Raw genomic sequence first — 144179 nt, 5'->3', positions numbered from 1 at the left:
GCTTACTCTCCTGCTAGAAATATTCAGGCTGGATACTATGAAAAATTTGTTAAGGTAGTAATATTCTTATTAATCTACCTAAAGTTTCAACCTCTCCTTATTTTTCATTTGTTTATTACTAAAAATCTCAATGCCTGAAATGGATTACTCAGTATTTTGTAAGTTCCAGAAGTGTCTTTAGGCCGTAGAGTACTATTAAGTAATTTCAATATTAATTGAACAATGATGCTGTGTTTTTAACAACATATGCTTCTAATTAGCATGAGAGCACAGTCTGAGAGCTTATGGGCTCACCCACTCACATGTAATCTCATGCTAAACTTTGGGGAGAGCTCAGCAGACTGTAGCCTAATAAAGCACAGGAGAAAAGTAACTTGGAGAATGAAAAGCTCTCAAAGAGGATAGCAAACACAGAAAATGGTTGATTGATTGATTAAATGCTTCATGAAAAGGATGTGAAGAGAAAGAACAATTGATAATGGCATGTGAGAAAGTGACCTTGGCAAAACAAGGCATGCAGGTGATGAAGGAGTATCTGACACAGAGCTGTACAAGAGCTGTGTGAAAGGGGGAGAGTGGGCAGGCTTAAAGCAGTGGCAGATGAAGCGTAGGAGGCAGAAAAGAAAAGCTGCCACATATATGAGGATGAAGTAATAGATCTCCTTCCCCCTTCCTTAGATTACTGGATGGGAGGAGAGTCTGGTTAGAAAGCGCTGTAAGGCAGAGAGATGGCATTGCTCAGCGTGCACACTGCACACTGTGCTGCTCTGCACAGCTCCTGAGGAAGGCTTCCTGTCATCAGGAACCAGAGGCTCTTCCAGGCCTGCCTGTTCACAAGCACTTTTCTATTTTGGTCACTACAAAATAGAAAAGTGGACCTCATGCTCCTTCTCCTGAGGCAGCCTATGTGTGAGCATAGACAAGCCTTGTCTGTTTTAGTTTCTTTGCTCCAGTTAAACCCTGAATATACACTTAAATGATTCCATTCCTTCATCTGAAATTTGTCAGCTCTCACATGGTATGCTGTTCCCCCCTGTGACAATTACAGACTTTCAAGAGGGTTGGTGACCCTGCCTTGCACAAGTTGCAGGGTCACCATACTGTGCAAGGCAGGCTACTGTGGTAATTGTCTCTCCTCTGCCCTCACTCCAATTTTGCTTAGCAGTTTCCATCCTCAGCAACTGCCTCATTTTTAAGTCTACCAGATCTTGGTATTGTCAGATAGATAGAGAGAGAGATAGAGAGATAGATAGATAGATAGATAGATAGATAGATAGATAGATAGATGAGTACATACAAATATATGCTTATATTCTATTAAAATGAACAGGGTTATGGCTGTCATGGCTGATCCCTAGAACTACTGGCATCCCTAGAACTACTTTATACTGGGCTATAAAGGTATCTCACCTAGGAGGACTGCCTCCAAACCACCATGGGCAATGATACTTTGCTCTGGCTGAATCCTGCCTGTACTCAGGAATTGTCTGGGAAAGCACCATGTCTTATAGTCCAAAAGAGAGGAATTTAAATATTGTTAAAGTATTGGTGACTGAATTACCATGCCTGGCAACCTCCTGTTAGCTTCACAGAATCACAGAATCACTAGGGTGGAAGAGACCTTCAAGATCATCGAGTCCAACCCATGCCCTAATGCCTCAACTAAACCATGGCACTGAGTGCCAGATCCAGTCTTTTTTTAAACACATTCAGGGATGGTGACTCCACCACCTCCCCAGGCTGCTAAATCCACTACTTTATCACTCTTTCTGTAAAAAACTTGTTCCTAATATCCAACCTATATTTCCGTTGGCACAGCTTAAGACTGTGTCCTCTGGTTCTGGCAGCTGCTTGTAGAATAAGTTGTCTACCTGGCTGGTGGACAGTTGTGGTGGAAGTTGTCCTTCCTAGCTGGGTAGACAATAACAGAATCCCAGCAGCAGGTCAGCCTTGTTGGTCTTCCCCTTAATTCTTACCTACAGGCATTCATCTTCATCATCATTAGTCTCAATATCCATGGCATCAAAAGCCTCCCTAATATAAAGGGCCACCCTTCCACCCCTCCTCCCTTTCCTGTCTCTCCTGAAGAGATTGTAGCCATTCAGTGCAGCACTCCAGCCATGTGAGTCACATTTCTGTGATGGTGATTGCATCATAGCTCTGCTGCTGCACCATGGCCTCCAGGCCCTCTTGTTTGTTACCCTGCTGCATGCATTAGTGTACATGCACCTCAGCTGGGCTGATGATTTCACCCCTAACTCAGGCTTACCACCCTTGGGCCTGCTTCCAGCCAGCCCAGCTGCATCCCCTTCCCCCTTGAAATCTAGTTTAAAGCCATCTCAGTGAGTTCCACCAGTTCATGAGCTAGAGTCCTTCTGCCCTTGACAGAGAGACAGAGCCCATCCAGTTCCTGCAGGCCAGGTGCCAAAAATGTTGCCCCATGATCAAAGAACCCAAAATTCTGCTGATGGCACCAACCCTTGGGCCACTTGTTGATAATGTAGGCTCTCCTACTCCTTCCACCATTTTTCTCAGCCACCAAAGGGACTGAGGCAAAGACTACCTGAGCTCCTGCCCTATCAACCACTCGACTCAGTGCCCTAAAGTCCCTTTTAATTGCCCTGGCACTTCTGTTTTCAATCTCATCACTGCCAGCCTGGAGTATCAGCAGTGGGTAATAATCAGAGGGCTGAATCAGCCAGGGAAATCTCTCACTGATGCCCAAACCCAGGCCCCAGGGAGGCAGCAGACCTCTCTGTGGGGTGGCTCCAGTTGACATATGGGGCCCTCTGTCCCCTTGGAAGGGAGTCACCCACTATGACCACCCTCCTTTTCTTTGTAATGTTAGGGCTGGTTATCCCTCTGACAGATGAAGCTCAATGAGTAGCCAGTGTGCTCTACCTTCAGAAGTTGCCTTTAGAGAAGGCTGCCACACCAGGGTCTGATCCAGGCAGACATAAACAGGATAACAACTGAGGCAGCCTCAGCTTGGATGTTATCCATTTTGGTATGAGCAAGTCTAGGTTGTCTTCACTGAGCTGGAGGCTGGTGCCCATCACTGCACTTGCTGTTGAGCAGTGATGATATACAAAAATAAAATTACTTTGCAAATCTGATGAATCAGAGAGAAAAGCTCATGTTCTTACAGCATGTGCTGTTAAACACAAGGCTAAGAACAATGTCACCTCTGAGAAGCAGAAGCAGGGGCTGGTTTTGCACACCTCTAAGACCTCTGCCACTTTGGCACCTGTGTCTGAACTACTCAGCCTAGGAGGACAAATTTTACTTTGGAAAGGAATGAATTGCATTTGTGGAGAGGTTTTCTCCACTGACAATAAAGACAGTCCATGGTAATGAGTTCAGGCACAGCTGCAGGTGGGGATAAGCCATATAATAGCAGTCTGCACTCACATTGTAGGACAGTTGCATTCAAGGTGGTAAATCATCAGCTGAGAGTCAACTTTGAATGGATTAAATGAGAAACAGTTGTGCATTGAAGTGAATAAAAATCACAATAATGTCTTGGACCAGTGGTTATGTCTCTGGGTGTGAAGTGCAGAGGCTTTTGTTTCATGACCCTTTCTTTCAATAAGTATGTGAAGATCAACATTTTCTGTAGATCTATGCAGCAGAATCTGAGCAGGGAACCTTATGCATTTTTGTGAGAAGCTGAGTTCCCAGCAGACCAAGATAGAACTGAAATGTCTCTGAGGACTGTAGCTTGTTGGAAACATATTTTCCTAAGGGATGGTGGCATTGCTGTTGTCTGGACCAACAGGGAGGAAACACATGGTGCTACTTGTTACAGGTGATTTTGTGCTTGTCCTACCCGGCCAGTAGGTGTAGCCATAATTCCTTGTAGTCAGACCCAGTTATGTGAAAAATCTTCTGAATTCTGTTGGTAAAATGCAGGGACTTTCCCTCCCCCCCCACCTTTTTAAGAATGGTGGGTTTAAGGATTAGGTAGAATTTGTGTGCTAGAGGGTCGATGCTTTCCTCCTGGTACAGGTGCTAGTAGAATTTAAGTACCCTTCTGAACCAAATTACAAATTCAGCTCGAGCTCTTACACACACTTGGGGTTGTGATATTCCTGACCGCTTTTTGCCCTTATTATAATAATACTCCTCTGGAAACGCAGCTTCTCAGGATGAACCTGGCGTGTGAGCTGAGAACTTCTTGCCTTGGGGCCCCATCTAGTGGTGTTGGCTTCCACTGAGCAGCAACAAGGGCAACTTTATTGGTGCTGCTGAGAAATGAAAAACAGGAAAAGGAGCTGACACAAAAATTCCCTACAGAGCTTGATATTCACAAATGAAATAATTATTTGTTCATTCTGGCCCCGCTGTCATTTTTTACTTTCTCTCTACAAAGACAATGTTAGTTTGCATTTTGTGCCAAGGGATTTTCATAACAGAGTGGAAGCATACCTTAATTGTGGGGTGGGGGGATGGAAGAAAAAAAAGAAAGAGGAGAGGACAGGAGAGAAGTCATCAATTCCTTCTCTGTACTCCTGCATTTCTTTTATTAATGGAATGGCTGTATTATTTCACTGAGTGTGCTGCAGTCATTGGTAAGTGACATGAGGATATGAGTATTACTCTGTGAAGTTATCCATAAGCTAAGAGGCTTCGGGGGTAAACTTGAAGACAAAAAAAAATCCAGCCACACTAAAAGCTCTGTCAGAGTCAAACATTTGAAATCTGTATTTTGTCTTGACAGAAGTGCTCGTATGCCAGATGTTACAAAGCTAACTATGTTCAGACAGGACCTGTTTGTTATATGTATTTATTAGGAAAAGAAAATGTCTTGATAAATGAAAAAAGCTTTTATGGCTATATCCAAGTTACTTTTATAAATGACATTTTTCTAGTTCATCTGTCAAATGAATTTAGTGAGCCAAATTTGGATTTCAGTTGCAGTTAAGTTATTCAGAGTAGCCCAAGGGAGTAAGATGAGTAGCTAGACAAAATATGTGGCCACAGCTGTCTAATATTTTGCCTTTTAAAAATAAAAAGAAAAAGAAAGAAGGAAATAGCTAAACTATCTGGTAAGGGCAAAGCTGTTTTCTCTGGTAAATGTATTTTACAGAACTAGCTGTTTTGAAGACAGTGCCTGTAATATAGCCAGCAGTCTTTCAATTTAAGATGAACCCAAATAAAAGCACTTTCTGAAGTGTTTCTGTGCTATCTGTATCTTCAGAGAGCATCATAAGGGATGGAGATTGAGCACTCCTGCATTTGTGTAACAGAGTTATTTTACAAAATGTTATTTTATAAAGGATAAGCTGATTGTTTTTATTAAGATGCTTAGTGGGGTTATTTAAAAACTATGAATGAAATTCCCAAGGCAGAAATATCAGAAGATAAATGAGAGTCTGGCTAAAATAAAAAGACCATGTTTGAGAAAGAAGCCTTTTTATACTTTGACTCTTGACCTTGAATATCTCTTTGTCTTAGTCATTTTTCTTGGCTTATTTTTTTTTTTTAATTTAACTTGTGTGTGGAAAAGACAAATGAAGTAGCTCTCCATGCCTTGAAAATCTGCCTCTTTGGTTTGCTATTTATAAAGGACAGAGAGTTTTCAAAGATAGTATGTGAGTGTGGTGTAGTATGAAATAGTGATTGACAAATAATTTCTCCTTTTATTATTACTGACATAGTATTTTTTGTATCATTTTATTGGTTTTAAGTTTCTTTCTTTTGTTCTTTACCTTCTGTAGACAACATCCTTTTAACAACACACTTGCACTTCCCTATTTTGTTAGCCTAGGTTAGTTTTATGCTGTTTTATGCTGTCATGTGGAGAGTGGGAAAGATCTTTGTGTAAATTTATCTCTGTGCAAATCCTGGAGAAGCTCCAAATTTTTTTTTTTTCCTTCACTGTGTTTCTCAGCCTGTAGGGACTAAAATAGTTTCCAAAATAAATGATCCTGGAAAAAATTGCTTTCAGAATAAATGATCTGAAGCACAGTGCTGGAGTTACAGCAGCTGGAATGGTCCCGTAAGTCCCATTACACTGAACAAAAATTGACCTAGCTCAGCTCCCCAGGAAAGGCATGAAGGTCTGGCAAAGGTGAATGCTGATACAATTTTTAGGAAATAGATCTTATTTTTGAGAAAAGCCTTGTGTCACAAATATATATATTCCACTCTAGACTAGATATCAAATGTCTTTTTCACTCTGATTTCTGAGTTTCAGAAAAAGTTCTTTTCCTTGAACAGAAACAGTAGTGATACTACTGTTTGTGATACTACTATAAATGAATGTTCTTCTCTCACCTGTACTGAGTGTTGCATACCAGGTTTATTCTATATGGTCTCCTAGGGGAGATAGTTTCATATGATATTTAATATTCAAATTTTAGGGAGATTGGGCACAGCGTCAAAAACAGCCATTCAGAGAGGGAAAATTCAGTCCCTTTTTATTCCATGTGGAAGTTAATACTGTGGGAACTCAGAACATCACTCCTGATGTCCAGAGCTACCGAGAGAACCCTTGGGGGTCTCGGGGGTCTTGGAATGTTGCCAAAAGCACTTGGTGGCTTGATTTTGATCCATCTAGGCATGTGCCACCGATGTATGAGGAGATGGAACCTGTGAGAATTACCCGGGTGTGAATGGTGAAGGGAAAATGTAGTTATAGGGTAAATTACAGATTTTGGGGTTTCTGTACAGGGGGGTTGTGGAGACAAGATGGAGGAAACAAGGCAGGTCACAAGACTCTTCCTCCTTCTTCTTGTCATCCATCTTCTGCTGTGGTGTTGGCACTTGGGGATTGGTCTGGGGTGAGAGTGTATCCGGTGACAAGAGTGATAGGTATTGGGGATAAAAAGTAAATATGATATATGTAGTTTTTGTTATAAAAGATGTGCCCGCTTTGGGTGTGGCCAGAGTGCCTTTGGCTGCCGTGCTGGTCAGATCCCAGTCGGGCAGAGAAGGGACTTTACAGATAAGATATAATAAACAATTCTGAAGACCGAAAAACCCTGGAGTCCAGACTCATCTTTTGAGACACAGCCTGCCAGAACCATCCTAAGCGTGTGTGGAGACAGAGACAAACAGCCGGACCCCACAAATACCAAAGAGGAGGAGTTGCAGCAGAGGAGCAGAGCCCCAGACCCCCCTAACCAGCAGGGGGATGAGGGGATGGGCAGATGCAGGGCAGAGTGCAAAGCCTGGAGCTGCATGGCCAGGGGCTGTGGCTGTCTCCACCCAGCTCAGAGGGCAGGCTGTCTCTGAGGAGACCTCTGGAAAATGGTCTAATGCTTCCTTCATTCTCCCCTCGGTGCCAGGCTTGGTGAGCCACAGCAATAGCAGCTGCAAGGCTGTTGGGAGCAGCCTCTCACCCAGGCACTCTCCTGGCTCCTGGCTGCCCTCTCATCTGCAGCGTGGGGCAGGTGGGGCCCTCCACCCACGGCTCATCTGCTGTCCTGAGCTTTCCCAGTGGCAAAGAGAAGACAGAAGCATATCCTAAGAATTCATAAGAATTCACACCTTCATTGTGGCCTGAAAGTCCTCTTTAGACCTGAGAAGCATTTGCTAGCAATTCAATATCCAAATATGTACTTATCTCTTGAATGCAAGCTAATATGTCATATACTATAAATATAATATTTAATGTGAAGTTTGATATTCATCATTACATTGCTGCATATAGTTTAAATAATTTGCAATATTGAAAGCACTGAAACTAGCCTATTTGAAACTGGAGTTTGTGAGTCATAACATACTGCAGAAGTTAAATTAAGCTTTAAAATAAAATCCAGCATCTGAATGGACCAGTTGTCTAAAGACAAGTACTATATCATGGAAACCTTGCTCTGTTATTTTGGATTCCTTACTCACCAAATGCTACATTCTGTGGTATAAGGAAGGCAGTAGACATTTCCTGATCAAAGCAGTTTCACTGATGGCCAACACAATGCAATGTGATTGAAGTCAGAGGTGTGGAGGAGACATTCACCAACTTTCCCTCCCAAATGTAACTTTGGAGTTACTAAGAGCCTCCTCCTGCCCTTCCCTTGGCCACATCTCAGTCCCCCAAGGCCAATCTATAGTTTATCACATTCCTGAGCATCACTAGGAAGAGCCTGGTTCTGTCTTCTTTATGCCTTCCCTTTAGGTATCTATACCCATTCATAAAATCCCCTGACATTTCTGTTCTCCAGGATGAGCAGCCAAGATTCCTCATCCTCTCCCTGTATATCAGTTGCTCTAGTCCCTTACTCATCATTATGGTATGTCAGTGTAAACACTTACATATGCAAATTTTAATAATGCACATAATTATTCCAAGAATGGTAAATGAAATACTAGTTGGTCATCTTGTAAATGGTTGCCAGAATTATCAAGTCATGAAACTTCCTTGAATGTTTTAAAGAAATCTGAGGTGATTCTGGATATTATTAATTTTAAAGAACTTTTACAGGCAGGTCTCTTTGGATAGCTGCTATTCAGATTATTTCCTGGAGGAAGTGGTTGATCTTTGGTGTTGATCTTTAGTTATAATGTATCTGTCTAGAAAGATGTCATCATACTTGGTTTCTCTTCAGATTTCTGTCATTCACAAAGATTTATCTTTCCTCCTTCATTGGCTGCTGTTTTCTATTCTTTTTTTCAACAGATTACATTCACCAAACAAGTGTTCATTAGCTTCTGGAATGTAGATCAATTCTTTGACCTTTTCCTCCTCAACATCCCTGGTGCATATTTCATAAGTTTTGTCTTAACATAAGAATGACTTTATTATACCAGGCCTAGAGGTACATTTGGTGTCCTCCTTGCCCTGTCTACAGCAAATAGCAGGTCCCTAGGAAAGATTTAAAGAACAAAGCAAATTTATGTGTGGTGCTGTTCCCCTGAGCAATTTACATCCTCCTACCCAACTTTAGGTCAAGTCCTCTATGGGAAGAATATAGCAACTCTGCAGCTGTGAATTCAGAGGGGCTGGATGTGGCTGGCTGCTTTCATGACCAGAATTACCCTACCAGGTTCCAAGTGCCTGTGGGTTCTATCAGCAGGAGGTTTGACTGGCTGTGGAGAGACTAATGGATGTCATTATTAGTTATATTGGTAAGTTATGTGTTACCCTGCTTGCTCTGTGTCTGAGTGGTGAGAGATAGTGAGTGGCATTGTCTACCTGGTCATTGTCTCATCCTTTGGGCTGACAGTAATGATGGGACATGTGGAAATCTTCCTTTTCTTTCTTCTTGAGAATTATTAAGGGAGGTATGGGGAGGTGGGAGGAGGTGGAATAGCAAGCAATAATAATGAATAAGGCACACAGCAAATCAGAAGTCAAACTGTTGAGACAGCTGCTCTATATTACCTGAGAATTGAACTTTAGTGGACTATTTCTGTGTGGTTGTCATGAGGCACAATTGTTTCCCAGGGTATGTGACACATGAGGAAATTCCTGTCATACTTCCATTAGAAAGGGAGTAACACTGCACACACATTCTTTCCTGCTGTTAGAGATTACATGTGTCTGTTCTCTTTTCTGTGCCATATCTTTTTTTCCAGCTGAAATGAAGGCAGTATTTCTGTTCCTCATGTATCATACATGAGTTTAAAGTGTGTTATTAATCAAAAGTGCACAGAAAACCAGCCATCATATTTTGTTGCCCATCTGAACTCCCCAAGTCCAGAGCAGAGCTCTTACTTTCCCTTACACAGGCCTCTATTTACTGTCTTCTTTCATGATTCCTGCAGAGACAAGATCTTCCAAGCTCTCTGGCAGTGTCTTCACCAGCAGCTATCACAATCAGCTTTATCTTCTTTACATCCTTATACTAATTCTACCTAGGATTAAGAAGGAAAAAAAAACCATCTACAAAGGATATTAGTCCTTTTATAGACACAAAGCTGAAGCTCAAGTCAAAGCTTTTATATTACAGTTTAGGAATGCAATGCAGGTTGCTTAATTAGCATTTCCCAGAAAACTTCTGAAAATATAATCCTAAGGTGTCCTTTTGGTAAGGTTCCTTTTCCCACACACTTCCTCTCTCTGGAATATTATTTTTTTGTAACAGAATCACAGGATCAGAGAATGGGTCCTGTGGAAGGGACCACAGTAGATTCTGTGGTCCAACCTCCCTGCTCAAGCAGGGCCATCCTGGAGCATATGGCACGGGATGGTGCCCAAATGGTTCTTCAATATCTCCAGGGAAGAAGACTCCACAGCCTCTCTGGGCAATCTGTTCCAGTGCTCAGTCACCTGCAGAGTTAAGGAGCTCATCCTCATGTTCAGGTGGAACTCCCTGTGCATCATTTTCTGCCTTTTGTCCTGTGCTGGGCACCACTGACCAGAGCCTGGAAACACCCTCTGACACCCTCCCTTCAGATACCTGCAGCTATCTCTGTCATCTCTTCTCGAGGCTGAACAGGCCCAGCTCCTTGTACAAGATGTTCCAGACACTTAATCATTTTCATAGCCCTCTGCTGGACCTGCTCCAGGGGCTGCATGGTTCCCTTGTCCTGAGGAGCCCAGAACTGGACACAGCACTGCAGACGTGGCCTCACCAGGGCTGAGCACAGGGGCAGGATCACGTCCTGTGACCTGCTGGCAATGCTCTTCCTAATACACCCCAGGATATTATTTGCCTTCTTGGCCAGAAAGACAAACTGCTGGCAAGTTCATACTGCTTCTGTGATATGAATTACTGCATGGAAGGTAATGATAGGCAAATCTCAACTCTAGGAAAAACAGCACAATTCTTTACTCTAAATATAATAAAAAGCTGGAGAAAGGCACAAAGGCACACTGCTGGTAAGGTATCACTGCAAATTATTTATTTCACTGCTAATGTTTACCATGATCTATGTCTGTCTTTCATCTCCAGGTAACTGTCCACTATTATGTCAACACATAATCCCAATTTCCTTGTTACTTCATTACCTGTTTGCAATATCTTCAAAGAATCATTCTCTTTTTTCACACATCTGGAAATTTACAATTCTATAAACACCTAAAACCCAAACTTGTTTTATTTATTTGTTTTTTTCCTACCTTGTTCTCAGAAGTCCTGACTTCTTTGTGCTGATAGGCTGCAATGATACAATACAGATACCAATATTCTGTCTAGCAATTGCAGTGAAACAGCAGTGGGAATGTGAAGTTTGAGGGTTAGTATGTAGGCACCTTCAGAGGAAGCAAATACTGTGGGTTTTGTTTAATCTGAGAAGCCAGCAAAAAACTACTCTGTGGAAGGTAATGCTAAGCAAATTTAATTTTTTTTTTTTTAAAGGCACATTTTTTTACATACAGTGAACATAATCAAGGGTTGGAGAAAAGTGAGCAATAAATAAGGATTAATTCCTGGATACATCCAAATTAAGGATGTATCCAGGAATTAATCCTTACCTATTTCTCACTTTTATAGTACAAGTACTTCAGCCAGCTGGTGTTTTAACCATATGTTTTGTCAATTGTGTGGTTTCACTGCACAAAAGCAGCCAACACAACTGAACAGACTCTGAGGTGTAAATAAGGCAGTGATAACTGTGACACTATGGCCTCAAACTATATGTGTCCAGTCAAGAGTTCCTATGCACTGGAAATTCCAGGCAGCTGATTTGGGTCCCTTTGTCAGGAAAAGAACAACGATCTATCACTCACAGAATTCATTGTGGTTCCAGGCAACCTCACTGGTTTCTGTGATGTTGTGATGTTGCTGTTGTCCTGTCATAAATACCCAGACATCTTGACGACCCAGCTCGTCTTGACGACCCATCCTGACACTCAGCTCAAGATTTTTTTGTCTCCTGCTCTGCTGCAGTGTTTGTGTCACTTGGGAAACAGTGCCAGTGGATGGGATTGGGTACAAGTGTAATCAGAAAGGCCACGGAGGCAGGGAAGGAGGACAGCTGTCCTAAGCATTCAGAGCTTTACATTCTGTGCCGTTCTGACGTGACGTAAGCCTCAAGATATTTATTAAGCTGGATGAAAGCCTGCTTTGGTCTTGCAGCTCTCTGAATCTGCCTAGCATTTGTTTAGGATATGTTACAGTAGATACCAGATGCTGGTGGTACCTAATGCTGCCTAATTGCAGTAGAAAATCAGAGTAAAAGAGACAGGTGGTGCAAAAATTTTACTACCATTTCAAGCTATCTGTGTATCTGAAACCCATATCTATCTCTGATTAAAGTTAAGAATTATAGGAAAGTAGTTTGATTCAGATATCAGTAAGGTAGAAATCAAAATATATGTACTTATACCTGCAAGTTTTTCAATCAATTACCTTGTAATTAAAATACAGTTGCAGACGAATATTCAGCAGGCCATTATGTGAAACAAGACCTAGTCTGGATGAATGATGAAAAAAAGAGAACAAATTAAAAATAACTTTTCTAAGTTTTGTTTTAATGTGAACAGTGTTTGAGTGGGGAATCCTACAGTTTTTATTTGGGTAAAAGCACCCTTTGAAAGGAAATGAGTCTTTGACTCTATGTCAAATGAGTCCAGGACAGTAGTGGATGACTGATTTAGTGACATGGCAAAGAGTTAGAAGGTTAAACAATCAATGAAATGGCATGGACAAAGATTCTAGCAAAAGCTGCCCATTAGGAATACTCACAGCTGTACAGGAGGAACAGTAGCATCAGTGGAGAGAGGTGGTGACCTCCAAGGGTAGCTTGACCTGAAGCACCATTATATGGACCATGGACAGAAAGACTTGTTGCAGATTGGGATGAAATAATCAAGTAGGTATCTTCAGTATGAAGATGTAATGAAGTTCTGCTTTGTTTATGGCACTATGGCATTGCTCTTGAAGATCTGGAGAAGCAACTACTGAGGAGTTGGAGAAGAATCAGCATGGTTCATTAAACATTCCTGCTGAACAGTGTTTCTTTCTTGGTTCTTACTAAAAATATGAAAATCTATCAAAACAGTGCAAATTTGGGCCAGCCTGAGACCATCAGTCTTAGCACACTTCTTGTTATATCTACCTATGGTAAACTCATTCTTTTGTTTATAGCAACTACAGAATCAAAGATAACCAGCAATAGTGAGGAATAGCAATTAAGGGGTCCAGCTGATATAACTCCTTAAGAGAATTGTTCCTTGATCTGCATGTACAATAGTTCTTGCCCATTTACAGTGAAATCTTGTCAGATCTTCATTCCTTGGAACTGCTGTGGATGTAAATAATTTAGTTCTGAAATTAAAAATGCAATTTTTGTAATGAGAGTTACCTGCTTCCAGGAATACAGTAAAAGTTCGTGATACTGAAGTACAGTAATGATCATACATGTCAGGCAGTATATTGTGTGGCATGGGACACCACGTCACAGCTGTGTGCTTCCAGTGACATGAACTGCTGCAGATGCCAGAAAAAGTTCAATGACCTTGAATAGAAGGATATGCCTGAACTTGATACTGTTTGAGGCTTTCATGTCAGCTCTCACATTGGACTCATAATGCAGGCACTGCTGCATGATCTGTGTGTATTCCTTTCCTTCTCCTTTTCCTCTGTGAAAAGAGGAGCAGACATTTTCCACATTATCTGTGTAAGGATATGTGCAGTGTGAGAAGATTTTACCTGGAGATGTTGAGATGGGGCAAGCTAAGATCCTGAGTGCTGGACCAGAGGTGTGAGAATTGGTAGACCTGCATAAAGAGATGAAGAAATGTTTAGGGGAAGAAATCAGAGGAACAAAGAGAGGATCATCCAGAAAGGGCTATCCAAGAGGCTGATTGCTCTTTATAAAGTACACCAATCTGAATGAGCACTGTGCCTGATCACCACAGTCTGTCCTGTCTTCATTCAAACCTTTCTTAACTATCTCACTCTTCATCCATGTGTCTGAGTACTACATGGAGTGACTGCCAGTGGCTGGGGGGACTGGCTGCCAGCTATTGGTGTCAGACTGGAGGTTTTAGGTGCCCTTATACCCTACATAAAGCTATCTGGGGGCACCCATGGGTGTGGGGTGCCTGCAACATCAGCTATCATGAGAGTGTGCATCTGTTTGCAGCAAGCACTGACACAGACAGAGAGTAGGCAACCAGAGAGCAAGTGTGTGTGTGCTTGTGAACCTGGAGGATGTCATGTTTGACCTTCAGCTTCTGCCAGCTCAAGAGGAGAAGGGGACAGAAGCAGAGTCAGTTCCAGTCAGAGACACAAACTGTTCACAACAGAGGTTATGAACATTAGAAAACTTCCCCCCCCCCCCTTTTCCCACTGTGAGAGTACCCAAGAGCTGGCCCTGGTTGACCAGAGAGATTTTGTATTCTTGTCATGGTCTAACCCCAGCCAGCAGCCAAACCCCACACACATCTGCTTGCTCACTCCCACCAGCAGGATCAGGGAATTGGAAGGGTGAAACATCATCCTGGGTTGAGATAAAGACAGTTTACCAGGAAAAGCAAAAGCTGCAAACACAAGCACAGCAAACCAAGGAATTCACTGCTTCCCAAGGGCAGGCAGTTGTACAGCCATCTCCAGGACAGCAGGGCCCCATCACATGCAGTAGTTACTTGGGAAGACAAATGTCAACACTCCAAATGCCCCCCCTTCTCCCTCTTTCCCTCCATTTTATATACTGAGCATGATATTGTATAGTCAGGAATATCCCTTTGGTCAATTTAGGTCACCTGTCCTGGCTGTGTCTCCTCTCATGCAACCCCAGCTCCTTCACCAGCATGACAGCATGAAAAACAGAAAAGACCTTGGCTCCATATAAGCCCTGCTCAGCAATAACAAAAACATCTATTATCAACCCAGTGTTCAGAAAAAATCCAAATTACAGCTCTATATCAGCCACTGGGGAGAAAAATAATTCCACCACAGCCAAAACTACCACAAGTCCTCATGTATGGAAATATTCAAAATCTGGATGTGGTCCTGGACAACCAGCTCCAAGTAGCCTTGTTGGAGAAATGGGCTGGATGAGATGACCTTCAGAGGTCCCTTCCAACCTCAAACATTCTCTGATTCTGTGCCTCAGTTGTCTGTGCTTGTCTGACGTGAATCCCGTATGTAAATGCTGTCACAAGAAGTAACTCCCACAGCTGACAGCGACTGAAGCCTGAGGACATCAAAACAGGCATTGGATGGTGCTGCTTAATGGTGGATTTCGGAGGGCAGCTGCCTTGCCTTCATTTCCAAGTGAGGCAAAACCTGTGGACCACACCACTGCAGTCTTAGTCCCTGTCTCTGCCTCCTTACAGCCTGTGGCTCTCTAGATTTAATGTGCTGTGGATGATACTGGGGTTAGCTGATAAAGATAACTGTTGCAGCAGCAGGTACCTGCCAGGTGTGCTGTGTGACACTGGAATAAATATACCAAGAGAAGACAGACATCTTTATGGTCCTTGTCTTTGTACAGGTGTCATTGTAAAGGTAAATGAAGAGATGTCACTGAGCTGGTATTAAATCAAGAAGGATGTGAATCTGAGCTTTCCTGAGTCACTGAAACCTTAGCACTGACTCTGATGGGCTTTAGAGTGGTTTCTTGGACAGCAGGGGGACACATTACTGTTTAGGTATCACAAAAAATAATTGATTTGCTGTAGCTCAGTGAGTTGTAGCTCAGTGGTGTGTTTGTCTTAGATATAACTGAGGATACTTACTAAGAAATTCAGTTTGCCTTACGTTGCAGGGAAAAAAATCATACAACATTTTGTATGCTCAGGTATTTAATGTTTGTTCAAAGAGTTATACTAAAATTGTTTTATATTCTGGATTCAGTTCAGTCTAGCTCAGATGAATTGCTGAATGAAAATCCTTGCTGTATAAAACACCTTGCATCTAATGTGGGGGTATTGCAGTTGTTTTGTTTTCCTTCAGCTTCCATTGTCTTTTCTCTTGGGAGTTGTACACCCTTCCCTTAGTTGGAACTGTATTTTCCTCCTCCTCCTTCAAACTACTTGACTTTTCTCTGGTCTCATTTACACACAGCATAGTCTCATTTCTGGGAAGGGTAGTTTAAGCTTTTGACAGTTTTCAGCTGCATGAAACCAGCCTTAAAATACTTGCAAGATGGGCATTGAAAAAGAAAATCAGGAAGTTCTAGTAGAATAAGAGAAAATGCATCAGGAAAAACAAGAAAATAAGCAGAAAAGAGGAGGTAGAGAGATAAGTGCTTAGGCTTCTTAGAAGTCAGTCTGGGTTTGTTCTCTCCCCACTTGAGAGAAGCAGCAAGGTGTATTTCCCTTGGGGATTTGTGCTCCACTGCACATTTACACTGCTGTCAGCAGTCAAGTGCATCTGTTACTGCTCTCTTGCTTCCTCATCTCCATGAGCAGATGCATTTCCTCCAAAACTGTTTTGAGTTCAGTCTTTTAGGTGCTGGTACTTTCCTCTGAATGAGGCACATTCTGTTGGGTTTGAATGAGGAGCCCATAACTGATCATCCTGAATTTCTGACCAAAGGAAAGAACACGACTCATTTTTCCTGCGGTTGAATTTGCATGCACTGTTTTGTCTTTCATTTGTGATACCTAGGGAGATGCTGAGACTTGGGTAACTGTGAAGAGAGACTCTAAGATCACCAGTACATAGCATCCATTGTTGTAGCATGGCTTTAGAAGCCTGTGTGAATAATTGGGACTGCTGCAGAGATGAGGAACCTCACTGCTAGTTACCAATCTTTTAATTTATATGAAGTTATAAATATGCAACAAGCATTTGAAGAAATCAGCAGTTAACATATCAACAAAGCTGGGTTTCAGAAGCTGCCATGCAAAGATGAATTAGGCTTTCTTGGAACTGGAGAAAGATAAAAGCACAAGGCCACTATTAAGGTACCCTTACAGGCTAAAAGCATACATCTCCTAGCACTATTAAATTTAATTTCATTACTGTTTTGATGTTTAGTCCAATGGCTAAATACTAACACCTCTTTTTCCTGAGCTCCATTTCAGTTCTTTGTCTTTCCCTTTGCTGGAGTAGTTGAGACATTACTTAGGCCTGTATCAGGTAAGCAACCCACATCAAGGGACTGACAGAAGATAAAGAAGTAATTCTGAAATACCAAATTCACAGAAGGATTTTAGCACATGCTAAGTTTACAATGCTTGAGTAATCCTTTTGATACCCTGTTAAATCTCTGCTTTAGAAAAGTTCTTAGGGAAGGTCTTCTATTTGGGAAGTGGAAGGATCAGGAGAAGGCACCTTCTGTGTTAGGGGAGAAGTAGGAATATAGTGTAAATTATTTCATAGTTTAAATGCTGGATATTTGTTTATTGCTCTGCTGCCTTAATTTCACTGCCTGTGAATAGCACAATACTGCAGTTTTCTCTTCTATCTTATTTTGTAATATCTATGAAGAGAAGAAGAATTTCTTTATTGTCTTTCCTGGAAACAACCTGGGACTAGCCCTCCTACCTAGCTTGTCTTGCCTTTGGCATTTTTCCCACAGTCCTTAGGATACACTTCCATATTTTTGTCATCCAGCCACACCCTGAAGGAAACTTAAAATAGAAGAGTGCTCAAGTGTAAAGGCAGACAGAGCAGGCTGTAAATGCCTCCATTTATGTAGAGATAATAAATATAGAATGAGAAATGAAAAGCAGAGTGTAGTGAGAACTTTAAAGTCTTCCTGAAAAATGACCTTTTACCTCCCACAGGAAAATTCAATAGGAGAGAAGAGATGGAGCTGGGTAAGTAAAGTGGGTTTGCTCTGGATTATTACATGCTAATTACTTTGACAGCTGCTTCTGAAGCAACATCTACATTCAGGGCATATGCAGTCATTCCACTCTGTCTGTCTCTGTAGATCTAATTCTGTCAGACTGAGTTATAATTCAAGATCAATGGGAGAAAGGGAGAAGTCTGTTTCAAGCAAATGGTAGCCCTAGATGATACAAAAGTAAGAAAGATCCTTACCAGAGCTATTTAGCAAACTTGGATGAACACTGCAGTTGGGATAAGAATCAGTGATTTAAAGGCTTCTCCACCTCTTGCTCTGCTTCCCTACATGTATACATAAGAAGAATATATAGCTTAAAAAGGATGCTGTTCATGTATCAAAGTGTCACATACCAAGCAGTGGAATAGATTGTCATTTAGTGACTTTGACAATGACTGGATTTCTGTATAAATAAATTGAAAATAGATCTTGGTTTTTTCAAATAAATTTAAGATCAGTGAATTCCCTACCGTTTGTATGTTGCTGACTCACTGATTATTTGAGTCATTGTGGGCTAAGTCATGAGGTGTGATTAGGTCTGCCATATAGCCAGGTTTTCTCAGGCATGTTGTTCTATTTCCAGACAGAATAAGAGGAAGGTGGTTAATTATTCATGCTTGTCACAAAGCCTTGTGAGAGGTCCTACCCTTCCTTCCCTTCCCCTGTATGGATGCAATCCCTGTGGGGCTGTCTCTCACCAGAATGGGCCAGAGTGACTGATCCCAAGCCTACCAGCTCTGCAGAGCCAGTGCTGCCAGACCCTACCATGCATGGATCTTGACATGCCAGAGCCACCACAGTGGTGCCTTGTGGCATCTGGACAGACACCTAGGAGCCCTGCAGGCAGCAAGCATCCATTTTAGTTAGTAATAATCAGCAACCATCAGGGAGCACCAAGATCTCACAGAGCTGACTGCTTTGGCTGTATTTTTTCCTCTGCATGCTTATGTCTCTAAGCATATTAAATTCTTCCTACTTTACCTACAAGACATGGAAAAATCTCTCTCAGATTGACTACTGATGTAATAGAGATGAAAATAATAGGGGTTTTATACAACTGGTATGCCTTCATATGTTGCAGACATTTTCACATTCAGAGAGCTCTTAAGGAAGCAATAGGGAGGCTCATTTTACAGCCTGAAACACCAAAGGGATCTCATGTCTCTACTGATAATATTCTGGAGTTTATGGCTCCGCACTAGTCTTCTAAGCTACTGACTATTTTAAAACTTAAAACTTTTCTAAATAAGAAATTTAAGCTGTTTTCTGGCATTCAATGCTTCCCATGTGCTTGATGTTGCTGGGGAAAGAAACCCCACTTTTAACATAAGCAACTGCTTTTTTAAAGAATGGGTTTGTCTTTGATTAAAATTCAGTATTAAACTTCATATAGGCTAATGCTTTCCTTTTGCCTTTATATCACTCCCTTATTACGTATTAGGCTGACCCCAGTTTTGGGAGAATCACTTGGTTAGTCTAAATATAGCATTGCATCTGCCCTTAAATAGGAGTGAAGGGGCAGTAGCCTTTAGAGAGGAGAATTATTTGTTTTACTTGGGCACTGTTTGCTAAGCTGAGAAAGGCTGGTCTTCCTCTCTGCTTTACAGTTTTTCTATATCCCAAGGTAAGTCAATTTTCTATCCATGTTTTTCGTGTACAGAACAAATGAGAGTGCTTGTAGGAGGAGGTTGGGTGCTTTCCTGTAAAAAAAAAAATTACTTTCTTCAGGGAAAACAAATGATAAGTAGGACACAAATTGATTCATGGAAACAAACAAAAAAAAAGTAAGATTGTTTTGTCCTGTCCTGTTTTGTCACCTTGATTTTATTGTGTATTACATTCTCTCTGTTTCTTTCTGCATGTAAGGAACTACATTGCAGAAATCCATAGCTCTATTTGTTTATGTGCTTTTCCAATTGTACAAATATTGGCAATGCCACTTTCTTGGGGGCTTATACTGTATGATTTTTTCTGAAGTTTGTGTGTAAATAATTAAGCATAAAATCCTATAGGAGCTGACAAAACTATTTGACCTGCTGAAGAATGGGATGTAGGTAGGCAAAAAAAACCCCACCTACTTTTATTTTGTGTCTGACATGCTTTCTAAAAGATGTGTTTCTGGTGTCTCTATTGCTCTAAATTAAGTGATTTGTTCTGTGCCACATGAAAATTCCAGCTAAATACCACTGATAGAGTCCTGGGAAATCAAGTTCATGCTCTTGAAATTGATGCCTGTGTGTTGATAATGCCTATGAGCCAATAAAAGTACTATAATGAAGGGCAGTGAATGTTGGGATGGTGGGAAATGATTTTTATAATCTCACTGTCCAACGTTCTTAGCTGTCCAGTTGAAGGGATAGAATACACTTGCCAAGTGAAATGAAGACTTCAAACTTTATCAGAACATGTTTGAACATTTGGAATGTTAGGGTGGCAAGGATCCAAGTCAACATGGACAAATTTAGCCTCATTTAATTTCCAGTCTTGTATGATCATGAATTCACAAGGTAACATCCACATTAGTACCCTATCTGGGATATATACTGTTCAGTTTCTATTAGAGATATGGAAGGAAATTCAGTTTGGAAGCTTCCACTTCTCTCCTTCAGGAGAGTCACAGAAAATGCAAAATTGCATTATTTTATAGACTCACTAAAATACAGGATCTGGTGCTTCCCTCCACCACAATTACCTTGCTGGAGGGAAGGAGTACCCATGACTCTGCCTGCTGCTCACCTCCACAGAGAAAAGGTCCCTGTCAAGGGTTGTAGATATGACTGTGACCACCTATAATATATTTCAAATTACCTCCTCACTAACTGTTCTGGCTAGAGTGTGAAACAAGCCATTCAGGGACCATTACAATGTCAAGGTGTTCATTCTAACTAATCATAGATGTGCTATAGCAAAATAATTGCAATAAACTGCTGAATCTACCTGTATGTCATTGAAAACAGCATCATTTGATGTTGGGAAATGTTGAAAGTCTATTTATTCAGAACATATGAAAGTAGTAAAAATGATAGACAATTCTGGGATGGCTGGTACTCTCAGCTGCTTGAAAATGTTGCTTTATTGGATATTCCGATAAGTAGAAATAGAGAACTCTTTTTTTTTTTTTTTTTTTTTTTTTGTTATTATGTTTAATAACAAAAGTAAGGCATGCATTTCGGGGGATTATTTGAATCTGTTTAAACCAATTGGTGAAATGAGAAAAATACTATTTCCATGAAAAGGAGGTGTGGTCAGTAAAACATAAGACTGAACATGATGTAGCTAAAGAAATCAAAAAGAAAATCACAAAACCAGTTCAAGCTCACTGAATGATGTCTGGAATCAAGTGAGAATTCCATATGATTTTTTTTTTAATGATGAGCATTTTTGTTCTATTGTCAAAAGAGCTAAAACTGAATTATTATGGTCTGAACAAGATCTTCAACAGAAGGCCTGAAACATTTTAAAATGACAGCATATTTGAGTAGGTTTTTCAATCACAAAACATAATTTTCTGTGGAAGATCTAAATATACACATATGTACAGAGAAAAAAGACTGGAGAGACAGAAATTTTGTCAAATCTTTTTTTTATCAAACTAGTTTCTTATCAAAATGGAGAAGAATTACCCAGATCCTCTACATACCATTCTGTTTAGACTGCAGTGTCTAGAGCTGCATAATAACTCATGATGGTTTTACAAGATTTCCATCAAAGTCAGTTTATGGGAGAAAATGATAATTTGTTATTAAGTCTGCAATCTCAACAGCATGGATATAACCATCTGGAAAGGATTGCATATATTTTGAGGCAATATGGTAATTTTTTATTCTGGCAACTAGGAGCAATTAATAGAAGGAGGGGTTTTTATCTTTCATTATGGTATGTAGGTGATATGGATTTAAAAATATTTTATCAGTTACATATGAAGGGCTTTCATGCACCATAAAAGTATAAGCTGGCAGCTGCCTGAAAACTTTTAACTTTGAACAATGTGGAGAACAGCTAGTAGAGCAAGAGAGAGGTAGAGAAAGAAATGTCTAAGCAAAAAAGCAGGACAAGCCCTCAAATCAGTGCAAATGGACAGAGAAATTTCTGTCTACGTGAGGACAGGCAAGAACTCGTGAACGACTTTTGGCACTTCTGCAGATGGCCAGGAACAGAGATGAGCACAGAAGTGCATGTTGCATGGTATAGCAGTGGCAGGTCAGGCTGAGAAAATACATGCTGTACAGTGCATTGCTCATGACACGAGCCTTCTGAACCTGGGAGTGCCAGTTATCTATCCATGGTGAGTGCAGCCATGCTCTTCTTACCATGGCATTTGTCAAGCCATCCATCAGTTCAGCTGGTTGTGTGCCTGCTCTCTGAGGCAATGTAAATGATCATGCTACAATTTACTGCTTGTCCTTTAAATCTTAAATTAACTCACTTATCAGACTAACAATGTTTATATCCGACCCTTGGCTTCTCTGCTCAAGAATGTGGCCCCTTGTCACATGGTCCTAGATTATGGCTTTCTATTCAGGTCACTGTTACTGTGTCCCAAAACTATGCATATCCTGACCTGTGAGCTTGGCCTTTTACTCATGATCAAGTAAAAATTATTATATATATGCTACAAAACGTGAAGAAATGTATGTTTTTGTAAACTGACCTGAATAGTCTAATTCACCTGGGGTTGATGTCATTAATCCTTAAGGACATTTTGGCTGAGGTAATATTTTTTTTTTGTGTTTAATAATCGTCTGAGTGGTTTATGCAGCACATAGATTTGTGCTCTTTAATTCCCTTTGATGTCCTCAGCATCTTCAGTCATACAAACAAATAAGAATAATAATAATAAAAAGAAAGGACTACAATGATGCTACATTCCACTAACAATGTAAAGGTCAGATGAGACACCAAATGCTTTAGGATCATCTTTTCCCTGGAATTCTAGGATTTTTTCTTGAAATCCAAGGGTCATTAATAGGATGGGCATGGTTGTAATTCAAGGATTGTTTATGACACACAGGCCATGTATTTCAGCAACACCTCCAAAATTATTTCAGTAGAACTTGGTAAATAAGACTTTAGATTTGCTTATTAATTTGTTATAATCATTCAGATAACTAATTTGCCTTTCTCTAGACTTATGCTTTTTTTTGTAGCTGTTGTTTTTGGGCTCTCCATTTTCCGCTGGGATTTTTCCCCCCAATTTCTCTGCCAGATCTCTTCCTTCATTTCACTTTTGAGTCAGTTCTACCAATTCACTTGACAATATAACTAGGTCTCCAGACACTGTCATTAATAAAATGTTGGTTCATCTAAATCAATAAATTCACTGGGGTTAAGTTGTCATCAGCATATCATGTTCTCTAACTGTCTTAGTTGTAGGTTGTCTAAATATTAGAATATATTTCAAAAATCTCATATAAATGTGTATTAGTGGAAAACTGGTAAAACAGTAAACATATTTTTCCTAGGAATACAGTATTAACTTCTTTTATCAGGAGGTCTATATGCCATTTTGACAGTGGGACTTTGATTTTGCTATTCTGATACTTGTCTTTGCAGCACTATTAAGTATTAAATACATACTCTGAAAATGTTGTTTTAATTAACTGATGATTACTATTACATTTGGAATTGTTGCCAGGCAGCTCTCCTCTGTGTTAACAGAAGGCAAAGTGAGTCTGGCTGCTAAAAAGATCTGTCAATTACTTGTGTGAAGGAGGTGAGTGGATGGCTACCCTTGTTTCCATACTAAAGGTGTTTGGGTAAATGTGAAAAATATATGAATGAAAATTTGAGGAGTCCTGGGTGCTGACAAATAGCAGAAAATACATTAATTAAAATGTTTTACATTTAGTGAAAAAGGCTGGACTGTAAATGACAATGGTGATTTCTTCTCTCTCAAAAATGAAAATAACAGACTGATCTGTCCAGATAAATGGGCATTACTCTGCAATCCTTATAAAGTGGATCTCAGTGTGAATTATATATGTAGCAACATTTACATTGCATGTTGATAAGTTCACAGAATTATTCAACTTGGCCACATGTGAACATGAGTAGTGCTTAACAGTGGAGGGAGTTTAATCTGTGTTTGACTTTTGCACCTTTATTTAGGCAAAAATAAGGATAATAAAAATAGAAAAAAGGGAAAATTATGCCATTAATTGTCCAGTTAACATAAGGACTAATGTGGAAATCCAGTGTCATATACACAATAGTCACAGAGTTAGATAGCAGGAAGAAAACCAGTGTTCAGTGTCTGCAGATGTAGAGTCACGTGATGTGCAGATATCAAAACTCAGAGAAGCCAAGGCTGCTCATGGGTCTTTGCAACTCTGCTATGTAACCAAAACATTTTGTCATGTGATGGGTTAATAGGTCTGTGAGGGGTCCATGTCAGCTCAGCATTGTGTGAGGTCATCTGACTGAGCCAGCATCTCTTTGAGGTGCCCAACTAACTTGGGTCATGCTAACTTTCAAATTTCTCAATAAACATGGCAATATATTTATTTAATGCCCCTCAGTAATGTTGTAAACCTGTTTGATTTTTGTTTTGCAGTGTCTTGTGCTTTACCTAAACCTGTATGGTCATTCTCATATCTTGAAAAAGAACTGAAAAGATAACTGTAAGTTATGCAGAAGCTGCAGCAATGAGGTGATAAATTGTAAAAATATCTTTAGATCCCTGAACATTTTAAAATAAGATGTGACTTCTATTAAGTCTATCTATTGTTTGCACCTTAATTTTTTTTTTGGAAAAGTAAAAGTAGCTGGTATGAGAATATCATAATTTGGGAGCACCTAGCTCTGCTTTTGACTATCTGCAAGTAACAATCAGACACAGTGACAGTTTTTAACTCTTAACCAATGACTAGCATTTCCTTTTTATGATAAATAGTATATGCTGGAAATATGGTATATATTAACTTTCATTTTAACTTTTTAAATGTTTTATCTAAATGAGTTTATAAGATTTCTTTTCAAATCCCTTTGAGCTTTCATTTGATATATATCATGATGCTGCTTATTTATGTGACTTTTTGTTACAAATTTGGTGTGGGTCTGAGGCAGGTTCTCCTTGCATGGTGTACATCCAGGCAGGACCAGGCTGTGGGGAGCTGGAGACTGGTCCTGCTCTGTCATTTCTGGGGCAGAAACTGATGGCCCTGGGGACTGACATAGGGTCCTGGGCTGTGGGCAGGGTAGGAGGAACTCTGGAGGAGGCTGGACTGGGACAGCCAAGTTCATTGCTGTTCTCAGGACCCTGACAAACTCCTAGTGTGTTCCCTGGGTGGGCTGCTGTTACTTCACTTGCCATAGGTGCCCTGAGGTGGATCCCAGGCTGTGCCTCAGCCTGTGCCCTGGGTGCTGGCATGGAGCTGGCAGCCTGCACCCTACAGGGACACTCCCCTCAGCTTTTAGTAGGGAATTGGATGTTACTGCAGTAATTTACCTGACTAAATCTTCATCTGCTTTATTGCCTTATGCTGGGAGCTTGCTTCTGTTGTCACTGAAGTATAGGTGCCTTGTGGGGGAGGCTTTGGCTGTTCAGTTGGGATCCCTCACCACTGTTTGGGACAAATGGCCCAGGAGTAGAGAACCCCATACCCCATTGAGACTGCAGTTACACAAGCTGGCACCCACTCACAGCGTGGCTTGCCAATGGTGATATTCCCCACTTTTGCAAGAAGTTGTCATCATATTTCTAGTGAGGATAAAGGAATGTGGGCATCTCCATGTTCTTTTAATTATGTGGCTGGTAATCTACTTAACTCTAACTCAGTGGGAAACGTGCTCTTGTCCCCCACACTGCTTCTAGGGCACCTTGAATGTTTCTTAGAACCTTCTATCCAAATACTGATCAAAAACTATGCCATACTTTGGAGAAAGTCCACAAGAAGGAAACCAGAATGATTTATAGTCCAGAAAAAATAACCCATGAGGGAAGATTGCATGACCCAGCTTTGCTGAGTTTAAACAAGAGAGCAGGAAAGAAAACTAAGGAAAATCTTCAACAGGCTGCTACAAAAGTGAGCGAATACTGTCTGTTTGTTGTCATGGTGAATTGAACAAAACATAGCGAGCATAAATTGCCAAAGTGGAAAAAGTGAAAGGTTTGAAGAGCAGAGAGCTGAAATGTCTAACAATGGCCAAAAGACTGTCAAATTTCCATCCCTGGAAATTTCTCTGGAGGCGTTAAATGGCATCTGCAAAGAAGGAGAAAAACAATCTGGTGAAATGTCTTTCATGCTATCATCTGTGATTCCGTAGCTCACACTGCACGACTGATAAGGTACAGCCTGAGGAACCCACGTGTGTGACTGATGGCTCTATTTGTCGCAAATTGCTGCAATTTTGTACATTTGGACATATTCACACACATGTCTACATATCAAAAAATATCAAAGAGTCTGAAATATGTGGCTAAATGTGTGCATGGCTAAATATATGGCTAACTTCACTCTCTGCAGGAATTACTGGCTGTCACAGAGGAAGAATGTCTTCAGTAGCAGTGCCATTTTACCAGAGGAGGCACAAGCACTTTGATCAGTCCTATCGCAACATTCAGACAAGATATGTACTCGAGGAATATGCAGCAAGAAAGTAAGTGCTGTGTATTTCAGAATAAGCAGGTCTCTGGTTTGGGTAGTCAGTTCTTAGAATCAAGATACTTACCTTTCTCCTCCACCCCAAAATATGTGATTTATACAAAATGATAGTTTTCCACTTTTTTCCATTGGCATGCTCCTTGTCTGTAGTCTCCCACCAGCATAGCTAAACTTCCTAGCAACCTTGCAAGATACCTACACAGGCCTTTTAGCTTAGGATCTGTCCTGTTTGGTACCACTAAATTTAAAATTCTTCCTTGTAGGCTAAAATTGAAACTCTGACTTAAGAAAAATTGCCATGAAATTTATTGTAAGTCATAGAAATAACTTTTTACCCATTCTTCTGTATGACATGATGATATTCCTTCTACTGAAGTTGGCTATAACTAATTATAGGTTTTGTGATTCAATTTCCTTTTTAAACTTAAATGAAAACCTAATGTTTCTCATTTGAAAACTTTAGAGTTTTAATCAGAAAATACACATTCTTTATATCTCAAAGCCTGAAACTTTGCATTGCGGTTGCTTCAGAATCACTGTTCTCCCTACTATTAACATGTCTACCTAATTGTCTAGCTGGTCCAGTTTCCCTTATGAAAGATGAAAGTTGCAGAAAGATCTGTGAAATACAGAAAAGCAGGAACACTTTGAAACAGACAATGCTATGGGGAATCTTTATGATTTGTGTATTAGACAGACTGGTACCCTCGGGGATCACTGAAATGCTATCATCACACCTGAATGATTGAAGACTGAAATAAATATAAATTTAATAGAATGAAATAAAAATGCCTAATGACCCCAGTGACAGATGATGGGCATTTAAGCCCTGGAAGGACAAGTGACAATCACCACTTAGTGCAGCCAGTGAGAATGCAAAGGTTTCTCGCTGAACAGTGCTCAGTCATGGTGTACAGCTCATTGAGCTCAAAGTAATTTCTTTGACATTTGTGAGTTCATGTTTTACCTGAATTGCTGGGTTATAACAATGTCTTTTATATTTGAAGGGCTGCTTCCAGGCAGGCTGCTTATTATGAATCATCTGGCTTGGGTAAAACCACATGCAGACTCTGTGCCAGGAGGGCACGAACCTTGGCGCATGAAGCAATGCAGGAATCCAGGAAAAGGTAAAGCTCTGTTGGTCCACTCTGACCTGTCTAGTGGCTCTGGTCCCAATTCTTTTGCCAGGGCTCTTCTCAGAGTTGACAAGACTGGAGGCTTCTCTGTCACTGTTCTTCACTAACCTATTTTGGCTGGAACACTAAATGACTGAGTGTCACTTTCAGTCTCTCATTTCAACCCAGAGTTGTTCCCCTGGTCCCTACTCTGGCCCTTGAAAACAGCTTTAAACCAAAAATAAATTAGAATCCACCTGCTACCCAGAACTCTTTTTGAACAAAGCTATTCCACTATTCCTAAATTTCTAATTTGGATCAATTTAAATGTTTTAAATTCTTTCCTGAATATCAAAAGGGTTTACTGTCATGTCTCAGTTACTGCCTTGATAAGATGTCCCAGAGTAACCATGCTGATGACAGTATCCCTCTTAGTGAATTTCACTGTTTCTGCTCTGCTTTGCTCTACCGTTACTGCCCCAAAGACATGGGGGATTTATATTATGAGAAGGAATTCTGCCGTGTTTGTAGAAAATATGTTGTGCAAATCACACACATCCATTGGTTCTGGTACTTGGATTGGTTTGAAATTTATAACCTCAGAACAGAAATCTCGAGGAAAATCAAATGATTTTCTATTCTTTAATTTAGGTTTTAAAAACTGTTTTAAAATTCAGCAATGTAAAAAAATGGCAAGACATGGCTGATATTTAAAATACATTGAAATGGTAGGTACAAATATTTTTTTTTTAAGTATCAGAAAAATAAATCTTGATTCACTGAATTTTGTTGAAGTTTTCTTATTTGGGTTAGGCTTTCAGAGTCTTGCCATATGTTGACAATATTGACAGACATGTTAGAAATATCTGATATTCACTACCTTCTTTTGTCCTGGGAAAGAAAAGAGAATCAGCATGTTTACTGAATCAGCATGAATGAAGAAAACTGAGCTAGCTCCTCCTAAAAATGTTTATCAGTTGGGGTGTTTTTAGGAATTCTGAAAAATCTGTGGAATTGGGTTTTCAGGGAACAACTCACAATTTTTTCCAAACTTTATACTTTTCCTGGTAGTTTCTATAATACTTCCTGCTCATCCTTGTCAAGGGACAGCTTTTTTGCATGCAACTGTTCATCAAATCCTTGTGAACTCCTTGGTCTGTATCTTTCAGGTGATACAGCCCATGGAGCTACCAGAGCTCTCAGGTTCTAAAGCTTCTAAAGCTAAGGGTACTATATAAGCTAGGCACAACTTTTAAAAGGTTGTTAAAAAGCACATAACTTGCCTTCACTCCTCTGCCTTGTGCCCATGGGAAGGAAAAATCAGGGGCCAGAAGGAAGGTAGGCAGGTTCTTGATCTTGATTACCAGAGGACTCTGGGAAATCTTGTAAAAGTGACCATAGCAGAATTCAAGACTTAGAGATATGGCCCCACAAATACAGAGGGAAAGAATATGAAAAAAGTTCACATGATTTTGCATACTCAGGATATGCAGAGAGATGCTAAGAATGATTCCTAACCTAAAATATCCTACTGATACGGTATCACAGCCCTTGGTAACCTGATGTGTATGAGTGACAAACTTAAACTTTCACAGTTGTAACCTGATTTTTTTTCTTGCCCCACAGGAGTCATGAGCAAAAGTCTCATGTAAGTGATGAGAAAAGAATTCGTTTTGCCAGTGAGTTGTCTGCTTTGGAAAAAGAGATTCACACTGCCAGGCACCGTGCTCGAGAACAGCTGGATAGACTTGCTGTGCAAAGAATGGTACCTGCTGAATCTTTTTGCTCCTATGCAAAAATAATTACAAGATGCATTGAAATTTAGGCCTGTGCTTCAACTATTAAGTGTCTTTTTGTGAATTTAATGTTGGATCTCCTATCCTATTTGAGTCGGGTGCCAGATGCTTCTTTTCTTTTCATTTCTTAATAGGTAGAAGAAAATATGGCTATGGAAAGACATATATTTGAAGAAAGAATTAGTCGAGCCCCTGAAATTCTAGTGCGCCTGAGGTCTCACACCATCTGGGAAAAGATGTCTGTGAGCCTTTGCTTTACTGTACAAGGATTTCCAACGCCTGTTGTACAATGGTAAGGCACTGGCCTTTCCTAGCCCTCTAAAAATGTTGTTAAGCTTTTTTCATTTGAAAGTTATGCCATTACTGATAAGTGTCATGTATATAATGGCTTTGTTAAATCCCCTTTATAATCCTCCTAGATGTGCTAGATTGTAGCAGTTGATACTGCAGTGGAAGGAGTGGGAGGAAAACTTGCTGAGTGGCCCAGAGCAATGTGAGAAACAAACTCAAGCATTTCAGACAGGGGAAGGCATTCCAGTTTTTCTGGCCAATGAGTTTCCTGAACTCAAAGTAGCAAGTGGCAAACTACACAGAGCTCACAGGCTACTTTCTAAGCCTGGGTAAATGTGTTCGGCACCACTGTTGTCACGGGTGTATCTGTGGTCATGGAGCAGGACATAAAGGTCCTTTCAGCCGCCCTCCTCTCTGCGCAGGTTCTGTGCTATAAATATGAAAACCTCAGACTGGACTGTAAAGACCTAACATGAGGCATAATTCTGTTGCTTCTCCCCTTTTTTTTTGTGCTGGTGTTTTACTGTGATAGAAGATAAAGTTTGCTTCCCATCTTGTGTCAGGGTTAGCGGATTTGAAAGTTCAAGCCCTGTGCCATCTTCTCTTTACTTTTTTCCTCATCCCCTAGATTGAGTCATCTTCTCTTTCTACTTCCTTGCTGCTATGATGGTCCTGCTTTAACTTCATGGCCCAATATGTATCTATCCATACATACTGGAAAATACTCTGTGCAAGCAGAGAGATTTCAGATGATAGGAAATGATATGTTCATCCAAAGATCTACCAGATTAAGGAATAGTTGCTGATATTTATGAGTTTTACTTTTCCTTGATTGTCAGGTACAAAAATGAGGAATTGATTTCTCCTGCAAGTGATCCAACAAAGTACAGAATTGAAAGCAAATATGGAGTACATGTGTTACATATAAACAGGTAAATCTTTCTGGGGAATAAACCTGCTTTTTTATACTCTATACAAAGTATTTTATATCAAATAAAAATAAAAATTCACACAAGGGCTGTAAGAGAATTGTTAAATTCTGCACGCTTTTCTAGTGGCACTCACTTTTAGGCTGGAGAAAGTTCACTGAGTACCTGAATATTCGATTATGACAATGAAATGATAAATTAGATATTTTTATTCACTAACTTCAGCAATCGACGAGATATAAAAAGAAAAGGCAAGTAGCTGAAAAAAATGATGGTTCCTTTTTTATTAGAATTATATCTTCTCAGCATTTGAAGTGGAAAATTATATGTTCTTGTCATGATGAAGCTCTTTTAGGTAAACAAATTATAGCTGGGCAGGGCAGGGATACACGGCTGTATTTGTTTTACTATATGCTAGGTCCTGCTTAATTTTTCTCCTCCTTTTTTTTTAATCTTCTACAAAGTAAGGAAGTGTAAATCAATTTTTTTTAAAGTTCTAATGAAATTAATTTTATTTTTTCAAAATGTAAACTTTGTGATATAGAACATGCTTGGGCATAACAGCTTCCCATAAACTAATCCCATGCTTTCTCAAACAATTGAAATGTTACATGTGACTTGGTGTATGCTTTTTTAAAAAGGTATAAAAACTCAAATAAAAAATGAAGGAATTGCTACAATATTTAAATAGAAAATTAATATCTAGAGCAGAGACAGAAACCCCTTCTTTTAATTTCTCCAGAGCATGAGCATCAGCTGTGCTGAAACAGCTGGAATATTTGTGGCTAACACTTGGCTGGCCAAACATTTAATCTTCTATCCTGTCTCCATCTGTCAGCAGTCGAAGCAGCCCTGAGCTCAGCCTTGTGACATTAGTACAGAAAATAAGTGCATCATTTCTTCTGTCTTTGGAAAAGACTACTTGCCTTTGTCATCCTGCAGCCAAGTCCAGCCCAACTCTCAACCCTTTCATAGCTCAGTATGGGAGAAACATATCCCTGTACAGAACCTGGCAGCAGGAATCACCAGACTGCTGCTTCCTAAGGTGCTTCAAAGGCACTCAGTCTTCTACCCCCAGGCCATGCTTGCTAACTGCTCTCTGTACCCATGGAATCTGTTCATACCACTGTTTCTTCCTACCAAGATTACTTTTGAAAATAATAACAGGAGGTTAAAATATAAAACCAGCTTGTCCTTTTGCACTCCTCTCCCGTTTAGCAGGGAAATGGAAAACTCTCCCCTTTGGATACGTGTGAGTGCCAGTCAGGAGACGAAACTTTGGTCACTTCCTGATGGCAGTGGCTGTGACTGTTTATTTCCCTTGGTTAGCACTCCTGAGGAGCTGCTTGGTGACTCCAGATGCCACTTATGTAGTTGTAGGTCCCCGTGTGACATTTTGGGAGTAAGTAGCTTTTAGAAGAAATGAGAATAATCAGTGCTGATGCTGCTATCTGAGCACCTGTAACCATGAGGCTGCAGGGTAATAATGGCTCCCATGCCCTTGGTGTTTTTTATCTTTTCTCTGCTGGTTATCAGTCATGTAGGCACAACAGCTTTGAGAGTGTTCAGACCCAGCCGTATTTCAGGCAAGTTCAGACATACCACAGAGCATTTTCTGGCACCCACTCAGGTTTCCCCATCCCGTGTCTGCCAGTCCCAGACCTTTATGTACTCATGCAGACTCCCTCACATTCAGCCAGGCTGCCATCTTCAGAGACTCTTGCTCCATTTCTCTTTCATTATGACTGGCAGTGTGGTCTTTTTGTCACCTAAAGATTCCTGGATGCTCTGCCACAAATTTCCCTTCTACATTTAAAATAATACTTGGGGATGGTAATGACTTATAGAGCTTAATAAATTAAAATTTCTAATTAGATTTTTTAAATTGCTAATCCATTTTATTTCAAAACTCGATCATCAGCTGTACTTTCTGTCCTAAAAACACAGAAGATGGACATGCAGGAATTGGAAGAACATTTTCTTAGCACATAATTAAGCATATCTTGTATTGAAAGAAATAGATGTATAGATAATAATTTAAATATAAAAGTTATTAATGCTTTTATACAAATGCATCAATTAATTCTGTATCTTCCATTAATATCTTTGTGCACTTGCATTTTGTATTTTATGAATAATTTGTTTCTCTGGGAGGTGGAGCCATCAGGAGTTTCTTCCTATCCAATTCTGTGCTCTTCTCAGCTGTTCATACTAAAGTGCTGAGCTGAATGTAATCTTATCCACAGCCGCTCAGAACAGCCTTGGAATTTCTTGGCTACTTTTCTAGCACTTCAGCGAAGCCCAGGGAGCGAACTTTTTCCTTCTGATGCAAGTGTGATATTTATTCCTGTGAGTATTCCCTGAGCCCAGTGGAAACATTCTTGAGGCACCGAAGCTTTACCGTCACCTTGTTGTCCTAAAGTAGTAACTGGACACAATTTCATCCCCCACTGTTTGCTGTTCTCCAGAACCATAAGGCTATACAGTAACCAGACAGTTTTAGTTTCTCTGTCTCATATTTCTTATGATGCAACCTTCTCAATTACCACATTTTCTGTGTGCATTCAGCCCTATCATGATCGTATAGTGCCTCTTTTTTGCTCCTTTTAAACTTCTTCAAATCAGAGTTTGAGCTCAAGAGCAGTAGAGGAGTTTTGAGTTTAATTCTGTTCTTTGCAGATCTCATAATGATTGCAGAAGTGATATGCACTGGGGTAGTGGTTCATCCCATCTTTCAACTAACATCTGATGGGTTATTAGGAGGAGACTGTGAGGAATCCCTGGAGGGAAAGCTCCTGGTAGTTCAAATAAATCATACCTGTCTGAGAATGTGCGGGTCTGTTTAAAATGTATTTTTTATCTCACATAGTTAAAGAAAAGATTTCTGTATCAGTGGTAATCAAGATGATGGTGGCCATTGCTTTATGAAATACCTGAAAAATACTTTCTGTCTTAGTGAATATCTTTGTAATTAACAATTGTAGCATTTTTAACTTCTTGGTTGCTAATACTTATTTAGCAACATAGTTGGGCTTTTTTGTTTCTTTGTTTACCATGACTACTTATTAAATGTATCCCTTGGTTTTATTCAGCTGTGATTGACTGTATTATATTCCCAATGTATATAATATATGTTACATTATATATTATATACATTGGCTGATGTGTAGAGGAGACAGCAGGATGCTCCTGCCTGGGGGCATTCCTGACTCCCATGCCTCAGTGAGCAGGAGGGTGAGCTGAGCTGGGCAGTAGGAGCAGGGCACTGGCAGTGTGATGTGGCCACACTGGTTCATATATACAGGGCTCAAGGTCTGACAGCATTTTGTCTTTCCTTGGGGCCCTTTCCCTTTCCTGTTTGATGAAGTCCCAGACCAAGCAGTGGCAGAGGAGCAGGTTTGCAGCTGCAGCAGCAGCAGCAGCGTGCGGCAGAGCCGGCAGAGCGCAGCGTAACAGAGCCGAGAGAGTGCAGTGTAACACAGCTGGCAGAGTGCAGTGTAACAGAGCCGAGAGAGAGCAGTGTAACACAGCTGGCAGAGCGCAGTGTAACAGAGCTGAGAGAGTGCAGTGTGACACAGCTGGCAGAGCGCAGTGTAACAGAGCCTAGAGTGCAGTGTGACACAGCTGGCAGAGTGCAGTGTAACAGAGCCGAGAGAGCAGTGTGACACAGCTGGCAGAGCGCAGTGTAACAGAGCCGAGAGAGAGCAGTGTGACACAGCTGGCAGAGGGCAGTGTAACAGAGCTGAGAGAGTGCAGTGTGACACAGCTGGCAGAGCGCAGTGTAACAGAGCCGATAGAGTGCAGTGTGACACAGCTGGCAGAGTGCAGTGTAACAGAGCCGAGAGGTAGAACAGTGTAACAGAGCCGGCAGAGTGCAGTGTAACAGAGCCGAGAGAGTGCAGTGTAACACAGCTGGCAGCAGGCAGAGCCGGCAGAGTGCAGTATAAGTCCTGCCGGCACAGGGCAGTGTAAGTCCTGCCGGCACAGTGCAGCGTAACAGAGCTGTCACAGCGCAGTGTAGCTCCGGCCGGCAGAGCGCAGTGTAGCTCCGGCCGGCAGAGCGCAGTGTAGCTCCCGCCGGCAGAGCGCAGTGTAGCTCCCGCCGGCAGAGGGCAGTGTAGCTCCGGCCGGCAGAGCGCAGTGTAGCTCCGGCCGGCAGAGGGCAGTGTAGCTCCGGCCGGCAGAGCGCAGTGTAGCTCCCGCCGGCAGAGGGCAGTGTAGCTCCGGCCGGCAGAGCGCAGTGTAGCTCCGGCCGGCAGAGGGCAGTGTAGCTCCGGCCGGCAGAGGGCAGTGTAGCTCCGGCCGGCAGAGGGCAGTGTAGCTCCCGCCGGCAGAGCGCAGTGTAGCTCCCGCCGGCAGCAGGCCGAGGCAGCCTCAGCTCCGGCCCTCCAGCCCTCCGCACCACCCGCACCTCCTCAAAAAGGAAAGCTTAAAAATTGAATGAACCTTCTCTTCTAGCTATTCTCATCTAACAAATGACCCTGTGCGGTCAGGAGAGTGCTATTTTAGTTTGATTAGGCACACAAGGCTTGAGATGATTTAATCTGGAGAGCTAGAGAGCGAGGCGTGCCCGTTCTCCGCCGGAGGGAGAAGCAGAGCAGGGCAGAGGTGCTGAGGCAAAGGCAATCCTCCGGCAGAGCCCGCAGAGCCTTTGGGCCGTGCAGGACTGCAGCTCCCTGGGTTTCGCAGGAATGCAGTGTCAGTGGCTGTACAGGCAGCAAAATGGTGTACTGCTCTCCTTTCCTTGCTGAAAGGTAAACAACAGCCCCCAAATCCGTGATCTTCTGACTTGTCAGTCACTGTCCCCTGTAAGCTGCTGTAGCTGGGGGCTTGAGGAAATGGCCATCTCATAACAGAGGTCCCTCTTCCCTAAACATGGAATCCAACCAAACAAAAAGAAACTGTCAGATTCATTCTGACTGAAGAATCAGGGCAGGAGATGGCAATTCTTCAGAGTATTTCCACAATCTGATGTCACATAACACTGAAAATTTTGTCATTTGAATTCAAAGGAGTAATTTTTAACTCTGAAATTTACTACGTACTGCTTCGTGTTCTTTACATGCACTTTATTGTGTTCTAATTCAGGCAAAGATGCTATTTCACTCTTAACTCTTGTGTTTAAATGTACACTAGGCAGCTGGATGAATATATGCATTTTAAATAGATGTATCTGACTGGGGAATATTCCCCACACAAGTATTAGCACTTCACAACCTCATGTGGATTCAGAGCAATTTAATATTTGCAAGAAAGTATTAGTACCTTGGGACAGATACAGTTCTGCACTCACATTTTATGCTGTCTAGATGTACTCTATGCATATTTTATCTGACCTTTGTAAGGCCTGAAAAACACATTCTCCATCATAAAACAAGAATAACTGTTAGACCACACCTTGCCTCCTGGGTACTTCAAATGTAGTTTCTAACTGGTTTTGACTCAGTGCATTTTACAATGCAATTTAGGAAATCTAAGGTTTTTTTAGCATACAAGGCAATAGATAGTTTCCAGGATAATCCTCCATCTGATCATTATCTGGCACAAAAGAAAAGTCAGAACATTATGCAACTTGCCATCCAGTCCAACATTCTTCATAGTGAATGTGAAACAAAAATGCTGTCTAGCTCCTAGCCCCTAAAACCCTTCATTTCGAATATAAGATATAAAGGAGTCTCAGTGAGTACTAGGCTGTCTAGGATGGTTTATTTCTCTTCTGGAGAGTCAGAGGAGTGATCATAGCAAAAACACATAAATTGCTTTCAAAGCAGTAAGCTACAGAAAATGGGTAGAGTTGTTTTGACCTCTTAAATAGCAAGAAGTGCCTGGCCTGTGGAATTGTGTGTTCATAGTAACAGCAAGAGCCTCATTTCTCTTCATAAAAAACAAAGGATGCTGTAAGAATGTGGTCAGCTATTTGGTCAGTTACTTCTTTTGTTCTTCCTGAGAAAATTAATTATAACTCTGTCACTAACTTTTGTGAAATATTTGCTTTTAGATTTTGAGCTTCATTTGGCTAAAGATACGACCCTTTTGTGAATCTCCTTTCTGTTGTAGAGACATTTAAGATAATCTGTTTTCTCTACCTTGGACACCATCACAAACAGAAAGAGCTCATCAAAAGATGTATTTTGCTGTTTCTTAGGAGAGCAAGATTATGGGGAGGGGATTGAGATGAGCACAGATATATATCCATTTGAAAAGTTAATCAGATATCTGTCATTCTACTTATTTATTTTCAGGAGACAACTTTGCAGTTCTAACACCTTTAAATTTCTGACACTTTGAGTGTCAGCACAATTTGGGACCCCAAGCCAGTCCACAATACATGTTTCTTTATTTTCTGGATTACTTTTAGGCCACTTGTTTTATAACAATAAATCTCTTTTTAGATCCTTAGTCCTGTGTAATTCTTACAGATATTGGTTCCTATTTAACAGTTTTATCTGGTGTTCTCCTGGAAAATGAAGTCAACACTGAGAGCAGATGATGACTGGTTTAAAGTGAGGTTTAATCAGAGTTAACCTCAGTCAAGCCATGCTGCTTTTTTTATCTTTGCTGTCAGCACTCTATAGGAACAACAAAATGTTAGAGAGCAGTTAAGTTGGATTTAAGAGAAGTGAAGCAGGCTGAAGTAATGCTTTGTTCATGTGAGGAAATGGCGTAGTGCAGCAGAGCTGGTGTAATGTTCATCACTCATTTACGAGCTGGGTGCTGTGTGCTGTCTAAATCATGGCCAGGGAGGGATCAGCACTGATCAGCATACACAGGATGGCTCTCCCAACAATGTCCTGCCAGGGACAGGTGTGCACCATCCTTTGGGAGGGTCTGGCTCATCCAGAGCTTGCAGGTGGTAGGAAGACTCTGTGTGCCTCTGCAGGTCTTTGGTAGGATGTGGGTTGGGTTGTGGCTTGAACGACAGGAAGCCTTTATAGGGTGGGTATCTGGGGACAAGGACTGCAGGGCATGCTGTGACATACCTGCCACCAGTGCCTAGGAAATGCCCTCCTGGGTTCTGCCTGACACAGCACATTAAAGACATGCTCTACCACTGTGACCTCCTGGCCTGAGATAGACTAATTTTCTCACCCTTCAGGACAGGACTGCCAGACATCCAGACTGCTATCTGGAAAAGGTCCTTCATTATCTCAGTTGTGTGTGGGAATCCTTTTGGTGAGCTGGAGCACACCAAGGCTTGGCAAGGGGTATTCTAAAACATCAACATTAGGGCAATCGAGATCCAGTCTCTGGGGATGAATGCTGTTTAATTTGCTAATATATAATATAGGTTAATTAATATATTATATACTATATTTACACTATTTACTGCATGCTCTCTCTCTATGTATTCTTAAATAAGTGATATGGCAGAGTGACAAAAATGCCTTAAAGCTTCAGAACAATTAATTCTGCAATGCCCCTTGTAAGAAATTTTTGAGCTTCTTCATTTCTTGTTAACTTGTTATAGTAAGATACTGTACTAGACTGTGATAAATGCATGAACTATGCACATTTCAGTACAGAAGCATAACATGTCTTAGGAAATTGTCCTGTACTGCAGTTTTATATTGCTTTCTGGCATTTTATTACACAAGTGTTAAACAGAGTGAAGCTGGGATTGTGAAAAAAAAATGTTCTGCTTTTAAAAATTCATTGCAAAGAAGTGCTGTCAAGTCTGACATCTCTCAAACAAGTCCAGATTCAGTTAAGCTTTATATAGCTCTGGGAACAGGTATTGTAATTTCCTTAAAATCCTTCATGGAAACAAACTGTTAAATAACATCCAGCCCAGAGAATGGTGATGAATGAGATTACATCCAGCTAGTGGCCAGCCATGAGTGGAGATCCCCAGGGGTCAGTGATGGAGCAAGAACTCTTTGATGCTGTTATCAGTGATGTGGATGAGGAGAACAGGGGCAGCCTCAGTTGGTCTGCAGATGTCACCAAGTTGGGTGGGAGTGCTTATCTCTTGGAGGGTAGGAAGGGTCTGCAGAGGGATCTGGACAGGCTGGATCAATGGGCTGAGGCCAGCTGTGTGAGGTTTAACAAGGCAAAATGATGAATCCTGCCCTTGGATGAAAACAACCTTAGGCAGGACTACAAGTTGGGCACAGAGTGTCTGGAAAGCTGCCCAGTGGAAAAGGACCTGGGGTTGCTGGTTGACAGCAGCTGATCATGAGCCAGAGTGTGCCCTGGTGGCCAAGAAGGCCAGTGGTATCCTGGCCTGTGCCAGCAATAGTGTGGCCAGCAGGATCAGGGCAGGGATTGTCCCCCTGTGGTTGACACTGCTGAGGGCACACCTCAAATCCTGTGTTCAGTTCTGGGCCCCTCACTGCCAAGAAAGATATTGAGGTTCTGGAGTGTGTCCAGAGGAGAGCAATGGAGCTGGTGAAGGGTCTGCAGCCCAAGTCTTGTGAGCAGCTGAGGGAAGTGGGGGTGTTTAGCCTGCAGGAAAAAGAGGCTCAGAGGAGACCTTAATGCTCCTACAACTGCCTCAAAGGAGGTTGTAGCCAGGAGGAGCCAGGCTCTTCTCCCAAGTAACAAGTGACAGGCAAGAGAAAACAGCCTCAACTGCACCAGGGAACATTTAGTTTAGATAATAAGAAAAATTTCTTCACCAAAAGGGTTGTCAAGCATTGGACCAGGCTGCCCAGGGAAGTGGTTGAGTCACTATTCCTGGAAGTTTTCCAAAATCCTGCAGCTCTGGCCCATGAAGTCGTGGTTTAATGGTTTAGCATGTGGTGGTGCTGGGTTGACAGTTGGACTTGATGATCTTAGAGCTCTTTTCAAACCTTAAGAATTGTATGATTTCAATTCTTTTAAATTGTTTTTCAGTCTCACTGTCCCTGTTCATACTGTACTAGGGTTTCCTACCCAGCTGCAGGCTTTTTGGTTAAGACTGTAGTCTAGTCTTAGGACTTACCCTTATGGCTTTGATAATTCATTGTATGATAGACTTTGTAATTGATTTATTGATTTTGTGAAATATGTGGCTGTAGGGTTGTCTCCAGGAGGAGCTGTTAGATCTGTACATTTAGAGAGATAAATTGCAATTTAAAGGGACTTTTATCAGGTTGTGCTTTAGCCATCACAGTACTGTCAGTATCATTTTAATGATATGACACTGTCTAGAATATATGCAAGGAGTGAAAAATAGGTGTCTGATGTCTCTGTGACAGCTGCTACATACTCCAAAATTGGTATACTATTTTGCAATTTCCATAAAACCCCCTAACATATTCCTTCTCCCAAATCTGGGATACATGACCTCTTAGAGGACAAGTGCAATCAGAATTTTATCACTTGGCAGAAGACAAGAAGACACAAATTTGTTCTTCTGGGAAGAAACTAAATGGATGCATTCACACTATTATATGTCATAATTTAAAATTTTTGAGTGGCCTCCATTAAATTTATTACTAAATAAACTATTCATGATGGACTCCATTTTAAATAAGAGAAGAACTGGGGCATCAAGGTTTGTACCTATACCTTAACAACTGGTCATATATGTGCTCATGGAACTTCAAGGAAGGCTGTATTAAGTGAGATAATCTATCAGTGTTTTGCACCAAGTAACTATTTTTTGCTTTATATTTGTTTATGCTTTATATTTGTTTATACTGTCCTTGAATGATGAATTTTTTTCTCACTAAAAAATCAAACAAACCAAACCATGTATGCACATAAACAATTTTGAACAATGTTCCTGATTTGTTATCATTTTCCTGGATTGAGATATAAGACAGGCAAAAAATACCAGTGTCTGCCAGATGGGAATAGCCATAGAAGGCACTAGTTTAGCAAGAATGACATGTACTTTTATGTCTCTCTTCTAAAATATGGCAGAAAGACAAGATGGATTAAAGAAGGTTATGTACAGGAAGGGAATAGCCAGATTAGCATTGTCCAGCTATCTCCTTTTGATCATTCTCTAAAGGTCATTTTCAGTTTGCTGAAGATAATGCAGCCTGCACACTAAGCTGAGATAAAACTGCAGTTAAAAACAGTAGCAGCTTTCTGATTGTCTTTCATGGATGTCTTGCACTGTGTAGACAGCAAAGAGCTTTCTACACTTTCCCCACCAGTAAAGAGCTTTCTACACTTTCCTTATGGTTGACATAGTTTAGCTTGTAATATCAATCATTAAGAGAATTTTTATTTGCATAAAGAGAAATCTGTTTTTCTCCCTCCCCTTTTCAGAGCTGACTTTGATGATTCTGCAACCTATTCAGCAGTTGCAACAAACGTCCACGGTCAGGCATCAACTAATTGTGCTGTGATTGTGCGAAGTAAGTCCTACTTCATATTTAAAACAATAAATAAATATAATGCTCCTGTCACTTAATGTTTTTTGTGTGTTTATTCATAGGGTTCAGAGAGGATGAAGAGCCTCACCCAGCTGCGATAATGCCCTTCCACTGTAAGCCTTTTTTTTTCTATTTGCTTAGATAATTTATGTTCTCTTGTCAGGGCAATGTTTTACAGATGAGAAAACTGGATACAACTTGCTTCTTCTGACTTTGCTTTCTAAGCACTGAATTAAAGTAGGAGCTGTCCAGATGCTCTTGCTTTCCCGGTTGAATTTCTGGATCAGCATACAATATAACAGAAAACTCCATCTGCTGCTCAGATCAGACACTAATCTGTGCCAAGTACAATTTACTTGTTCTCAAGAACCCTTTCATTTTCTGATGCATAGTGCCCCTGTCACATGACATTTGCTTCACCCACATTGATGTCCAGTTTCTGGAGAAGTTTGGAGTCACTTTTGCAACTGAAGGTGAAACACTGACCTTGAAGTGTTCTATGTTGATCACTCCAGAGTTGAAGAGACTGCGACCTCGTGCTGAGTGGTATAGAGATGGTAAGTTATTACATTGAATAGAATCTACCTGGAAAATGCTGGAGGAGACATTAAAGATACAGGTCAGGTTTAGAGCATCATATTCTGAGAATTAAATCTGGAATAGAGAAAAAGAAAAATCTATAATTCAGCAGAATTTACAGTCCTGCACTCTCAATTAAGTGACTTGGTCAACATTTTTTTGAGCACACATTAATAGCAGCAGTAGGTAACCTCATTGTGGTAGTACAATAGTTAGAACATTTACTTGGAAGAGATCCAAAGCCAGTTCTTAGATTTCACAATGACTCATAGTTGAATACTGTGACCACTGAGCTGAAGGGTGCTCACAGGGCAGTAAGTTAAAGTTTGAAGTACTGAGATATGGCTCTCCACTTTAATCTTGCTCCAGCATTTATTGTGAATTTTATATTAAAACCACACCAATGGTTTGGCAATGCTTTTAGAAGCCAGGCCTGATACACATATGTTTGCTCTGCTGTGCATGTGCCATGTTAGTAGGTTTCTTACCTTGTGTCTTTTGTCTGTGAAAACCTAGGTTATGCCAGGTGAAACAGTCTTACTGTGAAGCACTCAAAATAACATTACTAAACTTATACTGGGTTGACTGGTACACAAACCCTGCATGAGTAGGGTTTGTTTACTGCAGCAAAGAAGGGTTTTGAAACATAAAACTAGCTACTTAAAGTGTAGGATAGCAGCCTGTTGTTTAAGATATTTATCCCACCACTTTTCACCAACCACAACCTGTGTAGGATAAAGTAATTATTCTACCTGAGAATTGAAGGAAATCCTTGCTTATTTTTGAATGGTTAGACCTTTCCCCAAAGGGACCACATTTGAGAATGGTAGACTTCCAAGACTGGTGGACTTCCAAGACAGGTGTTTGGACTGATCCCAAAAAAATTGGCAGAAATTTCCATAGTAGACAAAATGTGATGAATAAACTAAGAAATGACAGTAAGATTAATAAGGCAGTCAAGAAAATTCAAGATTACAAAAATCAGAAAAAGAATTATTTTGTTACTGCTTGTTTTGCCTTTTGTTTCATGTACATCATGGTTTTACACAGATTCACACCTGATTCTTCAGGGAGCAAACTGCTACTTAATTTTTCATTCCTATTTTTCTATCACTGTGGATACTTCCTAATGATGAGCTATTAGATGCCACTAAAGTAAAAAATATGAGATAAGAAAAATGGCTTTTTCTGTTTGGTGAATAACCTAAAATCTAAGGCTGATTCTTTAATTCAGATTTTGTTCCCACCGAAGCATACAGGAATTTTGTTATATGCTTCAGGATTTTTGATAACTAAAAAATTCCCTCACTTCACTCTCAGATGAACCATCATTTTCAAGGGTACCTTTACTTTGTCTCTTACAGTGCAGTTTCTCAAGGTGCCAAATCTCTCAAATTCTAAATTTGAAACTGCAGCTAAGAAGAACTTCTAATTTTCAAGGAATGCATAGTATTGTTCCACTTTTCATTGGACATGACATTTTCTTACACTATGAACCAAAGCTCATGACCCTTTCTCTTTGTTCTTTCATAATGACAAGATAATTCCTTTTTGATATGTAACAATATTATGCTCTTTGTTTCTCCTCCTATTTAACTTAATAAGTCCTTGTGAAAACCTGAGATGAAAACTTGCTCTGTTTTAAGCCAATAGATTTTTGCTAGGGAGTCAGATAGGTGTTCTTCCCATTATTCTACCTATTTTAGGTGAAATAGGATGTTACAAACAAGTTTAGATTTTTTCTTCATTACAAGTGCATGGATCACAATATTTCCAAGAGGAATACAGGTGCATTTACTGGCAGAGCTCTTTCCCAAACACAGCAGGAATTCATGCACTACGAGCCTTTGTTATGTGCTACAGCTGCCTGTGTTGAGTCCCTTGAGAGCTGGAGGCAATGCATAAATATAAGCAATGAGAGTTATAACTTGTCCAACCTCATGTGGATTGGACATTCTGGTTCTTTAGAGAGGTAATTAATTCTACTCTTGCATTAAGACTGTATTCTGTCGAATTATGAGTGGGTCTTGGGTCTTTGAAGAGACAGGAGCCGTTGTTGGTTGTTGTGAAGTTTTTTATTGCATGAATCCATCAGCCTGGAAGGCAAAGAGTTGAGAGTATTCAAGTCCATGCTGGAAGCTTTCTGGCATGGAGTCCCAATGCTCCAAGCAGAACCAGCAGAAGCAGTAGCAGCTGGCAGAAGTTACTACCACCTCCTTTGCATCCCAACACAGGGGGATTTTGTTCATAAATCATCCAATCAGCTAAAAACAGGATTGTAAAGCATTCTTCCTACACCCATCCAAGCTTAATTCTAATGTGTGAAAGCAGTGTCAGTTCTAACACAAAATCTGAGCATGTAGTTCTGTCTGTGCATGCAAATCTGTTCTATCTGTTCTATCTAGAAATGCAAGCAATGTTCTGCTGTGTTCTTGTTATGTCTGGAGCTAGGTTAATTTTCTGAAAGGTAGCACTATTGAACTTTAAACTAGGCTTCGGGGCTTTTTACTAGCTAACACAGTCTCTTAAGGCACTTAAGATATATTTCTACTTACTTAAAACTGAAATACTCCTACTTCATGTCTCTGTGGCTTAATATATTCCAGTTTCTCTAAAGATTCCAATTCAATCACTTCATTTCTTTCTCTCTCTGAGGGACTCAGAGAGGCTTCTATTTCATCCATTCCAACATTACTCTTTCTAAAATTTTTCAGTTTGTGTTAATCAAATAATAGCAACTAAAGCCCTGAGATGGATATGTATGATTTACTTATAATTATACACAGGAGAAGTATGTGTTTATCTAGCATAAATAAGCTTCACACTAGTGAGCCTTACTGAGGGTATCCTGTACACTCCAAGGGGTATATAAGTCAGCTCAGTGAAATCCTGTGAATTGATTTGGGATTTCACAAACATGAATATGATGTCTATTGTTCATGGCCCACTTAGAAAAATTTAGGATTCTGAAAGAACAATTCAAGATACTGAAAGAACAAAATCAAAAATAATGCTTCAGGAATGTAAGTCTAATCTGGACATGACTTCAGCTGATGATAGGAATTTTCCCTTATTGATCTCTAATGTAATAGAAACACTATAATGCTTTATGTACCAGCATTCTGCAGCCATTTATACTGTAATCTAGAATAAAATAATCGACTTCAGAAGGAAAAATCATGAAGAATCTAGCTAAAATTTCAGCAGAACAAAAAATACATGATGAAAATAAACTTCGGTATATAGTAGTTCCCCACTCTTTGTATGAATTTTTATCAGAGTCTTGTATTAGGAAATTAGGAAAATTATCTTACATAACATAAACAGTGAGGTTTACATGTGAGGTTGGAGACACTGCTTCTGAGGATTAGTGTTCTGCAAGTAAATTCTGGGAAAAATAACAGAGCACAACACATTAATAGACTGTTAAGAGTGAGAACTTATATTTATGATATTATTGTGGCAGCAGGTTTATGAATACTTGTTCTATTAGATCTTTTAAATATGTCCAAACTTTATTATAATTGTCTTGCCTACAAAGTCATTCATCCAGACTGCATTAAAAAAAAGCAGGCTTCTGTTAATTTCTGGTGGATCTTTGGCCTTGTGTGGGAAAGAGAAATTTTTCTACTCTTACCAAACACAGCTGCCTCCTCAGTTTCTGCTATCAGGTACACTTAAAGAATGGAAATTGGTGATTCTGGCCTTAGTAACATTACAGGCTTACCTACAGTTTCTATATATTCAAACTATGGTGGCTACCAATCCACTGAAAATTTGAGTCTAAATAAGTGACCAGCTTTTCAGAGATGCTGGTTAATCAGTATTTTTATGCTTAGGATTTTCCACAGGGCTCATGCATTGGTTAAATTTTCGAGGTGAACATATTTTATGATTTAATTTGAAGTACATCATTGTCTCTTTGTCTCTTCACACAAAGTCTGATCCTCACTAGGTAAGGATCTCATCGGAAGGAATGTGATTGAATTTAGTTTGTGTGCTTCTTATAAAACTACTGCATGCTTAGCTGATTTTGCAATTTACTGCTGTAAGATTTAGTAGTGTGTGTCTTGCACATGCTTTGTTATTGGAACGTGTGTCATGTTTTATACCTGCTTATGAAACTCGCCTGGTAGGTGAGAACACTGATTCCTTTGCAAATGTTTGAGTGTCAGCTCCAAAATCTATTTAAGCAGTAGAATTATGAACATTCATAGATATTCATAACTTTTGAATACAGTTCTGCTGCATTGATTACAAGAAACTGGTATGTGATTTGCCTTGGGGAGTTAAAAATCAAAAATAACCCAATTAGTTATTTGAAAGGATGAGATGAGAAAGCCCCTTGCCTAATGAAACCAGAGCATTCACTTTTTGCTCTGGTTTCACTAGGCAATCAGATTAATGTGCATTAATCATGGGTCACCATCTCTCACCTTTGAGAGGTTTAAATTTAATTTAATTCAATGCTCAACAGGCATGACTTGAAGATTTAAGTTTGGTGTACATTTATAGCAGTTTTCAGATTAAATTGAAATCTTTTTTTTTTTAAAGTCACTGGTCAAATAATTTTAGAGATGCAACTCACTCTCTGTAGAGTTTTCATGGCATCCAAAGCACTACCATCCTGAATAAAACTGGCATACACATTAGTTTGTGTCCCTGGTTGGCAGAGAACTGCACTAGGATGCAAGTTGTTCTAGCAGTAAGGTAATGTGTCTGATGGGTTTTCTTTTCCAGATGTGCTGCTGAAGGATTCCAAGTGGACAAAGCTGTATTTTGGAGAAGGCCAGGCAGCTCTTTCCTTTACTCATCTGAACAAAGATGATGAAGGTTTATACACCCTGCGCATGGTTTCAAGAGGTGGAATCAGTGAATGCAGTGCATACCTGTTTGTAAGAGGTAAACTTTTAATCTGGTTCTTGAGGAGAAATTTAAAAACATGACACAGTTTAGTTTTATGAAAAAATCCCATGTAATAACTGAAGCATGAAAGAAATTTAGCCCTGTGGAATTTCACAGTAATTTGATTTGTGTGTAGTAGGCTGTACTAAAAACCAGTCACCTTACATGAATGAGGAGGAGGATGGTCCTTCAAGAGGAGCATGCTCCTGAGAACATTTTGTGTCCTGGAGAACCAGAGAAACCATACTTGTAAAGAAACAACCTATTTCTTTCTTTTTTGTCTCCTTTCCTGGTAGGAAATAAACATCTTTGCATACAATCAGTTCTGACTGTAATGGTTTTGGTTTTAGAGATTGGGCACTAGGAGTGAGCCTTGTAGGGCAGCCTTGTATCTTGTGCCTGGTCTTAGGGATACATGCAGGAGGGAGCAAAAGAAATATTCCCACCACTGTACCAGTCATAGTCATGTCATTAACCAGAGAATAGAAACAAAGTGAGAAACTAGCTGACTGAAGAAATACAGTTTTCACAAGAGACATAGATTAAAGGAGATATATGTAATAAAATAGAATAAAGGTCAGAACTTTTCATTACATTTCCATGCACAGCTCTCAGTGAAGTAAAAATGAACTTCTACATGTACCTGTGAGCAGAACTTAGGATTCAGTTTTATATCTTTTTCATTGAAAGATAAAAATATTTCTGGTTGAGCAGTTCTTTCACTCTCCTAAATACATTGGACAACATCCTTGATGTGGGCAAACTGGAACAGCCCCACTGAGGCCACTGTAACTGTATTAATTTTAAAACTTGCTCTTCTTGGAAACATATTGGAACATATCTGCCTTGTGGGAGTGTCATCCAGACAGTTTGTGTGGGGTAGAGGTCCTGAATGTCTTTTTCAGAGGTTTGAAATCCAACTTCCTCACAGGACTAGGGCTTCATCAGCTTTGCGGTTTGTCTTTGAACAAGCCACTCAGGCATCCTGATCTCATTAGAAACAATTTACTAAAGCTATTTCTATCCAGGTTACATTCCACAAAAGACATTGTTCAGGTGAAAAACACCCACTAATATACGAAAACTTTCTTGGAAGTTTTTGTTGTAGTGATGGGTAAGCTTTAGGCATCTCTCCTGTCCATTTTATACCATATTTGATGCCTTTGCATGCCCTCGACCCTGGCCTTGTGCTATGACTTCTAGTCTCTAGTGTTGTCTGTTGGCCATTCTCTTGCCTTTTTTCATGAAGGCTGTGACCTGATACTGAGCACAAACCACTTCACAACTGATTGGGATTAAACTCTATAAATTTAGACTCTCTACAGGATATTTTTTTGTCATAGAAATTTTCCTTTGAAGGGAGAGAACTTTACCTGTTAAGAGATTTCATTAGGAGTTCTGGGTCCAGATTAGTCAATATCTCTCAAAATGAAGCTGCAAAAGGATATCTTAAAGGTGGTATTTAGGACTTTAAATAAAACATAGCATTGTAAATGTTCCAGGAGTTTGCAAATTTTTCATTCTTTAAGAGATTCTTTTTCCTGATCTACATGATTTTTATTGAGTATCTTGGTCTGATTGGTAACACACTGAGTCACAGCTTTCAGTGCAACAGAGCATCAAAAACACATGGGTGGGTTAAGCTTTTAATTCTCACAAAGAATAAGATTTGTTTGGTTCCTAAAAAGCTTTTCTGTTCTCAAAAATATGAACATTGAACATTTTATCTATATAAAAATATGGGCATTATGGTCCTGAATCATTTTTGCAGTGAATTAGTACATCATGAAATGTTTGGGCTTCCATTCATAAAAACAAGTAGCACAATGAACTGAAAGTGTTCCCTTTGACTTTTTGATGTATATCAGAGGAGCTGGGGTCAAAACCAATTTATTTTAATTTGTGGTCCAGATGCTGATGCATTGATCGCAGGAGCACCAGGGGCACCAATGGATGTTGAATGCCATGATGCTAACAGAGACTATGTTATTGTTACCTGGAAACCACCGAATACAACCAGTGAGAGCCCTGTTATTGGATATTTTGTTGACAAGTATGTAAACATTAGCATTTATTTAATTTTGTTAATATATACCGAAGAGAAAAAAAATACCATTATATCCTTTCAATGTGTGTTCTTTGGTTCTATTTTTGCAGACACTTGGTGCTGGAACTTAGTTACACACTGTGTTAAATTACGAGATTGTTCCTTGGCAAACTTTTGGCCCAGATGATTTAGTATTTTCACAGGCAATTCTGGGCACAGTCTGGGAATTAGCAGGGGCTGGAGGCCATTGCAAATAATATTTGCAGGCAGACACATTTTATCATACACCTAAAATGTTCAATAGTATGGATGTGAGCACATCAGAGAATAAGCCCTGACAGTATTTAATTTATAAAAGCTAGGATCCATGGGCATCTTGAATTAGATTTAACCTCTTTAATCTCTATACTGCAAAAGCTGAAACCTAGGAGTTATTACATTAGGTTTTTATTTCTTTCTTAAATGTAGTACATCAGGGGCTCAAGGCCTGGACTCCTGGGAGCTGGCAGTTTAAATCACACTGGCAGGCTTCTGTCCCTCAGTGAGCTTTGCACTTTGCTGGGGTTTCAGCTCAGTGCAGGCAGCTGGTGAGCAGAGGATCTAAGCACTGTTTTGTATGTTTTGCTCTTTGACTGAAGAGAATGCTTGCTCCTTGTAACCAGAGCAGATAATCTGATCCTTAGTGTCTGAAACTGTCAGTCAGCAAAGCCGTACTGAAATGATTTCATAATGTACACTGCTCTGCACTTAAAAGCAACATTTGCAGCTCATTGCTATTTGCTTCTCTGTCATTTGGTGTAATTCAAAGATAACTGTTTTGGAATAACTGGAAAAATAGAGGTTTATGAATGGCAGTCAGTATGAGGAAATTAACTTGAGACCTGGGGGCTCTACCATCTATATCCTATTTATGCAGTACATAGATCATAGGAGTGTTTCACCTGTATTGTGTATAATCTAGTCAGATGTGCCATTTGACACGTTGCTTGTATCACTGCAGTGCCAAGGACTTCTTGATCATGACATGACTTTGTTTTGGCACAGTCTGGGCAAAAGAGAGTTTTCTACACAAAAGTTTATATTAGTGGGACACAAACGATATATGTACACACAAAGCAGTCAGCATGACAATATCACTCTTCTTCTTGATGACTCATACTCTGTGGCCCAGTCATTTTGGGAGGGAAGGGCACAAAGAAGTTTACTTGAAAACATGACAAAGAAGAAATGGAAATGATTAGGTGAGTCTTATAAATTCATCATGTTCTGTGAAGATGAATATTAAAAATGAAAGTGAATAATTAATTCTTTACATGGCAAGGAAGAGAACCAAACAGAAGAGAAGCAGATAGATTTGAAAAGGCCAAAAACCATGGAAGAAAAATGACCTTTGAATTATGAAAAAAAATATGAACAGAGTGGAGATTGGATCTCTGACCAGAGAAGTGTATAAAGTGTGTGACTTTCATTGAGATGTATGGTTTAGCTACTCAGCCGAGCAAAGGTGACTCCTGTGGCTCTGACCTGGTATGGGTAGCATGGGGCGTATTTATTGTGAGATGATACTGACAAAGGCTGTCCTCTGCTATTCCAAGATGTGAAGTAGGTCTGGAAAACTGGGTCCAGTGCAATGATGCTCCTGTTAAAGTCTGCAAGTACCCTGTGACTGGTCTTCAAGAGGGACGGTCTTACGTATTCCGTGTGAGAGCAGTGAACAGCGCTGGCATTAGCCGGCCTTCCCGAGCCTCCGAACCCGTTGCAGCACTTGACCCCCTTGACCTGGAGAGAACACAAAGTAGGTTATTCAAGGCTTCTTAAAAAAAAAAAAAAAAAGAAAAATTAGGATTCTGTTTGCCCAGTCAACCTAAGGAGAAGAGTTTATTTCTTGCTTTGATTGAATATCTCACTACAGACTGCAAAGTAGTGTTATGAGAGCTTCTCCACAAATAGAGTAAGCCAGCTTGCCCTGGGGAGCAGTTTTATTGATTTAGTCTTGTCCTGAACCCCTGTGCAGATTCTGTATATCATGTTCTTGCACACCTTCTGTTTCATGTCCTCCTTTTGGTCAGAGGGGAATTAAAGTAATCATGAATACCTTAAAGCACTGCCCCAATGTTGCCTGTGAAATCTGAGCTGAATATGCAGTTTCCTTTATGTGTGTTTTATGTATGTGTGTATGCTTTTATGATTAATTCCTATAACAAAAGTTAAGTTCATAATACTATTGATAACTAATCTGCCTCAAATCCATCTACTGTGACTATCGCTCTTGCTTTTTAGCTCATCTTTGAATACTTCTGCCTTATCATGCCCTGTTTTCCTATGAAAGTGAATAAACTAGTGTATAACTTCAAGTTGACTCTGTCTGGGGAAAGACAATAACAACATATAGAAACAGAGGCATACAGGCTTTTGAGCACGTGACAATAATTTGCAAAATTTGTAAATATATTGAACTAGTTTGAGAAACTAATTGGATATTTTGATTAACAGCTGTTCACCTGGATGAAGGGAGAAAGATTGTGATCAGTAAGGATGACCTTGAAGGTATGTAGCATTTCTGCAATTTCACTACATCTGCTTATTCTCCAGGAATTTTGCATCCTAACTAGAAACATAACTTGAAAAGAAATCCATCTAGTGATAAAGTCTTATATTAAGAAATAAAACCACATTATGACTTGCAAGGTTGATAGAACACAAGTGAAGAGTGAGGTCTAAAAGGATGGAGAACATCACACTCTCAACAGCAAAACCTTTATATATCAACAGCATTTTCTCACCTTTTTGCTTTTACTAGTGCTAAGCTGACTTAAATGGCTGAACATTTAATTGCCCATTTGATTTGGCATTTGATTGCCTGTTTTCTCCTCTTTGTAGCTTTCTGGGAGCTAGGTATGGTTTTTTTAGAGTGATTTTGACTATTTGAGAAAGTTATTGCCATTCTCATAAAAACGTACACAATTCATCTAAATTCTTTAAATAATATATCTACCTGATTACGGAGGTTATTCTTGAGGTTAAAGTTATAGACTAATGTTTTTCCTCAGGGGAATTAGAGAGATCCCTGACAACTTTTGAGATAAAGTTTGATTTTTTTTTTTTTCTGATTTTGGTTGTTTCTCCACAGAATAATTTGGCTTTTATACTTGAATAATGACCTTCTTTGCACTTAAACTGTTAAATTATTCACTATATTGGATCAAAATTAAACTTAAACTTAAAATTATTCACTACATTGGATCAAAATTAAAAAAAAAAAAAAGAAAAGTGTCTGAGAACAAATGTGGTTTGAAAGAAAATCAGACATTAAATAGCTTTCCCAGTGCATGGACAGGACAGATGAAGTTCCTCTATTTTTATAATAGCACCCTAAATGAATTGATATGGGTATTACAGGATCAGAAGCACATCACAATATCAGACTGTAATTGTCTTGTTTGGCTTCGCAGATCATTCTTCTAGTCCCAGGATTGCCTTAGAATGATCAGGTCCAGTAAATGGCCACTCTGGAATAGTAATAAATAATGATATTTGGATTTCTGTCACATGAATGTTCATATTTAACAGAGTATGATTATTCAAATATCACTCTTTATGTAGATCACTACTTTCATCTGCAAGATTGGAGACTATTTCTGAAAGGGCAATCTCACAGATCACAAATGGTTTTCCTTTTTGGTGCAGGGTGATGAGCCATTCTAGCAACAATTCTGTACCACCATGTTATAGCATTACAAAGTATGGGAGCTTTTGTTTCTTCAAGAATGAAAGAAAACATGTTGAAATTTTGTTACCTGAAATCACTTGGAAGCCTTTTGTCTTAATGCTGTGAAGGATTGTTGTAATTTTCTTGACTATATGTCATCAATTTCATCTTAAACTCAGCTGATTCCTGTACCTTTCTGAAAGAAAAAAATACATTTGTAGAAAATCAAATATAGAAAGCATTGTGAAAAATAAATTTTCATTGTCAGTTTGCTTTCAAAAAGGTTTGGTTTTGATTTGGTAAATATATATGATGAAATAATATCACTGTAGACTTTGAGTCTGGTTCATTCTACAGATATGTACAATAGTTTAAAATATCACTGCCATGATTTAAAAATTATTACTGAAATATTTTTCTATTTTTTAAAAAACAAACATTTAGAGGACATATGTTCTTTTCTTAGTCTGAGAAGTAGAAAAATTTACCTTCAAAGAACAAAGATTTTTTTTTCTATCACAAGCCATAAAGATAAAATTTTAAGGAGTCTGCTGAGTTGCTACTTCTGACCTACTACCAAGCCAAAGCTTCGTCAGGGCTGTGTAGATGTGCCTGTGTAGAAGTCCATCACAGGACCGTCACAGGTCACTCTCCCATCTGGTGCTGTTTTACCCCATTGTAATCCCTTGGATAGCAGAACCAGCTTTTCTCACGTTGCAGTCAGTGAGCAGGACCATGAAAGGCTGAGCTGAATTCTTCCTGCCTGGCCCAGGGTGGGCAGGTTGGCTCTAACACTGCTGGTAACTCTGCAGAGTGAGTGGGGAGAGGGGTTTGATCAGGCTACACTGTGTGGTGGAACCATCAGAGGGCTGGTGACCTATTTCTAAGTCTCTGATTCACAGATTTTAGAAGTGCTTTAGACTACACCATTATGTTATGGGATATATTGCTAGTAGGTTCTGCTCCTTTTCCTGCTTTCCTCTTTGTCTTAAAGCTTTTTTCTGTACTTCTCTTCCAGCTATTTTTTAAAAAATTCTAATTTATCATAATAACTCTTTAGACTTCTGTCTTTGATCAAAAAATGTTTGCATATAGTGAGTAGGCTTTTTACTAGGAGATTAAAGTAATTCAAATGTGACCAAAGAAAAAAGTGTGACAAATGCCCAAGAGTTTCAGGGAGCACATTTGACCTTTACTGAAAGAGTAAGTAACAAGCTATTAATACTGAAGTTTTATTTATCAAAATGTAATTGAAGTGATCAGGTGAACTGCACAGATGATATCACAGCCCCTAATAGCTGAGCATTGCAGTGCAGGGTGGGAAAGTTGAATCAGAAAGATGAGCTGTACCCTGAATGCTGACCCACGAGTTAATCTGCTGTTTAACACTTGCTACATTTATTAATCTTACAGGGGATGTTCAGATTCCAGGCCCTCCCACCAATGTACATGCTTCAGAAATCAGCAAAACATATGTTGTGCTCAGCTGGGATCCACCTGTTCCCCGTGGCAGGGAGCCACTGACGTATTTCATTGAGAAGGTACTGCACTCTGTAGTGGTGGTCTGTCAAAAGGTGCTTCGTTGCTGTGTGCAGTTACACTCAAACCATTTTCAGAACTGCAGAATGAGCAATAAAGCTGTGGTCTTCCAGGATTTGGAAGTGGGATATTAGAGAAGCATGGATAATCAAATGCCTTACTGCAAGTTTTAATGAGCATTGAAATTCAAGGCCCAGAGAAAAGGACTCCACTACGCTATTTGCTTACTGCTGTCTAAATGGGAACAAATAATTATGTAAAGTAGCAGTGAAAAAAAAAGAAAAAAAGAGAATATACATCTATAGTTTCACAATCCTACAGGCACGATTGTAAATTTTCAATCTCTCTGTAGATAAGGGGAGTTTGTGTTAGTTCTGTGGTAGAACAAGGAATAAACAGTAACTCATAATTTGATCCTCACTTTATGCAGGCTAATGGCAGCATCTACTATACAGTGACATTTCCAATTTATCCCCTGTAAGGTCAGCAAAGAGGCAGATGCCTGTCTCAGGTTCACTGGTCCCTGGTACTCTTCATGGCTGCCTTCCTCCTCTCTTTGAATTGAAAGGGGACTTCGGTGTTCACAGTAGGAGGGGCTTGTTCTTCATCCACCTAAGTAAATACAATTTAGATAAATCTTTCCCTGAACCATGTTTCTAAATTATACTGGGTTTGAGCAACTTGTTACAAAGTTTTCCTAGTAGGTAAAATGGGCCTCATACCTGACCTCTAAAACACAGGTCAAGCTATACTTAGTTTTTATGAATTATGCCTCTACCACATGCACCCTCTTACCAATCCACAAACACTAAACCTCTTCATAAAACTGCCACACATTCAATTTGCACCATGAATATTGTAACAGCCTTTTCTCAGGCCCTTACTATGCAAGCTTTTTTCTTTGCACATCTAAAATTCTTCACATTCCTCCACATTTTATTCCCCAGATCTCCTGTTCATGCCACTCCTCTTTTTGAAGCCCCCAGCTTGTCTTTTCCCTCTCAGACACACAGAAAACCCCTCCATTTCAGAAGAACTCCATAGGCCATTTCTACACTCTTTATCATCCATTACTTGCTGGGTGTTGAACAAATCAATATAAAGTGAACAACGTCCACTGGTTAAATTTTCCTGCAAGTGTGACCATTTCTCCCACTCTGCCTTATGGATTCAAAAGAAGTAATAAAAATTTTCATAGAAATAAGTATCTAGTTTTTTTTTTTTTTCTATGCAATAAAATAGAATGCCTTTCTTGCATTTATTCCCACTTCCATATGTTTTTGCTTATCTATAAATTTCAAGAATATCGATGTAAAGATTTTGAACCAGCTCTTGTCATGGAAGCACCTTATTAGTTCCAGATTATGCAGAAGTAGCCCAGATAAAAAGCTCAGAGGTGGAAACATACTCATACTCATACTCATACTCATACCCATACTCATACTCATTCCATTGAGTGGAAACATACACCTAGTTAGTTGAATTTCTAAGAATGAATTGGAAAAGATACATTATCTGCTTGCTTTATACTAATAAATTTATATAGCTCCAGAAACAGTCAGTGGCAGTGACAATGATGAAAAAAAGGCATCTCATTTAAACATCAGACTTACTGAAGAAAAGTGAGGATGGGGACAAAAAGGCACCCATGAAACACTGTTCCTCCTCTAAGAAATTCAGTCTATCAGATTTTGCTCCTGGACTTTCTGTTCCAAAATTTTATAAACAGATAATTTGTATGCACCTATCTACCTGCCAAGAAAATTTTCTTCAATGAGTTTATTAGGCACTTGGGTTTTACTGAAATTTCTGAAAGATTCCACGACTAATTTTTGGTTAGAGTTATTATTAGAAAAAAGAGCTTTGTTGTACTAATTAACACCTGAATCTAAAATACTTTTTGCATAAATAACTGATATCTATGAACAGCTTAGTCAGTTCATAGGTGAATGTTTGTTTTTTGCTTTCCACTGTCACCTGTTAATTTACAACAGTTTTTAACTATTTTATTTTAAAAAAAGAAGATTCAGTCCTGAAGAATAAAAATGTATTTGTAAAGCCTCCAAGAGACACAATATGGAAATGAATTTTCTCTGTTCTCTTGAAATGCTTTTTTACAGATAAGTCAAATCAAACTGCAGAACAAAATGTGATGCTGATTCTTTGTGAAAAGAAGAAATTAATGTTTTTCATGGCAAAAAGTAAAATATATGGAAAAGTAATATTTATTTCATATTTTACAGCTTTTTAATATGAAGAAAATTGATGCTATATTTCTTTTTTCTTTTGAGAACACTAGGTGGGTGAGAAAGATTTTTATATATGGACTCCAGCTGTTTATTATTATTTGTCTATTGTAGGTGTCATAATATACAGGGTAGTTTCCAAGCACCCATGAAACACTGTTCCTCCTCTAAGAAATTCACAGTCTATCAGATTTTGCTTCTGGACTTTCTGTTCTATAATTTTATCAAAATATAATTTGTTTGCACCTATCTACATGCCAAGAAAATTTTCTTCAATGAGTTTATTGTGCACTTGGGTTTTGCTGAAATTTCTGAAAGATTCCACGACTAATTTTTGATTAGAGTAAACAGTTTATGTGGGAAATTGAATGGACAGCAGGCTTCTCTCAGAGTACTGATTTTCTGGCTCTCCTCCATGCGCAGTTGTGGTGATGATAAGCTCAGCTGCTGTATTGAGAATACACAAAAGCAATTACTTTATTTGATTAATGCTTTTAGGGGCCATGCCCTTACTCAACGGAATAAATAAAGTTGTGAGCAAAGTAACATTTCCCTCCCTACCTTTCTGCAGAATTTGGATTAGGGCTTGTTTGCTTGACTCCAAACCTTTGGGTGTTCATGTGAGTTTTGCAGGACATGAAAGCAATTCTTTGGGGCCAATCACAGTTGACAGTCACAGCCCTAAAAGAAAGCTGGCTGTATGTACAAGTGCGCATGTTTGAAGTCGAGACAGGCAAGGAGACAGTGAGCTATTCCGACCTTTTTGCAGAGTAATGGAATGCACCAGCAATGAGAATTTGCATATGTTTGAGTCAGACAGTTGAGAGTGATCCTTCTCTCATAGCTCTTAAATAAATTCATGACAGGATGCAATACAGCAATATGTTCAATTTTTGACAGTTCACAGAAATGATTCATGGCTTTTTTGATGTTTTTTGTAGTCCATGGTTGGCAGTGGAAGTTGGCAAAGAGTCAATGCACAGGTTGCAGTAAAATCTCCTCGCTATGCAGTGTTTGACCTTGCAGAAGGAAAACCATATGTTTTCCGAGTGTTGTCAGCAAACAAAAATGGCATCAGTGATCCATCTGAAATTACAGAACCTATTCAACCACAAGATACTACTGGTAAGGTATTAATTGCAAGACATTAATATTAAAAACGATAGATATTTTACAAACCGGAAAGAGACAACTCTCATTAGATTAGTATAACTACAATAGTAGTAGTTGACTTTATTTGTGTTCACTTCTGTGAAGGATTTAAAAAAGATGCTAAATTTTAGAGACTTTCCTGAATTTTCCTTTTGATCACAAGCCTTAATACTGAAAACAATAATCAGTATAATTACTTTTAGTTATTCACATTTCAGTGTTCTATTAATGTGACATCAAAAAATAGGTTAATCACTAACTTTGATAATTATATTTTCTGGCTCAGGTAATTATATGCTACCTAATTCCCTACAGTTTCAGCTAGATAAGGTAGCCTTTCATTTCTTTCTTAGTATTCTGAGTTGCAAATTACTGCTAGTGCACAATTCCTCTGTCATACAGATGAGTAGACTTCAGGGAAAGACACAACTACATATTGGTGGTGATTTTCCAAATGAAAATGAAGTGTTTGTCTTGAGGTCACATTCAAAAACACAAATGAAAATTTAGGGAGTGGTTATTCATCTTGTTTTCGAAATATTCGGTTTGGTTTTGCAGTTTTGCAGAAGCCACATATAACAGTTTGATATATTGATAACTGTCACCTTGAGCGCACATATCTTACTAGTACGCTTTCTAGTAATATACAGAATATTTACAGTACCTGATATACCATAATTAAAGATATAATCCATATTTTCAGTTTGGTCTGTAACTACATGACAAAGAAAAGCATATTTTGCTTTCATATATTCTCGATTTGATGTCTCATTAATGCATATAAAGTATTTAAACCATTCAACATTCCCCAAAGTAGGAAAGAAAAACACTGTATTTATTGCACTTAGTACAGAAAATAAGCTATCCCTTAGGGGTTCACACAACACCTTCTGCATAACACACAGTTTTAAATTAAGCACAATGCAGAAGAATCTGTTCTAAAGAGAACCTTCAGGACTATTTTCAGAGACAGAGTTTTCCACCTGAACTAAAATATGTCAGAAACACTTGGCTCCTTTTAGTTGCCTGTGCTTAGTGTCATTTGATATTCTTGAGGGTGAGTGGGACACCTTCATGGGGATGGAAATCATTACACAGTGATTGTTGGTACCCTATGAGCAGAAAGTAAAGAATGGTTGGGGCATCCTAGGCCATCCTAAATGACTCTTAAAATTATGCAATTTAATTGAGAGGTGAAGGAGTATTCAGTTTGAGGTTAAAATCTAAATTTAGGTGTTTCCATGTAGGTATCTACAGGTGCAGTAAATGCTTCTGCTCTGACTGTGGCAATTGGAGCCTGGAATATAAGCTGGCTGATGTTGTCATAAGTTGCCCCATGTCACCCAGCTGTACAGTGTGAAATGAATAATTTTGGGGTGAGATGAATAATTTTCAGGACTTTACTGGGCACTGCTGTAAGGTTCAGTTTAGCTGGCCAAAGTGACATCCTTTTCAAATGCTTTCAGTTTGCCATTTCAGAGGAATGTAGGTATAATCTCCCGAGTCATATCTGACAACTCCATGAAAAAGTGACAGATAGTCCAAAATGGCCCTAAATTAATTTGTGTAACTGAGTTCAGCCCTAGCTCTTTGAATATAGTGGAAGGTCAAGAATGTGTGTTTGTAGACACACATAAAAGCCTAAATGTAGGTACATTTATCAGACTGAATCCATTTGATCTTTCAAATTTATTGCATGAAGTATAGCAGTATGTAAGTAATAATTTTTATTTTAATATTGAAAGACTAAGTGGAAAACATGCTGCCTTTCTTTTGTTTCATGCTGTTTGCAGTTCTATGCAGTATCAATCTGAGAAAACTAAAATATCTCCAAAAGGCGAGTACTGGGCACTTCTCTTAACCTGTCATGTTAGGCTGAGACCTTGCTTTAGTTTCTTGCATTGTGAAAGCTCAGATAGATATTTTATAGTGTACAGACTGTGAGCTGTTTTTTTTTTTTTTTTCCATTTGGATCTCAATATTTCTGGTTCTATTTATGCATAGTCATCTGTTTATATAGGTGTAAACTGACAACAAACTTTCTTTGTATGTAAAGCAAACTGCATACTAAGGTACATTGAGAGAACTGTAGTCAACAGATTGGAGAAAGATTTATGCTCTTTTTCTTGGTGGTGTTGAGGTTGGTCCTGAAGTACTGTTCTGAAGCCAGGTCTGGCTTCCTTAATCAAGAGGGATGGTTGTAAAGTGGAGAGGTCCTCTGTATGGCAAGATGACCGAGAGATTAGAGATTGTGACCTATGAAGAGAGGCATTTATTTAGTTTGAAGACTTACAAAGATGATGGTGTCAAACTTCTCAGTATTGTCAAATGACCAACAGAGGCAAGAGCCAAAAATTGCAGCTTAGTAAATTCATTCTAGACATACTCTTTTAATGAGAAAGGTGCAAGGTGCAAGAGTGCAGCGCTGGAAAAGGTTGTGCAGGTCAGCTGTGAAATTTCGTTGTCAGAAGGTTTCAGGACTCGTACAAATCCGTGACTGACACACTAGTTTAGTGTTGGTGATGGTCCCACTCTCAGTGATGGGGTAGAGGGACTAGATGATCCCCGAGATCCCTTCCAGCCAGTGTTCCTATGCTTCTATGACATTCATCTAGCTACTTTTAGATAAACTTTTGGCATTCAAATATATGCTTAAAGTTATCCTGAAAAGCTCATATTTTTGGAATTGGGGCTGTCATTAGTTAATTGTAAGAAATCATTTCTTAATCCTCACTGTATCATATCTCTATAGTTTATGTGCATTTCTAACTGACACAGTAAGGCTACAGGGACATAAGCTATGCATCAACCTCTTATTTGAGAAAGAAATTAGAAAGTGAAGATTTTCATATCTGTATGCTTTCATCCACACTCATATTTGAAAATATGTGCTCCTTTAATTTGCTATCATAAGACCTGTATAAAATCATATAGGTAAGGACCCACACAAAGCATTCTGAGAAAAAAAAATTAAAAAAAATGTTTATACACACATATCTATATGTATCTAGACTTAAAGAAATATATTAAAATACATATCATGTAACAATATTGACATGGTAGGAGTAGTTATAGCTGTAGTAATTAAATATGATCAAATTATACAGTGCTTCATCTAGTTCAAATTACTTTTATTTTAATGTATTTTCTAATATGTATATGTTTTATCTCTTTTTCTTAGTTTTACCATCTGCACCTGGTCAGGTGGTGGCCACAAGGAATACAAAAACATCAGTTGTAGTTCAATGGGATAAACCCAAACATGAAGAGGATTTATATGGCTACTACATTGAGTATTCTGTGGTGGGATCAAACCGCTGGGAACCCAGTAACCATAAACCTATTAAATATAACAGGTATTGATAAGATTCCTGTATTTTTGGGAAGTTTGAAAACTGCAGGATATTTTAAAGACAATTTATGTGCTAAGCCATAGCATTATAATTGAAGGAGAATGTTGAATGAATGGGAAGAAAAGCAGTCTGCAGACTCTCAGAGCCAAGATTTCCAAATTGCAGGGAAAGTCTCCTCACCTTTTTTTCATTTTTTTTTTCATATATTTTTCTATTCCATGGCTTTGAGTTTAAAAAAAAAATTCTAAAGACATTATTCTGAGTGTCTTGGACATGAGTTAAGTGCAGAATATGCCTTTTTAATGCATGAGTTATGTTGTGGGGTAAACAGACCTGATGAGGAAGAGTATGAGAAAGGAGAGGGAATTCTAAAGCTTTATCACTGTCCATGAATAACAGAGCAAAAGGTCAGGCCATTCTGCTATAAATATGGTGGCAAAAGTGCTTTGGCAGCTGACACTATTGTGCAGGAAAGCCAAGTGTCCAATTCCAGAAACATCAGATCTCCTTGATCTGTTACATCTTTGGATAAAGATCAGTGGACCCTGTTTCTAATTCCCTTTTCATGACACTAGCATTTCATAGTTTCAATTTCTGATGATTTCTTACTCCCTCCTGAAGATATCAAACTTCATTTTGAGATTCTTCAAGCAATTCCCTTTATGAAAGTCATATTTATTTTTATTGGAATCAATCATCAAATGCAAAGATTAGATTTTTAGTTTGTATTTTCTATAAGAAGCACATTATATTGTTTAGTGTGTTATGTCAGTCATTAACTGAGTGACTTTGTATTCTGATGACTTCTTTTTTCAAGTAGTCAAGAAATTAGATTTTAAAAAAAGTAGAGACTAATTCTTGATCAAAGGGGATTGAGAAAGCACAAAAATAAGAAAAAACATTTAATTTCTTCATATGTGAACTTATATTACAACAGGATAGCTCTGAGTATTTTATTTAGTACAGTAATTACCTAAAAAACTCAGATCAAAACTGAAAACTATTTTTGACAATGACTATAAAACTACAGTGAAAAATACAGTTCCTTCCCAGAATAGATTAGAATTTATAAGACAAAGTTCAGAGGGACTATATTATATTTTACCTGACTTCACCTGCCAGATCAGTACTACCAATCTAATGAGTACAGCGATTTTTGCTACAGTGTCCCTTCCAGCTATACTGTACTACATCATGCCTTTTATTGCAGTTTCCCTCTTGGAAATGTTTTCCTTTGTGAAGCACCCATGTAGTTGAGCTTTTTAATTGATACAACAATATAATGTTACAGCCTAGAATGATTCCTGTAAAATATACACTGATATGTGATGCTGTCTTTTTTAACCCAGGTTTGTTGTTCATGGCTTGGAAACTGGAGAGCAGTATGTCTTCCGTGTGAAAGCTGTGAATGCTGTAGGGCTGAGTGAAAACTCGCAGGAGTCAGAGGCTGTGACAGTGCAGGCAGCCCTTAGTAAGTGTGATTTTGTGCAACTCTTTCCCAAATGAGTGACATATCTTCAGCAATCACCTCCTTTGGTCTGATTTACTATAATTTTATACCTTGCAACCATCATGCACATCTGTTTAATGATGTCTATTCTCTGGCATGTGGCTATTCTAGAGAAAAGATATTGTTTTATAAAAAAAAGTTATTTATAATGACTGTTAGAAATATTGGGTAAGATGAACTTTAATGACCAGGTTGCCTTTTGCTCCTAGGCTGTATCAAAGAAATTTAAATACTGAGTAAGTTAGACAATTAGTGACTTGGAGTGGTGTAAAACATTTTAGCATGCTATCTGCTCCATTTCAAAGAGTTTCAGTGAGCTTTATTACTACATAACTGAACCAAACAGAAAATCCCCTTTGCTTGCTCCAGGTTGGAGCACAATCTACCTCCTTGGGGGTCTCACAAACAAAATTTCTGTGTAAGGTCAGTCGTGCAACCTTAAGTGGGAATGGTACATGCTGAGTGAAGGGTTGAATAAGTATTTACAACAAAGAATGTACAGGTCTGGGCTACCATGGTTCAATTTGAATTAAGGGATAGCATCAGCTGCAGACTGAAAAATGTTAAATAGGACACATTTTCCCCAGCAGAGTGCCCTCAACCTCTTGGAGAAAACCGGCAGACATATTTGTGAGAAATAAGTATCTGAAAGATTTATAATTCAGTGTAATCAATAGAAAGTAAATTTGTATATTACTGACAAAGTTACTCTATTTGACTCTTTTAGGAGGAAGTGTGTCTCATATGGGTAGGTGGTGCATGGACACTTGCACATCTATCACCACAATGTTGTAAATGCACTTGCACTTATTTGTCACTGTGTGCTTTGAAAATGAGGGTTGCATGGGGTACACCATCAAACACAGAGCATGTGGATCTTACACACACATGTGGGATGTGGACAGCTTTTATCCATTTTTTGTAACCTTTACAGGAATTTAGCAGGATTATTTATAGATGACCTAGCAGCATGGCCAGAATCTTTCTGCAGTATTACTTTAAGATTATTTACAGGAATTTGCTACAGTCATTCTTATTTACCAAAAAGTGGCAGCAAAGAAAGGCCCCATTTTGTGGCCTCTGAGTATAGCACTACATCTGAAAAAAATTAAAAGATTGAAAGGGCAGCTGTGCTGATTACTATCAGTCTTCATGGTGACCACTAGTACAGCTCCAAGATCAGGGACTGTACTAAGGTCTTTGCTAATGTGTTCTCTTCTGAATGAGGTAGGTTACATTGGTTCAACTTTTACTGGTGATTCAACTGAAAGATCAGCTTTAGGGACAGGTGTTTAGCTGTACTGATTGGAGCACTCCAGTGTCAAGAAAGGCAAATCTTTGGGCAGACTTTCGAGTATGGATGACAAATGCAAAACTGCTTGCTACAAGGGGTGCTTGCCAGTAGGAGGGGATTAAAAAGCTCAGAAAAAGGGTTTTCTTCATCCCTAGGAAGGTACCTTGGTGACATTTCTGCTTCTGATACTGAAGGGAGTAAACCCATGCAAGGAACTTCATGAAGGACATTACTATTCTGCCTCAACATAGGTTAAGTTACTGGAAGTCTAAATATCTTCTATTCTTTCTGGGTCAAAAAGCAGTCACAGTCTGAATAAAGCATATAATATCAGGACAGTACAGGAACACTGTGGTGGCCATAGATAGTCAGTCACATGACTTAATTTCATTCAAGTTTATAGACTTTTTTCTTTTTTTACTGGATGATTTTTACTGTATTCCATAAGTACTTGAGCAGCTTATTTATTTATTGTTTTTCTTCCTAGGAAGAGGTCTTCTGAACCCACTTAAATATTTTAGCATAATTTTGGTTTGGAGACACTGGCATTACTATTTCCCTGCAAAGATCATCTATTCTTCCTTGCTACCTTCTGAGAGGGCAAAACGTCAGGCAGATGTTTTAAAACCTTCCATGTTTATATCTGGTGATATAATGAATATTGGTTAGCAACTTTACAACTACTTTGCTTTCACTGTGCAGCTGAGAGCAGTATGCTGCAGAAAACAGAAACAATATCAAAAATGCTAAGCAACTTCTACACTGCAGTGTTTTAGACTCTGTCCTAACTCTCAGGTTGCTTATTTCCTTGTAGCTTGTCCTTCATATCCTCATGGTATCACTCTTCTGAACTGTGATGGGCATTCAATGACCCTTGGCTGGAAAGCACCAACCTACAGTGGAGGCTCACCAATCCTTGGTTATTATATGGATAAACGGGAAGCTAACCATCAAAACTGGCATGAAGTCAATTCTTCCCTTATTACCCGCACCATTTATACGGTTAGTAATTTTTGCTCATTATATTTTTGCAGTTGATTTGAATTTTTTCTTCAGATTTATTTTTTGACGGAGAAATTCTTTAAATACTTACTTCAGCAAAACTAGGCACTTCCATTTGGAGTGCAGCAATGTTACACCTGGGCTAAAAGATCAGTGCCATCCCCTACTGTGAAATTCTAATGCAAATAAGACCGCTGAGAAGTAAATTTTGGAGGGAAAAGTGTGAAGCACATTTTTCACAAGAAATAAGAGGAATGAGCTATAAGATTTTCCCCAAGCTATTTTCAATAATGATCACTGTATATATCACCACTATAACAACATACAGAGTAAGGATGGCAGCATTTAGCAGGACAGATAACTGCTCTCTGTAGTACTGAGGACTTGCAAACAAAATGGAGATGGGTTGAGAAAAAATATAACTGTCTCTGTTCTTACTCTCAAAATCTGCCTTCAGCTGAAAAAGCATGTTTATTAATGAACTCAGCATTATGTCTTGTCACCTCCTTCACAGAGTACAGTTTTGAAATGAATTACTTCTGGCTTTACTTGCAATTTATGAAATGTTTCTTAAAATAGGAAAATTTGGATGTGAACTTCCATGGAGAAAAGTTAGGGAGATAGGAAATAGCAAGTAATCAATCAATCTGATGCTTTTAAAATTGAGTTAAACAATCAGATTTTACTCATAAATACCTAAAATTTTATTTCTACAAGTCAGCAAATTTCCTGTAAACCTTAGGACAGAAGTAAGTCTTGAAGGTATTTGACACTGAAGTAGAAGATAATAATGCAGATGAGCTGAGGAAGAATGTTTCATGCATAGAAGGCAGGCAGCAATACTCAGGTGCTTGTGACTGATTCTATGAGTGGCATCTCTGACATAGCAGATGGACCATGGATGGTAAGAAATGAAAAAGGGCAGGTAGGATAGGCATGAAAGGGCAATACTAAACAGTGCTTTCCACATATTTTTATTTTTAATGCATTTGAAAACAAATGAGTAATGTAAATTAGGGCTTACCATTGAGAATTTAACTAGGTATTTAAGTGTCAGTCCTGCCAGTATCTGTATTTATGCCTAAAGGTGCATATTTGTACATTAGTTTGAATGGCTAGAATCTCAAATACTGATGGTAAACAAAACCAAGACAGCTTTTAGTAGCACAGAATATTTTATGACATACTGTAAACAGAGAATGCCTGAGATATTCAGTACAGCACTGGGAAATCACTAAAGGTTTAATCTTCTCTGATCAAATAATTCTATGGGAGCCCCACAAATATTCTTTCCCTTAATAACCTGAGATTTCAAAATCATTTTTACAGACTGATCTATTTTTCTGTCTTTTGGGTCACATTATATAGCTCCTTGTCTTCAGGAAAGTATGTCTAAATTATTTTAGTGCCTCACTTTTCTGTGTTACCTTGTTTGCTTTGGTTTTGTATTTGATGCTACCCCATACATTTCTAACCATAGCATGTTTTTATCATTAAAAAAATCATACCAAAATCCTTTTTTATTTCACATTTTCAAGGCAACTATTTATTCATGAAAATCTAAAACTGTTTGGTATCTCCATGAGGAGTACCACTCTTAGCTTTCTCTCTTGAGACATATGATTAAATATAACAGTGGGAAAATTATTTAGAGGAATCAGGTATAGAAGACTTGGTTTTTTGTATTTAGGTGTTCTGGAAGAAGGATGGAAGAGGGCTGCTGCCATGAGGTGTTCTGGGTGTCAAGACTTTCATGCCTTTTAGTCCTCTACTTTGATCTCAAAATCTGAGATGCTGGTGTAGGGATGAGCTCATTAGATAAATCAGAGTTCATTTACCAGGGGTGTTTGCAGAGGATTATTATGGATTCTGCTCATCCCATTACTGTGCTTACTTTCTCACTTTGGAATGGTAGGTAACATCAAGAGAAAGATTCATACAAGCCACAAAATACTACTGAGAGGCTGTCATGGAGTTAGAACACTGTGGAACTAACTGGATGGTTTTCTCTTTTATTTTCTATAATTTCCTTTTCCTCCTAAGTCAGTCCTTTGTGACCTTTTAAAGCAAAACACAATTTTTACTCTCACTTAAGTGAATGGCTTATGAACAGCCATTCACAAGCAATGCAGGAAGGTATTTAATTTTAGAACACTCACCTGTAAGTATCTGCTAGTGGTCATTCATTGACTGGGCTCCTTGAATCTTTGCTCTAAACTCTTACAACTTTTCACACCAAAATATGAGTGCTATTATTCCTTGGATTATGTGACTGAAACATGGACATATAGTATAGAACTCTCCAGTGTGTTTGGTTTAAGAGTAAAGTCTTCAAATTAGACCCTTCAGCATGGCAGTAAGGCCTGATAATCAATTAACTAATGTTTATATCCAAGTTTTATTATTAAATGAATATAAATCATGGGTTTTGATATATTGAATTGTTTTCTCAAATGAAAAAAAGGTAGAGGATTTGACTGAAGATGCCTTCTATGAATTCAAAGTTGCTGCTGCAAATCTGGTTGGAATAGGTCAACCTTCAGATCCCAGTGAGCATTTTAAGTGTAAAGCCTGGACTATGCCAGAACCTGGTAAGTATATTAGTTCTTTATGAATCTCAAAGTCTTTAAAACACAGTCACTAAGTTCCAGCCAAACTCTGCAGGATTTCTTTCTCCTAATTTCTTCCATAGTTCCTGTTGAGACTGCCCTGTCTTCTGAGATCTGTTGAAAGTTACCACCACACCTCTAATGATGACATCTCTTTCTTGGGAAACAGATGACCTTTCCTTAGCATGTTGAGTGTCCCTTTCTTTCACTGCTTTCACCAGCTCAGAAGAACATTGAGCCTTTAGTCTACGTTTGTATCTCTATCACCTCTTCAAGCCCTACAAGCTCCACCTCACACTCACCACCTGTACAATGCCTCTGCAGTCTGTTAAGAATATTCCTGGGGTTTTAGACTCCAAAACTACATTAGCTTTTGGTCATAAATAACACACTAGAGGGGTCTGTTTCTTGATGTATAGACAAGTGGCACAGCTAGTCTTCTATTCTCCAGTGGTGTGCCCATGTAGGTGTGTTTCTCCTGGATTGTACCTAGATGTTACCTCAGAGATTATTATTAGCCAGGTGTTAGGAAAAAAGTGCTAATGAACCTACAGCAGTAGTGGCAGTGCACAAACTGGAGACACTACTCCAGATAAGTATTTTTCAATGCTGAGTAGAGCACCTGTAACTCTAATTTCTGTAGGTCATTTGCCTGCTTACAAATCCCCTTCTTTTTGCCCTCTTACACAAAAATGACACCATTAATTTTCAAATAGTTCCTTTAAATGCCCATATTCTTTGCTGAAAAGCTGTTTGTCTTTATGTTTTCTCGTTAAATTCTTTAGAATTCAAACATCTTAGCATATGGGTTTAATGACATGACCAAAATGTCAATATCAAAATGGTTAATCTCCTGACCCTAACTCACTTTAATTGTATTTTTTAATAATCTTGTGATATTAAGTGCAAATGCATCATCATTTGAACAACTATTTTTCATAAAGAAATTAGCTACAATTTATGCCCTCTACAGTTTTTTCAAAACATAATTAAAATTATGCAGTGTGTAAAGAAGTGAAAATTATCCTTCATTTTAAATGACAGATAAAGAAATAAAATAAAATGTGTTTTCAGGAAATGGAAAGAGTGAAATTTTCATAATGAACAATCTGACCTTTTTAGTATTTGGGTGATTACATTGTCCTCATTATGCTATGAGTTGAATAGACAGTATTGCTTTCCTCCTGCTTAAAAAAAGGCACTAGAAGAAAAGAACATTGCCCACCCTGCAAAAAATCTCAAATCTCTGAACCTGTTAAATATTTCACAAGCCTTTTTTAAAACACATTTTTAAACAATGGTTTAGAAATAATGAAAAAGAAATAATTGAGATTTAAGACTGGGAGAAAGAGCCTGACCCTCTTCCCAGACTTACTAAAGGTAGTGAGGACTAGTGTAATGTGACAGCAATACACTCCCAGCATCAACAAAAAATTCTTCCACCTTTTGATGTAAATAGAAGGTTTCCTTAGAAAGGCCAAAACCTTTTGCAGGATTTCCAGCATAAGTGAAGGAGTCTTTGCTCAGAGTCCATAATTATTTCATCTTTCCACAAAACTTTAGTCTTAGGTGTCTCTGTGAGTTTCTCTGTGTTAGCAATGATAGTTAATGGATCATCTTACATTGCTTTAAGTAAAAAGAAATGTCTGGGCTCTCAGACTCCTCAGAATAGAGCATGCTTCATTACGTTTTTCCTCCTACTGTCTAGATTTCTATCGGGTCCATTTGGCAGTGTATTTTTAATTATCTGTAGATATATGGACATTCGGATTGGGCTTTTTAAAGAGCCCGGAGGGAACACTTTAGATTCCTTGAAAATGGCATTCTTTCCATGAGAAATCTAATATTTATCCTTATAAAGTCTGAAAAAGGTATTTAATATGTTTATTTTCTGAAATGTGTTTATTCACTTTGGAGCAAAGCTTTACTAATTTTTTTTCTTTCCCCCAATGTATTTGCTGAATATCATCCTTTACAAACTTTATGTTCATTCATCATTGGTTAACATCATGTAGGCTGGACTGGCAATTAGATTTATTTGTAAGGCTTTGCACTCCTTTTTTATGATTATTTTAAATGGTAAGATGTGTTGTAGGGAAAATTAATGTCTTGAAAACTGAGGAAATCCTTAAGTCTGAAGTTAACCCTTAAGTATTCAGCTTTCTACATTTAAAGCACAATAATTTGACTGAGTATGAGAATTCTGTCATGGGTGCTTGACCACACTAGGAAACTTACATAATTATGCCTTTTCACTTATATTTATTTACTAGTGTGAACAAATATCAAGAGTATAGTAAAAATAATTGCTATAAGTTAGACTGAATGGCACTTCAACATTTGGCGAAGCAGAGAGAAAGTATAGTAGGAAGAACATAACCTGGTAGTTGCAAACATAAACTCTCACTTATTTGTAGAGTATCAGGATATTTTTGGTTTAAATATTTCTCCTAACAGATATCATTCATTCTGAGAAGTTACTTTTGGCTGCAGTATCCAGTTCACAATAAAAATTCTTTTGTCAGGGAAAACGAAACCTGAGCCAAAGTCCCTTGGTGCAACTGGATTTGGGATTACTTTGAAAGATCATGGCTTATATATACTAATGAAAAGATAAAAAACCTGATGTTAAATTATGAACCTGAATCAGGCTCAGTGAAGGGACTTTGAAGTGAGGCTGGTGAGCTGAATAATAGACAAGAAGCCTCTCTTTCTTGTTGGAAAATCTTAAACTGCCTGGATTTTCCACATGATTAGCTTAACCTTAAAATAGAGTTACTGAGATCTAGCTAAGCAAGTATGCTTCAGAATACTAATGTCACTCACTGTATGAGGCAGGTATTGCTGTATACAGCCATGAGGGGGAAATGGCCTAAATACCACATATACCAGGTGTATTGTAAAGGATGAGATTTTGGAAAGCAGATACAGTCAAAATTATAGCAATATATTTCAGCCTCGACTGGAACAGCTTGCAAAACTTTATTATATTGAAGTGAATTTCCAATATTTGAAATATTTTAGGTCCTGCCTATGATCTCATGATATGTGAAGTAAGAAATACATCACTAGTTCTTCTGTGGAAAGCTCCTGTGTATGAAGGCAAAAGCCCTATTACTGGGTATTTAGTGGACTATAAAGAAGTAGATGCAGAAGACTGGATCACTGCTAATGAAAAACCTACTTCAAAGCGCTATTTTAAGGTAACATTTTCATTGATTAATATTAATATAAAATGGAGCACTAGAAGTTCCTATTGAGTATAAAAAAGATATGCATTTGAACTTCAGCTTCTGCTAATATCTTCATATGAGTGAACAAAATAGTTTAGATTGTTTTTTAAATTGGTTTTGCCTTTTATCTTGTTTAAGGTCACTGATTTACATGAGGGTCATACCTATGTCTTCAAAGTTCGTGCAGTGAATGATGCTGGGGTAGGCAAGTCATCTGAAATATCTGAACCAGTGCTTGTTGAGGAACGGCCAGGTAAAATGAACTGTTTAATCTCCTCTGTTTCTAAAATACTTGGAATTGCATTTAATCAACCTAATTTAATAGTATATCACATATAAGTATTTAAAGAATTAAGAATCTCTTGGTCTTAAAACTTAAAGAAACAATTACAATTTTTTCCTTTACTTACTTCAGGAGTTACTTGATAATCGGTTGTTCTGGTTTTTATTCTAACGAAGGTGCTGCTTGTTGTGAAACACATTTATTAAAGCTTCAGGAATGATAATAAAATTGGTTTGTTTAAACATTCATGTCTTCTCATATTCAGTTATATCTTATTCATTTGTTTCTCAATAAGCAGTTATTAGTATTCTCATTAATTTCTTGCATGTAGAGTAAGAAACTTAATGGGATGTGATGCTGAGCCAGCATATGACATAAACCTGCTTTAAGACCTGCTAATAAAATCAGTATCTTTTAGGACAAAATAGATATGGGCTTTAGTAATTTATGAATTGCACCTTGGCAGAAAAATACAGTCTTGACACTTGAGTTGATTCCTATTTTGCAGGAACAAAAGAAATCTATTCAGGTGTGGATGATGAGGGTAATATTTACCTGGCTTTTGAGTGCAAAGAAGCAACAGATGCATCTCATTTTGCATGGGGTAAATCCTACGAGGAGATTGATGATTCTCATAAGTTTAAGATTGAAACAGAAGGAAATCAGTAAGTCATGTCAATATACCAAAAGAAATCAGTGAGTCATGTTAAAAATGTGATACGCAGCTAATGATATTCTTTTTAATTGGTGTTTTTAGTTCTAAGCTGTACTTCAAAAATCCTGATAAATCAGACTTGGGAACTTACTCTATCTCAGTTAGTGACACAGATGGGATTTCCTCCAGCTTTGTTATGGATGATCAAGGTAAGGTCTTTACAATTTCAAATCTTTCTTCACTGTATCACCTCAACTGCACTAAAAATTGCCCATGGAAAAAGCCAGAATAGAACCCTACAACTCTCACATTATTTCCTATGCATTAAAGAAAAAGAAAAAAGAACCCTCAACAGGCTTTGTGTGATTATTTATTTTTCTGATTATCATAATAATGAAAGCTGGGATAACTTCAGGCAACATTTTCTAGGTAAAGATAAAGAATATGGCAAATTAGAATTGTTTTCATTATGCTGGGATTATAATGATGTTTGTAAATATCCTTTACACTTTCAGTTGTGCTTGAGGCTCTAGATGCAGTTTCTCATAACTGAGATGCAGGAAATAAGTGAGAAAAATGATGATGCTTTAACAAGGTCTAAATACATTGGGTCAATTATCATTTGGCTTACATACATATTAGTTTTGCTTTATTTCTTTGTAGCTATTTTAGCATTCATTGGGTTCACAATTAATTTGCTTCAGTCTTACTTTGTTCTATCGCTGAGACATGCTGACATAAAAAACAAAGAGGACAGTTTTCTATTTTGTGTAAAATAAAAATTTGCTGCTTTCCCAGTTCTCAGCTGTAATTGCTCTGTCCAGTTCCTCAAGTATTAAAATTCCCCTGCTTCTCAACCTTCTAAGCCATTTAAGGAATCACAGTGGGAAACATGTCAAACCACCCTTTCCAAGTAGGTGTTGAGAAGAAATCCGTGTTCAGGGGGAAAAAAGTTCTTCAAGACATGGAAGATTTATGAGCCATTATCATAAGAACTGCCCTTTAGCTAAATTTTGAAGCATCACTCTAAAATCTTTCTGTAGATCTTGTCATCATCTGCTCTAGCTTTGAATTTATTTTTTTATAAAGCACTGAAGGTGTTTCCCATCCCATACTTCCTCTATGTCTTTTCTGATCATATATCACTGAAAATTACAATTTTATTTATACTGGATCCCTGCACAAGTATCAGATTTTTCATCTTAATACTGAAAACCATAATTTCACTGCCCATTTACTCTCTTAAAAGCTATAACTTCTCCTGTAATTTTGCTAAATCCTCTGTCATGTCATAAATCCATGCTAATTTTCTCTGGTCTTTACATTATCTGTAAATTTGGAATTGGCAGTAATGTTCATTTTCCAAATCATTCTTGGTAATGGCTATGATAAATAGGATTAGCATGAAAATCTAAAAAACGAAAATTGAGACTCTGACACAGCCTTCATGAGGATTTGGTGCATTAACTAGAACTTTCTGTACTGTTTTCAGACTAACCTGCACTCAACCTTGTTTCCTGACACAGTAACACAAATTTTCAGGAACAGTCTGAGAAAGGAAGTCAGGGCATAAAGGAACCTTATATACTGCTTAGAAGCTATAGTTTCCCATCTTTCTTTTATATTGCTATTTTTAAAGTATAAAATAGTTTTTGCCCTTTGTTTAGATTCCCTTGCATAAGAGAGTGTGTACTAAAATGCATGCAAAAGGAACATTTGCTAAAACCATTTATCAGAAGTTAATTTCCTAAATCTTTTTTTTCTGTCACTTTTTAAGAGTTGTGTATTCATATACAAGCTTTATGGAGATAACTTTGCTGATGCTGATATTTATTTTCATTGAAACCCATTTGCTGTCTGTATTTTTCAGAATAAATTAAAACGTGAATATTTTTCTTATTTTCAGAGTTGGAACGTTTGATGGCATTAAGTTATGAAATAAAGAATCCAAGTAAGTTGAAGATCTGAATCTATTAGACACTTCTAGAAGGAATAAAATTACATACTAATGACTGGAGTTCCAAAAAGATTCTTTCTGAGACAATGGCAACCTCATTTTTCATGGAAGTTTCATTGAGCGTGGAACACCTTGCTTCCTTGTCTTTTACTTTGTTTAGAAGAATATTAGTTGACATCAAATCAAATTGTCGTTGCTAAATGTCTCCAGTTTAACTTTGATAATACATTATAGATTGTTACTAGCAAAGTCTTTACACAATGTACAAACAGTAAGCTGTAAATTCTCTTCTCCCTTTGAGAAATTAATTCAAAAATCAGCCAAAGATTGCATTAGAGGACTTTTCCCTGTGTATAATTTATTTGATACCCAGAAATCCATAAATAATTGGGAATTGCTAGTGTTTTACTATGATATTCCTATTTCTCACAAGGTTTCATGAACTATTGATTTTTGATTCTTTTCTTTTTGCAGCAATACCACTGAAATCAGAGTTAGCTTATGAGGTTCTTGATAAAGGAGAAGTTCGTTTCTGGATTCAGGCTGAAAGCTTATCTCCAGATTCTACTTTCAGATTTGTCATTAATGATAAAGAAGTCGAAAACAGTGAAGTAAGTATATAATGAATATAATGATTACTATGAATAAGTGATTTTGTTTAGAAAACCTGCAGGTATCTCTTGTTATCACAGAATCATAGAGTTATTTAAGTTGGAAAAGACCTTTAAGATGATGGAATCCAACAGTTAACATGACACTGCCAAGTCCACCACTAAACCATGTCCCAAAGTGCCACATCTACTTGTCTTTTAAATACCTCCAGTGATGGTGACTCAACTACTTCCCTGGGCAGCCTTCTTCCTTCAGTGAAGAATTTTTTCCTAATATCCACTCTTAACTCTCTTGATACAACTTGAGGCCTTTTCTTCTTGTCCAATTGCTTGTTTCTTGGGAGAAGGGACTGATCCCAACCTGAGTACAACCTCCTTCATGCAGTCGTAGAGAACATTATTGGTCCCTCCTGAGGTTTTGTTTCTCCAGGCTAAACAGCCCCACCTCCCCCAAATGATTCTCAAGGGGTTTGTGCTCCCAACCCTTCATCAGCTCCTTTGTCCTCTGGACTCACTCCAGCACCTCAATGTCTATCTTGCAGTGATGAGCCCAGAACTGAACACAGTATTTGAGATGTGGCCCCACCAGTTCTGAGTACAATTACTGCTCTGCTGCTGCTGGCCACACTGTGGCTGGTACAGGCCAGGATGCCATTGGCCTTCTGAACCTCCTGATGGCTCATGCTGATGGCTCATGCTCAACCAGCTGTCGACCAGCACCTCCAGGTCCTTTCCCACTGGGCCACTTTCCAGCAGCTCCTCCCCAGGTCTTGTTTGGACCCAAGGGAAGGACCTGGCACTTGGCTTGGTTGAACCTCAAGCAATTGGTCTCGAGCCATCTATTCAACTTGTCAAGATATCTCTGCTGAGTCTTCCTACCCTCCAGCACATCATCGCTCCCACCCAACTTGATGCTTTTCTCTAGAGCATTGATAACAATATTAAACAGGACTGGCCCTGCTGTTGAGCCCTGGAGAACATAATTTGGGATATCTACTAACTGGATTTAACTCTATTCACTCCCACTTTGCCCTTGGCCATCCAGCCAGGAGCTAGTGCTTGTGTCCAAGCTATGAGCAACCAGTTTCTCCAGAAGAAAACTGTGGGAAACAGTGTCAAAGGCTTGACTTAATTCCCAGTAGGCAACATCCACAGCCCTTCCTTCATCCACTATGTGGGTCACCTTGTCACTGAAGGTTATCAGGTCAGTAGAGCAGGACTTGCCTTTCACAAGCCTGTGGTGGCCAGGCCTTATCCTCTGGCTGTCTTGTGCATGTTGCCTGGTGTCTCTCAAGATGTATCTACTTCGTAATATTCCCTGGAACTGAGGTCAGGCTGACAGGCCTGTAGTTCCCTGGATCCCTTAGCTTCTTAATGTCATGCTATTAAGGTGTGATAATATCTGAAAAGAAGGCCAATCTATAACTCAAATATTTTTTTCAGTATAGAATTCTTGTTGCAGAGTGAGCCTCTTCATATTGGTAAAAGAGCTGGACTCTGTCTGTTCAGAAGGAAAATTTACATACAGACCAGTGTTAAGTCCAAATATTTTAGAAAAAATAGCTCAAGAAAATTGCTGCTTCAGTTTTGGATTCCAAACCAACTAGGCATGCTGTTCCCAAAGACTTTCTGAGGATGATAATAGTTTTATGTATAAGTGAGAGGCACTTGACAATGCAGCAGTGTTCATAGACTTAGAATTTTTATATGCTATCACTTTCTATTTTGTTTTTTAAATTTTGGAGAAGTAACTGTGCATTGAGCAGCTACATAGAGATGAAAGGGTAGGCCATCAGCTTCCCACAATTTCTATAGCTCCAGGAAGACCTCTCATATAAAGGGGCATAAAAAAGTTTGTGCTGAGAAGAAAGTAAGGTCATGTCATTGCAGGGCAAGAGTATGGTTCATCTACAGGCCATAAGCACAGTACTGGAAATACTTTCCTGTGAAGACTTCATCTCCATTGCAGCTGTTTGAAAGATTTGGTTTATTCCTGAGAATGAAAATCCTGGTTTGGGTCAGAGAAGTTTTATCAGCATTTTTATACCATAGAAAAGCAAAGAGCATTTACTTTAATTACATATTGACAAGTGGAAGAAGAGGTATTTCTGAGTAAAATAATTATCTGTTTCTCTTTTTTTAAGAAGTAATAAAACATAGCACTGAAAACCTGAACATTCGTGCCTAGGATGTATTGAACTGACAATACTTTGTCTTGGCAATGTTCATGGAACAGAATGAGCTATTTTTAGTTCGCATATGTTTTGGAAGTGTTGACATCAGAAAAAGTCTTGAAATGAAGCTGCATTATTTCACCTCTTTAATTAGCAACCCGCAGGTGACATTTATTTTTGGAGACAGATGATATTTTTGTGGAAAGTCACATAAAAGCCTAATATTTATGATGGCCATAAAATCATTGAACTTCATCTTGCTGCATAATGGCAATAGTTAGAAGCCTAATTGCACTCTAAAACCTGTCTGGAGACTGGGCTACAGTCACTGAACATGTTCAATAGACCATTATGCTGGTGAATTGTGGCCTGATTCATGACATTGGCTGAAGTGATAAATTTCTCCTGCTGGGTCCTAACAGGGAGGTTTTTGGTAAGATTTCAAAATAAGCTTAAAATGGAATGAACTGAGCCCCATTTACACACATTTTATTTTAATATTTTAATATTTTTAAAAATAAAACTAGAGAATAAAAAGAAAAGTGTCATAAAGAATCAGATTAAAACATACATCTTGCTTTTTATTTTTTTAACTTTTCTGCTTCTGGCAAAATTTAATTTAATGTTCTCCCTGGGAACTCTTGAAGTAAATGCCAGTGTAGTCCTTGACCTCTGAGGGGAAGAGGCTGTAAGCAAGAATTTGACTTTTGCATATTGAAATTTACCCTTTTTGATAGTTTAGGTAAGTTTATTAATGTTCTTTTTAACCTTCCTCACCTATCACCTTAACTCTTACAGATGAACTCTAACACAAGTAGATTTTCTACTTAATTTCCCAATTAATTTTATCTTGTCTTATTCTTTGCCATTGTATCTTTCTTTGCAGTATGTAAGGGAAATCGTGTATCCAAGTTCACATGCATATCCCTTAAAAATTATTATTATGATCAATCTGTCAGCTGACTGCTTTGTCAATTCAATATATTTTCTGTTTATTCATTTTTCCATTATCCCATTAAGATTTAAAAGATTTCTATAATTGAAAATGCCAGTACTGAATGCTAAATATCTTGACTGTGTTACACTGTTCTTCCAGACTTGTTATCCCTACAATAGGAAGTCTGTGTTTGAGGCTGGCAAAGATGCATTCCTCAAAGCTAAAGCAGATATATCTGTGGGGTCTTTCCCACTACTTTTGGATCTTAGGAGACTTAGAGGTTCTTCCATTTCAATAAGATTCTAGAGAGCTTGTTAAATGGCATTTTTACTAGTTTTTTTTACGTTTCTTCTTTCTTCTCCTTCCTTAAACTTTATCTATCTGTTACTTTAGTACCATTTTTTACTTTTGGATACCAATAAACAAGCTTATCAATGCATTCTATTTATAAGACATCATGTCTCTTTTTAACAGTATGTATAGTAAATTTAAAAATTACAGGGTCTAGAGTCATTCACTGCATATAACTCCTAGATGGTGGCATTTACTGTTCTGTGCAATCGTGACTGGCAGTTAGGGTGTAATATCCTTGGCCACATTGTTTACCTTAAAGTATTCACCAAGAAACTTCTATGGGTTATCTTTACTTAACTTTAGGAATTTGTTAGTTGAGATTCAAAAAACTATCGCTGTTAGTGGGAGACATTGTCCTCATGGTTGTAACTCACTGAATAAAAGAGGATACTAGTAAAACGTGGTTGTATCTAAAACAGTGCCTGAAAATTCTAAACACATATTCTGCAAAGATTTTCCAATACCAGCTTGTCATTTTCAGTTTCCACGATGATGCTTTCCAATAATTTATCTTTCTGAAATATTTAATAAAAAGCAAACACATAGAGGACACAAACACTGAAAAGCATATTTAACTTCGAATTCAAGTCAATATTTGATGTTTTCTGTATTCTGCGAATACTTAAATGGGTAACTATATCCTGACCTAATTACACCTCTCTTTTTCTGGACTTGGTCAATCTCTTTTGAGTCCCAGAAACTCTGTGGTGTTTGCACAAGTTAATTTTCTCATGGTCGTTTGCTTAAAGTGTTCTTTGAAAATTACACCTAGCATTAAAAGAGAAAATATTTTTTTCTGATGAGAAAATAAGATCCACTATTGACTACTATATATGTCTCAGATATTTAGCAGGGATGACCTTTTAGATTTGGTGTGATGGATTTATTTGAAGATCCATATTTATTATTTCCAGTTGTTTCTGGACTCTGCAAGGAATAGTCCAGCCTAGCAAAACCCCTTGTTGAACCAGAAGCTGTAATGCAGCTGAAGGCTGGCTGTTAGGCTCTTCAAATATGCACAGTGCCATAAACAATTGTTTTCAAATACAAAGCAGCTATATTATGATGACTTCAGGATTCCAAATGCAGTTGCACACAGAGGTTTCTGTCACCACTGGGATTTTTTTGCACAAGAGTAAATAAAAGCAGGGTTTTCTTCCCTTAGTTTACTATTAAAAGGACATGAAACAGGTTGACTATGGGGGAAGGAATATAACTCATAATTTATTCAATAAGAATCATAAGTAATTTACACAATACTAAATTACTTATTTGTTTATTTCAGAGGCATAAAATAAATTGTGACCGTTCAAATGGCATTATAGAAATGGTGATGGAAAAATTTACAATTGACAATGAAGGTACCTACACTGTACAGATTCAGGATGGAAAGGCCAAAAACCAGTCCTCATTAGTTCTCATTGGAGATGGTATGTTCGCTGAAACATTGAAATACTGAAACTTTGACTCTGATGAAGAAGTGAACTTCAATTATTCTTTGAGTAATTTTGTGACTAACTCATATTTCATTCCCCTCTTCTAAAATTTAGCATTCAAGGGAGTATTGGCTGAGTCTGAGCTCCAGCGAAAGGAATATCTCAGAAAACAAGGTAAGATGGAGCAGATTGGTGACTTCAGGCCCAGTTTTCAGCTAGTGGTTCATCCCTGGGGAATGCTAAATACTTACAGCTTCCATTCTTTGTTAGAAGATATTGTTCTGTCTTAGGAGACACTTGAAACCTTGGTGGATCTTATTTTCCAACATTGTCAATTTTTGACAGAACCTTCACTAAGCAAAGAAAGGACTTCTCACAAGAGGTTGTCTTTGCTCAATATTCACAACAAGTGTGCCTACTGTAGGCTCCGGTAAAACAAAACATTTAATTGCATTTAGTTTTAAGCATACAAGTTGTCTGCTCAATATAATTGACAGAAGAGTAGACAGACAAGACAAATCATGCCAGATAAGGAAAATTAAAAGCTTGACCCTTTGGTTTCTATTGAAGCAAAATTCCAGGAACTAAATGTATATTTGTTGCATAGTTGCTATACAGTTGTAGAGTTTGTTATACTCGTTATTGATATTGCTTGTAGCTGAATGAAAAAATTCCAGTTGGATGCCTAATTCAAAATTCTAATCCTGTGAAATCCTTAACAAATTGAACTTGAGCTCTAGTTTGTAAATTTCACTGGTAAGCAGATTGCTTTCCAGATGAAAGTAGCAACAATAATTAAAATTTTTTCCTTAATAGCTTAGGTAAGATTCTGTACAGAAGCAATGTAATTCTATTTTTTGAAGGCTGTTTAATATTGATTTAGGCAATAAATATTACCACTTACTTACAGCACAAACTGACAAAATCTTTCAATACTGAATTATTTAAGTCAAAGTCTTGGACTTTGCAACTTCCCATTTTTGGGTATCAGAATTAAGGCCCCTGATCCCAGCAACACAAAGACATTTACATTTATTGAGGTAAGTGAACAAAATAATTTTAAAAAGGCATGTATGTCAGAAAATTTTCATCAGGATGTATTTCTTTGTAGAATTGGGACCTTCATGGGAAAATGAATATTTTCTGTTCTGCCTGTGATATTTAACATGTTTTTAAACTTTACATTTTTTGGGCAAACAATGTTTGTTGTGTTGTTTTTACATTAAATACATTATTTGTATGCTTGTTGGTAGCTACTTTGTTTCTTCCCTCTGCTTAGTTGGCAGAGGGAAGAAACATTTGACAAAAGAAAAATTTGACAAAAAGATATTCAATAAAATAATTTTTCTCACTCACCATTTTATATTTTGGAAAATGACTTGATTCATACGGAATCAGAGATGAGATTCAGGTTTCTAAGCTGTAATGTAGACACTGTGTAATTATGATAAAAACTTGCAGGATATTCCTACAAGTGCATGGGCAGTTCAGGAGTTCCCTCCTATTCTTGTGTAAGGATGTTGAAATCATCATAATTTTATTTCTTTCACTTTTTTTTTCTGGTACTCTTCATTCTACAACATTGCTTTAAGATTGTTTTGTTTCTTAGGTCCTCACTTCTCAAAGTTTTTGTACTGGAATGTTACAGAGGAATGTGAAGTTTTACTTTCTTGTCAGGTAAGGAAATATGCTTGAAATTACTTTTTAGAATTTGTTGATGAAGAATTGAGGTAGAAAAATGTGAAAAATTACTTAGATACCTTTAAAAACAAGTTTCCAATGAAAGCTATTTTTCATTATTTGGAAAATTTGAATATGAAAATTTCTGACTTACTATTCTTCAGCAGTAATGTTAATGAAAACAAAAAAAATATAGGAAATTTCTAAATGTATTATTAGGTGATCCAATTATTTATAAAAATTGTGAGCCATAAGTGTAATTTACACAAAAATATACATCCCTTAAGATGTATCCCTTTTCTTCTTCCTTAAAAATGGCTAAAACAAGCCAAAATTCAAAATCTTTCTTTGCTGTTTTCTTATTTCTCTAACAAAGAGTCTATTATTTAATCAACTGTAATCAAATGTGCTACAAAGACTTCTTGAATAAAGGTTATAAAAGATGATTTTAAATTATTTTTGGCTAATGACTTTTGAATCTTAAGTAATGATAACGTGCATTGATTTCAGTGTACCTTCTGCTATTAACATCTTTAAATGAACAGATAAATTTTCATTTGTTTTGCTCTTCTAGAGTGACTAATTAAAGGTCTGAAAAACTAAGTAAATTGAATTCAGGCATCAAACTCTTCATCATTCTCTTTTCCTCTAATATGAATTATTTTGTATCAATTTTCTCCTCTTCTTTTGAAAAACTTTTGGCTTATAATTAGACTAACTTGAATCATTCTTTATGAGCAATTTGCATGCATATTTGTGGGTTTTTTTTTTTTCCTACTCATTAAGTAGGACACCCTTAACCTCAAGTTATTCCCAGCAGAACTGACCTGGTGCTGAAGCTGCCATTCCATGTGCTCACATTTTAGGGCTCAACACTCATTAGTTAACACAGTACCTTTGCTGGAGTACTTTATAATCTCCACATGCATGTGCCTCAGGCATGAACCCTGCTTGTCCTTTCATTCACATGGGGAATTAAATGTTGCTGAACCAGTTATGCTAGTGTTAATTCTCTACAAATTAATCTGAAATTATCTTTCTTTCCTTGACCGTCAAGCCTGTTTATAGCACTGAAGCTGTGAAAGGCCGAGCATCTGATTATTTGCTTTTCACCAGTGTGCTTTTTGTTCACAAGGTCAAAACATTTTATGTAAATGAAATCGAGGATGTGGGCTGCTTGCACACTCATCATTTTAACTATGCTATTGACCTTATAATGTTTGTTACTGTTAGTATGTGTCTGGCCGTTAGGTTCACATGGAACTGTTGTTTATGGCTGTTTAACTTGTATTTACAAATAGGAAGAGTTTGAAAAACAAAGCCTGGGTTTGTCCTTCAAACTCCAGATACCTGACAAACAAGTCAGAAGTGTGGCCACTCCACGCTGTTTCTGTGGTAATAAAAAGAATCAAGGAATAATCTCTGCCATCTCAGGCCATATCATATTACTTGACCCAGGTCTCTTCCAGGCTCTGTTTACTGCACCCCTGCAAAAAAAGAAATTGCCAAGGGAGTTTTTGCCTCTTCTAAGAGCCTGGGATAATGGGAAGGAAATACTTGTAAGAGAGGGCATTTTACCTTGACTGTTTTGAAGGCCATTGCATGGCACAGGGAAGCCAGGAAATCACATGAACTGGAAGCTTGTGTAGGGCAAAGGCCTGACTGTATGATCCAGGCCCATAACAGAGATGATGTAGAAATATGGGTTGTGTCATAAAAGAGTATGCCAAATATAACCTCACATACCCCTTATTTTCAAGGTGATTGGACCTGACTGAGTTTTGATTGACTTAGTATTTAATTCTGAATTAGCTGGGATTGATGACCATTTCCTTGGTACTGTAGCCCTGCAATGTCAATTGAACACAGTTATCCATTTGAAAGATAATTTGATGGTGTTTGCTTTTTGCTTTTTGTTTTGTGTTTATTTTTCTTCACATGCCAGCAACTACTGTCATTTTGCTTCTAGTAATTCTAAATTTCAGAACATTCAGAAGCTACTTGCTCTTGCACAACTTTGGCCCTTATTTGTACTGTGTCTGTTAAAAGCAAGATTTTTGGTGCGTGGCTAAACATCTCATAGTAAATGCCAACACGAAATAACTTCAGCACTGCAAATTGCATGTGTCTGAAACTCAGACTATTTATTGCCAGATTGAGTGCTAACAGTCTTTGATGAAAAATTGTTGAAAAGCATTAAATTCTTGTTCCTTAGGGCTGTGTTCAAATAAAATTGCCACTCATGTCATCGGACAACAGGAAGAGCCACTTTGTAGCTACTGGTCAATGTAAAATGCTGCTCACTTTTCTTCAGCAAGTCATTGCTTTGGGTCAGGTGGTGATCTCAAATACTGTCAGAGATCCATAGCAAGCATGCTGGCTATTAAGCAAGAATAGATGTGATTAATTTGAGCAAGTTTGATAGAGATGTCTAGGAATCAGTATAGAAGACCCTCTTATTTGTCACCTCCACAGAGAGCTTTTGTAGAACTGTTTGTCTATGGAATAACTTCTCTAATGTAAAAAGGTTAGAAATTGGTGCTTGTTTTTTCCTCCAAGCAAGCCACTTGAAAACTACTGCAGATTTGTGTTAAATTCCTGGCTTCCCTCTAGCCATTTGTTCTGTTTTTTGCCTTTTCTTTAAGGAGTCTTTTTAAAACAACTGCCTGGGGACTGAGAAATATCTTGGCAGCTCTGTCTTTCTAGCAAAGCCATGATGATGGAATTCAGGCTACACATGAAAATACCATTGCACTTTTATGACTTTTAGAAGGGTATGGGGCTAGTGATGTCAAATAAACCACAGTGTTTTTGAAAGTGAGGGTAAAATATATGAGGCTTCTAAAAAGACCTTCACTTTTAGCTTCTTTGAATTCACAGTTTGAGGTAATTTATTCAGAAATACTTCAAGTGTATCCAATATACAGTTTTTATATCAAAATTAGAACAGTACTTCAGGTATTGCTGTAGTCTATTTAAGTGTTTCAATGAATTGCTGCTACTGCAGCAAAATTCTTGCTTTCAAACAGCTGCTCTGCATATGTACCATGTTGTTAAGCCTCTTTTTGTTGGGAGAGACTGCAATATGTAGGATTCCTAAGGTCTTTGTCTGTCCCATAGGACTCAATGTAGAAAGTAAAATAAAAAAGGATTTTTAGTGCAGCTTGCAATTTTGAAGTCTTGGATGCTTTCAGAATAGTGATTTCAGTTGCTTCCTGCAACTTATCCATGGGAGACCTTGCTTAGGTAGCTGGGATAAATCTTCGAATTGGCCAAAGACTAAGATAGGAACTAAATTCTGTGTTATAACTCTCTGGAGTCACAGGGAAAACACAAAAAGATAAAGGAGAGTTCAGAAGCTCTACTTTGAAAGATACTTCTTCCACAGCTATCTGTAGACAAACTAAAAGCACAGAGCAAGGGTGCAAAACCATTTAAGGGAAGAGATTGCCAGGATTTTCTTTAAGGATTTTACAGGGCTCTGAAGTTGTAACCTGTATACTGTGCTGCAAAAAACCACTGTAGGACTAAGACTTGCTTAGTAGGACCTGGTTGAAATTGCTTTTTTACTTAGCTTTATTTGACATGTGTTATCAAAAAAGTGGTTTCATATGTTGAAAGTACCTGTGTGACTTCCCACAGCGCAATGCATTTCCTCAGGACATAGCTAGGCTTATGTGCCTTTTCTGTTGTACAGGTTGCAAACACAAAGAAGGAGACTGATTTTAAGTGGTATAAGGATGGTTCTGGGGTTGATGTTGAGGAGCTGCCTGATCTGCAGAAGGGAGAATGTCACCTCAGTATTCCCAAGGTACTGGATCGCCTGCTGGTTACAAATGACAGCTTCTGCTTGACACACTGTGGATTTGCCAGACAAAGAGCAAGCCAGCTATCATGATTTTTATGAACAGTTGTAAGAAAAGAGATATTGTCTACTCTTCAATTAGCTGGTGAATAAATATTGCTAGCAAAAAGAATCTGGTTTTTGAATCAGCTCAGAGTTCATGCTGAAATTGCTTCAGAGTCCTTGGGTGACCTGTACCTCATTCTTTTTTATTACTCCTAAATTTTTCAACTGTTTCAAGCATCTCATTTTTAACAGTGTTTCAGTTTTATTGCCAAAAATGAATAAGTTAGAAGTTTAATGCCTTCTTAGGATTTATCTTTATGCAAACAGGATAACCCAACTTCTAACTGAAACCTTAACTTGCATAGTTGCTGCCTTTGTGAAGTGACAAAACCTCCCAGAATGAGATTTTCTGCTTTCAGTAATGTGCATTACATCTAAATTGTTTATTATTGGCTTCATATTCTTCTAATTTCCTTCTTTCATTTCCCTTGAAAGAGGATACTGACTTCATTTTTCTTGAGTAGACTTTTTTGGGGAGGGTGATTTCTGCTTGTCTTGGATCGTTCTTGTTACTTGTCATTAAATTTTCTGACATTTCTGCTATGGTTTATGTGCTTCTGGATTTGTATCATTCTAATCATTAAGTCATCTCCAATCTATATATAAATGTTTTTATGTTTTCCTTCAGGTTTTAAAAGAAATTAAAACAATCCCACAAAACCCAAAAATCCCTACTGCCTTTAATCCAACATCAGTGTGATAGATTCCAGAATATAAACTCTCCAAGGGTAATGAATTAATTATTTACTTAGAATAGATAAAATCTGATTACAGTTGCTGCTTGAATGTAAGCAGCATGAAGGAGCTGATGTTATCTAGGATATAGATTTGCTGTTATGATTTACATAATTCAAAAAAGCAATCATTTTTGTTGAAGAAAAATTAGATTTATAAAGTTTGTGTAGGTTGCAGTTATACCTTGTTATATCTTACTACAGTGCTTGTAATTTCTACTGACCAAGATCAATCCTGTCTTTTTGGAACAAGCCAAAAAAACCCTCATGGTTTCTAGAGGAAATTGAACTGAAATCAGAATAGGTTTTAGGCTTAAGAACTTAATGCATCTCCATTAAAAAAAGCATGAACCAGCCATTCATAGCTTCCATCTCCTCTCTGGTGAGATTATTTATCCAGAAGACAGTACAGTGTATGCTGTTTTATTTAGAAAATTGTGCAGGTGTTGAGCAAATCTAGTGCTATGTTTGTCAGTAAAAATCTTGTGTTTTCCTTGCAGCTGTCTCGCAAAGATGAAGGTGTTTATAAGGCGACACTATCAGATGACAGAGGTCATGATGTATCTTCTCTTGAATTATCAGGAAAAGGTAACATTCAATCTACTGCAATGGTATAATGATCTCCACATGTTCTCCAGAGGTGTCAAAGATCTATCCTTGCAAATGGCAAATTTGCATATATTTTTAGCATTCTTTGAATTTCATTTCTCTTATGTTATAGAGACCTGAACTGCAGATCAGCACTTTAGGAGGGGTGACACTGGGCATTTTGTGATTAATCTCTAGCATTTTGACAGGCAGGAGATGAAGTATGTTGCTAACCAGACAGACACTCCATTTTATAGAACACTCTCTCTCAGGTTTGTTAAGCTTTAATATCTACAAAAACCCTAAAGCAACAAAGTTCTATGTTCATGTGGGACTCTCAGTGGGGACCGAGAGTGCTTTTGATTCTAAATTATAAAACTGTTCTGTGGGTTAGTGTCAGCTGGCATCTCAGCCCCACACAGCCACTTGCTCACTCTATTTCAGTGAGATGGGGGAGAGAATTGGGAGAAGAAAAGTGAAAAAATCCTGGGTTGAGCTAAACATGGTTTAATAGGTAGAGCGAAAGCTGTGCGTGCAAGCAAAGCAAAACAAAGAATTCATTCACTGTTTCCCATGGGCAGGTAGGTGTTCAGCCATCTCTAGTAAAGCTGGGTTCTATCACATGTAACAATGACTTGGGTAGACAAACACCATCACTTCAAATGCTCCTCACTTCCTCCTCCTTCCCAGAGCTTTATATTCTGGGTATGATATCAGATGGTATGAAATGTCTTTTGGGTCACTTGGAGTGAACTCTCTTGGCTGTGTCACCTCCCAGCTTCTTGTGCAGCCCCAGCCTCCTCTTGGTGAGGCAGGCTGAGGAGAAGAAATAAAAGATTTCCACATTGTACAAGCACTTCTCAGGAACAGCTAAAACCTCCCGTCTTACCAACACTGGTTTAGTCACAAATCCAAAACACAGCACTGTAAAGCTGCTATGAAGAAAATTACCTCTATTCCAGCCAAAACCAGTAAAATTTCTCTCCCATATTTAATACTGTTTGTGTCATGCTCGGGTCCCACACTTTGCATTATGTTGCCATTAATCACCTCCTCCCTTCCTGCCTTTGAAATACCCACAGATATCCTTCCCTTAGTCTGTGGATTTCTGCATGTGTGTCCTGACCACTGGAATAAGCAAAAGGTTCAGTAGGTCTCCCTCATATGGTCAGGGCTTCCAGTGACTATACTTCAGGTATGGCAAACTGTGTTGTACAGCTTGGAATGTCCAGTGAAATGCCTGTTTAGGGAATTCACAGTATCTAATTCTGTGGGTCCAGGAGGCTTTGAAAAAGTCAACCAGCAAACCCATAAAAACTGCACTATTAAACCAGACAATGCCTCTCCTAAATGGTGGAAGTAGCCTTGAAACATGAAGGATAAAAAGGGAAGTCAAGCAGGAGCAGGGAAGACTGCTTATTCTATGGGGCAGGTTACTTCAAGCTCAGTATCCACTGACATTCAAATGAAGTTAAATGCAAATAAGAGAATATAATCTAAAATAGATGCATGATAGACATTTAGAAAAGATTTCATATAATATCAGACATCACAGTGAAATACAGCAATTCTATTTACATTTAATATTTTTCACATAAAACTGCCTTTACTTTGACCCTGAGATGAGCTCAGTTGGTTAAAACATAGTGCCAAGGTGATGGGTTGATCCCTGTATGGGCTATTCACCTAAGACTTTGGCTTCAAGATTCTTGTAGGTCCCTTCCAACTCACAACATTCTGTGATTCTGAGTGCATAAAAAACATTGATCTGTTGCCAGCATGAGTGAATTTTACTTAAATTTGGCAAGAGTGCTTCCCTGGATATATTTGCTTAGTTCACAATAAACAGGCCAAAGTGAATCTAGATTCATCCCAACCACAACTAGACATTTTTCCTAAATATTGAATATTTTTTGCCTGGCTCCTAATAGGAGGAGAAAGACATGTTAAAAAATTAACTCAGTTTAACAGAAATCTTAACATTCCTTTTCAGCAGATGGAGGAAGTATCTGTAACAAGAAGAAAAGATGAGTATCAGGCTGAAGTCTTAAGCTGTGGTTTACTGCAGAAGGCTGTATTATCAATTGACAGTCTCCCAGGCATTTTTCTTTTGCATAAGTTCTGCCCATTATTTTCTCAGGAAAAAAAAAAACCTCCCAGCCTCATTTAGACAGTATGGTTAACATAACCCTACCTTCTCAGACATCTGTAATGTAAGATATATATAATAAGCAATTCATGTCTTTATGTCAAGGTGTCACTAGATGCATACTGGAGATTGCAAAGAATTATCATGATTTTTTAGCTGAGAGAAAAATGTGCCTATACAGATCAATACAGAACAAATATATAAGTAGTATTTTCTGAACTTCACACATTTCTCTGTCTTCTATTTTCATAAAAATTCACCAGTCTTGAAAAAGCATCCTTCAGACTTGACTATGCATTCTTTAGACTATGGTGGTTCTTTCTTTTCATCTTACATGGTGTCACTGAATATGATTCTTCTGCTATGAAAGGGTCCCTCACTCTTGTGCCCTTGTCTCTGGGGTTCTCTCCTCCTGCAAACCCATCAGCTCTGTGATATTTCAAAAGCTTGATATGATACCTGCTTTATTTCACTTGCTGTTAAAGGACTTCTGTCAAATGCCACCCTACAGCAAGAAGGTGAAACTGTTTTCACCAAGAATGAGATAATTTTTTTTCACCTGCACTCTCCTTTGAATGTGAACTATTCAGTTTTAATGACTTTTTTTCTTTTTGCTGGCCTAAGAGAGAGAGACAAAGATTTGGCACCAGACAGCTGACTCCACAAAAGGCTGAGATACTGACATAGCACAGCATTTATATGCTGTACACAGACAGTTTCCAATTTTTCTTGTACACCTGTTGCAATTTTAATGGTTTGCTTTGCTTAAGGATATGAAGATTTCCCATATTGCTTTAATTAAACTGAACATAAAAAAGCTATATTCTGATTGAAATTTGATGGTACATTTTCTTCCTTTTTTTTTTCTTTCTCTCTGCAGTTTATGATGATATAATTCTAGCATTGAGTGGAATGAGTGGTAAGTAAATGCTGTCTTGAATTTTCACATAGTTTTTTATTTGGAAGTCACATGAGGCTGAGACAGAAAACTTTTATTTTAAGTGGGAAATCTCTGAGAGTCCCAATGGTATTTTATTATGGACATACTAATTTTCTGAACAGGCAGTTGACCTTGCTAATTGTCACTCTTAAAAGGGAATAAAGTATTATTCCACCTGGCTTGTTTGGTTTAGATACTGTGAAATTGTTGTAGCAATAATTTTCTTCATACTTTCCATCAGTAAGTAAACCTCGATATAGAGAGAAGGAGGTTCTGAATCTGTTCCCACTGAGAAGCTGTTCTTTCCCCTTAAAGAACAGGGTTTTCACAAGAATAAAATTTTTATGCAAATAGAATCATTGTACTACTCTTTCAAGGCAATTATATGATTAGATTATTATTTTGCAATGGATCTTGCCAGTCATGATTATTGTATATGACAAAGTCATAAAATTATTCTGAACTTTCACCTGAAATAAATCAGCAGATGTTCCCTGAGAGGTATAACAGTTGTCTCTGCGATACTTGAAAATCACGACTCAGGTCTTGAATTTCCTTTTGTCAAGACAGCACAAATAATCCACTCCTCATTTTCCTGTTCATTCCACTATCTCTCCTATTTGATCCACATGTGCTCTATTTAATTTAGGTAAGTCAGCCTCTCCACTGAAGATTCTTTGCACTGAGGAAGGAATAAGGCTCCAGTGTTTCTTGAAATACTACAATGAAGAAATGAAAGTCAGCTGGTGCCACAGGTAGATGAGAATATTTTTTCAATTTTACTTGAGAAAAAATGCTGTCTTTACAATTTAATATTTACTATTCCATGGCATTCATTTATAAATTGTAATATATTAATGAATTAATTAATTTCTCTTGCCAGAACAATATATTCTCTTTTAACATAGAAAGTACATAAGGTAAAAGAAATAATAAGAGGCTCATCCAACACCCTCAGGAGGGCCGTAACAGACAGTAAAAAGGAATCTACTGCATTGTGTTCTCTTATTTAACACAAAGTTGTTTGTCTTCTATTGTATTATCTGACTGGTTAAAAGATAGCAAAATATTTGGGCAAAGTTTCTGATTGAGGGCTGCCCTTTTTCTTAAGTGCATGAAACTCTCATCCAGTTCTAGGTGAATACCAAGGATCTACTCTCACAGTTTAATAAAATCCTGTATTAGAATTATTTTTTTCCAAACTGATACAGTCTTAAGTAATGAAAAATATTTTAATTTTGTTACTCTTCTTTGAAAAGATATTCAATGGGGCACATTTATATATTCTTCTTTCATAATAGTGATACTACTGTGATGACCAGGAAAAGAAGAAAAAATTTGCCTTTGCCTTTTAATGTATCTGCTTGAGTATTAAAAGTGACAGTCTATTCTACTATCCATTTCATAAAAGTATAAAAGTAAAAAAATGCTGCATGGATAATATGGAAATATCGGTGTGCATATTTGTATTTATTTACATTTACATCTACATCATTGAACAGAAATTCTGAATGAATAAAATTTCAATTCTTATATGAATACAATGACTATTACCAAAACTGTTAAAGGTAAAAGATAGACCAAAACCAACCAACCAACTGACCAACCTCTCCTGACTTTAACTCCTTTAAATGGGGTTATAGCAAATATTTTTTTCCTGGAAAAATTGAAATGCTAGACGACCCATGATTTTAATTTTTTTTCTACCATGTAAATTTCTCACTAGCATTTAATTATCCACTGTCTTGCATAGCATGAAATACAATAAAAGTCCTGGACCTCGTAGTTATCATCTACTCAGGGCATAGTGGGAAACATTATATGTAATATTTTCTCATATATAGCCATATCTATCCAGAAATCTAATTTGGTAGGCTGAACTCAATTAAGTTGTCTTAAAGAAAGGAAAGTGGTAAAAATACTTTTTCACCTTCAAAATAATTCTAGCTGTGAAGTCAAATCAGCTCTGTCTAGGCAAATAAAATGAGTGATCAAGAAAAAGCTAAAACTGACTTCATTTAAAAAATTCTATATAAAGATGCTTGAGTAGGAAAAATTGAAAGAAGTATTTCTGTAGTTAATGAGTGAAAGAAGAAAGTTCTCTTTGAGCTATTGCAAATGGTCTGGTTTATATGCTCTCATTAAATAGCTATTTTTATTTCCTCTGTTCATGACAGTTTGTGGACAAGAAGACCACCTGATCTGAATCTGCAGAGCATTTCTTTTATTCTTAGCTAGGAATTGATGATAAGTCAAGCTAATGTCATTGTTTTTTAAAGAGTTTTTATTACTTATCTACAGTTAATAATTTTTTTCTTGTTTTTTTTAAAAACCAAAAATGTACTTTAACTTGATGCAAGAGTAATTTTACACAAACCTTTTGTTAATTGATTTTTGAAGTTATTGAAATCTTTCCTTCATCAAAAAAGGTGATTTGCCTATAATTTACAACCCCTATGTATTATATTTTTCTGTGTATGAAGTGTGCAGAACCCTAAGCATTTTCACACAGAGTCACATATGTGCATAAAGATGTAAGCATAGCTCCGTGTGAGGAGGGTAGGAGAATGAGAAAAGGGTGAATAAATGAATCTTAGAAATGAAAACTCAAGCTAATATTTTCAAAGTGTTTCATACTCCCTCCCAGAAGCAAAGAGTATTCTGGAAAAATGAGCCCTTAATTTGCAATCTATCTATAGCTTGGGAATACTGTGTTATCATTTGTGAGTTTTTTATAGATGATTTCCTCTGGACAACATACAGGAAAAGAATGTTCAAACTCATCTCGATGATTTTTTTTTAATCCCCCCAGAGAATCTAAGATTTCTTCTGGTGAAAAGATGAAGATTGGAGGTGGAGAAGATGTTGCCTGGTTGCAGATAAGTGAACCCACTGAAAAGGATAAGGGGAACTACACCTTTGAAATCTTTGGTGACAAGGAATCCTACAAACGCACACTTGATCTGTCTGGGCAAGGTATTTTTATAAGATCAGATTTGTATTGTGCCTTTTCATATATTAAGCATATTTTATTGGAAATAGAGGAATTACAGTAAAAACAGATAGTCTTTGATCAGAACCAGTCATAGGAAAGTTTTATAACTGTTATTATCTTTTAGTCTTGTATCTGTTTTCAACACCAGCTGCATTAGTTTTCAGGAGTCTGCTTTCTCATTGTGCTACTGTGTGACACTGCACAGGTTTTAAAAGAGCTTTTATAACGAGTATGTGTTTAAATGTTTACTGAGCCCCAGTGCAAGCAGTTGTCATGGAAAATAACTCTCTCAATTGTTTTGCTGCAGCCTTTGATGAGGCATATGAAGAGTTCCAGCGACTCAAGTAAGTGCTGCATCTTTTGTATTTTAATGCCATAACAACAGTGTCAGCAGTGTCAAAATATTTTTTATTATTAATTTCATCAATAACATTTTATGTTTTTATTTCTTTCTCAACAACTTTAGGGCAGCTGCTTTTGCTGAGAAGAGTAAGTTTATCTTGCTTTTTATCCTAGGTGTTTTACAATGTGATCTAGTGTTCTTTTTAAAGCATTCATCGTGATATGCTCCCATTACTTACTGAGTTCTGTGGCTACAGAAATCCTCTGTTAGCACAAAATATTGCAATAACAATAGTAATTTGTGGATTTAGTTGTCTTGAGTTGCAATGGAAACGCACTAAACACTTCACATATTTTGTAAGCTTCCACTGTATCTTCTTGTGTCTGCAGAGATTTGGTGAAGTGAGAATTGTGTGTCATACAAGGAGGTGTTGAGTCTGAAAGCTGCTGAGAATACTGAATATTGGGATCTATCTATTAAGTAAAAAATTGCCTGCTGCTGCCTGTTCTGCACTGCTTGCTGAGACCCAGACTGTGGGGAAGCTCATTACAGCTAGGGACTGTAGGAGTACTGGAAATTATATCAATTCCCTGGTGATTACATGATGCTTCTGCCCACAAAGTCCGTGGCAGAACAAATTTTTCTTCAGATTTTGGATGCCACCAAGATGCTAAAAGCACCCTCCTTACTTTGCTCTGGGCCCAAAACATAAACTGTCAAGCTCAGCAGTACACCTTCAAGGTTGTTATGTGTATCAGTTTAGAATGCTGTGGCACAATCTTGGCCAAAAAAATCTAAAAAGACTATACAACACATTAAACCCCTCCCAAAATATCACAAAAATCGTATTTTTTCAAAGATTAAGAAAAAAGGGTAAAAAAAGAAAGCTGTGAGTCATGACTCCAAAATCATTAAGAAATGAGTAATTTTGAGTCTAAACTTCATCTGATCACCAAATTTTTCTTTAACTTCTAGATCGTGGTAAAGTCATTGGTGGTTTGCCTGATGTTGTTACTATAATGGATGGGAAGGTAAGGACAGCTTTTGTCATGCTGAGCAGTGAGAGGTTTACTTTATTATCAAAAGGTGAGGGAATGAAAATGGTTTCACAAAAACTGAAAGCGGGAGGAGAATAATTTTATTTTTAGTTCAAATCTATAATTTCGTGAGTAGAATAGACCCAAATTATCTAAAAATCACTGTGGAATATATCTGATAAGTGTTTATGCTAATTTATTAGGACTTGATTAATTATTATTATTAAATTATTAAATTATTAATTTCTCTTAGATAACATCACTTTTGAAAGCAATTGTTATTAAATGTTGCCTATGTTACAAAAAGGACAAAATAAAAACTTTTAGGGGAAAAAAATTAGAAAAAAATGAAATTCACACTATTAGACACAAGGTCATTTTCCCAAAATTTTGTTTTTGTGTTTGCCTCATCAGTTCTTTAAATATTTTATAGTAAGTCTAGTTCCTGTGTGCTATTAGTTGACTTTGCCTCCTACACAATATCACTTCAAGAACACCCACTGACTTAGCTTGCCACTAGATTGTACCCATAGAAGGTAAATCTTCCTCCAGCACTCTGGCTTTGTATGCATGAATTGTGCAAGACCACTTCTATTTGTGAAGATATGCTGCTTTTGGTCACTGAAAACTTCTTCCTGTTTCATTTTTACTCTGAGTTATATCACACCTATTCAGTCATTGTCAATCAAGAAAAACAGTCCTCAAAAATGTTCATTCCCTGAAGGTGAATGTGGAGAGAATATAAGGAACAATTCTGGTAGAAATTGTCCATTTGGGGTTGTTAACAGTAGGGTTTTTCTTTGTTTTATTATTTCCTGTTTTCTTTTTCCTTTTCTTTCCTAAAACAATGCTGCATATGTTAAATTCTCAAGGTGACTTTTATCAAGGGCCAAATTTTGTGCAAATTTTGTGCAAAGGTAAACAAAGTACAGACTAAGCAATGCAACTTCTCAAATGTTTCTTTCATTTTTTCCTGTGATCACTGTACCTAAATACATGACGTTTACACACACACATTTAGAGGGTGCTCAAAATGGGGTTCTGCAGTACATCTATAAAAATTTGGAAAAATGCTTGTGAAAATTTTACAAGCTCCTCAAATCTCAGTTCAGCCATTGAGAAATGCTAAGCTGACAGGACGGTCCATTAGATAATGTCAGCTATTTTCTGAATATGCTTCACATGCATGTAACACATGGCCAGGTTGGACAGGACTGTGAGCAGCCCTGTCTAGTGGAAGGTGTCCCTGCCTGTGGAAGATGTCCCTCCCCATGGCAGGGGGATGGCAAGCAGATGATATTTAAGGTCCATTCTAACCCAAACCACTCTATGATTTTGAGAGCACTTTACCAGTATTTATGTATTATTTATTCTTCATAAAATATTTCCACTTTTCCATTTAGCCACACCTGGAATCGATGTCCAGGGATTCATGATATGTACTCTATTTTTAAGTGATTTTTTTTTAATCATCTCAAGCAATAACCTCAGGAGGCCTTGGTCAGAAAAGATTTGCTCAGTTCTCCTCCCTGCTGTGTACAGGGAAGCTTCAAGGATGTTTTTAAAACTATCATTGCCCGAACCTCATGTCAGACTAATGGGTTGTCAGGAGTCTCCTGCAGGCAGGACTGCAATGACAGTCCAACTTACCATCTTCAGACACTGCAGCCCTGAGGCTATTACTGTATCACAGTTACTGGTGAGATGGTGGAAAGTCTGAATCAAAGGAAAAATAAATATTAGGGACTCTACTTTTTAGCCTTCAAGAATATGATATCATGTCTTAGTTTAATTAGCTGAGAATAAAAAATGCCTAAAAACAATACAGAGGTTAAACAAATACTGATCCCAAACTTACTTCTGTTTATCTCCCTCAGACACTGAATCTGACCTGTACTGTATTTGGAAATCCTGACCCTGAAGTGGTTTGGTTCAAGAATGACAAGGCCTTTGAAATTGATGAGCACTATGCGTATTCACTGGAACAAGGGAAATATGCCAGTTTAACCATCAAGGGGGTGACTTCAGAGGATTCAGGCAAATACAGCATTCATGTCAAGAACAAGTATGGTGGGGAAACGGTGGATGTCACTGTAAGTGTGTACAGACATGGTGAAAAAATGCCTGAAATTAAGCCTGGCCAACTTGCTAAACCTAGGCCAATACCACCATCAGAAGAAGTCCTCAAACCTGAGGGCAAATGAAGATTCTGTAACAAGTGAAGCTTCACTCTATGTTTGACAAATATAATAGAATACATGAGCTGTATTTGAACTATTGCCACACAAAATTAGTTGATAATGTCCAAAGGGAAACTGAGTTTTTAAGTTTGCTTAGGGAGGTAGCTGTGCTGTGGTGCTGTACACATCTGCAACAATCTCATTTTGAATGCATATAATAGGGTAGGATTTGCAAACAGTGAAAAGACAAATTCCTGCCAGGGGTTCCCATATGAAATGGCAAGTTCCAAAACCTACAAACCGACAGAAAACTTTCATTTTCACACTTGTCAATCATCTGCAAAAAAACCCCAAAATCCAATCAATCCAACAAGCTCTGAGAACAAATGTCCTGGCAGTAAAGGTGGTGAACTGCAGTTAGACAGATATTCAGAGATGGTCCTTTTGGCTTTGAAGCCCTTGGTCCTGTAAGTTTAGTGAATAGTCTTGCTTCAGTAGGGATACTCTTGTTCTATCAATGGTGTGACTTTAGTAGACTTTTACAAATGTTCACTCTTCACTCACTGAACCATAGATCATATGTTGTATTTTGTTTTTCCTGCTCTGTGCTAATAAAACTTTAAAAGTCACCTTCGCTACTCACTACTCCAAATCACGCCTAACTAGTTCTATTTACTCTTCTTCATTGTTTAATTATTGCTTATTGCACAATTTCACAGCTGGTAGCATGCAGACTATCGACTTTCAATAAAGAATGCAAATTATGGTTAATCACAGTCACTGGGTGGCACTTGCAACATTAATTTTACTTTTTACAGTACAGGTCAAGCTTAAACTGGCACCAGAAGATATGTATACAATTCAGTCAGTTAAAATAATTATGTCTTTGATTCTCCTCTCAGTGAAAAGAACAAGGGAGTTCTTCCATGGGTGAAGTGATGCTTTTCTAGACAAAATTTTCAATACATTTTTATTGTAAAACATTCAAATAGGGTGGGCATCTGTTGCTCACATATCTCTCATACAATACATAACTGAGTGTTTGCAGGGATGTCTTTTTTTGATCAGGTTCCCTGTTCAATAAAAAAACACCTATGTACCTAGAAGAATTCTGTTTTGCTCCTTGCTATGCAGCTTCCAGCATGGAGTTCTAATGGTAAGTAACCCTCATGACAGACATTGAAGGCAGCCCTTCTTTCTTGTGACTTCTCCCAGTCTCTAGGATAAATGAGTTGAAAAGGGAGCATTGTGGGAGATGGGAGCTTGGATGAGGGGTCACATGAAGAAATGGCACTGCAAAATCTTCACTGAACAAACTGGGTGAAAGAGTTTGGCACAAGGAAACAGACTAGAAATTTGTGTTTGGGGATCACTGCTGAAAGCTGATGCTCAGTCTTTCACTCTGAGTTTCAGCTTCTGAGCTTAAGTGTGGGAAATATAGAAACAATTGTTCTGACTTCTCTCCACCCCCTGTCACCCCGTAGCAGACAAACTGAAAAAAAAAAAAAACAACCAAGAAAATGGACAGTTTTGGAACAAATTCAATTTAAGGGTTTCCTTTATTTTGTTTTTTGGGTTTTTTTTCAAATTTTATTTCAGTGACATAGACCTTTCATTACTTTGTCTGGAACCCAATTCACTTGAACCACTATGTTTTTTTGGTTTGGAGAAAGATGAAAAGCTAATGAAATGAGAAACCAACTTACAATCTGTCAGATGCAGTAGGTTTGAGCACACGTCTGGGAGACAGAAGAGCAGCAATCCCCTCCCTCCTCCTTCCCATCCATGGATATTTGAAACAGTATTTCTGACTATCAAGGGTAGTGCACTAATGCTGAGGTTGGTCTGTATTTGGAAGTGCTGCTTCCATTTATCATTTTTGGGGTTTTTATTTTTTTTATTTTTTTATTTTTTTTAACTTTACCTGTCTGGGTAAACAGACTGAAAAAGAGACTAGACCTAGGCATTCTGCCTCTCACATGAGCTTGTTAAATGCTAGATTTGAGAGGTTCTCTCCCTTTCTTGAATTTTATCCTAATTCTCAGTAGTCAAGGAGGGATTGAGGGCATGGTAGTATAAACTAGTTAGTAACTTGATGGTTTGAACAAGTAATGATGAGGATGGATTCACTGTAGTTTCAAATTCTCCAAAGACTGCAAACCTCCCTTGCAACTCACTGATCTCTGTAAGCAGTCATGATACCAAACAACAGGCCAGCTCTGGAAAGGAAATAGCCTTTGATCACACTTTATTAAAAGATTACTTGATTTTAAACAAAAATATTTTTGAAATATTTTTGTACCCAGAGCGAATGAACAGTGAGTTTATATTTAAGTACAGTATAACATCCAGGAATTATACTGAATGGTGATAAAAAATACTTTTTCTGGGGTGAAAACTTGTGGTTAGGTACCCACGTTCTGCATCTGGTCATTGAATGAAAGTGTCCAAGATGTTTAATGACTGAAGAACATGGTAATAACATGAAGTGGTTAAATTAGGAGATTTTAGGACACAAAGAAAAGTAAGGATTTACCATCTGAGTATCTGTCAAAATAAGAAAATATATTTTTATAGGAATCCATCATCATAAGAACTTCAGCAAGTCTCAACAAAATAAACCATATCTTCTTCTTTTCTATTCTAATTTCTTATTAAAGGTAGTTAAGATTTTCAAAATCTTACTATGACAGGCTCACAAAACATCAGAGCCAGTCTCTGTAGCATACAAAGTGAGTATCAGCAGGAATTTAATATTATTCTTATCTCCTTCTACAGTACACAGGTTAATTTTAGCTGACACTATCAAATTACTGCATGTTATGGCAGCTTTTCAGAGGTATCCTTGGGCACAGGAGACAAGGTTAGTCTCATCTCTGCTGTACCTTTTGCTGGCCTTCTTAGTTAAGGAAGTTTCACTTATTTCCTTCCAGGCAAACAGAAATAATTTATTATGACAGCTAATCCTCTGCTGAAATACAGAAATTATCATTCACAGGAACATTGTAGTCTAAAGGCTAAGGACTTCCTAGAAACTCTATCCCATATTTCAGTGTTCAGTGCACATTTGGTTCCTTTGTACACATTTAAAAATCGTGTTATCAGTTCCAGGAAATGAACTGGCTCACCTCTGTTTAAAAGGGACTATCTTTTCAGAGTCAACGTGCACCTGGTTGCCAGGAGGGGCAATACAATTGGATGGCTATCACAGGGACAGAAATGATGCTCTGGTAATCTATTCAGATGGAGTACATGGTGAGGCATATTAGCATTTGCACATGCCCTCCACAGACCTGGTGTTAGCATTAGTTTAATTAATAAACATTTGGAGGGGCAAAACAAGAAGGTGAGATTTGCTCGAGAAGGTCTGATGCCAAATTAACCCATTCCCACTGAGGTCAAGGGAGATGGACTCATTTATACTGCACGTGAATCTATTATTTTCACAAAGCCAGGGGCCCGTTATGGTGAACAGGCTGTTTCTGTTTCCTTTAAGAAGAAATGTTTCTATTAGAATGATTTTCTGTCGCACTGGTGAGTTTTGTGTTGTCTGAGTCCCATGTTGTGCTTTTCTGGGCAATGCTAGCGTGAAATGGAGCATCACTGCCTTGTCACAGGAGGCAGAGAAGATGTCAGCCCGTTGTGCTGACGGGCCAAAGTCGTAGCTGTGCCTGTCATGTTGGCATTCTGCTGCCAGGCTGGCAAGGCTGCCTTTTCTCCAAGCACCTGCTTACTTTGAGGCACCTTTGATATGTTACTGTTTATTTGCTGGAAAACAGGTTTTATGAAAATTCCTTCAAAGGCCAATTTACAGGTTCTTCTTACGATGAAAAGATTTTTTTTTTTATGACAGTGTTTGCCTCTAGTAAAAATCTTACTTCAGCCCATAAGGCTCACTTGCATCCCACAGCTCAAAAGCTTGTACACACTTCGTTAATCTGCTCTTGTATGGAGACAGAGGTTCAGTGATAATAGCACCTTAAGTGATGTTAAGGTGCAGACAATTTTTAAAGGCAAGTTTGCAATATAATAAAACACTTTATTCTCTTTTTTGTAAATCTAAGAATAAAACCTCTAGATGGCAGCAGAAGAACAAGATAGAAATAAGTAGCTCTTAAAAGTTTTGCCAGCTATAGCATATCCATCATTTTGATGCAAACACATCACTTAGGCAATGGGAGATTATTAAAAGCATTATACTTATGCCAGTGACAAGGACAGGTCCAGCAAACGACTGTTTCCTGGAAATAGCAGGTGATTTTGCAAGCAATAACACTGCCTCCTAATCTTTTCATGACACACATTAAGAGGTTAAGCATGCCTTGTAAAATATTGCAAGACTCATATTAGATCAAGTGTTCTCCTTAGGATATGAAAACCCCAGAGTATCAACCATATTTATGAAGGAAGATTATAGTTCCAGCTCTGAATCCAAGCCTCCCAGACTTAGCATCTTCCACAGGTTTCCAAAACACTGTTTCCAATACTGTAAGGCCCATGCCCTACAATTTTTATTCAGTTTTTACAGAGGGATTATTCCATTTAAAATTAACATGAGATGTGTGAGCAAGGAGCACAGGTCTGGCTCTCAGTACTGCCTCTGCAAAATTCAGTGATGTCAAGACCTGTAAGAAACTACCACTAGCCTTCAAGATTAATATTTAATTCCTCATTGGAATGTGTCTCTAACTCAGTACTAGCTTTGTCCTCAGGTAGCTCAAGGTTTATCAGACTGTTGTATTTTAAAAATAGTGCACTTGTCTTCATGTCTTTTCGTTTGTGAACATTTCAACTTCCTGCAGGTGCAGTAAAGGACTGTTAACTTGTAATAAACATGTGCCATTTTTTAGGTTAATGTAACCTCATTTTATGTTATTGTTTCTCCTCTGTTACATTCATATAGTACAGCCCACGTCTGATAGGAAAAGGAGACTTAGACACTCTACTGCAGTTAGAAGTGATATGGGGAATAGCAGCAGCTAGAGCCTTTCACATGGTATTCTAAATTATCCAGCAGGGTTACCCAATGCAGATTTCACTAGGCACCATCACATCCCAAGAGTGAATCTGCCCTCCACCCTGCTGAGGGCCTCTGTGGGAAGCCATTATCCATCCAATGACATTGGTGCACACAGCATGGAGAGGAGAGGCAGATGGAAAGAACTACAGCTTCTGTTAAAGACTGAGCCAGTGCAGCTCTTTACCATTTTAAATCACAGTACAAATGGGGATCAAAATTTTAGTCTGCTGGCTGGGTGACCTCCACTGGACCATTTTGAATAAAGAAGTGCACTAAAAGCCAATCCAACAATTGTAAATCAACCCAAAGCTAGCCCTCCTGATTGCAAGGTAGTATGTGAAAAAGAACCCCATATAGTCATGTGCCACTTTAGCTGCCTGGGAAAAAACTTCCTTCCACATATGAAAATGGCAATCAACCTCCTGCATGGTGCTTAATGGGAGGTAAAACACAAGACAACTCCCTGGCTGGGAGTTATGAGGCCACATGCAGATGTCTCCATCTGAGCTAATCACTGAAACTCCCGTCTTGGAAATGGAGAGAAACAAGTACCAGTAGGGCACAAGTCATGTCATTCTAAAGGAGGTCTCAAATAAGTGAGATGAATCATATATTCTTACCACTGTCTGTAAAGGGAGTTCTGTATAAACTGCTTGGGTGGGAGACATTGCATTGGCTGATGTTTGAAGTCAGGTGTGATAAATTCTGCACCATCTTTCTCTAATTTAGGTCCTCAGTTGAAGAATCTATTTAGAGATTTCTTTCTCAATACCAGAATTTTTTTCTGTGTTTTTACAGGCTGTCTTCCTCTACTGAACTCTTGTAATTTGATGCCTTTTTTATGATATCCATCTTTTTTCAGTCTCTGTGGTAGCATTTGTTTTTTTCCGTCAATCACTTGGTCCCAACTCATAGCTGATTCTCATCACTTGACCTTTATGGAGACATTGCTTTATGCCTTCAAGCCTTTTAAATATGTAGAAATATGTAGGTCTTCATCCCACTCTTTGATTGTTTGTGAGGCTGCTGTTAGCGTAGGAATTGTTTCTGCTTTTGGTCCTCTCCTCTCTGTCGCAACTTCTCAACCAATGGATGCCATAAGCCTTTCATGGTCTGTTTGTGTCCTTTAGCTAAGCCCAGAAGATGTGCCTCTTGCAGTTCCTCTGTTGTGCTGGCAAAGCACACCCTCTGGCAGGAGAAGCACCATTCTGGGGTTCTGATAAGTCCAAGTTCCTCAGCCCAAGGCAGCTCAGTAACTGGCAAAAGCTCTGAATACTCCTGCTTCTGGGCTAGAATCTGCCTGCTCTAGTCTTCTGTTTGGCTAGTTCCACTTGTCTTTCCGTTCAGCTCTGTTACTCTCTAGGTTTTATGAATTCTTGGTATGAACTTCCTCTGTCATTTAATCCTGCTTTAATGGCAGAAACTGTCCCAAGAAATAAGCCTTGCTTACAAGGCTTACTTTTCTATTCCCTAGGCCAGCACCCCGCACATATCACATTTACCTCTTCTAGTGCCCACCACAAACGTCAGTGTTATCTTTAGTGAAGACAGTACTTACCCACCCTAACTGCAGATCAAGAGCTGTTTGGGAGTGTGTGAGCTGACCTGCACCAAAAGTTTGCTAAGATCAGCCCAAACAAATAAAAGTACTAGCTAATTAAGTTCAGTGCTGATGCCTTAGTTAATTTTCTCAGGAGTTGTAACTGAGGCGTCCAAGCACCAGTAGCCATATGAAATGTGTATGTGGTAGCATCAAGATTTAGTGACTTATTAGTAAGTAAATAATTGGGGCTACATGGCCTACTGTTCTAACAACCACTTTTCAGTGAGCAAGCCTGTCCTAATGAAAATGAAATGTTTGATTCAGTAGCTTGTGAGTCTTGTACTGTTGGTAGATGGACCTAGCATTTCTGGATGTTGATCCTTTCCTGTTCATGATGCCTTTTTCTTATCATTCACCAATCATTATCTTTCCACTTATTTTTGGGTAACTTAGGGAAAAATATATTATGATTAATTGGCACATTTGTACTTGAACTCACCTGTGAGATAACAGAACTTTGCAGGCTTAAACCTTAAACTTACTAATTTTCTTGGCTTTTAGATAGACCACCAGGTCACGTACAATAAACACCTGTGGCAGCTTTGGCTGTTAAAGGTTATGTTCTGACCTTTCAGGAACAGGTTGGGCTCTTGTGTGATCTTTTTGCTTATCTTGGTCCATATCCCCTGCTGCTGCAGTCTGGCATTTATGACTCGTCAATGGGATTCCAATTTTGCTCAGATGCCTCTTTTCCTCTAAGCATGGCTTGCAAACCTGTTTCACTTTGTCTTGAGGTTTTAAATCTGCTTTTGTGTTCTCTTTAAACACAATCATGTTTTAAATGCACAGCTCTCCTATTAGAAAGGCAGTTGAATTCCTATGAATCTTATTTCTTCAGGCTAACTCATATGACATGAGTCTGTTTCCCATCCTTTTGTGGCTGCCTGAAGTGTCCTGCCACAAATCAGAGAATATCTCTTGCAGACCTCTCTGTCTTCTACATCAATAACTGCCATGGCTTAGCACCAATTGGCAACTAAGCACCATGGAGCTGCTTGCTTGCTTCCCCCAGCTCTTCACCCTGGTGGGGAGAAGAATGGGAAAGAAAAGGCAGACTTTGGGGGTTGAGATCATTCCAGTTTAATAATTAAAAATAATAAATACCACTATTGCTAATAATAATTGTAATGAAAAGGGGTGAGAGCGAGAGAAGGGAGTAAAATCCAAGAGAAAAAAGTGGTGCCCAATACAATTACTCCCCACATGCTGACCAATGTCCAGACTGTTCCTGGGCAACAGTCAGCAACTCCCAGCCAACTGCCTCCAGTTTATAGGCTGAGCATGACATTCTCTGGTGTGGAATATCCCTTTTGTCCAGCTCAGGTTAGCTTTCATAGCTACACTCCCTCCCAGCTTCTTGTACACCTGCTGGCAGGGCATGAGACACTGAAAAGTCCTTTATTTAGAGTAACTATGAGCAACTAAAACATCAGTGTGTTATCAACATTATTCTCACACTAAATCCAAAACACAGAACTTTATAAGCTATTAGGAAGAAAATTAACTTTATCCCAGCTGGAATCTGGACATCAAATCACCTGTATTGTAATCCATTTAATTAGCCATGATTGCCCTTCTCAGAAACTTATCCTTACCTGATAGTAGTAAGATTCAGAAACATCACTTTCCAAGCTCTGCACAATACACTCTGATGGGCTCTGATCAGGCCTAGTGTCCAAAATATATGACTATTTCATTCCAAAGAACATAGCTAGGAATTCCCCTTCCATCAGAGCACATCTCATTGGGCCTGACAGGCTTTAATTAAAAATGCCATGGGCTAATGACTTTACAGTAACTGTGCTCCAAAGTCTCCTCCTGAGGCCTCAAACTGTAATTAAAGATGCTCCACAGGCATTTCAGGATTGGCAGCTTGCTTATATCTGTCTTTATTCTTTCAGATATCTTGAATTTTGATGTAAAAGAGACAGGAGTATTTTGAGTGGCCAAAGGGACCTTGCCTTTAGTCTGAACAGTTAAAACAAGTTGAGCCTCTAAGTCCATCCAGAAAAATGCAATCCAGACTCGTAGTGCTTTTCCCTTTCAGGAATGAAGCTGGGAATAATAGCAGCACACATTCCCTAGAGATTGGGCTAACCTTTGGAGGATTGCTTAACCTTCTTGCAGGAGCAATCATTTGCAGCATAAGCTGAATCTGGTTCACATGGTAACAAGCTTGACCCACAGTGTGGAGACCCTTATATAATACTGACAGCCTAAATGAGCATTCTTTGAGCTCTCCCTGCTTAGCAACATGGCTACATGATGGTGATCTCCCCTGGAGCTGGGAAACCTTTCAAGGCTTCTACCTGTGACAGAGAGAGCTTTTTCCAGTGAATGATCTATGGTAGCAGCCAATATTGTGCATAAAGTTGCAACATGGTAACTTTAATTTGAATTCCTAACTCAGATTTTTGTCTTGATAGGTTTTGAATCAGAGTTCAAATGATTGTACTCTACAGTATAAAAGTGAACCTTGTCATGGAACTTTGTTACACCACAGCTTTACAGCATCATATTAAAACTGCTTTTGATAATACAGCAGTTTGACAGCAGTTCTTTTAAGTCATCTAAATTTATGACAGATTGAATGAAGGATGAGCAGGAAAGGGGATCTGAGGAAGAAAGTTGTCTCTTTCTGTCCTCTTCCAAACCTGTGTAAATGTGGCCAAGTTGGCAAATTTTAGTTTGTACATGAGTAGAGATTTTCTAGAGGTAAAAGTGTCTGATGGTTCTGTGCACACAGATCAAGCTCTAGCCAACCCTTGCTGTCCCCTTCTCAGGATCTCTGAGCAGCACTGGACCTGCTAATACGTAGGGTGACCTGAACTTGCTATTCATGGTGAAAATTGGGACACTCTCTTCTGTCTGAGGTGGTGCTAGCTGGGAATTCTTCAGTGTGAAGAGTTTCTTCTCTATACCAGCTGTTCAGATACCAATGGCAGAGCTGCCACAAAGAAAAAATTGTGTTTGGGCTAGATAACCTGATTAAATGTTCATTTCTGGTTGACTGGCGGTGGGACGGATATCATATAAGGCAGAGCAGGAGCTGCACAGCTATCAGAATTCTCTCTGCAGTGATTTCATCTGTCAAGCTGCATACAGCTTTTTGCTTTGGTTTTATACAGCCAAAATCTTTAATAGAAAAAAACCAGTGAGGGATCCTGTGACCTACCAGTTTCACTGATGTGTCCCTGGTTCTCTGTACCCTGAATCAGTGACTCACTGTGGCCACAACCTCAGTGTTTACGTCTCTCTTGCTCTTCTGACATGGTACAAAACAAACCTCAAGAACCTAGCATAAGTTTTTCTCACCTCCAGTACTTTGCTTTCAGAGTTCTTTTTTGTTTTCATTACCTTGCCATTGAGGCCATAAGTTTTTTTGTGAAGAGTTGCAGCTCCACCTTTGAAACCAACCAACCAACCAACAACAAACAAACAAACAAACAAACAAAACAAACAAGGTGCTTATTTTACTGTCATTTTCTGATTTTTAAGATCTGCTCTGTTTTCTTTACTTTTTCTGAATTATAATAAATGATTAGGTGATGAACCTACACCTAATTTGAAAGACAAGGAGAAGCTATTCCACATAGCTCTTATTTTCCTTTTTGTAAATTCCATTTTATTTTGATGGCTAATTTCAGATGGGATTTGATTATTTCATCTTTTTTTAACCAGTATTTGACTGAGTGCATAAACTATTGTGCAGTATGAATCATATTGGAGAAACTTAGTAACAACTGCTGCAGTATTCCTATTCAACCCAGAATGGCAAAACCTTAGCTATCATTTACTAGAAGTGCATTTTATAGTAAAAAACTTTAATAGATCAGTGCTCAAATTCTTCACAGAAAAGCAAAATTTGGAGGATAGGATAGCAGGGAGAAGGTATTTCACTTCAGGCATAAGAAATGTCATGAAAGAAATGTCCTTGGCAACCGAGGCTCTTAAAAAATTGAGGTTGTTATTTAATAATTGCTAGTCAACTGCATTTTTGTTTGTTTATTTTGTTTTTGTCTAGGAGGGGAGGGGGTGGCTGGCAGTTCTTTTGTCCAGGCTTGGTCACTGATTTTTCTCCCTGCTGTAAAAATCTACAAGGCTAGTGCAGTAGTCCCATACAGTCTGGCCACATTAAGTGAAACCTTAATTCTTTCTCCAGATCATGGATTTAGGGACAAGGTCTTGTATAAAAGAATGAGCCCCTGTCATTTTGAAGAGTGTACAACTCAACAGCAATGAGGCATCTCTTCCCTTACTGGGGAGGCAAAATGAAGCTTTTGTCACTGTGAAAGATGTGTGACAAGTACAGTTGTATTTTCATTCAGAAATGGAGATCATTAAAGACCTTGAGCTGGATGCAGCCCTTTGTATATCATCAGGCTGAAATTTTGAGTCTCAGGCTTGTCATATTATTGAAACAAATGGGGTCATACGAAGTGACATGTTGTCGGGCACTGGCAAGGTTTGGTCCCCAAGGACTTTATTTGCCTGTGCTAAAATCTGCTTATCAATCAACTGGGCATTCACATTTAATCCTGGTGCTGACACATTCTTGCAGGTGAATCTTAATTTGTGAGCTCTTTGCATTCTCTTGTGAGTCAAGAAGTTAAACTAATTTGATATTGCACTCCCTTGATAATGAAAAAGGCTGATGAGAACAAGACAGAGTTTACAGAACTGTGTCTCATTAAATAATTTTGCATTTCAGTAGCAGGATGATTTATCTTTCAAGCGTTGTTTGTGATAAAGGACGGATAAAAATCATAGTAAAAATACAAATGTTAATGATTTTTATTACAATAAAATTCAAATTTCTGCTAAAAATCATGGCTGAATGGTGCCAGAAGATGTACAAAAAGCCTCATATCCATCTATGAGATGTAACATTGCCAAGGAGGAAGGAACTGAACGTAGCTGTATGCTGGTTTATTTATCATAAACCTGGAGAATGATAGTTAATAATGGATGAACACAATAAGATTACTTTTATGTCATGTGTAATTAAAATGGTGTGAGGATCAAGATCTTTTAGAAAAGGAGCTGCTTAAAACCAACCCCAAAACAATCAATATGGGAGTTTGATTTTTCAGGTATAGCAATGTCCTTATCTGTGCTAGAAGCCTTCTTGGGCATGTTCACAAAATAGTCTACTTACTGGAATATACAATAATGCCATGTAAGATTCATATGACAGAACTGTTATCTTTAGCTGTAAACTCATAAATAAATTCTTTATACAAATAAATATGCTGTTCTTTTCATAATGGCAGCTTGCTACTCTAAAGAAAATTTTTATATGCTTATTAACATAATTGTCACATAATACTGCTGCTCTTCACAAGAGCAATACAAGTCATTCTTTTTCATAGCTTTTGAATAAAAAACCAATGTTCTTGAGGTACTTTTATAGAAATGAAGATTATCTGGAATTCAATTCACACTGATCTTTAGCATCTACTTTCTAGAGGGGAAATCTAAGGTCTAGGAAGTACCTAGCTCTGCATGTGCTCATTAGAAAGATGCATAAATCAAGCAGTTTAACTCATGCACAGGTAGAAACCCAAACTCATCAACATCTAAAATGGTCATTTATAACTTTACGAACAAACAAATATTTTAGGTTAAGGGAGAACACAAAAGGGAGAAAAATGAGCTGATTTGTTATGAGAATAAGAGCAGAAACACTCTTGTGATGCCAAGAGATGTGCTAAATGTTACCCATAATGACAAAAAGCAGGTCATATACACAGGTGCCTAAATCCAGGCTAATGAATATTTGGCCATGTGTATCCTCTGTGCAGTGCTGCAGTGTTCATGAATCAAATAATGGCTGCATCTCTGGAAAACGCTGAATCCTAGAAATGCTAATGAGGCAGTATGCAGAAGTCATAACTGTTGCCACTGTCAAGTGGCCATGAAAATTATTATCTGTTAAGATATTGGAGGCAGAGCTACCATCCTCTAAATTCTCATGGAACTTATCTGATTTACTAACTAGTCGTTGCAACAAGATTTTTAGTTTGTCATGGCAACCTGAGAGGAGAGAGGAGTAGGATGCCATCAGGCAGCAGTCATAATGCAAGCATAAGTTAAATGCCTCTAAAGTTAATGATGCAAACTCTTCATTGCAGCTGCGGGGCACACAGTGTGACTTGGGGGAGGTGCACAGATGCTGTAAATTACTTCGGATGCCAGTACCATGACCCTGGGCCAGCTGTGTATCAGCCCAGACTGCTGGCATAAGTTGCAATAATATAACTGCTGCTGTGAGTGATGCTGAGTGGCTGTTGTGGCAGATGTAATGTCACTGTCACTCATGAGTCCTTTTTTTTCTTTTCTTTCCCTTTCTTACTCTGGCTGTAGGGTTGAGGGCAACCTAGGACCTGCTGCATTTTTTTCTGCCCCACTAGGGAATTATCCCACCCTGAATTATCTTTCCATTGCTGCTGGCCCTTATAATTCAGTAAAATACTGTAAGTCATCTTGAACATGAGTCAAGCCAAGGCAATACACTTTCCCTTGCTTTGCATATTTTTCTGTTTTACATTATATTTTATTGTAATAGCGCGGACACTCATTTTGCTTTAATTGTAAATCTTGGATCCAAGTAAATGCTTTTACCATATCAAATGACTATTCAACTGGTAAAAATGGTAACTGAAAAGCAATGTTATTGACAAAATTATCTGTCAGGGCAACAGCATCCTCTCTACAGCTTTCACAGTGTGATGTTATTAGTGCATGTGAAAGCTGCCTGCCTGCTCTGCTGCCTGCTTTTTAGTGATAAGTTTTATCTATTATGTTGCAGGAACTTTTGGTCAAAGGCTTGTATATTTTGCAGTTTTCTGAATATATCTCAAGATCTTCAGGTTTTATCATCTGCAGATAATTGCTGCAAACAGATATTATTCAAGTGGAAGAACAGGAAGAAACATCTGAAGCCAGGAACACTGGCAAACAGAAGTTTGGAGGTAGCAAATGAATCATGTGAAACTAGGACAGACCTAGCAAGACACTGTTCATCTGTGCAGTAAAACCCACTTACTTTAAGCCACAGCTGTAAAATTAATGGACTTTTGGTAAGCTGCCACTCCCTGGGAATAATACTAAGTTTTTTGTGCCTTATGAATGTAAGATTTCTTACATTCTCCTTTCCTTGTCCTGGTAACCTAGGTTGCTTAAGTCCTTTTAACACTACCCTCTTCTCTTTTTTTTTTTTTTTTCTTTTTTTTTTTCCCCCATGGAATATGCCAAGACCTCTCATAAAGCAGTCACTATATTAGAAGACAGAAACTCACAAAGCCTGGGTAAATGTCAGCACCGTGGAACAACTTTCACCCCTGAAAGGTCACAGACTGCAGTTCCAGCATATTGTGGTCCAGTCAGCAAGAAACCAGCCAAGCACATCAGTTCAGCATAATACCACATTATTACATTTACCTGGCCAGCATTAAAAGTGCTGCAGCCTCACGCTTTGTTTTCCTTGACTTTGAATGAATGAAGCAGCTTTTGTAGGCCATCCTAAAGCTGTCCATTCAAAGATTAGGAAAAGGCCATGTTGTCTGATGGGGGATTTAGACTGAGTGGAAACACCTAACACGAAACCCATGATCCTCAAACCCTCATCCAGCCTCTCCCTAACCTTCACCATTTACATTTGCTAAATAATGAGAACAGAACACTACAGTTACCTGGTAGCACTGTAGCTCTGCTGGGAACAAGGAGCTCCTGGGCCGAGCTTGCATCTGTCTAACTCTGCCTTTTTTCTTGTGTCCTCAGAAAGCATTTCCAGGGAGCTGATTCTTATCTTAGACAATTCCACCTACAAAAAGCTGTAACTTGAAAGAACTTGTTTGATTGGTTCGTTTTGAGGGTAGAGGGAAATTAGAAATTGAACTCTCCAGGCTGCAAATCCCGAATGGAAGACTGGGCTGCCTGGTACTAGTGGGCACCTGCTAAGGGTAAACCCTTTCTTCAGGACCTCTTCCCCTTAGGCTGCTCTGTGTTTGGTAGAGTGTGTTTTGTGGGTCTAGTTGTCCTGCATTGGGATGCCTAAAGCCTGGGTACAACACTGCTTAACAGTTTGATTCCTAAATTCTTGTGGGATTGGTTGCTCTGCATACAGGAAATACTTGGCAAGTCTTAATTTTCCTATCTGTTCATCAAATTTGTCAATTTGTCAACTGAATTTGTAAAACACATGCCAGGGACAGGTGTTTACTTTGCTACAATTTACATACATTTACAAAATTTACATAAATTTTTTTTTTAACCAGACAGCAGTACTAGGAACACAACAGGGTTGTATGTTACTAGACCCTCCACATGCTTATTGATTACACATTACATTACAGCAGATATTATATATTGATTCCATAGCATTTTTAATGATGATTTCATGACCATCATGACTGATTTTTTAGAAGACTAGTGATAAATCCCTCATCTGGTAATTGCTCAGTGCTAATGACTTCTTTTCCTTGGGTAATTATTCTGTAGAAGATTATTGTAGAACCTATGAAAGTTTCTGAAGCTGTGTTTTGTGTGGGTGAGCCAATACTTCATTGAAGGGGTCTGCATGTTACAACTTTGCTGTTTCCTAGGGCAGGCTGCTGATCTCTGCCTTTGTTTTTTCTGAACATTATCAGAACATCTAATTTCTATTCCGCTTTAGGGTCATGCTTAGTTACCAATTTTAAACAGTTTCTGTGATGTTGACAGTTTTAATTTGTTCCACTTGGTATGTTAGCAGGCCTATTGTTTGTTCAAAGTAGATTTTTGTGTTTCTGAAAGAGACCGTTTCTGTATTTTCTCAATGCAATGCAATTTGTACCCATATTGCTGCTCCAGACATCTCCTTACGGGCAAGTCTAATTGAAGTTGCTTGATTTCTGCTACCAATCAGAGTTTTTTTCAAACTGGGTTTCTTTTCAACTGTAATGCTTCAAGCTTCTCCCATATTAGCAGGCTCACTCAGGTGTAACATTTTCTCTGAATCTCTCTGCTTGACCACAGCCCTCTGGTTCACTTTAGTCAGTCTCCCAACTCAAATTTAAAAAGCACCTGATGAGCTCTGAGACTCTGATTAATACTGATGAGAATTTACTTGTTCTTTTCTAAAATGATTGCATCTAAATTAGGCCACAAATCTAGCTCTGACTCACCTTTCAGCCAACTTTGCCTTAGCTGGACTCCCAGCAGAGCTGTCCTCCTCCAGGACAGGATTCAGTTTGGATGCAGGGACCACAGTCTAGAACTCTGTCATTCAGTAGTCATTTAAGAGTTCTTTAACTAGTCATTTAGGATAATATTTCAACAGTTAATAAGCAAGTCACTTTACTGGACCTATGTCCCTTTTTTCTTGGGAGAAGAGGAATTTGCTGTTAGTTTCAACTATGCAGAGTGTTAGGCGGGGGAAAGGTAAGTCTGTATGCCCTTGCATAGTTTGTAAAAGAGAGGAGGAAGGTGGAAAATTTCATGGTTTGTAAAAGAGAGGAGGAAGGTGGAAAATGTCATGGTTTGTGTTACTTGAAGCTTTTACTTGCCTCTTTGATTTCAGCAAAATGGCGATTTCCGGACATTCATGTATCTCTTCTATATCCAAGCATAAAAAAACTTTGATAATTTTGATTATCACATATTGACAATGTAATGATCTGTGGCTTTTTGGTCCTTCGTGCAATGTACATTTTAAATATCTTTGTGATGAATTTATGTTAGCTGTTTATTGTAGGTGTATATCAAAATGACTTTTTCTTTCCAAGTAAATCACTAATCATGCAAAGCTTTCTTTTTCTCAACAATCAATAAGCTGCTTTTTCCATTTGATTTTCCAAGCACACGGGAGACTTATCCTCCCTCCATTTCCTCTTTCAATATTTTGGTATTTTGCATTTTAGTTGAATTTGGAGATGCCTTTACTGAACAGCTGTCAGGAAGAGATACATGAAAGCAGAGAGGCCAGAGAGACTGATGGTAGGACCAGGAAATATATACCAGTGTCTTCAACTTCCCTACCATGAGCAGTCTTTGCAGCTGGGGTAACCTCTGCCCCTGGCTTCCCTTTTCTTCTCCCAAAGCCATTTTTTTTTCCATTAGGAAAGATACTTAATGAAGAATGCAGGCAAGGAAATTGGGTCACACAGAAGGGGGAGGACAGAACTGATGGCAGAGATGGTCAGGGTGGTTGTCAGGAGAATTGTTGCTTGCAATCTCTGTGTGGTGATATGTTCTAGCTGCAAAATCCTATCAGAGCAAACCAATTTTTAATTCTTACTACTTTCAGTCCAATAGGTGGAGGATTTATGAGTCCTCTCTGCCATGCAGTTTCTGTATGCTGAACATTGTCTTAGCTACTGTGTAAATGTGTAAAGTATGTGTAAAGTATGTGTAAGAATGTGTAAAGTAGCAGCAAATCGAAAGTTTTCTGCAAATTGTACAAGATCTGTTAATCATCTTTGATTTGGAGACAGGGAAATGGAAGAGAAAAAATTATTTATTTTGGGAACCAGCATGAATGATGGAGTAACATTAGAAGAATTCAAGCACACCCACTGCCCAGTTTTATCTCATTTCTGCTTTGTTGCATCACTACATACAGAGACTCAAAAATTAATTTATTTTATGAAAAGCTTAGAATTCTAATTCAGACCTTTACTAGGTGAATATAGATGCTCTGAAGGTAAAGCCTTCACAAATATTTCAGGGAAGCTAAGCAGCAGCTAGATCATTGATGACTAATTATCTGATACTTAGACATTGTGGAAACAGTCCAGACCCAGGCCCAGAGCTAACACAGACCCACACAATTTTATTGAAAACACACTCTCTGATAAAGTCCAGCATATTTCATATTAAAGAGTAATATACACTAGGCAGAGTATTTCAGAAATGACAGTATAGATTATGAACAAAACTGCACTTCATAAATCAATATTTTTAGTTCTTAATAAAAAATTATATGCATACGGACCTAACTGTACACCATAAAGAATGTTTTATTTTGAAAGCATTTTTTAGACTGCAGTATTTCATCACATATGTAACATTATAAAATTTTCCAATTAAACAAAATTATGTGTATACAAACATTATTTTTACACAAGATTTAAACTGAAAATAGTAAAAAAGACAAAGTCTGAGAAATACTACTATTTTTCCTCCCATGTAAATATTTATGTAAGGAAAACTTTGCCACACAGGGTTGCTGAACTTCGAATGTATTATTATGGGAAAGAGAACTCCTCAATAGAAAATGAGTATTCAAGATAAGTTCCTGAGGATGCATTTGGATTCTGGTAAATTTTTGCTTATAAAATTCTATCTATCATGTTTTTATTCAAAATAATGATGTCTTGTTCCAATTCTAAGTTGTTCACTAAATCTGTGTGTGCTAGAAAGGCATGGAACTGCTGCTGTTTACTAAATCATGCTATGAAAGATTAGGATTGTTCTGTGTAAGCCTCAGGAGACATGGTGTAGTTCATGAAGCTTTCATTAAGCATTTTCTATTGAATTTATCATCCATTACCTGATAAAATAGATGTACCAACAGACTGCTAGCTGTGTTAGAACCTCTCAAATCCATTATGATGTGAGGGAAAACTGTTGCACATTTATTTTCTTGATAGAAAAATTTTCAGGAGGTTCAGCTTTCTCGTTTACATTAACTTCTAGCAAAGAATACTTTCATAAAGAGTATTTTATATTTCAGTATATTGTAGCTATACTACTACTGCCAATGTCATGAACAGTGAAAATTAACAGTATCATTCCTCAAATGACACTGAAAAGTCATTTTTCTTCCATTCAGCAGATCTGAGTAAATTTTTACTTTGCCCTTAATATATAGTTTACATATAGTACAGCCCTTTTAAGCCAGCAAAACTATTTATGACACGTTTATTCGTTCCTCTGTGATAATAAGCACACCAAATTGCAATGTATATTACTTTGTTCACTTTTAAGAGAGATTGGAATGGAGACATTATAGTCAGAGATACTGATGATAATCTAATTTATTAACGTTTACATCAGATGTTGACATTTTAAATCCATAGTCCAAATTTATTAATTATGACCAGCAGCAGAGCATTTTATTCAGCTTACTGCTGACTCCTAGAATTTATTGAAAACAGGTCTTGTTTCACCTGATGTATCAGAATCAGTTTGCAGAAAGCTTTTCTGATGCAGAGGTATTGCTATTAAATTTGTACCACAGATTAAAAGCAAAGGAAATGTTTAAAATGTCACTAAAATTGAGTAGTAAATCTTTCAGTTTAAAAAAGAGAGGAGGAGGAGAACTAATTTCTCATTTCTCATCAAAGGTAGGCAACTAATTAGTCTCACTCCAATTAATACTTGGGTTATAAAAAAGATGATTGATTCTGTCTAGGTTTTTATCCTTTGAACATATGGCAACAAGGAACACAGAAAGTTTTAATCTGTCATATTTGTGCTTGTATCCTAGAGTGTGAATATATGGGCTATGCACAGGCAGTGGTCTGGTAGTTTGGCTGCAGAGATAAGTGCATGCTATTCAATCATTTTTATTTCCACTGTTTACAGCTGATAAAGAACAGATCTTGGCCATGCAGAAAGCATCACCTATATCGTGTACAGATGGCTTTTGAAAGTGTATCCAGACTGGTGATTCCAGAGAAGAGCTGAGAATATAACAAAAATGGGGACATGTAAAATTTAGTCTCACAGTAAGATGCAGAGCCTGGATGCAAAATGGCCTTCCAAAAAAATCCTCTAGCTTGTCTCAGCTTCCTACAGCTAGTCCCATGCTGCTGCCCACTCACTGCACCCCTCCTTCCCCCATTGCCCAGATCTTGCTTTCTCCCCTTTTTTTAAATCTGCTGATTGAATTTCCACTCCCATGTACAAGCAGACCCTGGCACAAGTTCAGCCAGGGAAGGCTTTGGTACTCCAGCCTTTCTCACATAGGAAAAGGTTCCATGTGCTCTGCCCAAGAAATTACTTGCCCAATACAAGCTTGTCTGAAGTTATATGAAAGCAGACCCAAGGGAAATGGGTGGAACAAAAGCTCTTGCTGAAGATGGAAGCCAGGATGATGCAAGAGCAGGGTAATGGTCAAGCTCAGCAGCCCAGGAACATGGACTTTTTCACAATGTCTTGGACTGCTCATTCCTAAAGCTTAGCCTGCCCCTGGTAGGAGCAGTGCCAGAGAAAGTCATGCAGTAAAATTTTTACTTGTGCTGTTTCTAACAGACCAGTTATGAGTCTCCCTATTTTGGGGAAAATTTTACTCCTCTTGTCATCCTCTCAGCCCCTCATTTCAGAGGTGGTGATTTAGAAAAGGAGTTTGCTAACACGAGTATAAATTTACCTTAAAAAAGTAAAAAAAAAAAAAAAATACGGGAAGCTTGAACAGGTGGGTATTTTAAGCTCTGTCATGTTCACTTAGGGTGAAAATTTCTCCTGCTTGCAGAGCTTTTGCAGGAATAGAGGGAAGATCTCTGCCAAGAAGGATGCAAAACTGAGTTCTCTAATTAAATAAATGCTGATCTTAGCACACTATCCTCTATCACTTTCAGTTGCTTTTTATGAGCTCTCTGTCTTGGTCTCTCTCTGCATCCTTTTTGCATTTACCCTTTTTTTTTTCTTTTCCCCTAACAAAAAAAACATAAATGATGAGAGTATTTGCCAAGGACTGGGTTGATCAAGTGCAAACTCTTATATATGGAAGGGCTAGAAGGTGAGGAGATGCAGACAAAGACAAGTTTCTCAGTGTCACAGAACACTGGTCCACTGCAGACTGCTACAAGCACCGTGTCAACCACCCCAGTGGTTCTCTGCATTTCTTCTGTTCAGAAATATCTGCTGGCACAGCTCACAGCAGCACATACTGCAGCTCTTTGCTGACTGCCTCTGTACTGGCCTGCTGCAAAGGGAAAATATTGCTGAGATGTCGACTTACTGCAGCCAGACTTCTCTCTTCTGCATATTTTTCTTTTCCACATGTATGTGCCATGCAGAGGTAGTATAAAGGTACACTGTTATTAAAAAAAGCTGCTCCTTGAGCCAGCAAAACTGCTGTTAGGCACTATTACTAATTAGTGACCCCCTGCTCAATGCTATCTCCAAGATCTAACCTGTGTCAAAATATCCTTTCTAGCATGATGATGTTAAGAATGCACAGAAAATGAGGCAAAAGTAATTAACTCATCCTGAAAAAATATTACACTGACAATTTGAGCAGTATATAATTGATCAATGTTACCTCTGTAAGCATTTTGTGGCCCTACCTTGTAAATTAAATAAATTCATGATAAAGCAGTAGAAATCCAATATCATTACTTCACTTTTTATATAATTTACTATAGAATTATTTTTTTCTGTAACAAAGCATATTTTCTGCACTGTTAAGCAACATCCATCTTAATGGGATCTGCCTCTTTCAGGTTTGTATGTTTTCTTGACTGGGTGACTTGCCTGCTTGAGAAAGGGAGTTTTTTGAATTATGCAAATGAAAAAAAATCTCATCTCCACAAACTGCTCTCTATGATATTAATGATATGATATATATATATGTTAACAGAAGAATTATTAATTTTCAAACATAATTATTCAGGTTTTTGCTTTCTCAGAGTCTTATAAGCTAGCAGTAAATACTGTATTGTTCTGGTCATTCCCCTGAATCTGGGAACAGAGTATTTCAGTGAACTGGATATGAAACCACTGTCCTTTCTATTTTTCCAGCATTTCCAAAGTACTTCTGCTTTTGCAAACTGCACCTTGAATGGCACCAACTGTGAGCAGTTTGTTGCTCTGTGATGAGGCACTTTGCTTTCTTGGACTGAAAGGGAGCTTCAGGAGCCAGATCCTCAGCTGGTGTGAATTTATGAATATATGAATAGTGTAGAAGTAAATACACTGCCATTTAGGCTGCCTGCTGATGTTCTCTTTCATTTCCTTAGAGTGATGTGTGTCATCCCACTCACATAAACCTAACCATGGCTGATGTTATTCAAGATGTTATTTGCAAAGCAGAAGGGCTTTGCTCTCTGTAAGGAAAAAGGAGCAGTGGTCCTCCATCCACTTCATTCTCTCCTCCACTAAAAAGCTGTTCAGAGGCTATTGGCTCAAGAAAATCACCACAGTATTTACTTTCAAAGTAGAAAGCAATAAGCTGATACCCAAGGACACATAAGCAAACTGCAAAAAATGGAATTATGTTAGTTAACTCTGTTTTTAAGGGTATATTTATAACACTTGACCAAGATTTGATTTTCCTTCCATTGGATTCTATTGATAATAGCTTGTGTTCCTGTGCACACCAATTAAGGTCAGGCTTTGTTATGTGCCATACATAGCACTGCACCAGCCCTTGGACGCAGAACTCCGAGGGATGTGCAGCAGCTTTGCTCATCATACTAAACTGGGAGGAGCTGCTGCCTCCCTAGAAGACAGAGAGGTCCTGGGTAACAAGGTCTAGGTGACCCTGCCTGCACGCTAAGTGACCTTGTAAAGCCTCTTCCAACCTCAAATATTCTGTGTTTGTAAATAATGCGTTCAATGACAGGGACAAATGCGTGACACCATTTTACAGAACAAAACACCACCACCTTTGTGTCTTCTTGTTGCTAGGGATGTAGAAATGTTCCAAAGACTAAAGTGACAGCAATCACAACATGCATCTATCACAGGTGTAGAAACAAATGTCTACAATTAATTATATTTTCCTGTCTGAAGGCCAAAGTAAAAGAATATCCAACAGTGTAAAAAAGCCTTGGGTTACAAGTAGTGAATGTACATAGATGTGGTAAAAATAAAACCAGCTTTTTTACATCTTGTTTTTTCTTTTGAGCCTTTTGTTTGTGTAGCTAATAACACTTTGAAAAGGTACTATAAGGTTAATGGAATTTACTATCAGACTTAAATTCAGACTTTTTATTCCTAAAGGATAGCTAAAATTATTTGAATTCTTCGCTTCACTAAACATGTCTAAAATGAAACTAAAGAAAGCATATGAACATTCTTTCAAGGCTCCATTCAGATATATTTGTTCAATGAGACAGAACCCTTGCATTAAAAAAAAAACAAACTAAACCCTAATTCATCTGTTTTTTATTGGATTATGCATTTTTGAATTATGCAATATTTCTATTGGTATGGTTAGGGGAATAATTGTTTTAATTTTTAAACTGATTGGTAGATACTTTGCATCTATGTCAATTACTTGATGGACAATACCCCCTGGAGCTAACTAAAAGAGACAAAGTAAACCAACAAGAAGCCTAGTTTAATCTCAATTGTTTTAAAAAGATTTGGACTCTGGTAAAAAAACACAGTAAAATTTACCACACAAACCTTCTACATAAATTAGCCACAGAAAAAGCAGGTGTTCATAAACCAGAACTTGTAACAGTATCAAATGTAAATTTGGAGATTTGTAGAGGTATGGAAAATGCAGTCCTATTTAACAAAACCCCATAACAATGTCTACCCTCTATGAATCTCTTGAGGGAAGAAAATCTTTGCAATACGCCATGTTATAAAGAAAAACTGGTTTTCTGCTGTAAGAAATTCATACTGTACTAAAGAGGAATCAAATGCATGAAATGGACACTATGTGCAAATAGGGCACAGAACAGAAGACCTTATACTGCAGAACTGAAAATTTGGAGTCAGCAGAGACAGGAAAAGCTCAAAGTGTAGAAGATTATGAGAGAATCCCAGCTAACCCTGCATATCAATAGGTGTCATGTGCTCTAGGTTCTTGTAGCCACTGTGTCGATGAAAACCTTTTAAGAATATTTGAAGAAAGATAATACAGGTATGAGGATGACTTTTGAGCCATTTTCTAGTCTGATTTCAAGGAGTCATGGCAACCTCAACTCTCAGCCCAGTGTTTTCCTCTCTTCTAGGACTGTGAACCAATATCACAGCAAAATGCTGTTCATGCTCCTCAGTATTTCATGCCACTGTACCAAAATCATGTGATTGCCAGGTATTCCCTGGCAGGATCACTGATTTTCCTGAGGGTTTAATTTCAGAAATATATTTGTTCCTGTGTATTTGTATATCTGTATACACAAATGTATGCTGCACATTCTTGTCCCTGCAGCTTATCCTTTAAACAACTCAGCAGATTTTTTAAAAGTTGTGAGCCCCAGACTTCCAGCATGTACAAATCTGCTGTGATTCTCTCTGTGGGGGACTGTTATGGTTCCTGTGGTACCAGTGGTTTCCCAAAGTTTACCTTTCTTTGGTGTCACTGTCATGCTCTGTAGGGTCCAAATCTGGTCTTCTCATCACTCTAGTTTGTGATCCAGCTAGCCCTCTTGCCTGGTGCCAGTGCCCACCTTGGCTGCTCTGTGGGTATCTGTCATCAAACAAACCTTTTCATGGTCAATTTGCAGTACAGCAACAAAACAGAAGGACTGCCAAAAGGTTTACAGGCCAACTGCTCTTTAATTTTAATGGCATAAATGGTCTGCAGGTCTGTACAAAAGAGGCAAACCACGTCTGTATATTGCTAGTTATACCCGACCCTTAGAAATAATCTCTGGAATATGGATTCCTTATTTCTGAAGTGTCTTCCTAAATGTGCCTTCTTTTTCTGTTATAAATTCACAGAGTGCCTCCTCCCCCCCCGCCCCTTTTTCTTCCTATTTGTCCCCTTGTGTTTGTTCATTCCCAGCTAAACGAATAATAGAAACAAATTTTCTCTGCCACAGGAGCAGGCTCTTAAAGTTCCTTTCCTGGTTCTGTGGTTTTGAAGTCTGCACTCATGTGTAATTTTTATGGGATGTCTAAATTGTGAGATTAGGTAGAGACAAAACAAACTGCTTGGAAGTGGTTTGGCAGCACAACACATCACTAAATGAGGGCTAATTTACTCAAATGAGAAGGAGAGTATGTTAGTACACAGATGCAATATGTGTTGTGGATTATCTGTGAGCTTAATTTTACCACAGCTCATCTGCTTTTTAATCTTTTAATCAAATTTAGACAAGAACAGTAGTATTGGCATTACTTATTTTGTACATACTAGTTTTACACAGATAAGCATATCGAAAAATGTGCAAGTCCTCAAAATCTTCTTAGCCTAAACAGAAATGATGACATGATGAACAAACATGTGCATGCTGTTTAGCACTTGCAGGCAGAGTCTGTTGAAACAAATTATTTATTTAGATTCACTTATCCCACAGCATCAAATTAAACAGGCAAACCAAGCCACCATACCTCAGAGCTGCAATACAGAACTACACAGTATTTCCACAATGCTTTTAAATATATGATGACCTTTCATGGCTTATTTTGTCTGCTCTAAGCAACATCTGAAATTTAGCATTATTTTTTGTGGTAGAATGTATTTTTTTTTTTATAGGAGCCCTTTGGATAAACATATGCCTGTCTTTTTAGCTTTACTAAGACAGTTGGACAGGTCTGGTTATGAATTATTTATTCTCCAGCACTTTTTGTTTATAGTCATTATTTCAGTTGTATATTACCCCCTCTTCATGAACTTAACTGTTTTTGTTATTTTTGCCTTGTGACAAAGCCCTGTGAAATACTCTTGTTGACTTTAATTAGAGAAAGAGCTGAGTAAGTTTGGATGTTTATGATAAAATATTCAGAAGACAATGGGAACTTGGCCTTAAGTGCTGTAGTTTTTAAACATCCACATCTTAGAAAGACCAGATGTTCTCACCCCTAATGGAGTTTCATTATTTGTTACTGCCACTTTTTTGATTTGACTAGCTGTTTTATTGAATGTCTTTCTGAATCAGCAGCTGCCAATAAGTCTTAAAAGAGTTATTTCTGTGGAAGGAATCTTAACATTTTTGAAGACAGTAGGTCTTGGGACCTTTGAGACCTCTCTTTTTTTTCAGCAATATTCTGTCTCTTAGGAATACTGTGTAAACTTGAAGACCAGAGTATTGTACTTCTTCTGAAAGCCAATGAACTACAAGTGACAAACAACAGCAGCAGCGACTTCCCTGAAAATGCACTGCAAAACAAAGAAGGTTAACTTTTCCATTCACAGTACTTCAATAAAAAAAGTTCTTGAGCATTACCAAGGCTGCAATGCACACTAATTTTTGCACTCAAACAAAAGGTCAGCTTTAAGCCCAGACCCACAGGCAATCTCCAAGAGCTTCTGAGCTTAACCCAGGCGTGCAGTTCAGGGAGATGATGCAAAAACCATGGTTGAGAGCAAGGCTTTGCCTCTAAGCCATCCAGCCCCACTCCTTAAATTCTAAGCACTACAATGCTAAGTGACAAACAGCAGATCTCTTGATCCTGGTTTGTTGCCCTTCATGGACCATGATTATTTGATTGGTTAAAAGTAGAATGCTGATCCTTAGAATGATATTGTGGGAAGTAAAGGGGCCAATGTTTATAGAAAAGATATATACATAAATTAAGGTGTAATTAGGGAAGCTCCCCCTTCTCCCCCCACCTTTTTCTTCCTATTTGTCCCCTTGTGTTTGTTCATTCCCAGCTAAATGAATAATAGAAACAAATTTTCTCTGCCACAGGAGCAGGCTCTTAAAGTTCTTTTCCTGGTTCTGTGGTTTTGAAGTCTGCACTCATGTGTAATTTTTATGGGATGTCTAAATTGTGAGATTAAGTAGAGACAAAACAAACTGCTTGGAAGTGGTTTGGCAGCACAACACATCACTAAATGAGGAAACATTAAAGCAGTGAAAGAAAACACACAACACTTCCTTCCCCAGGTTCAAAAGACACCTCCTCTTCTTCCCCTTGCTATTGCAGCAGGCACTCTGTTCCTCCCATGATAGAATAGGGCTTGCAGGATGGTCTGTAGTCTGGATATTTTAGAGCTTTTTTGCCACTTCATATTTCTCAACCTTTTTTTGCGTGTTTTTGCCTTATGACAAAGCCCTTTGAAGTACTTTGCTGGCATTAATTACAGAGAGACCTAAAGAATTTGGGGTGTTTATGATAAACCTGTGCTGCCCTGACTGTCTTCCATGGCTGCAGTCCCTTTGGGAATACCTGCTCCTTCTCTCTTTTTCCTCCTGTCCCCATCCCACCAGGCTATTTCTCTGACTTCCCCCCTCAATCCTCGCTACCTCTGGGTAATTTTTGCCCTTTTTTAAATGCACTTTGCCAGAAGCGCTCCCACCCCATGTGTGGGGCTTAGCTGTGTCCTGTAATGGGTTGGTTGGAGCTGGCTGGAATGGGCTGGAATCTCTGACTTAAGGCAGTCCTGGTCTCCCCTCACAGAGCTCCTCTGCACCCTCTGCTGCTGCTACAGCCTCAGCACGCAATAGACACACATATGTACACACAGAGTTATCTTAAAAGTTAGTGGGAGAGTCTCCTGCTTGCATTTCAGCTGAGGACACTGAGATGCTGAGTATTGTATGAATGAACTTCTAGCCCAGTTCTAAAAATATAAATGCATAGAAGTTGAATGCTTTGGTGTTTACCAGTCATCTTGAAATCACTCTACTACAGCTGCAGGTGGAGGTATGTCTCAATGCACTGAGATCAGAGCTGAACTTCAGAGTGAATGTTATCCAATGGCATTGCAACGTTCCAGGCTTGAAGCCAGTGCTTTGAAAGTGTATTAACTCTGGTTTTAAACATGGGGAAATTCAGATATGCTGAATATTCTTTTTTTTAAATACCAAGAAATATGTGGATTTTTAAGAAAATATTCTTTCCATCACCTCAGAGCCTTGGATGCTAACCCCTGCTGCTGGCAGTATTCAGTCAGTCAATCTCTCATCTTCTCTGAAAATAGAGTAGAGAAGTTATATATAATTGTTCTTTTTAGCTAAAAAGAGAAAGATTCAAGGAAATATTAGAGATTGATAGACTAAAGACTACTAAAATGGTACAGCATAATTATGGAAGCACAGAAGCACAGAACAATTGAGGTTGAAGAGGTCTGCCGGAGATAGTCCACTCCAAGCTCAAGCAGGGCCAGAGCAGGTTATCCAGGACCATGTCCAATTGGGTTAAAGAATCAAGACTCTGCAACTTCCTTGGCCAATCTGTTCTGCTGTTTGACCATCCTTGCAGTAAAAAGGAGTTTTGCTGTGCCTGGGTGTATTCTCAGGTGTTTCAGTTTCTGCCCATTGCTTTTCTTTCTCCCAGTGGAAATTATTGAAAAGAGTTTTTTGCTCCTTCTCATCATGTATTTGTGAACAATGATAAGATCCTTCTCCTGAGTTCCCAGATCCCTCTAGGATCCCTCTCAACATTCCCAGATCTTTAAGTCTCTCCTATATGTCAGATGCTCCTTGTATGACAGATGCTTCAATCATTTAATCACCTTCATGACTCTGAGGTGTACTTAGTCTGTCATGTCCATACCTTTCTCATTTGTTTCCCACCCCTGCTCAATCAGACAACATCTCAATATTTCATGCAGATCTGCTGTCTTTTCTTGATTTCTTGTTGCATTGAGACATAGAACTTAATAAAGAAATTTAGTGCTAAAAAATATTGTTATAACCCTATAGTAAGAACTGCTTTTGGATGCATTGCACTTATTTATTATTTATATTGTGCGGTATAATGTGGTAACCAATGTCAAAATAATAAAAAGTTTTGATCTTAGAAATAACAGGAGTTCTATCATATGAATTATAGGCTGGTCTACTGCAAATCTCTTAGTTTTCTTTTTATTTTTGTAAACAGAAATCTACCCTTGGTCTATCATTTTAGTATGTATTTATGTAATATTTTCTTTAAGATCATGAAGAAATTTACCAGGCAAACCCAGCCACGACATAACTATTGATGGAAAAATAAGCAATGAGGACTGCATATTCTCATGCAGAAATAGAAATACCAGGGTAAGTGTACAGATGCCCCAATAAAAGCACTTAAATGCAGAAAAATAAGTTAGTATAGGTAAGAAACGAAGACAGTCTGCAGGGGAAGAATGTAAATCTTGGAAAATAAGGCTTTAAGATACTCAGAATATCCAGCTCCTCGTGTCTTCCACAGTGTAATGCTGGGGGCAAGAAGAAGTAATGTGATCCTTGTATAGGTAAAGAGTAGATATAGGGTCATGAGCTTGCCTCCAGCTGCACTGCTGTACAGGCTGAAATGATAACCCATTGCATCTGCCTCTGTAATTCAAGGAGGGTGCATTGAGACAGCTTGAAGGAAGGCACTCAAAGTGATCCATGAATTGCAAAACAATGTGAGACTTATAGCGCTCAACCCTTCGAGACTGGGGGGCTGAGCGCTTCGAGATTGTTGAAAAGCAGCCTGAAAGATCATTTCACACATAAGTGAATCTGATGGGTGGAAAATTTATAACATTCTTAGAAAAAGTCAGAACAGCATTCAGTGGCTGGTGGGGTAATGTTAGAAAAAATTAGCCTTAAGGTAAGATGAATTTTACTTGCTATGCAGATAATTAAACATTGGGGAGGCGCTGGACTCACCATAGTTCAGAGAAATATAAATTAGTTTGTAGAATAAAAAAAAAAAAAAGAAATAAAAAACTTTACTTCACCTTTTGAGAGCATTCCTATTGCCCAAAGAAAGGCAACTAAGCTTTAGAACAGATGGTGTTAGAGAACGCCACTTCTAATATTTTCTCCAGGATCTGCAGAAAAGTTTTCCTCTAGGCACAATCAAGGAAGTTTTTTGCTTGTTTGTTTATGTTTTGTGTCTTTTATCTTTCCTTTTTTTTTTCTTTTGTGTGTTGAGATTGGGGAATTTTTGTGTTTCCTTTTGTGTGGTATTTTATTTGTTTAGGAGAGGATTTTTTTTCTGTTTGTGGGTTTTTTTAACTTTATTTTTATTTTGTTTTGCTCACTCTTACCTCAGAAGTGACCAAGACAGTGTAAGGCAGTGCCCTGAGGCCAACCATGTCACTTGGCTGGGGAATAAAACAATCATTTTTGTTAAGAAAAATACAGGCTGAGCAACTGTCAGGACTAGAAGTGGAAAGAAGTATTTTTGCCATTCATATTCACAGGGCTGCAGAGTTCCTTCCTTTTTTCCTCCTTGGCAACCTGAAGCCGAGTGTATCCTGCAGGATTATTGAAGTGTATGTCCTCTATTTTGTTCTCTGCTGCTGTGGGGCCCTGAAGTGATACTGAGCTTCCCTGCCTCATTGCAGTGCTATGCAACAGTCTCAGCCTCTATGAAAGGAAACGCTTTAACATAAAACATTTGGGATTTTGGTTTTTTTTAACCAATAAAAGGGTTGCTGGGTGAAAATAAATGGTCTGTGTTATCCAGGAAATCAGTCTGGATGAAGATCCCCGAAGCCTCAAACTCCATGGAGCGATGGAAGTTTAATCAAAGCACTATATAAAAGCTCAATAAGACCCATTCCTTTAAAATGGTTATGACTCATGGGATCTAAATATAAATTCTGAGTAGCTCTTGTTCCTCCTCTCCCATTAGAGGGCAATGTTTATGTAGGCAAAATTTCCATTGAAGCCATCATCATCCATTTGCATATATATTCACGGGATTAAAAACTGGTGTCGAGTTTATCTGTCTAAACCATCAATCCATGTCTGCTTAATGTTTCCTCAAATGATATTTGAATAAAGGAGCTTGTACAAGAACAGGCATCAGTGATATTAATAATGACTTCTCCCACACCAGTAGATACAATTGTAGAGAAAGTTGTGTTGTTTGGGTGTTTGTCAATGAGCTGGGAGTTCAGTGTAAGTCAAAAATGCCAATAAGTTTAGAAACTGATGTTTCTAATTAAATGTTTACTTTGTTTGCCTTGGGCTTTGAAAAGAGATAAGAAGCTGCTTCATGCTGATAAACAAATATGCATACAACACAAGGGGACAATGAGATCATTAACTGTTTTGCAATATGTGGAATTATTACTTTTTCACTTCATTTAAATAAGAATTATAATACTTAACAGAGTGTCTGTTTATACAGGTCTAGGGCATGCTCAAGGTTGCACTGATGAAAATGGAAATCAAAGTTGATAAGATGGTCTGTTTGTTGCTTGGCAAGTTGTGACAGATAATCGCTACCATATTTTGAGATGTATGACCTGTAAATTATTTGTAAATCCCTCAGTTTCATGAGTGCTACAGGTGATGTATGTGTACAGGTTTTGTAAAAACCTCAGCTGAGAAGTCCCCTGTTTTAAAGGCTTGCTCTCCTCTCATTAGTACTACCTTTTCATGTGAATTTCCTCATTTTACTTTTTCCTTATTGCAGTCTTCTATGGGTTGTCTTGAGGACTTATTTACAAGGGTGTAGACTTTATGTCTATATGCTGAAGGGTGTATTTCCTTTACAGCAAAATTAAAAATTGGAAACATTCCAGTGCTACTTGGTGCTGGATCTTTCTCTTAGTGTTTTTGACTGTATTTGGCATTGATTTTGGAGAGCTAAACCTTAAGTCCCCAAGTGAAATTATGTAAGACTTGCAAACACCCAGGGTCTTTTTTTGTTGAGAAGTGTGGTTCAGCAATGGAAAAGAAAACAAGAACAAAAGTCAAACACCGAATAAAAGCCATAACTTTGTTCTTTTATTTATGTTGCTTTAGGCAATCACTAATGTTTTTTTCAGCTCAGTTTGATCCAAGAAACTATTTCTCTTGAATAATTTGCACATTATAAAGCTACACAAAAAATAGAATATGTAAGTGGAGCATATTATTTTGCTTCCTATCTTTATCCATGCCTACAGATGACCTCTTTGGGAAGGGAAGTTTTAAAGCATCTAAATTTGTCTATAAGGCTGGTAATGGAACATCAGAAAAAAGAATCAAATAATTTCATTTGTTTCCTTTCCTTCTCTAGTGAAAGGTTATAGGATCAAAGTGGGATGAAAGAATATATCAGGAGAAAGATAAAACAAGTGGAATTTGATGCTACCCTTCTGCTCTGCTCTCATGACTCCCCACCTGAAGTGCTGTGTCCAGCTCCGGGGCCCCAACACAAGAACAGCACAGATCTGTTAAAGCAGGTCCAGAGGAGGGCACAAATATGATCAGAGGTCTGGAGAATCTCTCCTATGAGGACAGGCTGAGAGAGCTGGGGGCTGCTTAACCTGGGGAAGAGAAGGTTCTGAGGAGACCTTAGAGCAACCTTTAGTGCTTAGTCAGTACCTAAAGGGAGAGGAGCTGGAGAGGAACTTTTTACAAACAGATGTAGTGACAGGACAAGGGGGAATGGCTTTAGGTTTAGATTAGCTGCTTGGAAAAAAATTCTTTACTGTGGGAGTGATGAGGCACTTGCACAGGTTGCCCAGAGAAGCTGTGCATGCCTAATCCCTGGAAGTGTTCACAGTCAGCTTGGAGGGGTTATGAGCAACCCGTTCTAGTGGAAAGTGACCTTGCCTGTGGTAGGGTGATTGGAGCTAGATGCTTTTTTAGGTCCTTTCCAACACAAACATGGTTCAGGCTGAATTTTCAGAGCATATTTCAACTCACACCAATAGTATCTTGCTCCTCACACAATCCATCTGCAGTTACCAGTTTCTTTTGAAGTTCTTCCAAATCAATATAATTCCCTTCTCAGCTTCTGTGTTCTTGCCCATGCTCTACGTGACAGTATTTGAACCATAAGAAAATGGCCTTTTCTGGGTAGGAAAACATTACTGTCTTTCCACTGAATTGCACTTTCTGCAATGCTGTTCAAATGTGGTAACAACATTTGCCAGACAATAAGACCATACAAGAATAAGCATGACTTTGTAAGAAAGAAAATTCCTGTCAGATGGATGGTGTGTGTCCTTTCCTGTGCTCACAGCATTATTCCTGGATTTTATATTAACCCTACATAGCATCGAAAACAGATTCAGAAATGAGATACAGAGCAGGAAACTTGGACTAGTCTGAGGTTCAGGCCAACATTGCTGACATTGTTGTCAAACCTATCTTATTTTGGTAACACACTTAAGCAAACTCGTTTCTGCCATATATCTCACTGCATATTGACCGTGTGTGCTTACAGTCAGATACCTCCTGAGATGCTTAATCCTTCTCTGAGACCATTAGAAAATAACAGCTAACTAAACAAACATGAATCCTGCTGAAAGGCATAAAAGTTATACAGTTTAACCACATCTATTTGCTACTCTGCTAGTAAACATGATAATGTCAAGGAATATTTCTGCATGCTGGAACTTCATCTTGTGAGTTGCCAGAGCAGCTCATGACCTGCTTTTTCATCTCACACTTTCTCAAAAGATTTTTTGGCATGGTTCAGGATTAGCATGGGCCATGGACCACTCTCACTAGACAACTTGCACTCAGCTATATATATATTGGAGAATAATTTAATAGAATATATGAAAGTGTTTTGCCTAGACAGATCATTCTGAAGACTGCTGCCTGGCACACCCTGTGTACTAGTAAAGTCATGGTCTTAAATGTTCTCTGGGTCTCTCCCTGCTGTCTGCAAAGACTACTCTCAGCCAGGGGCTCTAATATTCTTCTTCCAAGATAAGTTCTTACTCAGTGAAAAAGAAGCCAAAGAGACAATCACTAGCTGTTTGGAAGCTCCAAACACAAAACCAGACTCCCCTTAGCAGGCTAAATCTGGCTGCTAGTCTTTATACTGCCTTCCTCCAGAAGCGAGGCAAAGCCCTTCATTACCTCTCTGCTGGTTTTTTGGTTGCTCAAATCAGATGAATGAAACCCTGTTTTATCCTATAAACAAAATCACTGAGATCTTTTTAACAGCTTCCTCCTTATTTCAGTTTCTTTGTTACAGATGCACATCTGGTACCAAGAAAACTTGGGAATATCTGGATTTAAAAATAATTTTGCTTAGTTTACACATAGATGTGGGCTTTCTTTTATTGTTCCAAGACTTTTCTTGTCAAATATCAAGGGTTTATTGAAAACCAAAGGTATTAAATTCATTCTAAAATGTTTAAATAATGGTAACAAAGTATTTGTTTTGCTCACTGTACTTAAAAGTTGTTGAAGTGTTTTCACCCGTGACACACAAAAATGCCTTGGGCAGAAAGCAGGGTCAGAAAAGTGACTTTAAAGTTTGAAATTTGGTAAATTTGAGTGTAAGTATAAACAAATAATATAAACCTGTGTAGCCTTAGGTAATGAGGCTGCTATATAATGCAGTTTCAGTAATAGGTGAAATTATCAAAGAGATTATATTTTGCTAATTTTTAAGCTAATCTTAGCCCAGGTGGATCCCAAGCAATAGAGGCTCATATCTGCTTTAAGACAGTGCAAACAGAAGAAGGTGCTTTCATTGCTAGCAGAATGACTAGAAGCCATCAGCAGGGTCTAATTATGAAAGATGTTAGATAGATGTTATCATGGACATTGTCATTGTGAAGCTTTTTTCCAGGAAAGGTAAAGACGTAGTAATAATGTCAAAGGCACTCTTAAAATGAATCCAGTAAAAATTATTCTAGAATTCTGAAATGGTAAAAGAAGGATGACAATGTATTTTATTAAAAGAAGGTATTAAAGAAAAATTACTCATGTTTCAACAATATTGAAACTTGAAAGTGTTTTTTACCTTTGAATAAAAAACTGCTGATTTTTCCCTCCAGCCCACATAGAGAAGAGGGCAGTGATTTAGCTCAGTCAGTATCCTCTGGGTTCACCATCTGTGAAAAAGAATTGAAGGACTCATGAGAAGAATCTTCCCAAACAACTTCTTACACAAAGTGCTTACTAAGGGCAGGCTTTCTAACATGAGGAAAAATATTAGTGTTGCAGTGAATGCCAAAATAGAATTCACAACTTACAAACAATGTATACCTATACATAAAAAAGAAACTGATAACTACACAACAAAGACACGAATTTGATGGAACAAATCCAGAGGAGAGCTACTAAATAGATCAGAGGGCTGGAGAACCTCTCCTATGAAGACAGGCTGAAGGGAGAGGGCTGTTCAGCATGGAGAAGGAGAGGTTCTGTGCAGATCTTAGAGCACCTGCCTGTACCTAAAGGGGGCTGCAAGAGAGCTGGAGAGGAATGTTTCACAAGGGTGTGTAGTGACAGGTCAGTGGGGAATAGCCTTCAACTGAAGGAGGGTAGAAGGAAGGTTTAGATCAGAAGGAAGGTTTAGACTAGATATTAGGAAGAAATTCTTTACTATGCAGGTTGTAAAGAACTGGAAAAAGGTTTCCCACACAGGTGGGAACTCCCATCCCTGGATATGTTAAGACTAGGCTGGATAAAGCTGGCTCTGAATAGGATGGTCTCATGGAAGGTTCCCATCTATGGTGGGGTGACTAGACCTAGATGGTCTTTAAGGTACCTTCCAGCCCAAACTGTTCTATGATTCTGTAAACTACAGGAGACTGGGAAATTACCAATATTCAGAACTGAGGCATACCTGTGGCAATTTTTTCTCCTCAGAGTAAGAGATGATCCTGCCCTGTGTTCCTCTGAACGCTCTTAAGCCAAAACCACAACCCTTAGAACTTACAGTCTCTCCTTTCTCCATATAACCAGCACTACTCGTCAAGGCTGGGGAAGGTCTGAAAAAAGAGAATCTGATTTGGATTTGTGGATGAATGTACAGTGTGGATACCAAAAGGCAGAGCACATGGCAACTCCTCTGTGGTGTGGAGGGAAAAGAAATATGCACAGGAGAAAAAAGAAATATGTCAGGTATCATGTGTGGTGTGAGTCAAATTGGACTCTAGGATCTCTATGGTACTGTCTTGCTGTACACATTTTTTTTCTGCCTGTGGTATCAAAGAGTTGGAATGCTAGAAAAATTCTTTTGTTCAGAAAACTAAAAGCAGGCATTTAATCTGCAGCATCAAGCAGGCTTTCTGGATACCTGGCTGGGGTGTCAATCTGCCTGCAGCCCTTTCCAGTCCTGGCAATGAGGGTAAGACTTCCTTCAGTGATATTATTGAGAATCCTCTGAAGTTAAAGGAGATTTGAACATTTTTCTCATCTGTGTGCCTTTCTTTTTCACAAGATTTCAGGTGCTTTTGGTTGTAACTTGATGTACTGGGTAAATGAGAGGGCTAGTCCTCTTATTATGTGAAGGCAAGCAAATGCTGGTGTGTGATCTACAGACACAGAATATGTTTGGATTTTAATGACTATGGTCCTTTTCCTGCTTGAGAATGTGCTGGGAGGCTAGCTTGAAGCTGGGCATTGCTGACTTTGGCTCTTCTGCAGCATAAACACTCTTGTGCTGATCTTAAGAACAGGCAAGAACCATGCAGTCAGGAATTAAGGTCCTGAAGCACAGCCAAAGCTGTTCTTACGAGCCCAAGTGCACCCTACAAGGCTGATAAACACTTCTGCAAAGCTGCAGAGTTTTCCAGAAAGAGTCTGCATCTCACTGTGCCACAGCCTTTTCTCAGCTCAGGTCAAATCTCAGAATCTAAATCATCAAGTTTTTTTCTTTTAAACCTGCTGTTGTCATTCCTCCAACAAAACAAATTAAAAATGCATCTAAAACTGATTATAAGAAAAAGAAAGAATTTAATCTGGTCTGCAAGAAAAACTGTTTCATGTTGTTTTTCAGAGTCTTGTAAAATTTTATTAACTGTATGGGAATGTTGTCCTTATGTTTTGTGTTTCAAACAAAAGAAATGGAAGCCCATGATTTTTTTCCAAAACAAAAGTTTAATTTGCTGCTTTTCTCAAAATTATATGTACTTGTTAAAAGGTATGCTTCCTAATTTTGGTATACAATTATAGCTGCTAGCAACCAATTTCTGACTTTTATTTTAACCTTTACTAAGGATAATATCTTTTGTAAGGATAATCTCTGCAGAGACCAAGAATGTAAGCCATTTGCTTTTGTGTGAGAATGTCTTGCTTCTGAAATCCTTCTCCTCACTTCATCTTTTCATTAAATAGAGGAGACTGTTCAGTTCCAGTCCCAAACTGTAAGAACTGTTTTGCATTTCAGTGCAGTAAAAACTAGCTGTGCAATTTCTATATTCTGTTTACAGCTAGGTACACACATTTAGAATCAGAAATAGCAGTAATAGCTCAAGGTACAACTGTAAATTAACTGCAGATCCATATTTATTTTAATTATGTTTACTGAAATTACTGTAATGACAGGAAATTAACACGTGTGTTTACATAGTACAGGAATTAAAATTGATCACAAGGTCCTGAATGTTGACATTTGTCACTCTCTGAAAATAGCTTGGAGTTTTTGGATTTTTTTCTCCTCTGCACAAAAAGCATAAATTACAGACTGACCTGGAATGCTCCATATGATGGACTAGCATATGACCATTTCATCAAGAATGTCTGTATCATTTGTTCAATACGGGGAGAAGAGGAAAAAAATGAATCATCTGCAAGTTTGATAAATTGGAACATTACTAATTCAACAGCATTTCAGTTCTAAAGTCCCTGTCAGAGCTGTCTGAGAGAAGTGGAAATTTCCTCCAAGCCAGTGTATAGATTGCAGTCCATGGCCCCATTGGCAGGATTCTGCTGGAGATTATTCTGAAACTACTGCAGTAGTCTAGTGACTAACTAAAGCTCATTAAATTAAAGCTCATTAACTAAAGCTCATTTGTGAATAAGCTAGATTGCTCTTCTTTCTTTTTTTCTTCTTTTTTAAAATATATTTTGGAAAGAATCTCTAATGTCCCCCTATCACTATAACTAAAGAAAAATCAAAACCAAACTCTTAACAATGCAACCAAGACTACTAAAAATATTTAAACCAAAAATTACTGACTATGTAATTCAGTTAATGTTTGGCACTTTATTGTACACTTGGGAGAGATTTTTATTAGTGCATGTGACAGGAGATAATGGTGAATACTGATCAATCATCATGTAATTAGAACACGAAAGATGAATGTTGATTAAGTTTCCCTTCTTTTAAAATCCTTAATGAACCTATTTTCAAATTTTAATATTTTTTTGTAACCAGATCATTCCCTTACATCCTGACAATCTCTATTAATGTGATAGGAAATAGATTAATATATGTGAGAAAATATAATATTATTTTTCATAATTCATCCATTTTGCCTCAAAAGGTTCCTATTAGGAAAAGATAAAGACCATTTTAAAGTAAAAATTACTTTGCATATTAAAACAGCCATAAGATAATTTAACACTCAGATTATTGTATAATATGTGTGCATTATATCCTTTTCCCAGAATTTGAGGGAGTTTAGAAGGAAAAGAAATGGTTTTTATAATGTAGCTATTGGTCTAATATTTATTGATAAATATTACTTCTCCTGTGTTTTTACTCAGTCATCAGTCAAAATTTTTCTGGATAACAGAATCATGGAATGGGTCAGGCCAGAAAGGTCCTTTAGAACCATCCAGTTCCAAGCCCCCTGCAATGGGCAGGGACACCTTCCACTAGACCAGGTTACTCAAAAGCCCCATCCAACCTGGTCTTGAAAAGAAGAGCTTGAACACATTGGAGCAACAGAAGGTGTTGACTATGTTATTGCCCTGAATTTACTTATATCACCTATATCAATGACCAGAGCATCTTTTTTTTGGTTTTTTTTTTTTCCTTAACAAGATGGTGCTTTAATATGTGGGCTATGAGGTAACAAAAAGATGGCTTTCAAATAATTAATCATGCAGTCCATGTGGTTCCTTATAAATTGCTTTCTCTTGCCTAAGGCCTGGAAACTTAGAAAAGCATATAACAGCTTGCTTCTCTCAAAAGAAAAGCATAATTTTAATATATGTTCTTTTATGTGGGTTTATTAAAAACAATTAAGAACAATGTAAGGGTTTCTGTCTGCCCTTATAACAGGTAGAATAAACAAATAATAATAATAATAATAACTCCTCAAATAAAAAGTCTCTATCCTCAAAAATCTGACAATGCAGAATTAAATCTAATAGAACATGTCATAGCAAAAAAAAAAAAAAAAAATAGAAGGCCAAACATTTAATGAGAAATTTATCTTATGTTCAATATAGCACCTTGCATCAATACTAATGCTAGGAACTGCAAAGCCAGACATGGTTGCTTCTTTTTCAAGATTTTTTAAAAAAAATTTGGTCCCACTTCTTTACTTGCTTAACTCAGAGATCTCAGCAGACAACTATTTTAACTGACAGTCAGGAATTTTTGCTGCTAAATGGTAAAGAAAGGGAGTGAGAAGAGCTGTACTGACATGGTATGTTTAACTAGTATTGCTATTCAGATAAAATTATATGCCCTTATCTGCAAGATTTTATAATATAATCTTAGAGCTTGCTGCTACATTAAAATGCTCCACAAAGCATAATGTGGGTAAATTTGCTTTCATTGAGGATGTGCAAATGTACTGGTCAGTGACCTGATTTAAAAGCCATTGGACTAAAATGAAAAATAGATCCAAATCAAATAGCATACCCAAGTTTTGAGTAACAGTATAGTCTCATTAAACTGAAATTAATAGTCCAAGCTGTTATTTACAAGAATTATATCTTATTTCTCCCATAATTATAGCCAAAGTATTTAAGACTGAATGAAAGCAAAATTAAAAACCTTACATGTACTGTTTGCAAGGAATGCAGCTGGGTGGTGCTTGAAGTTTTGCACTGACACTAGATATTGATGTTCCTCTGTTTCCTAATCTTTTGCATCAGAATATTCCTGCACACTCAGAGGTTCTGAGGCAGGTAACAGCTATTGACTGAGAAGGTAAGTATTTAAATATCTCTGATCCTGGCATTGATTTGAAGAATGCTGCATGTAAGCATGCTGTATGATCAGAGGACAGATGCAATCAAATGACTGGTGCTGAAACCCTCACTTCCACACTGCTCTTTTGACTGTTTTCTTCTGCAGCAGCTCAAGAGTGCTCCTGTGGACTGCAAGCACATTATCCACTGGAAAATGTTATGTGTGCTCAGGAAATTTAGTTCCATCCAAAAGTAATCGAGTTTATATGCTCCAGGACTTCTCAGAACATGAAAAAACTATAGCAAGTGGAGAAAATGGAGAAATTTGGTTTGAAAGCTTGTTCAGTCTCTTAGATAAAAAAATCTATTCCATCCTAGAGATGATGATTATAAATATAATGGTGATAGCCTCTTAGAGATATAATGAGGTGAGTTTTTCATGGATCAAAAGGCTTGTTCTCTCTCAATCAAATTTATTTTCCTATAGTCTTTATTTTACATGTAGCTGACTGGAAAGTAAAAAATCATTATTCAGTAAAAAAACTTATGAAATGTCTTCCTGTTAACCACACTTTTACTGAAAATATGAAACAAAGTGTTACAACTGAAAAAAGCCTCCAATATCTAGCTGCTATTTTCCTTACTTGGTTCTGGGTTCTTACTGCTGTGAGGTACCATTACAAAATAATTGGGAATTATGAAAATCAAAATGTTAATTTCTGAAAGGTTTGATTTTCATCTTCTGCATCTTGTGGGCTCAAACCTATTTATCATTCAGCCTCTTGCAATGGTCAATGCACATACAGCAGGATAGTCTGCATAGCTCTGGTGATGGTTTTTGTCTTCAGCATTTATTTAGCAGCAAATAATTCCAGTTTTTCCTTCTTAAATTGGGAGAATATGAGCCACTACACTAACATCAATAGACACCTCCAGCTCTGCCTTAATAGATTTTCTTAAATTCAAGTCTGAATGTTTGCAGACTTTCAGGCTATGGGTGTTGAGTAAAATGCCAGAGGTGGGGCCATCTGCTTTCTGCACTGTGCCCAGTTGCTGTCAAAGGCCCAGTGGAAATGGACCACACCAGGTCATGTGTCAATATCTGGTTACTGAAGTTATTAGAAATGCCTCTGCCTGAATTAAGGTGCTAAGGAGACCATGTGTCAGTGACAATAGTATGGGTTTTATCTGATGAAAAATATGAGAGAGAAAGAGAAAGAAATAGAGAATTGGGGGGGGGGGGGACAGAAAGAGGGTGACAGAAGAAGGAAAATATCGCTGCTCTGTGGATCCCAACAGTGCTCTGTTGATTCTTCCCAGTTCGTCTTGGCGGTGAAGATCCACCCCCAAATAGCACAGAATTCAATGGGTTAATATATGCTCAGGCTAGGTAGGAAAACCCAGGCATCTCCCCGTGGGGAGTTCACCATTCTCTCCTACAGCCCTGGGTTTGTTGCATCACATGCAGTCCTGTGGTGCAAGGCTTCAGGAATGACTCTGGGGGAGCACTTTGGAGGCTCTTTGCTGTATCATGACACTCTCTCAGCTGCCTCTCACGTGAATGTCCCATGGATGTGACCTGTGGGATTGGGGGTTCCACAGCTTGGCCAGTTTGTGTAAGGGAGGATGGGTGTTCACTGCCTCTGACCAGAGGTTACACCTGAAACCTCCTCCCCTTCCTTGTTTTGGAGGAAGCAATCCTGGTATCTGTGGGCTGTGGTCTCCCCACCCCAAACTCAGCCAGGGAAGAATCTCTGCTGCATTTGGCTTTCACAACAAACCACTTGGAAAGGCATTCCTCTGCCTCAGCCTTGGTTGTTTTTCCCTAGGCTGGAATGATTGGACAGTAGCATCTTATCTAGGTGGTTTAACTCACAGTCCAAAGTTCCAGTCAGGTGTTTTTAGGGAGGCTTCTTTTGTTGCATCTTCTTTACACAGTTTTTGTTACAATGGGAAAAACTCTTTTATATCAATGTTTGAGGCATGAACGATTTCAATCTCTGACACCATGCAGATGATGGGCTTTCCTGGCTCTAGCCTGAGCAGTCAATGGACCTGGGACTGAGAAGGAAGTTCAGGGAGGCTGGATAGGAGTTAACAGTTGTTTGTTCGTGTGTTTGTTTGTTTTACTGTGAACAACTTTTCAATTTTCTTTAAAGAATATATTACTTACTTGGGAAATGGGGCATATTTTTGGTTTACTCAAGTTTCTCTGCAATAATTCCATTTTTGTTTCTGTTTCTATAATTTCTATTCACATTTCTGTTTAATTTGGTTTCTAATTTCTTGGGTTTCCGTCCAATGCCTAAAGTTTTATTCACCATTTTTTGAGTGTCTTAAAACAGATCTTAGCAAAATTGCTTCTCTTCTAGATACCAGTTTACCATAGGAGTAAATTTACTGAGTCAAAATTAAATTATTCATTTGATAGCCTGTTTAAAATTTCATTCTAAGTCTGCCCATAAATAATGGCCATATTTCAAAAAGAGAGTATCTGGGATTTTTAAACGTCCCTTCTGTTCTATTCTTTGGGATTTTCACTCTTTTTTGATTCAACCTCAATCTTTTATTTATGAGATATATATATTAAACTAATCTATGAGTTAGCCAAGTTCCCACTGGAATGAACAGACGTATCAGATAATATGGTGAAAGTATTTTATGAGTTGATGTCAACCATTTTGTACCTTTATGTCAAATTTCTGTCTTCCACTAGAGGAATACTGTGGAAGTACTTTTTCTCAGCAAAAAGGTAAGTCTGTGAAGCTATCTTCCCATCATAAAAGTGGAAGTGCAGCCAAGTTTTGTTTCTTATCTGTCCCTACTTCACATTTGGTTATGTGTTCTCTTTATTTTTTTCTTTAAAATCATTCCAGAGGATAATATCTTTTCCCCTGTCATTCCTGAAATTAGACAGAAATATCTCTTTAAATATTGATGAATAGGTGATCCTGATTTTGGAATGCTACATTTTGTGCTTTCTTGTAACTCATGCAGAAGGGCATTGACATCTGCTTAATCCTCTTTCCTTAATTTAAAATAATGCATAAAGTCTAGGAACTAAAGTTTGCATAATATAGCTCTCAAAACTAATGTCTGATTCAGAACCAAGGATGTTTGGCCTGACCCTAGAGAGGAGGAGATAGGCAAGTTTGTTCTACTAACTCTGTAGAGGTGGCATTAAAAATATTTTTGACTCAAAGCGTTTCTCTGATCATCTGTAAACAAAAGTCAAAGGAAGAAAGAAGAATGGTCATACCCAGACCTTCTGTCACAGCCAAGTCAGGTCAGACAGAGCCCCCAGACCAGGAAAATGAAATGGTAGGAGTGGGAAACTCAGGAAAAAAAAAAAAATCACAGGTGATATAAGGATATTTGTGAGGATAAATGGTGCTTATGAAAGAAAGGAAGTATGGAACTCTAAAACAAGATGCATCTGGGGACAAGAAAGTCAATAGAAAGGAGTGAAGACTTGTGAACTAGATTACTAATATAGCAAGCCAGAGAGCATCCTTAGCTTCTGAGACCAGATGATATGTTCTGGATTCCATTCATGTGCCCCAAATCTTTTCCTCCAGATGAATTAACTTCAGACTGTCTCCCAAGAACACTACTAGCAAATTTATCAGCCCAAACACTTTACAAACTTACTAAACTGCACCATAAAACTGCTACTTACATTTCTGTATCTAAAGAAAAGATGTTCCAGAATATTTCAATTTAATCTTACAGCCTGGAAAAAAATCCATCAAATTTCAGCATTAATTCATGGTTATGTCAGACTAATTTGCTTTAATCTTCAAAGTTAGAATTTATTTGTTTCCTTTGTTCCTTGCTCCCCCTATCATATTCCAACACAGTAGCCATATTCCAGTCTTCACTTGCTGAAATAAACCATTCTAATTTCTTTGAAAAAAAAGTATTAAAGTGTGATTTCTTAAAAGAACCTTAAAGAATCCTCTTTCTTTTCATATTTAAGATATGTAAAGCTCCAGTGAAATCCTGCTGCAGGTCTGAAATCTCTTGCCATATTGAGTACAAATAAGTAATGGTTGCAGCAAAGATATTTTTTGTGCTTATCATGTTTTAAGTTTTTGTCTTTTTAATTCCAAGTAGTGTTATGAAAACTATGAACCAAGTACATTGTATTGTGTCAGGATGTTGAAAATTCCTCTGAAAAGACATGCAAAGCCACAGATATGTTCAAAGACCCAAGGTCTTGAATCACATACAGATGAAGGACTCTAACTACATTTTATTGTTGTCAAGGAGATATGCATCAGCTTTGAAAGAAACACATCAAACTGAAAGAGATGGGAAAAGAGCATATAAATGTAGTTAAAATAGATTGGAAAAAGGAATAAGGTTGGTGTGCTCAGGTCATGTGTGAAAAGATCACCATGAATTCTCCTTTCCTTTTCCCCTTGGAAAGCAAGTGGCTTAAATTCTTGATGCTGAATTCCCAACTTTCTTTTGAAATTTTTGTGAATCCTGCCAACCTCTGGGCACTTGGAGAGCAAACCAAATGTACTGATAGTCCTGACCAATATCTAAGATTGCTTATCCTTAAGAATCAGGAGAGATAACTTAATTGGAAATGACAAGTAAAAAAAGTAATGCTAGTAGGAATGCAAGTGCATGGGTCTGAACATAAATAAAAATAAAGAAAAAAAAAGGCAGGATTAAATCACAGCCTCTAGGATTTTGGACACAGGACATAAAGTCTTATGCAGAAAACCTCCAGCTGCAGCTAAGTATTTGGTTGGAATAACATTCCCTCCACCACTTATACAAACACTAGTATATGTAAAATAAGATAGCACAAGTTGCGTCCTAGCTGAGATAAGCACTTTAATTATTTCCACTCCATCTTAAAATGTTCCCAGTCTGGCCTGTGAGCTTGTGATTATCTAAGGAGTCCATGTTTTCTCCCTCCGAATACAGCAAACATGGTGACTGTTCAACTGCATCACTTCAAAAAATGCACAAGACATATTAGCAAAATCATCCTCCTACCTGTATATCACAATTCTCATTCTCCTTTTCTGTCTTAATGCTCAGGCATCATTGCAATTTTGGTTTATGCTAAAGACAATTTATGTCCCATGATATTAATATACTTTTATTGTTATCTTCTAAAAAAAAATCTACTTAGGCTCATTGTATCACATATTTATTTGTATTCAAATAACTGGATGGACTTTAATAATCTTCTATTAATGAGGTTACATCCATTTCTATTGGTCTCCATAAATTCAAATTTAATCTCTTATTTAGCTCATTTCTATGTTGAGTGCACACTTGAGTTTTATCTTCATTTCTATCAAGCCCTTTATGGTATTCTTCCTTTGCTTTATCCTGCTGTGTTTGTCTTTTTGTGCTGTGTCTGACTTGGAAAATGTTTTTATTTTTTTTAAACCAGTCCACTAACAAAGAGCCATCCTCTGTTCAAATTCTTTCAGTATATGACTCATTCAATTCCAAGCAACCCCTTGTGAATTATATAAAATTTCTTTCTCTCATTATATTAAGATTCATAAATAAAATGCATCCTGGATGATTTTTCTTTCCATCTCATGTTCTCTTTTTTTTTTGACACTAACAGTTTCTCATTCTCCTAAGGACAGCTAAAATTAAAAACAGCTTTTCCTCTGAGGGATCCATCATTCCAGGTCCTCAATTTCCTGTTTTATTCTAGAAGAGAGAATGGACTAAGGTCCCCTATGCTGACCTCAGGAAGATCAGCATGACGTAGCATGGATTGATATGGCTAAACTTCCCTGACACAACAGATGGCAAAAAGCAATCATGGCCCTGTCTATACTGCTTGTTGGGAAGTGTCTATTCTGCCTGGACTACTCTTGGGCATTTTAAAGGGGGAAATCTTGGCCTTAGTGGAAATTCTTTCAAGAAATGCACTGATAAATAATATGGAGAGACAGGGGGTAGCACGGTCGGGACGGATGGAGATGAGAGATCTCTGAAGCCAGGTCGTGGAACTTATGGTTTATTGCAAAGGCGTGGGTACAGGGCCTTGCTGGAAGCTGCCAGCTGCAGCTCGGAGCAGGCCTGAGAGAAGAGAGGGGTAGAGAGGATGAGAGGGTAATAATGTAAAAGGCAAGAGCTAAGAGCCTAGAAAAGTAAGTAAGAGTAAGAGAGCAAGAGTATGAGTAAGAGAGCAAAGTTCCCATTACAATACAATAAATCATCTTCTGTGTTGAATATTCTGATTTTCACTAACCAATCTAGTACAACACACAAATCCTATAGCATTTACATAAGAATCACTACATTACCATACTGTGCTACATTTTAAACCCTAAAAACTACTGTTTGGACCCCTTCTGCCAAGCTGGCAGGGTCTGCTCTGACCCTTGGACCTGCCTGCTTGCAGAGGGTATTGTTTCATCAAGAGGGGATTACCTTCAGCCGCCACACCATTGTTTTCCTGTTGTTCAGTAACTAAGGGATGTCAAAGCTTGCTTTCATTTCGATCTCGCTTATAGTTTCTATGTTCTCAAAATCTTTTGCCAGGCAATCATATTTGTAAGGATTTCCTGTTTCATCTTCCCTAACAATGGATATGTTAGCCTGACCTGTCTGGACAAGTTTGTTGCTTGCCACTGGCTATGTTATGGGATGTTGTGGAGAGACTGCTGAGTCCTGTTCAAACCTTCTTATGTCTGTGAGGATGCCAGTGGGAGCACTAGTGGCACCCTGGTGAGTACGGAAAGTGACTACAGAGGTCTGAGGGTGATGGTTGGGGCTATAACAGACTGATAGTGGTCTCAAGAATTCTGCTGGTGAGGGCAAAGGGTATAAGGAGGAGGGCAGTGATTCAATGTGTCAACAACTGATTGTAGAGCTGGTGCTGGGAGCAGAATTTTGTTTTCTATCACCATGATCTATTTGAAGATCAAAATTTGCTTAGGAGGGATGGGATCCACCTGACTAACCATGGCAAAAGTATATTTGCCAGCTGGATGGCTGACCTGGTAAAGAGGGGTTTAAGTTGGAATTCCAGAGGAAATTAAGTTACCAGAAGGTCTGGTGGGGGTAGTGAAGGACACTTTTGATGACCAAAGAGCCTGGAGCAATGTGAAAAAAAGGGAAAGTAAATACAATGAAGCACAGCTGAAGCAGGGGTTCCTCAAGACTGTGCATGTAAGCAAGGAGGTGAGTACAAGGTACAAGACATCAGCATAAGTTCAAGGAAAAGAAATACTTGACCAAGCTGGTAACCTTGCATGATTAAATGAGTGTCTTGGTATTTGAGGGGTGAGCAATAAATATCTACTTTGATTTCAGTAACTTTTTCAACCCTGTCTCCTGTGAGATAGATTCTTATAGAGAAACTGTTGAGGTATGAGCTGACTGAGCAGACAATGAGGTAGAATTAGAGCTGGTTGAATGACTGGACTCCAGTTGGAGGCCATTGCCAGTAGGGTACCCTGGTGGTCAATCCTGGGTGAAATTCTCTTTAATATCTTTATTAATGACGTGGGAAACATAACTGAGTGCACACTGATCAAGTTCACAGATGGTACAAAATTGAGAGGAGTGGCTGATAAATTAGGTGGATGTGCTGCCTTTCACCTGGGTAAGCTGAAGAATTGGGCAGATAGGAACCTCATGAAACTAGACAAAAGGGAATACCAATTCTTTCACCTGAGGAGGAATTTGTTGGCAATGTCTGTAAATGCCTGAAGGAAGAATACCAAGAGGACAGAACCAGACCCTTTTCAGGGATGTCCAAGTACAGGACGAGAGACAATGAGCACAAACTGAAATTCAGGAGGTTCAATCTGAACACATGGCAAAACATTTCTACTCTGAAAGTAACTGAACTCTGCACAAGCTTCCCAAAAAGATATTGTAGATTCTTTGTTCTTAGAGCTGTTACAACTTGATGGCACACAGACCCAAGAAAACTGCTTTGGCCGACCTGTTTTTAACGAGGGCACTGGAGGAAAAGCTCTCCAAACTGTATTTTACCTGCCCACTAAGTTGAAGAATAGTGACATTTTTTAATCAGAACCTAGAATTTTAAAGATGATCTTTTTGTCAAGTCAAATAACAGTCTTTGTTGTTTATGAGGCTCCTTGTATTATCTTTGTTGGCAGCATTATTTAAAATGAAGAGAAAAAAAGCAAACACAATAAAACTAGCCCTCTTCAAGTCAACAGTTTCCATAACAGCTCTGTTTTTTTTCAGAACTCTAGTTGTGTCTGAGTTTGAGGTAAACCAGTTTGTATTCTTTCTTAGGGAAGATATCTCCAAGTATACTTATATCTGTAAAGCACACTTATTTTTATACTTTATTATTGAATTTGTTGGTGTTTCATAGTGTTGGAGGAGAAAAGTACTTTGGGATTGCTGTCTTCCTTTTGCAACCTGGCTCCCTGAGGTTTGGCTGATTTTTAATAGAAAGGACAGCCTTGGCACTGTTTACTACAGAATCAGCTGGAACCTGGGCTGTAAAATGCAGTGAAGGTAGAAGGAGTTGGGCTCTCCTGTCCTTCAGGCAGCATCTGTGCCCTCCCAGCAAAATTACAGTGTAGATGTAGCCATAGCACCTGGGAGTGGGATGTCTTGTCCCACCTATTTCTTTCAGATAAATATGATAAATGCACCACTGAAAACTTAGTTCAGAGATCTGAGAATAAATCAGAACAGCAAAACACCAGATATGACCGAGCCAGAAGGAACACTCTCAGAAATCAGAAACATTTCTACCCCCTGTATTTTTATAAGAAACAAATCTACTTAATGGATAGGCAGACAGCAGGAGACTCCTCAATGATCAAAAACATTCAGGAAACATAGAAGTGATTCAGGACACTTCATATGAAGGAATGCCTTTTCTCTGTAAAGAAGGCAAAGAATGACAGAAGGCCAAATAAGCAGATATATCAGGGTGTAGAGCTCTCTCTGACTGGCCCAATTGGTCTTACTGTAGCTTGAGGTCCCTGGAACTTCCCTCCCAAAAGAAATGAACAGAACAGAAGAAGAGAGAATGGAGGGGACACTGCCTCTTCTGTGTTTGCCAGACTGACTGTAACTAAACCAAACAGAGATTAGTAGGAAGAAAGTACAACCAAAAAAAGGGATAATGGGAAGTTAAGATAAAAAAAATTTCATACCTTGAAACAAGAAATTAATATGGATATGTGAACTTGTAACAGTGCTGATTATCATTAGAAAGGTAGATCTAACTGTAAGGTCTTGATTGCTGAGTCAACAGGGCATAATTTCTAAATAAGAAGGTTGCTCCCTACATATGACATCAATACAAAAACCATGCAAAAATCTGATGTGAAGGGAAGTGAAAAATACCAACAGAGAACAGTGTTCTGGCAAATCATATGGGATGTTTGTTTTAAAAAAAAAAGAGATTAGAGTGATGAATTTAAAATTTTATAATTTCTATTTCTTTTCTTTTCAAAACATCATTGACCAGGGATTAATTTTTGCTTAGCATACTGGATCCTTGTTGCAGAACATGAGTCTTAAAGTGATCTCAGTGATATTCTCTAAGTTATACAGGTTCATTTTCTGTAACAGGTTAAATGTTCATATAATTGAATCAAATTATTTCCCATGGAGTATTCTATGCATGCACATATAGATTATGTGTATTAATATGCCTCTGATTTCTATAAAAAAGTAACCAAATCTTTTTAAGAATGTCAAAATTTAAAAGAGAGAGGGTTTCAATCTGTGGGTAAGGATTTCTGGCTGTCTTTGGCATTGACTTTAACTATAGTGTATATAGGCATATAAAGAATGTGCTTAACTTTTTAAATTTATTAAGTGATGATGCAAGAATCCTAGAAACATATATAAAAATGAATCCCTTATCCATATCAGTAATTTTAAGGATTGGGAATTTCATATTTTAATAATAAACTCTCTAAAATACCTCTAGCTCCTCCTCCAATAACAAAACATTAACATGATTTTATTTCATTGTTATCTTAGGAAAACTTTAATAAATGCATCTTAAACTGTTTGCAATTGAAATTCTATATGTGCTGTGATTAATAATTTTGCATGGTACTTTGGTCACATTTTACTGCTTGATGAAAATGATGATTTAATTATGATAACTTGATGAGGTGTGCATTTAAAAAAACTCTCCAGAGTTGGGATTGTTTTTTCCTTATATTCTTGATTGGGACCAAGGTCAGTGTTGAAATG

The 144179-nt window shown here is 38.1% G+C and overlaps 1 protein-coding gene across 1 annotated transcript; it reads left to right on the top strand.

The window, feature by feature from the left end:
- Positions 1–26125: 26125 nt before the first annotated feature.
- On the top strand, positions 26126–95464 carry MYOM2 (myomesin 2). The gene is made up of 36 exons (XM_030236499.2): positions 26126–26232; positions 27245–27364; positions 28979–29117; positions 29283–29440; positions 30279–30371; positions 40572–40660; positions 40741–40791; positions 41071–41235; positions 45998–46159; positions 48074–48215; positions 49805–50004; positions 50703–50756; positions 53332–53459; positions 56645–56828; positions 60037–60211; positions 61558–61679; positions 63827–64014; positions 66479–66605; positions 69648–69826; positions 69995–70109; positions 70648–70804; positions 70897–71003; positions 72701–72745; positions 73226–73362; positions 78113–78257; positions 78378–78437; positions 79873–79940; positions 83641–83754; positions 85088–85175; positions 88205–88243; positions 88914–89019; positions 91077–91240; positions 91567–91603; positions 91726–91748; positions 92578–92633; positions 94517–95464. Exons 1-36 carry the CDS (start codon positions 26126–26128, stop codon positions 94841–94843), a joined length of 4371 nt encoding a protein of 1456 aa, XP_030092359.2. The 3' UTR covers positions 94844–95464.
- The last annotated feature ends 48715 nt before the right edge of the window (positions 95465–144179 follow it).

Source organism: Serinus canaria, chromosome 3, assembly GCF_022539315.1.
Source record: "Serinus canaria isolate serCan28SL12 chromosome 3, serCan2020, whole genome shotgun sequence".
NCBI lineage: Eukaryota > Metazoa > Chordata > Aves > Passeriformes > Fringillidae > Serinus > Serinus canaria.
This window is presented reverse-complemented; position numbering and strand designations above follow the sequence as displayed.

Coding starts and splice junctions, on each gene's coding strand:
- MYOM2 (XM_030236499.2), top strand. CDS start 26,126: ATGTCTTCAGTAGCAGTGCCATTTTACCAGAGGAGGCACAAGCACTTT. Junction 71,004..72,700: donor CTTTGTTATGGATGATCAAG/GTAAGGTCTTTA, acceptor TCTTATTTTCAG/AGTTGGAACGTTTGATGGCA. Junction 92,634..94,516: donor TTACTATAATGGATGGGAAG/GTAAGGACAGCT, acceptor TATCTCCCTCAG/ACACTGAATCTGACCTGTAC.